Genomic DNA, 111603 nt, shown 5'->3' on the forward strand with positions numbered 1-111603 from the left:
TTCCTATCCAGGAGCATGGAATATTTTTCCTTTTTGGGGTTTGTCTTCTTCAATTTCTTTCATAAGCTTTCTATAGTTTTCAGCGTATAGGTTTTTCACTTCTTTGGTTAGATTTATTCCTAGGTATCTTATGGTTTTGGGTGCAGTTGTAAATAGGATCGATTCCTTGATTTCTCTTTCTGTTGCTTCATTGTTGGTGTATGGGAATGCAACCGATTTCTGTGCATTGATTTTATATCCTGCAACTTTGCTGAATTCATGAATCAGTTCTAGCAGTGTTTTGGTGGAATCTTTTGGGTTTTCCATATAGAGTATCAGTCATCTGCGAAGAGTGAAAGTTTGACTCCCTCCTGGCCGATTTGGATGCCTTTTATTTCTTTGTGTTGTCTGACTGCTGAGGCTAAGACTTCCAATACCATGTTGAATAACAGTAGTGAGAGTGGACATCCCTGCCGTGTTCCTGACCTTAGGGGGAGAGCTCTCAGTTTTTCCCCATTAAGGATGATATTAGTGTTGGGTTGTTCATATATGGCTTTTATGACCTCGAGGTATGATCCTTCTGCCCCTACTTTCTTGAGGGTTTTTATCAAGAAAGGACGCTGTATCTTGTCAAATGCTTTCTCTGCATCTATTGAGAGGATCATAGGGTTCTTGAACTTTCTTCCATTGATGTGATGAATCACGTTAATTGTTTTGCAGATATTGAACCAGCCCTGCATCCCAGGTATAAATCCCACTTGGGCGAGGTGAATAATTTTTTTTTTTTTAAGTATTGTTGGATCCAGTTGGCTAATATCTTGAGGATGTTCATCAGGGAAATTGGTCTATAGTTCCCCTTTTTAATGGGGTTGGTTTTGGAATCAAGGTAATGCTGGCTTCATAGAAAGGGTATGAAAGTTTTCCTTTCATTTCTATTTTTTGGAACAGCTTCAAGAGAATAGGTATGAACTCTTCCTTAAATGTTTGGTAGAAGTCCCCTGGAAAGCCATCTGGCTCTGGACTCTTGTGTTTTGGGACATTTTTGACTACTAATTCGATTTCTTTACTGGTTATGGGTCTGTTCAAATTTTCTATTTCTTGATGGGCTCTTCAATGTCTATGCTTTCCTTCTAACTCTAGCTCAGTACCAAGGGACAGATCCTCGTCCAACTATTGGATGCATTCTCTGCTCTTCAGATGATGTGGTATGGCCTGAATTTTTTCACAACAAATCTGCCAAAATGTAAAGTAAAAATACCACCTACTCTTACTTAAACACATGGGAATATATTGCTCTTAAGCTAAAATAATGCCTTTTATACTGGGTTTATTCTGTTTGCCATGCGCAGATGAATTCCCAGTACTTACTTGGCCATGTCTTGGCCTCCTTAAGCACTTCCTCTTACATGGCCAGGAACCCAGCTTTCAGAGTGCAGCCAGAAATGGAAATCAAGGCTGGTTATCTACAAAGTAGTGACATGTAGACCTATATTTTGACATCAGGGATCATACTGGTTTTTTGTTTCTTTTCCCTCTGTAGATGAATTGTATAGTTTCTATAGATCTAGGATCTGCAATGGAAACAGTGAAGGGCCACCCACTCATTCCTGAGTCTCAGATTTCCTCCTTCCTTCCTTCTTTCCTTCCTTCCTTCCTCCCTTTCTTCTCTCTCCATTTCTTTTTTCTTTCTTTCTTCCTTCCTTCCTTCCTTCCTTCCTTCCTTCCTTTCTTTCCTTTCCTTTCCTTTCCTTTCCTTTCCTTTCTTTTCTTTTCTTTCATCCAAGTTAGTGAACATACAGGGTAGTAATGGTTTCAGCAACAGAATTTAGTTATTCCTCACTTACATACAACACCCAGTGCCCATCCGAACAAGTGCCCTCCCCAATGCCATCACCCACTTAGCCCATCCCCCCACTCAAGCCCCTCCAAGGATCCTTAGTTAGTTCTCTGCACTTAACAGCCTCTGTCTCTAGAGAGGGAGGCAAAGCCCAAGAGAGTCCTAAATACAGAGAACAAACCGAGGGTCAGTGGGGTGGGGAAAATGGGTGATGGGCACAGAGGAGGCACCCAATGGGACAAGCACCAAGTGCTGCATGCAAGTGACAAACCAAGGGAATCAACTCCCAAAGCCAAGACATGCTGCACACACTGCATATGTGCATTTTAAATAATATGAAAGACTTTTTTAAAAATTTAGGGTAAACTGAAATGCATCTCTATTTAAGATTGAAAATGAAAGATGGGCTTAAGGAATGCCTGGTTACCCTACCATAACACACATTGGAAACAGTGAGGATAAGTCTTGATACTTCTCTCGTATAGCACAAAATGAACCACTAATATATGCACCGATGTTAGTGATTCGCATAGGCATAGGCATGTTAATGGTGCCAAACAGAGGAGAAATAACATATTCTCTAGAAACAGTACATATGCTAGAGATATACACTACATATCATCTATTCAAAGGTCTAGATCAAAACTATTCTATAGTGAAAAATACATGAAAACAGTGATTGCCTCTATGGTAGTTCAGACTTTAGTAAGGGACAAGTGGGGACTTTCTGCCATAATGGAAATGTTCTACTGAGAGATGTGGGGATTACATGGACCTGCTTCTGTGTATCATAACTCATCACTATGGATGAGTACACTTAGGATAAATAGATTCAAATGTGTGTAAATTCCTTCTACGTTGCTTAATAAATCACAAAATATAAACAAGAAACAGTGACTAAGTAATTTATTTATGAGTAACTCTATGGTTTTACCAAACTGTCATCTTGGCTGATTTGCCTCAAACACAATTCTTCTAGTTAAATCATACTCCTGTGGGGCGCCTGGGTGGCACAGTCGGTTAAGTGTCCGACTTCAGCCAGGTCACGATCTCACGGTCCGTGAGTTCGAGCCCCGCGTCAGGCTCTGGGCTGATGGCTCAGAGCCTGGAGCCTGTTCCGATTCTGTGTCTCCCTCTCTCTCTGCCCCTCCCCCGTTCATGCTCTGTCTCTCTCTGTCCCAAAAATAAATAAACGTTGAAAAAAAAATTTTTAAATCATACTCCTGCGAACTCCTTTGATGGTTCTTTCAATACTACATTGCAGTTATCTGTAAGTGTGTTCATGGTGGGGCTTCTCAGTAGCTTGTGTATTTCCGGGGAGGAGACCCTAAATGGTACATAGAACATCAACAACGGCAATGTGTGTATCTCGGGTTAGCCATTCAACAAGTCGGCTTTAAAAGCACGCAGGAACTACACAGAGGCACCTCCTCAGAGCTTAAAGGACCAGGACAAAGGAACAGGCCTCTAAGTGTCATCCTGGGGCCTTCAGCATCATCTGGGTACTTGGCAGAAATGCCAAATTTCAGCCCACACCCCTAGCGCCATATTCAGAACTTCTGAGATTTGTCGCACCATAACTTATGAGCCCTTCAGATACTTGCTGCATGCTCAAGTTGGACTATTAGTAAATGGGGAATAAGTATAAAGACCAACTATGTAACTTGACTACACTAAAATCCATTCACATTTTAAATGGATCCAAACAAACATGCACTCTAGAATTCCCAGCTATGGAGATAAGATCAGAGGAGAGTGCATTCTGATTATTCAACTTTTTTTTTCTCCTCCATTGAAGAATATTCTTTATTAAGAATGAGATAAGAATTTGTAAAGGCGGTGTCTTCCACAGTCTAAAGACCTTCCAGAGAAATGTAATGCAAAGATACATGACGGCAATGATAACACTCAATGAACTACAAATCGTGGCAGTGATGGGAACCATGCACCCAATTGTCTGCCGTGGCTTTGGGGTAGAGAACGTGATCCAAAGATAGAAACATTAAAGTTAGAAACGAGAAAACCCACTCCAGTGGCAGAGGTTACCAACATCACGTGTTCATAGACACTGACTCCCTTCCTCATTAAAACTGACCCATAAAATAGGACCTTTTCCTCTTGTCCCATGCCACCTCCACACTATGCAGATGGGGTTCCCTCCCACTGACCATTGGAAGAAATGCACAATCCAAAACAGGTTTGCCTTAACCCCTTGCTGCTAGGGGTGTAGAAGAGGAAAACAAGAAATGTAATTGCAAATGCCACCTACCACATGACAGCCTGCTGTGGAGGAAGAAGAGGAGAGTGGTCCAGAGGATGCCAGTGGGTGTAGGTCAGGAGGAAAAGCAGACCACACAGAGTTTCTCACATCCAACAAGACAACCTCTTTGCCATCAGTTTCAACCAGTACGTAGACACACATTATTCTGTAATCTGACAGTTACTTAAACATTAGTTAAACAAACACAAGGAAGATGTGTTGACTAATCACCCAGTATGAGCAGTATATAAGAGGCCAGGGCACAAGGAGACTTCCAAAGTCCAGCCCCTCACTCTCCTGGAAACCAGCCCAGAACCTCCACCCTCTGACACCATGGTCAACTCTTGTTGTGGCTCCAGCTGCTGCCAGCCTTGCTGCCGCCCCACCTGCTGCCAGACCACCTGCTGCAGGACCACCTGCTGCCGGCCCACCTGCTGTGGGTCCAGCTGCTGCCGCCCCTCCTGCTGTGGCTCCAGCTGCTGTGGCTCTAATTGCCGTGGCTCCAGCTGCTGTAGGCCCAGCTGCTGCATCTCTAGCTGCTGCTGCCCCACCTGCTGCCAGACCACCTGCTGCCGGACCACCTGCTGCCGCCCCAGCTGCTGTGGCTCCAGCTGCTGCTGCCCCTGCTGTGGGGGTTCCAGCTGCTATGGCTCCAGCTGCTGCCAGCCTTGCTGCCGCCCCACCTGCTGCCAGACCACCTGCTGCCGCACCACCTGCTGCCGCCCCACCTGCTGTGTGTCTAGCTGCTGCCACCCCAGCTGTTGCTAGACCCCCTGCCAACACCCACCAACCTGCTCTAGTGGCTCTTGCTGCTGCTGAGTGCCCTGACCTGCACCCTGCTGTTTTCGTCAGCCAATCTCCTTCATGTCGTCCAACGGGGAGCTGAATCATGTGAGGCCAACTGTAAAACCTCAGTTCCCAGTGATTTTTCAACTGGTTGGCCTTGGAATATACCACCGCACCGCCCAATTCCCTCCCACCTCTTTCTTATGATGTCCATCCCAATTCAGTACAAAGGTTGTATTTTCCCTGATACACGATAACATATCATCCTACCTGATGTATCTGTTACTGCCCGATGTTCTGTATGGAGATGTTTCTATATAGCAAATAAATCTTAACTTTCCAGGCATTAAATATAAAGAATCGTGTCTCATTCTTTTTTCCTTCGTGAATGGTCACCCTTAGCTGCCAGGTCTTCTATTCTCTGCACAACGAGCAGATCGTAGCAGGCGATTTCAGGATTTTCAATTCTATCACCTCAGTCCTTCCCATGCTAACAGTGTAGGATGGTGACTTACAGCAAGCACCTGGAACTCTCTGCGGAGGGCTCGGTCTACATGAAGGAGCAGATCGCAAAGAACACAATAGGGAAGGCACGCGCCTGGGAGAAGCGTTCAAACAGTGGCCAATAGTTGGTGGATATGTGCTCTAGCCTCTATACCCTCTAGTGGGACATGTGAGACCAGAGGGCCTCAGTAGCACTGAACGAACCCCCGATGCCCACAGGACTCACCTGCTCTTGAAATCAACCTGGATTGGTTTCCACCCTTCCCTGGATCACTTCACATTATCCCTAGAGCACTACTTGGGATCACCTCCCAGACAATCTACTTGCTCTCAAGCCTCTGTTTTGAGCTCTGACCCTGAGGTCGACCTGACACCAGTGTTCCAAATCTCAGTAACAGTGTCTTCAAACATTTCCCTATGATATGAACGGTCACTGGGTGACACCGTGGGCTCTCGACCTTATTCTCTGCTGAACCACTGAATCTTTTCATAGGATGCTGTTGCTTCTCACAGCTTGTGCACACTTGGTTTTACACTTCCTGTGTCCAATTCCTGAAAGATCATGTATCCCGAGGGACAGGAGACACTCCCACGAATAAAACAGCTCACCATGTTAGGAAGTGTCTCTCTCAAGGAGGCTATGCTTGAGGCGGACCGCACCAAACTGCGATTCTCACGTTGCATTCAAAACACCAGATCCTACAACGGGTATTCCTGCACAAGTACTGCATAAGGAAGCAGGTGCTCTCAGGAGACCCAATGTAAAGCGGAGTCAGCACAGGGGAGTAAAAGAAGCTAAGACAAAGGGTGCTTTCAGTTCACCTCCACCCCCGTATTCTGACCCACAGATGAAGGGTGTGTACTGGGCCACGGACTTGCATGTCACAGAGGCGAAGGGGTTAGGCCATTGTACTCCTACATCACTTTCACTACGTTTTGACGCCCTTTGATGGGTGGAACGGATGGAGAGGAAGAACTCCAGGTGTCCCCCACCCCAGAGGCTGAGACCCTTACCTACAGTGTGTGATCAGTGTGAGCCACTCATAGTCCATACTCACACTACCTTGTGGATGAGGGCACATATGGCAAAGAGCATCAGGATGGGATATTGTATACCTACCCCTGGTTCTGCTCATGTCTGTGGATTTCTCTCATTAACCTTGCTCCATGTGGTTTGTCACAGTTTCTGTAAAAACCTACAACATGAGGGTTAGAGGGCAGTTCCGCTCTTCCTTTACCTTCCTTGCCTGGTGTTGTGACCAAGGTCCCCATCCCTGAGAGTTCTGAACCCATGGGTCCTATGTCCTCTTCAGGCTACACTACTTGTCCATCTGCAGTTAACGCCAGGAATAGGAATACAACAAATGTCCCTGCAGATCACCTGAATGCTAAAAATATTCCCTGTGGCCCCTGTAGCTCCTAACGTTGACTGCTGCCTTCCTGGCACTAGAAGCCCAAAGGGGTAAGGTGGCAGCCAGAATTATACTTCCAATCAGAACTACCCACGTGCCATCCAATGAGCTTTCCTGTCTTAGAGCTGAGACCTCTAGAGGCACACAGCCTACAATTATCGTAGAAGGAGGCACAAATTCCCACTAATGGATCATTCAGATGAAGGTAATGGGGAACGTTCTCCTTTAACTCTCACATCTAGATCAAGGTATTTAAATAGGGGACATAAAGGATCGTGGGTATCCAGCAGTGAGTTCAACTGAGATCCCATGTCCAACAGCCTGCAAACCCATGAGTATTCTAGCTTCCGCTGAACCAATGGCCATACTTCTGGAAGAAGGATGAAGGAATTGCTATGATATATACTCGTGTAGCCCTTCAACCTAGAGGACTGGCCTCTCCATTTGTAGGTTAATGGCTTCTAGGTCTGCTAATAGCCTGACTCTGCCTACTGTGTCAGGGAACATGACTTTCCATTGGATCAATGACCTCAGCCTTTGTTCTTTATTCTTACGTTCTTTTAATTCCACACACACACACACACACACACACACACACACACCTATAAAAGGAATAAGGAATATAAGACTCATTCATTCAGAGCTATGACCATCCCCATTCTTCCTAGGGAGCACAGTTTGGTCACAGTATTCCCTACCACAACCTCCAACTTTAGACAATAGGCACTCCTCTCCCAAGATGCTGCTGACACCGGTACTTGATGAGTCCCTAATAGCGTGGTAAAGAGAGTGCCCCAGAACATCCTAGGGAATGGCTACGTGGGCTTTGTGACCTTATGACTATACCCATTTTAGCATTTCTATTTCTCTCTGCACCTTCTGATCCCTCCCTTCTCAACTGTGTGGTCTGTGGCCCTAGATAAATCTGTACCGGTTACCTACTGTTATGTAACATTACCTAAAAATTTAGTAGCTCAGAGTGACACTCAAATTTATTTTCTCTCTTTCTGTGGATCCAAAATCCAGGTACGGCCCACCCAGACTCTCCATATCATAGGGTTTCACAAGTCTGCACTCAAAGTGCTGGCTGGTACCAGGGTTTCATCTAGGTATGCTCTGGGGAAGAATCCACTTCCAAGGTCACTTATGTGGTCATTGGCAGGATTCAATTCCTCGCAGTCCACAGGAGGGAGGACCTCACTTCCTTGCTGGTCGTCCAATGAGACTGCGCTCAGTTCTTTGCTGCAAGGATCTCTCCCACATAGCGCCTGGCTTTATCAAAGCCAGTGAGAGAGGGAGAAAGAGTTGGCATTAAAATGAAAATCACAATCATCTGTAACTCCGTCACTCGATGTTGTCATATCCTGTGGATAGAAGCAAGTTACTCAAGGGGAGGAAATTACATGAGACTCTGAATACCAAGAGGCTGAAATTAATGGGCCACCTTGGAGGCTTCATACTAGAACCATTACATAATTGAGTGAAAGAATCCAAACACATACATAGTAAGATTTCCTTATATAAAATGTGAAAACATTTAAAACTAAACTCTATTCTTTCGGGGTTATACCTAGGTAATAAAACTATAAAGAAAATAGATGAAATGGTTCCTTCAGAAATCAGCATAGTAGCCATCTATAAGATAGAAGGAGAATTATGACCAAGAAAAGACATAGGAAGAGCCATCTTGAGAGCAGTGTTCTATTTCTCGACTCAAGGGTTGTGTATACAGACGATTTGCTCCATAATGATTTTTGTATTTATATGTTTTACATGTTTTAGTATATGTATGTTTTCCACAATAAGAAATTTTTTTGAAAACCAGGAGGAACTCAATTTCTTACTCTGTTTATGTTATTAAAAATGATGAGCTTAAATGAAAGTTGGTTACCCTACCATGAAAGTAATTGGTAATAGCTATCATAAACCTTGGTACTTTGTTAGGACAGGTCTGATCTAGTGATACCTGCATCAACATTAGCATGTGCCAAGCTAAGTGGAGGACAGAACAGAAATTATACTATATTATCATTTGTTTGGAGTTCTAGATCAAAACAATGTGATGGTGAGAAATGTATTGAGACGGCAATTGCCTCTGGTACCAGGGAGTTTACTAAATGACAAGTGGGGACTTTTTGGTCTAAGGCCATGTTCTTCTTCTTGATAAATGTGGGGATTACATGGATGTGCATCACTTTTTGAAAACGTGTCGCACTGGAGGAATACAGTCAGGATTTGTGCATTCCAATGTGTGTAAATTTCACCTAAAATTTATAATAAATCGTAAAAGTAAGTGAGAAATGGTGACTACAATTATTTATGAATAAAATCTATGTCTTTACTAAACTGTCATCTTGGCTAATTTGCCTAAAACACAACTCTTTATTTAAATTACACTACTATTCCCACCTTTGATGTAACTGTTTCATATTTTATTACAGTTGTGTGTGTGTGTGTGTGTGTGTGTGTGTGTGTGTGTGTGTAATCTTTTCAGTTAACTGTAAATACCTGGGTAGGAGACTCCACATCACATCTGTAATGCCAGTAACTGTCAATGTGTGTATCTCAACAAATCCACTCAACATACATGCTTTAAAAACTGGCAGTAATTTGAGAGAGGCACTTCCCCAATGCTAAAATGAACAGAACAAAGTAGTAGGTCTCTATGTGTGGTCTTCCCGGAAGTGTCTCAACCATATGTAATAAGTCTTTCAAAAGATTTGCTGTGTGCTATGTTGGACTATCACAAAATGGAGAATAAGCAGAAATAGTAACTAAAAGAACCCGAATGGACTACATTCCATTCACATTTGAAATAGATCCAAAAACTGTTTGCTGTAGATTTGCCAGCAAAAGGTAAATCCTCAGGAGAGGAACTTGCTGAATATTCAAACTTGTCTTTTTTTTTTCCAGAATTGATGCAGAATAATGTTATTAAGAGTAAGATAAGAAACAGGGAGAAGATGGAGGCGTAGGAGTATGCTGGGCTCACCTCGTCCTGCTGATCACTTAGATTCCACCCACACCTGCCTAAATAACCCAGAAAACCACCAGAAGACTAGAGAATGGACTCTCTGGAGCCAAGCATAGACAAGAGGCCCACGGAAGAGGGTAGGAAGGGCGGAGAGGAGGGGCGGGCTACACAGACTGGCGAGACGTAGCCGGGGGCGGTGGAGGGGAAGCCCTCCGGGCAAGGCAGAGCCCCCGAGTCTGGCTTGCAAAAGCGGAGGGGCCGGACTGCGTGAGTTCTGACAGCCAGTGGGACTTAACATCAGGCATGTTATAAGTCAACAGCTCTGCTCGGAGAGAGGGAGGGCGAGAGGACACCGGGAGGGAGAGGTGTTGAGCCCTGGAAGACAAGAGCTCAGCTCGGCCGGGAACAAAGGCGCTGGCCAGCGCCATCTCCCTCTCCCATCCCCCAGCCAAAACCCCAAAGGGAACCAGTTCACCGAACTTGCTTGCACCGCGCAAACACCCAGCGCTGTGCTTCTGTGGATCCATCCCTCGGACGGGTCGGCCTCCCTCCCTGGTGCTGCAGGGCCCCTCCCTCAGGGGACCACCGACGCAAAGCGAGCTGAGCCCGCCCCTCCCACCCCTGTGCACCTTGCGGATCCACCCCGGGTAATACACCAGATCCCATGAAAGCAGCACCACAAGCCTGGCAGTGTGCAAGTAGCCCACACAGGGGCCACTCCACTCCACATTGAGTCCTGCCCCTGGGCGAGGGGAAGATAAGGTACACACCAGTCTGACTGTGGCCCCAGCGGTGGGCTGGGGGACAGACATCTGGTCTGACTGCGGCCACGCCCACCAACGCAAGTTACTCCAGACAGCACAGGGGAAGTGCCCTGCTGTTCCGCACCACCCCAGGGACTATCGAAAATGACCAAACGGAAGAATTCTCCTCAAAAGAAACTCCAGGAAGTAGCGACAGCTAACGAAATGATCAAAAACGATTTAAGCAATATAGCAGAAAAAGAATTTAGAATAATCGTCCTAAAATTCATCGCTGGGCTTGACAAAAGTGTAGAGGACAGCAGAGAATCTATTGCTACAGAGATCAAGGGACTAAGAAATAGTCAGGAGGAGCTAAAAAAATGCTATAAATGAGGAGCAAAATAAAAGGGAGGCGACCACAGCTCGCATTGAATAGGCAGAGGAGAGAACAGGTGAACTAGAAGATAAAATTATGGAAAAAGAGGAAGCTGAGAAAAAGAGATAAAAAAATACAGGAGTATGAGGGGAGAATTAGAGAACTAAGTGATGCAATAAAACGCAACAATATCCGTATACTAGGAATTCCAGAAGAGGAAGACAGAGAGAAAGGGGCTGAAGGTGTATTTGAAGAAATCATAGCTGAGAACTTCTCTGATCTGGGGAAGGAAAAAGGCACTGAAATCCAAGAGGCACAGAGAACTCACTTCAGACGTAACTTGAATCGATCTTCTGCACGACATATCATAGTGAAACTGGCAAAACACAAGGAGAAAGAGAAAATTCTGAAAGCAGCTAGGGATAAACACGCTCTAACATATACAGGGAGACCGATAAGACTAGTGACAGACCTGTCTACTGAAACTTGGCCGGCCAGAAAGCAATGGCAGGAAATCTTCAATGTGATGAACGGAAAAAATATGCAGCCGAGAATCCTTTATCCGGCAAGTCGGTCATTCAGAATAGAAGGAGAAATAAACGTCTTCCCAAACAAACAAAAACTGAAGGAATTCATCACCACTAAGCCAGCCCTACAAGAGATCCTAAGGGGGATTCTGTGAGTGAAATGTTCAAGGACCGCAAAGTACCAGAGATATCACTACAAGCATGAAACCTACAGACATCACGATGACTCTAAACCCATATCTTTCTATAATAACACTAAATGTCAATGGACTAAATGCTCCAACCAAAAGACATACGGTATCAGAATGGATAAAAACAACAAAACAAAACAAAACAAAACAAAACAAAACAAAACAAAACAAAACAAGACCCATCTATTTGCTGTCTACAAGAGACTCATTTTAGACCTGAGGAGATCTTCAGATTGAAACTGAGGGGATGTAGAACTATCTATCATGCTACTGGAAGTCAAAAGAAAGCTGGAGTAGCCATACTTACATCAGACAAACTAGACTTTAAATTAAAGGCTGTAACAAGAGACGAAGAAGGGCATTATATAATAATTTCAGGGTCTATCCATCAGGAAGAGCCAACAATTATAAATGTCTATGCACTGAATATGGGAGCCCCCAAATATATAAAACAATTAATCACAAACATAAGCAACCTTATTGAGAAGAATGTGGTCATTGCAGGGGACTTTAACACTCCACTTACAGGAACGGAGAGATCATCTAGACACAGGATCAATAAAGAAACAAGGGTCCTGAATGATACAGTGGATCAGATGGACTTAACAGATATATTCAGAACTCTGCATCCCAAAGCAACAGAATATACGTTCTTCTCGAATGCACATGGAACATTCTCCAAGATAGATCACATGCTGGCTCACAAAACAGCCCTTCATAAGTATAAAAGAATTGAGATTATACCGTGCACACTTTCAGACCACAATGCTATGAAGCTTGAAAGCAACCACAGGAAAAAGTCTGGAAAACCTCCAAAAGCACGGGGGTTAAGGAACACCTTACTAAAGAATGAATGGGTCCACCAGGCAATCAGAGAAGACATTAAAAACTATACGGAAACAAACAAAAATGAAAATACAACAATCCAAACGCTTTGGGACGCAGCGAAGGCAGTCCTGAGAGGAAAATACATCGCAATCCAGGCCTATTTCAAGAAACGAGAAAAATCCCCAATACAAAATCTAACAGCACACCTAAAGGAAACAGAAGCAGAACAGCAAAGACACCCCAAACCCAGCAGAAGAAGAGAAATAATAAAGATCACAGCAGAAATAAACAATATAGAATCTAAAAAGACTGCACAGCAGATCAATGAAACCAAGAGTTGGTTTTTTGAAAAAATAAACAAAATTGATAAACCTCTAGCCAGGCTTCTCAAAAAGAAAAGGGAGATAATCCAAATAGACAAAATCGTGAATGAAAATGGAATTATTAAAACCAATCCCTCAGAAATACAAGCAATTATCAGGGAATACTATGAAAAATACTATGTCCTGCCAACACACTGGACAACCTGGAGGAAATGGACAAATTCCTAAGCACCCACACACTTCCCAAACTCAAACAGGAAGAAATGGAAAACTTGAACAGACCCATAACCAGCAAAGAAATTGAATCAGCTGTCAAAAAATCTCCCAACAAACAAGAGTCCAGGACCAGATGCCTTCCCAGGAGAATTCCACCAGACATTCAAAGCAGAGATAATACCTGTCCTTCTCAACCTATTCCAAAAAATAGAAACGGAAGGAAAACTTCCAGCATTACTTTGATTCCTAAACCAGACAGAGATCCAGCAAAAAAAGAGAACACTACAGGCCAATATCCCTGATGAATATGGATGCAAAAATTGTCAATAAGATACTAGCAAATCGAATTCAACAGCATATAAAAAGAATTATTCACCATGATCAAGTGGGATTCATTCCTGGGCTGCAGGGCTGATTTAACATTTGCAAATCAATCAATGTGACACATCCCATTAATAAAAGAAAAGATAAGAACCATATGATCCTGTCCATTGATGCAGAAAAAGTATTTGACAAAATTCAGCATCCTTTCTTAATTAAAAACCCTCGAGAAAGTCGGGATAGAAGGAACATACTGAAACATCATAAAAGCCATCTATGAAAAGCCCACAGCTAATATCATCCTCAATGGGGAAACACTGAGAGCTTTCCCCCTGTGATCAGGAACATGACAGGGATGTCCACCCTCACCACTGTTGTTTAACATAGTGTTGGAAGTGCTAGCATCAGCAATCAGACAACAAAAGGAAACATCAAACATCAAAATTGGCAAAGATGAAGTCAAGCCTTCACTTCTTGCAGATGACACGATATTATACGTGGAAAACCCGAAAGACTCCACCAAAAGTCTGCTAGAACTGATACATGAATTCAGCAGAGTCGCAGGATACAAACTCAATGTACAGAAATCAGTTGCATTCTTATACGCTAATAATGAAGCAACAGAAAGACAAATAAAGAAACTGATCCCATTCACAATTGCACCAAGAAGCATAAAATACCTAGGAATAAACCTAAACAAACATGTAAAAGATCTGTATGCTGAAAACTATAGAAAGCTTACGAAGGAAATTGAAGAAGATATCAAGAAACGGAAAAAGATTCCTTGCTCATGGATTGAAAGAATAAATATTGTTAAAATGTCAATACTACCCAAAGCTATGTACACATTCAATGGAATCCCAATCAAAATTGCACCAGCATTCTTCTCAAAGCTACAACAAGCAATCCTCAAATGTGTATGGAACCACAAAAGACCCCGAATAGCCAAAGTAATTTTGAAGAAGAAGACCAAAGCGGGAGGCATCACAATCCCAGACTTTAGCCTCTACTACAAAGCTATAATCATCAAGACAGCACGGTATTGGCACAAAAACAGACACATGGACCAATGGAATAGAATAGAAACCCCAGAATTAGACCCACAAACGTATGGCCAACTAATCTTTGACAAAGCAGGAAAGAATATCCAACGGAAAAAAGACAGTCTCTTTAACAAATGGTGCTGGGAGAACTTGACAGCAACACGCAGAAGGATGAAAGTAGACCACTTTCTTACACCATTCACAAAAATAAACTCAAAATGGATGAAGGACCAGAATGTGAGACAGGAAACCATCAAAACCCTAGAGGAGAAAGCAGGAGAACACCTCTCTGACCTCAGCCGCAGAAATTTCTTACTTGACACATCCCCAAAGGCAAGGGAATTAAAAGCAAAAATGAACTATTGGGACCTCACGAAGATAAAAAGCTTCTGTACTGCAAAGGAAACAATCAACAAAACAAAAAGGCAACCAATGGAATGGGAAAAAATATTTGCAAATGACATATCGGACAAAGGGCTAGTATCCAAAATCTATAGAGAGCTCACCAAACTCCACACCCGAAAAACAAATAATCCAGTGAAGAAATGGGCAGAAAACATGAATAGACACTTCTCTAAAGAAGACACCCAGATGGCCAACAGACACATGAAAAGATGCTCGACGTCGCTCCTCATGAGGGAAACACAATCAAAACCGCACTGAGATACTACCTCACGCCAGTCAGAGTGGCAAAAAGGAACAAATCAGGAAACTATAGATGCTGCCGAGGATGTGGAGAAACGGGAACCCTCTTGCACTGTTGGTGGGAACGCAAACTGGTGCAGCCTCTCTGGAAAACAGTGTGGAGGTTCCTCAGAAAATTAAAAATAGATCTACCCTATGACCCAGCAATAGCACTGCTAGGAATTTACCCAAGGGATACAGGAGTGCTGATGCACAGGGGCACTTGTACCCCAATGTTTATAGCAGCACTTTCAACAATAGCCAAATTATGGAAAGAGCCTTTAAATGTCCACCAACTGATGAAAGGATAAAGAAATTATGGTTTATATACACAATGGAATACTACACGGCAATGAGAAAGAATGAAATATGCCCTTTTGTGGCAACATGGATGGAACTGGAGAGTATTGTGCTAAGTGAAAAGACTGTTATGCTAAGTGAAATAAGTCATACAAAGACAGATACCATATGTTTTCACTCTTATGTGGATCCTGAGAAACTTACCAGAAGACCATGGGGGAGGGGAAGGGAAAAAAGAAAGGTTAGAGAGGGAGGGAGCCAAAAGATAAGAGACTCTTAAAAACTGAGAACAAACTGAGGGTTGGTGGGGGGGTGGGGGGTGGGAGGGAGGGGTGGGTTCGTGATGGGTATTGAGGAGGGCACCTGTTGGGATGAGCACTGGGTGTTGTTTGGAAACCAATTTGACAACAAATTTCATATTAAAAAAAGAATAAGAAACAAAAATAAAGCAATGTCTTCCACAAGATAAGAGCATCTGGAGAAATAAAACCAAACATACATGACACCAAGGTTAACACTTCATGAACTATGAAGCATGGCAGTGATGGGAACCATACAGATAATTGTCTGCCACGGTTGTAGGGTAGAGGACGTGATCCAAGGTAGAAACATCCAACAAAATCCAGTCCAGTGGCTAGAAATCAGCAACGTCATATAAATATACAGCCGTCCCTTTTGCTCAAAACTGCCCCACAAAAGAGGGCCTTTTCTTCTTGTCACATGCAGATCATTACTCATGCCACTGACCATTGGAAGAAATGCACCACCAAAAATAGGACGGCCCTTATCCTACCCGCTAGGGGATACAGGAGGGAGAGTACGAAATGTAATTGCAAATGCCACCTATCACGTGACAGCCCACGGTGGAGGAAGATGAGGAGAAAGTGGTCAGGAAGATGCCAGTGGGTGTGAATCAGGAGGAAACACAGACCAGAGAGAATTCATCACATCGAGAAAAGAAATTTTGTTTCCCACAAGTTTAAACCATTACATGCACAAACATTATTGTGTAATTTGATAATTACTTAATATTAGGTAAACAAACACAAGGAAGATGTGTTGACAACTCACCATGGACGGACACTATATAAGAGGCCATGGCACCAGGAGACGTCAGACTCAAGCCCCTCACTCTCCTGGAAACCATCCCAGAACTTCCACCCTCTGACACCATGGTCAACTCCTGTTGTGGCTCCGTCTGCTCTGACCAGGGCTGTGGCCAGGAGACTTGTTGCCGCCCCAGCTGCTGCCAGACCACCTGCTGCAGGACCACCTGCTGTCGCCCCAGCTGCTGTGGCTCCAGCTGCTGCCGCCCCTGCTGTGGGGGTTCCAGCTGCTGTGGCTCCAGCTGCTGCCAGCCTTGCTGCCGCCCCACCTGCTGCCAGACCACCTGCTGCAGGACCACTTGCTGCCGCCCCAGCTGCTGTGGTTCCAGCTGCTGCAGGCCCAGCTGCTGCATCTCTAGCTGCTGCCGGCCCTGCTGTGGGGGTTCCAGCTGCTGTGGCTCCAGCTGCTGCCAGCCCTGCTGCCGCCCCACCTGCTGCCAGACCACCTGCTGCAGGACCACCTGCTGCCGCCCCACCTGCTGTGTGTCCAGCTGCTGCCGCCCCTGCTGTGGGGGTTCCAGCTGCTGTGGCTCCAATTGCTGTGGCTCCAGCTGCTGCCAGCCTTGCTGCCGCCCCACCTGCTGCCAGACCACCTGCTGCCGGACCACCTGCTGCCGCCCCACCTGCTGTGTGTCCAGCTGCTGCCGCCCCAGCTGTTGCTAGGCCCCCTGCCACCACCCACCAACCTGCTCTAGTGGCTCTTGCTGCTGCTGAGTGCCCTGACCTGCACCCTGCTGTTTTCGTCAGCCAATCTCCTTCATGTCGTCCAACGGGGAGCTGAATCATGTGAGGCCAACTGTAAAACCTCAATTCCCGGTGATTTACAACTGGTTGGCCTTGGAATATACCTCCCTACCACCCACTCCCTCCTCACCTCCTTGTTACTAACTCCACCGCAAATCACTACAAAGATTGTATTATCTGATATAGGTTAACGTGCCACTCTGATTGATGTATCACCTACTGCCAGATTTTCTAATACGGAGATGTTTCTGTATATCAAATAAATCTTGATTTTCCAGGCATAAATATAAGAAATCGTGTCTCGTTCTTTTTCCTTCTTCAATGGTCACCCTTAGCTGTCAGGTCTTCTATTCTCTGCACAACGAGCAGATCATAGCAGGCGATTTCAGGATTTTCACTTCTATCACCTCGGCGCTTCCCACGCAAACAGTGTAGGATGGTGGCTTGCAGCAAGCACCTGGAACTCTGCGGAGGGCTCAGTCTACGTGAAGGAACGTATATCACAGGACAGAGCAGGGAAGGCAAGTGCCTGGGAGAAGCGTTCGAAAGGTGGCCAGTAGTTGGTGGATAAGTGCTCTGGCCTCTTTCCCCTTGAGTGGGCGTGTGAGACCAGAGGGCCTCAGTAGCACTGAACGAACCCCTGATGCCCACAAGACTCACCTGCTCTTGAAATCAACCTGGATTGGTTTCCACCCTTCCCTGGATCACTTCACAGTATCCCTAGAGCACTACTTGGGACTACCTCCCAGACAAACTACTTGGTCTCAAGCCTCTGTTTTGAGCTCCGACCCTGAGGTCGACCTGACACCAGTGTTCCAAGTCTCAGTAACAGTGCCTTCAAACATTTCCCTATGATATGAACGGTCACTGGGTGACACCGTGGGCTCTCGACCTTATTCTCCGCTGAACCACTGAATCTTTTCATAGGATGTTGTTTCTTCTCACTGTACACACTTGGTTTTAGACTTCCTGTGTCCAATTCTTGGAAGATCATATATCCCAAAGGACTGCCGACACTCCCACGAATAAAACAGCTCACCATGTTAGGAAGTGTCTCTCTCAAGGAGGCTATGCTTGAGGCGGACCGCACCAAACTGCGATTCTCACGTTGCATTCAAAACACCAGAGCCTACAACGGGTATTCCTGCATAAGTACTGCATAAGGAAGGAGGTGCTCTCAGGACACCCAGTGCAAAGCAGAGTCAGCACAGGGGAGTAAAAGAAGCTAAGACAAAGGGTGCTTTCGGTTCAACTCCGCCCTCGTATTCTGACCCACACATGAGGGGTGTGTACTGGGCCACAGACTTGCTCATCTTAGTGGAAAAAGCGGCTGGGCCTTTGTGCTCCTACATCAACATCCTTTGGTGAGTGGAAAGGAGGGAGAGCAAGAACTCCAGGTGTCCCCTCCCCCCCAGAGCCTGAGACAGTTACCTGCAGATAGTGCGTGATCAGTGTGAACCACGCGTAGCCCACACTCGCACTACCTTGTGGATGACGGCATGTATGGCAAAGAGAATCAGAATGGGATATCGTATACCTACTCCTGGTTCTGCCCATATCTATGCATTTCTCTCAGTAACCTTGCTCCAGGTCGTTTGCCACAGTTTCTATAAAAACCTAGAAGATGAGAGTTAACGGGCAGCTTCTCTGCTCCTTAGCTGACTTGCCTGGTTCAGTACCAAGTTCCCCATTCCTGAGAGTCCTGAACCCATGGTTCCTGTGTCCTCTTTAGGCTATACTATTTGCCCATCTGCAGTTAATTCCAGGAATAGGAATACCACAAATGTCCCTGTATATATCCTGAATCCTGAAAATATTCCCTGTGGCCCCTGTAGCTCCTAACGTTGACTGCTGCCCTCGTGGCACTAGATGTCCATGGAATAAGGTGGCAGCCAGGGGTTTAATTCCAATCAGAACTTTACCATGTCCCTTCCAGTTAGTTTTCCTGCCTTAGAGCCGAGATCTCTAGTTGAACACAGCCTACAATTCTGGTAGAAGGAGGCAGAAATTCCCCCCAAGGGATCATTGGGATGAAGGTAGTGGGGAAACATCTCCTTTAACTCTCACATCTAATCAGTATATTCAAAAACGGACCATGAAGGATTGTGGGTATCCAGCAATGAGTTCAACTCAGATCCCATGTCCAACAGTCTGCAAACATATGAGTATTTCAGCGTGCTCTGAGACAATGGCTGTAGATTCCTCAGGCAAGTATTAGAGAAATTCTATGATATGCACTTGCCGTTGTCCTTCACACCCGATGGCTAACAGACACAAGGAAAGATGCTCGACATCACTCATCATCAGGGAAATACAAATCAAAACCACAATGAGATACCACCTCACACCTGTCAGAATGGCAAAAATTAACAACTCAGGGAACAACAGATGATGGAGAGGATGTGGAGAAGGGGAGCACTTTTGCACTGCTGGTGGGACTGCAAACTGGTACAGCCACTCTGGGAAACAGTATGGAGGTTCCTCAAAAAATTAAAAACAGAGATTTCCAAATTATGGAAAGAGTCCAAATGTCCATTTGGTCCTAACCATCCTATTGATGGGTTAATGGTCTGAAAACAGCATAGTCTGCAAACTGTCATCGATCATGGCTTTCCATTCGATCCATAATCTCAGCCTTTGTTCTTTTATTTTTTTGTAAAAAACAATTTATTGATTGATTTTAAGAGAGAGAAAGTGATAGAGAGTGAGCACACAAATGGGGGAGGGGCAGAAAGTGAGAGGGAGAAAGAATCCTAAGCAGACTCTGCACTGTCAGTGTAGAAGCAAACACAGGTCTTAGTCTCACGAACTGTGAGACAATGACTTAAGCCAGCCAAAATCAAGAGTCAGATACCTAACCAACTGAGCCACTGAGGCTCCCCTGTTCTTTTATTCTTAAGCTCTTTTAAATACATGTACACACACACACACACACACACACACACACACACACACACATAATTGTACCTTAGTTGTCTGCCCCATTACCTACTATGTGGGACATCATGCTCTCTTATCCATACTGCTAGGTCCCTGAGGGTGACACATCATTCTGCCCCCTTCGTCATTCCAACCTTGCTGGCAATCACATAATTACATCCACAGAACTTCCTAAAGTTACATGTCCACCTGGATTCTGCCATTCAGGGATAATATCATCCCTGTTTTTCCTAGGGAGCATAGTTTAGCCCCTTCTATCTGATTTTAGAAAATAATCACTACTATCTCAGTACCTAGCTGACAGTGATACTTGATGATTCCATAATATCTTAGTAAAGAGAGTACCTCCTGATCTCTCCAAGGGAACATAGCCATTTAGGCTTTGTGACTTTATAACCTTATTTGAGCATTTCTACTTCTCTGCACTTTCAATCCCTCCCTTCTCACCTGAGTGTGCTGTGGCCATAGATAAATCTATACTGGTTACCTACTGTTATGTAACATTACCTCAAAATTTAGCAGCTTAAAATGAGTCTCATTTGTTATCTCATTTCCATGGATCAAAAACCAGGCAGAGCCCACCTAGACTCTCCCATTCATAGAGGTTCACTAGGTTGCACTCAAGGTGCTGGCTGGCACTGGGGTTCTCATTTAAGGATGCGACTGGGGAAGAATCCACTTCCAAGCTCACTTATATGGTCATTGGCAGGATTCAATTCCTCGCACTCCACAGGGGGAAGGACCTCACTTCCTTGCTGGTTGTTGAATGAGACTGTGCTCAGTTCTTTGCTGCAAGGATCTCTCCCACATAGGACCTGGCTTCATCAAAGCCAGTGAGAGAGAGAGAAAGAGTTGGCATTAAAATGAAAATCACAGGACTCCTGGGTGGCTCAGTAGTTAGGCGTCTGACTTCGGCTTGGGTCATGATTTCACTACTCATGAGTTCGAGCCCCATGCTAGGCTCTGTGCTGATGGCTCAGAGCCTGGAGCCTGCTTCAGATTCCATGGTCTCCCTCTATCTCTGCCCCCCACCCCCACTTGTGTGTACTCTCTCTCTCTCTCTCAATAATAAATAAAAACATTAAAAAATGAAAATCACAATCTTTTGTAGCTTAATCACTTGATGTTGTCATATCCTGTTATTTAGAAGCAAGTTACTCAAGGAGAAGGAATTACATGAGACCATGAACACTAAGAGGTGTAAATCTTTGGGCCTTCTTGGAAGCTGCCTACCAAAACTCTTATATAATATTGAGTGAAAGAATAAAAACACATTTACACTAATAATTTCTTCATATAAAAATTCAGGGGGGCATCTGGGTGCTCAGTGAGTTAAGCGTCTGAATTCAGCTCAGGTAATGATCTCACAGTTCGTGGGTTCAAGCCCCTCATCATGCTCTGTGCTGACAGCCCAGAGCCTGGAGCCTGCTTCAGATTCTGTGCTCCTCTCTCTCTCTCCCCCTCCCCTACTCACACTCTGTCTCTCTCTCTCTGTCTCTCAAAAAAATAAATGTTAAAATTTTTTTTTTAATTCAGCAACATGTAAAATGAAACTATATTTTTAGATGTGAATACCCAGGTAATAAAACTGTGAAAAAATACATTAAAGGTTACTTGAAAAGTGAGTACAGTAATCATCTGTAGGGTGGGAAAAGGATTGTGTACAAGAAGAGACATATCAAGAGCTTTCTTAGGAGTAACAATGTTCTATTCCTTGACTCAAGTTTTGGGTATATAGATGTTTACTTCATAACTATTTTTTAAATCATGCATGCATAGTTCATCTGCTTTTCAGCATATGTGCATTTTATATAATATGAAAGAGTTTTTAAAATTTTGGGGTGGGCTGAAATGCACATTCTGTTTAAGATTTAAAATGAAATATGAACTTACCCTTTTCTTACATCATACACAAAAATAAACTCAAAAAGGATGAAAGACCTAAAAGTAAGACAGGAAACCAACAAAATCCTAGAGGAGAAAACAAGCAACACCTCTTTGACCTTGGCCACAGCAACTTCTTACTGGACGTGTCTCCGCAGGCAAAGGAAACAAAAGCAAAAGTGAACTATTGGGACCTCATCAAGATAAAAAGCTTCTGCACCGCAAAAGAAACAATCGACAAAACTAAACGCCAACTGACAGAATCGGAGAAGATATCTGCAAATGACCTATTGGATAAGGGGTTGGTATCCAAAATCTATAAAGAACTTATCAAAATCAACACCTAAAAAAAACAAGTAATCCAGGGAAGAAACAGGCAACAGACATGAACAGACACTTCCTGATGGCTAACAGACACAAGGAAAGATGCTCAACATCACTCATCATCAGGGAAATACAAATCAAAACCACAATGAGATACTATCTCACACCTGTCAGAATGGCAAAAATTAACAATTCAGGAAACAACAGATGATGGAGAGGATGTGGAGAAGGGGAGCACTTTTGCACTGCTGGTGGGACTGCAAACTGGTACAGCCACTCTGGGAAACAGTATGGAGGTTCCTCAGAAAATTAAAAACAGAGATTTCCAAATTATGGAAAGAGTCCAAATGTCCACTGACTGACGAATGGATAAGGAAGATAAGGTATATATATACAATGGATTATTACTCGGGGATCAAAAAAATGAAATCTTGCCATTTGCAACAATGTGGATGAGACTGGAGTGTTTTGTGCTAAGCAAAATAAGTCAATGAGAGAAAGATAAATACTGTATGCTTTCATTCATATGTGGAATTTAAGAAACAAAACAGAAAAACATGGAAAAGGGAAGGGAAAATAAGATAAAAACAGAGGGGGAGGCAAACGTGAGAGACACTTAAATATAGAGAACAAACTGAGGGTTGCTGGAGGGGTGTTGGGTAAGGGGATGGGTTAGATGGGTGATGGTTATTAAGGAAAGCACTTGTTGGGATGAACACTGGGTGTTATATGTAAGTGATGAATCATTAAATTCTACTCCCAAAACCATTATTACACTATATGCTAACTTAGATTTAAATAAAAATTTTAAAATGTTATAAAATAAAATACTAGAGTTAAAAAAAAAGAAAGATGATTTTAAGGAATGCCTGGTTACCCTACCATGAAATTAATTGGTAATAGTTAAGATAAATCTTGGTACTTGTCTAGTAGAGCACAGAAAAAAGTAGAGATATATGTATCGACGTTAAGTGACTCTCACAGACATAAGACAAGTTAACAGTGCCAAACAGAAGAGTATTATATATACTATAGTAATTATATATGTACTACTTATTATCTTATGGTCTAGATCAAAACAAATCCATGGTGCAAAACATATTAAAACAGTGATTGCCTCCATGGTAGTGGGGACTTCACTAAAGGACTTTCTGGTAAAATGGAAATGTTCATTTGATAGATGTGGGAATTACACAGACCTGCTACTGTGTATCAAAACTCATCACTATGGATGACTATGGATTTATGAATTTCAATTGTGTAAATTCCACCTAAATTATAAAATAAAACATTAAAGGTAAACAAGACTAAATTAATTATATGAATAAGTCTATGTCTTTACAAACTCAGCTGATTTGCTTAAATACAGTATCTTTTACTTAGATTACAGTACTGTGAACTCCTTCGATGTTTCTTTCCATATTATATTACAGTTATTTGTATTTGTGTGGGTGGGTGAGGGTTTTTCAGTATCTGTAGGTTTCTGGGGAGGAGACCCTAACTCATGCTTACAACGCCAATACTGGCAACGTGTGTATCTCGGATTATCCACTCAACCAATCTCCTTTATAAAAGGCAGGGACTTGATAGAGGTTCCTCAAAGCTTGAATGAACAGAAAAAAGGGGTAGGTCTCTAAGTGTCATCCTTGGGCCTTTAGCATCAACATCACTTGGATTGGTTAGAAATGCTAAACCTCAGAATCCCCCTGTATTCAGAACCTCTGGAATTTGTCCCAACCATTTCTATTAAGCCCTTCAGATGACTTGGTGCATCATCTGAATGCACTGGACTCTCACTAAATGGACAATAATTCAAAATAGTAGCAAAATGAATTTGAATTGACTAATCACATTTCACATGGATCCAACAAATGTGCACTAGGATTACCTATGAGGTAAGTTCTGAGGAGAAGCACATTCTCAATTCTTTTTGTCCCATTGAAGAATATTTTTAATTAAGAATGAGGCAAGAATAAAGAAGAGGCTATGTCTTCCAGAATCCAAAGACCATACAGAAAATGCAACACAAAAAGATATGATGAAAATGTAAACACTCAATGAACTACAAATCATGGCAGTGACTGGAACCATACAAGTAGTTGTCTACATGATTTTAGAGTGGAGAACATGATCCAAAGTTAGAAACATCCAAGAAAACCCATTCCAGTGGTAGAGGTCAGCAACATCACATGCTCATTGGCAGCTGCTCCCTTCCTCATTGATCAACAATGACCCATAAAATTGGAACTTTTCCTCTTGTCCCATGCCACCTCCATCCTCTGCAGATGTGATCACTGGCAGAAATGCACAACCAAAACCAGGATTGTCTTCATCCCATCCTGCTAGGGGATGTAGCAGGGGACAGAAAGATGTAATTGCAGGTGCCACCTATCACATGAAGCCCTCTGGGAGAAAGATGAGGAATGACTGGTCCAGAAGATGCCAGTGGGTATAAGTCAAAAGGAAAAGCAGACCAGATACAATTCATCAAATCTAGAAAAGAAAATAGTTTCCCTCAAGTTTAAACCATTACAAAGACAAACATTACTGGGAAATATCATAATTACTTAAATATTAGGTAAACAAAAACAAGGAAGATGTGTTGACAAATCACCCAGTACGAGCAGTATATAAGAGGTCAGGGCACAAGGAGACTTCCAAAGTCCAGCCCCTCACTCTCCTGGAAACCAGCCCAGAACCTCCACCCTCTGACACCATGGTCAACTCCTGTTGTGGCTCCAGCTGCTGCCAGCCTTGTTGCTGCCCCACCTGCTGCAGGACCACCTGCTGCCGGCCCACCTGCTGTGTGTCCAGCTGCTGCCACCCCTGCTGCGGGGGATCCAGCTGCTGTGGCTCCAGCTGCTGCCAGCCTTGCTGCCGCCCCACCTGCTGCCAGACCACCTGCTGCCGCCCCAGCTGCTGTGGTTCCAGCTGCTGTGGTTCCAGCTGCTGCAGGCCCAGCTGCTGCATCTCTAGCTGCTGCCGGCCTTGCTGTGGGGGTTCCAGCTGCTGTGGCTCCAGCTGCTGCCAGCCTTGCTGCCACTCCACCTGCTGCAGGACCACCTGCTGCAGGACCACCTGCTGCCGCCCCACCTGCTGTGTGTCCAGCTGCTGCCGCCCCTGCTGTGGGGGTTCCAGCTGCTGTGGCTCTAATTGCTGTGGCTCCAGCTGCTGCCAGCCCTGCTGCCGCCCCACCTGCTGCCAGACCACCTGCTGCAGGACCACCTGCTGCCGCCCCACCTGCTGTGTGTCCAGCTGCTGCCGCCCCTGCTGTGGGGGTGCCAGTGGCTGTGGCTCGAATTGCTGTGGCTCCAGCTGCTGCCAGCCTTGCTGCCGCCCCACCTGCTGCCAGACCACCTGCTGCCGGACCACCTGCTGCCGCCCCACCTGCTGTGTGTCCAGCTGCTGCCGCCCCAGCTGTTGCTAGACCCCCTGCCACCACCCACCAACCTGCTCTAGTGGCTCTTGCTGCTGCTGAGTGCCCTGACCTGCACCCTGCTGTTTTCGTCAGCCAATCTCCTTCATGTCGTCCAACGGGGAGCTGAATCATGTGAGGCCAACTGTAAAACCTCAGTTCCCGGTGATTTTCAACTTAGTTGGCTTCCGAATCTACCCTCCTCTGCCACCCTCCCACCTCCTTGTTACTATCTCCATCCCAAATCACTACAAAGGTTGAATTTTCTCTGATATCTGTTAACATGTCATCCTAATTGATATATCTGTTTACTGCCAGATTTTCTGATATGGAGATGTTTCTATATGTGAAATAAATCTTAACTTTCCAGGCATACAAATATAAGAAATCGTGTCTCGTTCTTTTTCCTTCTTCAATGGTCACCCTTAGCTGTCAGGTCTTCTACTATTCTCTGCACAATGAGGAGATCATAGCAGGCGATTTCAGGATTTTCACTTCTATCACCTCAGCACTTCCCACACTAACAGTATAGGATGGTGGCTTGCAGCAAGCACCTGGAACTCTCTGCAAAGGGCTCAGTCTACATGAAGGAGCAGATTGCAAAGGACAGAGCAGGGAAGGAAGTCTCTGGGAGAAGTCCTCAACCAGTGGGCAGTACTTGGTGGGTAAGTACTCTAGCCTCTTTCCCCTCGAGTAGGACATGTGAGACCAGAGGGTCTCAGCAGCACTGCACAAACCCCAGAGGCCCACAGGAGTCATCTGCTCTTGAAATCAACCTGGATTCGCTGCCACCCTTCCCCGGATCACATCAGTTTCCCTAGAGCACCACTTGGGGTCACCTCCCAGACAAACTACTTCATCTCAAAACTCTCTTTTGGGGTCTGATCCTAAGGTCAACTAAACACCAGTGTTCCAAGTCTCAGTAACAGTGCCTTCAAACATTTCCGTATGATATGAATGGTCACAGGGTGACAGGTCAAATCCTGAACTTACTCTCCCCTGAACCACTGAATATTTTGACAGGATGCTGTTTCTACAGTTTTGGCACACTTGGTTTTAGAATAGTTGTCTCCTATTTTTAAAATGCCATATATCCTGAAGTACAGGACACACTGCCACAAGTAACATAGCTCACCAGATTAGGAACTGTTTCCTTAATGGGGGCTATGTTTAAGGGAGACCATCCCCAAATGTGATTCTTACATTGCATTTTTTCTTTAAAAATCAGAAAATAAAATGTATTCTTGCACGTGATGTATAAGGAAGTGCTCCTTGGAGAAATCAATGAGAAAGTGAGGGAAACAGGGTAAAGCAGTAAAAGTGGCTAAGACAAAATGCAGTTTCAGGTAAATACCAGCCTTACATTCTGTGACCCCACTTTTGACAAGTATGGACTGGGTCACATACCTGCTCCTCTTGGAGGCAGAGGGTTTAGGTCTTTGTGCCCCTATACACTTAACACTACATTTGGACAACCCTTGGCGGGATGTAGGATGGAGAGTACAAATCCCCAGGCTGGTCCCCTCCCTCATCTGAGAGAATTAACTACAGTTCCGTGTGAGCCACTCCTAGTCCATACTCTCACCAGCTTGTGGATAAGGGCATTTATGGCAAAAGGGATCGAATGGGATATCATATAACTACCCCTGCCTCTGCTCATGTGTATGGATTTCTCTTAGTAACCTTGTTTCATATGATTTTTCACTATTTCTAGAAAAACCAACAAGAGGAGGAGGCTCTCTGCTCCTTTAGCTGACTTGTCTGGTGCAGTGACCTAGATCCCCATCCCTGAGAGTCCCAAGCCCATGGTTTCTATGTCCTCTTCAGGCAACACTACTTGCCCATCTGCAGTTATTCCTGGGAACAGGAATACCATGAATGCCCCTGTGGGTCATCTCAATGCTGTATGTATTCCTCTTGGCCCCCATAACTCCTAACTTTGCATACTGATTTCCTGGTACTAGAAGCCCAAAAAGATAAGGTGACAGCCAGAGCTTTTATTCAGCTCTTTACCATGTCGCCTCAAGGTAGCTTTCTCTCTTAAAGCCGAGACCCTACCTGCACACAGCCCATAATTTTGGAAAAAGGAGGCGCAAATTCTCCCAAATGGAATACTGGATATGAGGATGAGTGGGGAACCCGTCCTATAACCATGGCATCTGGATCAATGTTTTCTAATGGGGCCATGCTGGCACTTTGTGTATTTAGCACTCATGGTCAACTCATATCCCATATCAAACAGCATCCAAATACATGAGTATTCTAGTGCCCCCCCCCCACCATAAATGGCTCTATATTCATTTGGGAAAATTCTAGACATTTCTACTATATACACCTGCTGCTGTCCTTTATCCTAGAGGACTGGCCTCTGTTTTGATGGGTCAATGGCTTCTAGGTCTGAGAATTGGCACAGATCTGCAAACTGCATGAGGGATCATCAGTTTCCTTTGGGAACAATGACCTCAGCTTTTTGTTCATTTATTCCCTAGCTGTACAGAGCTTAAGGTAAACAACTTAAGGTACAAAATTTAAGGTACAAGTACAGCTATACCCTAGTTGGTTGCCTACATTCTATTTCAAGGGACATCATGCTCTATTATCCATATTGGAAGATCCCTGAGGGTCACAGGTCATTCTGCCCCCTTTGTCATTCCCACCTCGCTGACTTTCACATAATTATATCCACATTATTTCTTAGAGTTAAATGCTGCCACCTGGCTTCTGCTATTCAGAGATATGTCATCCCCATTATTCCTCGGGAGGCCAGTTCTCTCACAGTATTCCTTTCCACCACCTCTGTATTCAGAGAATAGGCACCCCATACCTGATAATTCCTTATTACCTCGGTAAAGAGAGTGCCCCTATGACCTACTCGGGATCATATGCTGCCAGTTGGCTTTTTTGGGCTTATGACTACGTGTATTCTAGCATATGTACTTCTCTGCACCTTTTGATCCCTTCCTCCTCACCTGTATGTAATGTAGTGCTAGAAAAGCCTGAACTGGATATGCATTTACTTAACATGACCTCACTATTTAGCCACTTTAAATGACACAAAGTTATTAGCTCACAGTTTCTGTGGATCAGGAATCTCGATGCTGCTCAGTGGGGCTCTCACAAGGGTGTCCTCAGCTAGTTAACTGGAACTAAGATCTCACCTGAAGTCTCAACTGTGGAAGAATCCACTTCCAAGTTCACTTATGTGGTCATTGGCAGGATTCAGATCCTGGAGGGCCACTGGAGGGAGGACCTCACTTCCTTGCTTGTTGTTGAATGGATATTGTGCTCAGTTCTTTGCTGCAAGAATCTCTCCCACATGTCACCAGGCTTCATCAAAGCCAGTGAGAGACAGAGAGAGAGAGTAGGCATTAAGATGAAAGTCACAATCTTTTGTAACTCAATCACTTGATGTTGTCACATCCTGTTATTTAGAAGCAATTTATTCAAGGGGTGGTACTTACATGAGACCCTGAACACCAAGAGGTGGAAATCATTGGGCCTTCTTGGAGTATGCCTCAATACATGTGCATAATATTCAGTGAAAGAATCAAAATACATTTAAGATTCCTTTATATAAAATTCAAAACTAAGTAAAACTAAACCATATTGTTTAGGGATGCATATCCAGGTGTTAAAATCATGAAGAAAGTTGGGGCGCCTGGGTGGCGCAGTCGGTTAAGCGTCCGACTTCAGCCAGGTCAGGATCTCGCGGTCCCGGAGTTCGAGCCCCGCGTCAGGCTCTGGGCTGATGGCTCAGAGCCTGGAGCCTGTTTCTGATTCTGTGTCTCCCTCTCTCTCTGCCCCTCCCCCGTTCATGCTCTGTCTCTCTCTGTCCCAAAAATAAATAAACGTTGAAAAAAAAATTTTTTAAATCATGAAGAAAGTTAATGAAAAGAGAATTTAAAAATCTGGTTAGTGATCATTTATAGGGTGGAAAGAGGGAGATGTGTGGTCTTGGTGAAGGCAACATTCTATTTTCATGACTTGTGCTTTGGGTACATAGTGTTTGTGTCATAATTATTTATTATATTATACATGTATCTTTTATACACCATGCAGTGTATGTGTTCTTCATAATACAAATTTTTATAAATTCAGTGTGAATTGAAATGTTTGCTCTATTTATAATTTAAGAAGAAATATTAGATTAAGCATTGATTGAACATACTGTTGATCCTTGAATGATACAGGTTTGAACCATGTGAGTCCATTTATAGGCAGATTTTTTTGATAAATAAAGTTTACTTTATTTAGTAGTTTTCAGGGAATCAAAAGTTATGTGGAGACTTTTGACAGCACAGGGGATGGCATCTCTAACCCCTGTGTTGGTCAAGGGTCAACCATAGTTATAGAACTGAAGAAAATTCAATCAATGGTATATAGGCATTTATATGGCTTCAAATATTGCTTTAATTACACATACTACCTTATATCAAGACTGGCAATATTGTTAATGTGTATCCTTAAATATTTTAATGGAGCTTATTTTATTATAAAATAACTTAACTTGAAATATGTTAACTTTCCTATCAATTACCCATGCCTTTTTTAAGTGTCTGTTTAGATAATAATTCTACAAACTAATTCACTACAATTACCTAGTGGTAATACATTTTAGCTACAGACAAAATACATTCCAGGTATCTGGGCATTTATTAAAATAATAATGAGTACTAACATATGTCTTACCTGATGAGAAAAGTCTTTTATTTTTTGCATGTCATTCTTTAAAGGATATATTAATATGATGTGATCAGTTTCTCTGGAAGGTACAACACAGGTTCCTCGATGGTGGTGCAAACATCAGTTGGGTCCACCTCATTCAAATTTCATTGATGTTTACATAACTAACATATTTTACTTTGTGGAACTCTAAAAAGACAACAAAAAAAATTTTAAGTATTATTTTATATTATATATATTCACACATATATTTATATAACATATACAATTAAAATTTTTAAGTACAATGAAGAAAAAAATTACACTCCATCTATCCTATGCAATAAAATACTAAAGTTTAGGTAGACCATACATAATTTGTGTGCATGGTCCTGATGTTAATTATCAATTTACCTCACCAGACTATGGGTAAAATTTTTAGCAACGAGTACACAGAGTGATGTCTCTCTTGCTTTTGATATGCAATTTTAAAAAATTCAGTGTGCGTCTATAGTAATTTCCCTTTGTGGTCCATGCCCCATTGTTTATTCTTATCCATGTAGGACTTTTGTTTGGCATAAGACGGATTTACAAGAGTGAAGAGAATTATCGATGCTTCAGTCTGATATTGCTCAAAGTTCCGTGATTCAAAATCGGTACAATTCTATTAATTAGGTGTTACCAATTATATTTCAATATTGTAGCTACTTCTGTTCCCAATCTAATACTACACAAGTCTGTGTGATATAGACAGTTTAAGGAGGGAGGTCTAAAACTTGGCCATGCATTTAAGATTATACCTCACGAGCTTAAAAAATTCAGATGCCCAGGCCATACAACCAGATCAGTTAAAATCAGAATTTTTCAGGGCAGAAGTCAGGCATCAGTAATTTTTATCTCTCCTTAGGTGATCCAATTATGCAGCCAACTTTGCAAACCACTGGTCTAGGGGCTGATTCTCTGCATACTTCTCTATAATGAGAATGTACTCTGCCTTTCCATATATGACAAAAGGGTTTTCTTAATCTCTCTCGATTTATATAGGAAGCTCTCCCCTGGTATTAAGAACTCTTTTTTTTCTTTTTATGGTTTTTCTTCCCCAGCATCTCCCATACAGCAAATCAAGTGAATATCTCTCCCCTTGGGACACCATGTTGCCTCACAATCGAATTGTTTAAATGCCTTAGGTTCTCTAGCTTTGCCTCACAAGCCTATGGAATAAAAACATGTAAATCAGTGTTTGCCAAGAAAGTTATTGTGATAAACATATTGCAATGGTCTTGGTCTTCAAATGGTCCCAATTGAGATATTTAATCAGAAGGTGATCAATGCTTCTGTTTGCCTGGGACTTTCCTGTTTAACACAGTTTTGAGTTCTGGAACCCCCATCAAGTCTCAGGTAAACAAGGATGGTTGGTAGTAGTTACAATAAGCTTTGGTACTTTGTCACTACAGCTCTGAATGAACTAGTGATACAAGTATCAACATTAATAATATTCACATGCCAAGTAAATGGTGCCATACAGAAAAGAAATGATGCTATATATCATGTTTGAAGCTCTACATCAAAACAAATCTACAGTGAAAAAAAATACTAAAACAATTGTTGTCTCTATGGTGGCGGGGAGTTTACTAAAGTGATATGTGGGAACTTTCTGATATAATGGAAACATTCTATATCTTATAGGGATGGGGATTACATGGATGTGTATCCATTCGTCAAAACTCATCAAATAGTACACTTAGAATCTGTACCTTTCAGAGTATGTAAAATTTACCTAAAATGTAAAACAAATCATACAAAGTAAGTAAGAAACAGTAACTAGAATTATTTATTTATGAATAAATCTATGTCTTTACCAAACTGTCACCTTGGCTAATTTGTCTTAGACACTCTTCTTTTAGTTAAATTATACTACTATGAGTTCCTTTGATGTTGCACAGTTGTATGGGGGAGGGGGAGGAGGGGGGGGATGGGTGTGCATACGCACGTATGATCTTCACAGTAATCTGTAAATTCCCAAGGAGAAGACCCTAAACCATATTTGTCACCCCAGGAACTGGCAACATGTGTATCTTGGATTACCCACTCAACAAATCTGCTTTATAAGCAGGCTGGAACTTGATAGAGGCACTTCCTCAAAGCCTGAATGAACAGAACAAAGGAGTATCTCCAAGTGTGGTCCTTGGGTCTTCAGCATCAACATCCATCTGGGTACTTGCTAGAAATGCCAAACCTCAGGCTCCACTCTAAGGTAGAATCTCTGGGATTTGTCCCAACCATGTTTAATAAGCCCTTCAGATGAGTTGCTGCATGCTCAGGTTAAACCATCACTAAATAGAGGATAAGTAGAAATGGTAACTAAATTAAGTTAAATTGACTAAAATCCATTCACATTTCAAGTGGATGGAAAAAGATGTGTGCCATAGATTTCCCAGCTATAGAGGTAAATTCTGAGGAGAGGCACATTTTGATTATTGGGCCCATTTTTTCTCCATTGAAGAATATTTTAATTAAGAATGAGATAAGAATAAAAATGAGGCTATGTCTTCCAGAATCTAAAGACCAACTGGAAAAAACAACACAAATATATATGACAGCAAAGTAACAACGTAATGAGCGATGGGACATGGCAGTGATGCAGACCACACAGATAATTGTCTGCCATGGTTTTGGGGCAGAGGACAAGATCCAAAGGGAGAAACATCCAAGAAAATCCATTCCAGTGGCACAGAAATCAGCAATGTCATACACACATAGAGTTGTCTCCTTCCTCATTGTTCAAAAATGACCCACAAAAGAGAGCTTCTTCCTCTTGTCCCATGCCACACTATGCAGATGGGATTTCTTCCCAACTGATCATTGGAAGAAACGCAGAACCAGAAATATAACTGCCTTGATCCTATCACTGCTAGAAGAAATGGGACAGGAAGAAATGTAACTGTAAATGCCACCTATCACATGACAGCCCACTGTCAAGGAAGATGAGGAGAGTGTGGTCTGGAAGATGCTAGCAGGTATGAGTCAGGAGGAAAAGCAGACCAGATAGAACTTATCACATCTAGAAAAGAAAATTTGTTTCCCACAAGTTTAAACGATTACATAGACAAACATTATTGTGTACTGTGATAATTACTTAATTATTAGATAAACAAAAACAAGGAAGATGTGTTGACAAATCACCCTGTTCAGGGCATATATAAGGGGACATGGCACAAGGAGACTTCAAACTCAAGCCCCTCACTCTCCTGAAAACCATCCCAGAACCTTCACCCTCTGACACCATGGTCAACTCCTGTTGTGGTTCCAGCTGCTGTGGCTCCAGCTGCTGCCAGCCTTGCTGCCGCCCCACCTGCTGCCAGACCACCTGCTGCAGGACCACCTGCTGCCGCCCCAGCTGCTGTGTGTCCAGCTGCTGCCGCCCCTCCTGCTGTGGCTCCAGCTGCTGTGGCTCTAATTGCTGTGGCTCCAGCTGCTGCAGGCCCAGCTGCTGCATCTCTAGCTGCTGCCGCCCCTCCTGCTGCCAGACCACCTGCTGCAGGACCACCTGCTGCCGGCCCACCTGCTGTGTGTCCAGCTGCTGCCGCCCCTCCTGCTGTGGCTCCAGCTGCTGTGGCTCCAGCTGCTGCAGGCCCAGCTGCTGCATCTCTAGCTGCTGCCGCCCCAGCTGCTGTGGTTCCAGCTGCTGTGGCTCCAGCTGCTGCCGCCCCTCCTGCTGCATTTCTAGCTGCTGCCGCCCCTCTTGCTGTGGTTCCAACTGCTGTGGCTCCAGCTGCTGTGGCTCCAGCTGCTGCCGCCCCTCCTGCTGCCCCTCCTGCTGCCTGCGCCCAGTCTGTGGCCGGGTCTCCTGCCACACCACTTGCTATCGCCCCACCTGTGTCATCTCCACCTGCCCCCGCCCCATGTGCTGTGCCTCCTCTTGCTGCTGAATCTCTCTGCCTATAATCTTTGTGACATAGGGATGTCTCCACAAGTCACATAAAATGTGTTAGAGCCAGCCAGTGACTGGGGGATGGACTCTCAGCTGCCAACTCTTCATCTTCTGATTTGGCATTTAGAGTTGGCATTCAGTTCTAGGAAATAATAGATTAAACCAATTGTCAAATGATTTTTATCTGATACATCCATTTTTAGGCCAGTAATATCTTCATCCTACGTACACACTGATTGTGATGATCTTACATGGCATTGTTTTCATGTGTTCTTAATAAACAGCCATTTCCCCAATACTAAAATCTCCTGATCTGTTAATGATTTGGCATGTACATGTGTGTGTGCATGCGTGTATGTGTCTATGTCCTTAGCTATCACCTCACACCAAAGCCCATCTTGCTTCAAATGCAGGAGAATGTGTTCAAGAGCAGTTACTTATATTGGAATCAAGACTCTAGTAGGCATTCATTGTATGATATGGGCAACATTGCATAACCTCTCCGAGCCTCGGTTTGCCTTCTCTGAGAAATGAGGACAATATATAATGTTCTTCAAAGGTTCAAAGACATAATCCATGTATACACTACAGTTAGCAGAGTGGGGTACATAATGTCAGCTGTCAATAAATATCTTTTTTTTTTTGGTTATTTTTCTTGAAACCCTAGTCACTTAAATTTCCCTTGACTATATTTCCACTTCTAGTATGTTCCATTACTGATTGTGCAAATTTTAGGTGCTCTGCCTAACTCAAGTACTTTCTCCTCCCTCTTTCCCTCCTCTTCCTTCCTTCCTCCTTTCCACTCTAAGCATAAAAAATCTCTTTTAGGAAATGAAGTATACCTTCTAAATCCAGATTTCTAGAAAATTATGAAGTCCATGGCAACTTTTCCATAAAAAATTTAAAATTTTTCACTAATAGTTGCTCACATTTTAGTATTTCTAGACTGAAACTCCGTATTTTCTTCAGTCTCATGAAAATTCTCATGTTATTGAAGTTTCTCATCTCCTTGATGATTTTTTTTTTCACTTTGGGCTTTTATCACCTTGCCTGGTTTTACTTAAGAGAATATGCAGAGGCTATTTTCCCCAGCACCCAGACTCAGGTAAGAATCAGCCTCCTTAGCTGAGATAATGTGTCACAATATACACAAAAATGTCTGTTTATGCAGATATAAGGGTCCATAACTTTTGGTTCACAATCTGGAGTATAGTAAAAATATTTTAAATTCAAATTTTACATATACCAGTTTTATCTAGTAGCTGTGTTACATTTCCCAAAACCTTAACAAGTATAATTAAGGGTTAATTATAATTTCTAAAATTAAAAAAAAAAGTTACAAGGTATAAGAGACAAACCAGATAGGAGTTGATATCAAATGGGGTTCACCCCAACACACGTTGGGTATTTTGTTCTTAGTATATTACAGAAATGTCCTATAGATATTTTCAGCTTCACTTTTTCAACTTACTTTGAAATGTTTCTATAGAATACAGCCCTGTCTATTCACACAGTAGAGTTAACCAATTTTTTATCCTCCTATATATTCCTCTTTGATAACTACTAATTATAGGATTCAGGCTCTGGTTTCAACATTACACTTTATTAGCTAGAGCTAAATCAAAGAATGTTTTATACTGCTTTTTTCAGTATTAAAGTATATGAGACTTATAATTTCCCATTTTTATAACAAGAACTGGGTCACAGCAGAAACAAGACAGCATTCTAAAACTGTGTAATAAAAAGACTATTTACAAAAGTGTGGATAGAGTTCAGGGGAAGTAACAAGGAAAAGTTCAGTACCCAGGGCTCATAATAGCAAGGAGCAGGTGCCCTATGTCTTAAGAACTATGTGAGAATTTGGGTGAAGGAGTCAAAGGGCAGCATGCCAAACTTCTTAGGATTACTCATACAGGCACTCAGTGGACAGTGATTTCCATCAGGGAGAGTTACAATGCTCCTAGAGAACCAAAAGTGATACCAGAGATATTGTGGTAGAAAAACTCAAGATAGAAACAGTTGTGAATGGGAAAGTGTTACTGAGTGGTTATTCTGTGGTCCCACTGACTTTACCTGAACACAGAGTTGGGATGATCTTAAATGAATGGAGCATGGACTAAGTCTGCCCTCCATCCTGTTTTATTTGGCCACGTTAAATACGTACCACTGGAATTGCTCAAGCCCTCCTAGGTAGCAAATTCTAAGCAATATAGAATTCCAGAAGAGCAACAAGAAATGACTGTTCTGATGAAGGAAACAGCTGAGGCAAGAGGGTTTGTTTGTTTGCTTGTGAGAGAGCTCACAAGCAGGGGAGGGACAGAGAGAGAGAGGGAGACAGAGGATCTGAAGCTGCAGTGACAGCAGAGAGCCCAATGCAGGGCTCAAATTCAGTAACCCTAAGATCATGACCTGAGCTGAAGTCAGACGCTCAACCAACTGAGCCACCCAGGCACCCCTGAGCGAGAGTTTTAATTCTCACAAACACTGTTAACAGACCTGTCTGGCCAGTGTATGGGAAGACAGCTCCTGGAGGTTAACAGCAGACTCTTGGTGATTACACAGCATCTTCCTCTGATTGCTTCAGTTGTAACTAATATAACCAAACTTTACAGGAGGCAAAACAAGCCTATCAAGACTGGTAATACCATCCCAGACTTGGCTAATGCGTTCTTTTCCACATCAGTTTCAAGGTTCTGCCAGGTGCAATTTACATTCTCATGGCAAGGCATCGAGTACGTATTTACTGTTTTGCTACACAAATGTTTGAGTTCACTAGCATATTGCCATAATCTAATGAGGTTGGCTTGGACTTGATAACTATTAAGATCAAGTTAATACTTTGCATTGATAACTGTGGCATTCATGCATGAAAAAATCAACAGTGAGTTTGAAAAAGCAAGTCTAGGAATAGACCCAAATATGTAAGGAAATTTAGTGTAAGAAAAGTTGCCATTTTAAATCAGTAGGGGAAAAAATTATTACTTAGTAAGTGTGGCAGGTTATGGTCATATCAGATTATCAGATTTTAAAACATTTAAACCTCATATTTTATAGCTGCATAAATTTCTGATAGAGTAAATATTTGAAAATAAAACATGAAACTCTGGACAAAAGAAATTATGAGATAATGTCTACACAATCAGAAAGGACTTTCAAAGTATGACACCAACCCAGAAGTATAAAAGATTAAGTATAAAAGTATAAAAGATTAATAAATTTGACTATATCAGAAGTAAATGTCTGTATGGCAAAAACCACATAAGCAAAGTCAAAGAAAAAAGACAAACTAGGAAAAATATTTGAAATTCACATCACATACAAAGGCTAATTTTTATAATATACAAAGAGTTCCTGTAAAAATCAATGTATAAAGGTTAAACCCAGTAGAAAAACATGAATTACAGACAATATAGAAAATTTCTATAATTTTTTCTATATAATTTCTGTAATTTTTCCTTACAGAAAAGGCAATACCAATAGCCTTAAACATCTGAAGAGCTGCTCAATCTCACTTACAATAAGAAAAGTGAAAATTAAAATCACATATAGAGGGGGCTAGGTGGAGGATGGGCTGAATAAGTGATGGGTATTAAGGAGGGCACTTGTTGCGATGAGCTCTGGGCGTCATATGTAAGTGATGAATCACTAAATTCTACTCCTGAAGCCAATATTACATTATATGTTAACTAACTAGAATTTAAATAAAAATTTGAGAAAGAAAAAAAAATCACCTACGTATCTCATATTGACCAAGACTGATGACAGATAAGATAGATAGATAGATAGATAGATAGATAGAAAGATAGATAGATAGGTGTCTACATGCATAACTACACATCTCTGTACATGTATCTATGTACTTGTAGGTCCTGTGTATCACTGCATTAATAAAAATAGGGAAAGCCAAACATTCACACATTGCTGGTAGATGGGTACACTGGTATAATCCCTAAGGAAGTTGAAGTTGTCATTATCTAACAAACATTATAAACAAATGTATACTCTGATCCAGCTATTCTATTTCCAGAAGAGTTTATTCTATAGAAAACACTCACACATGTGAAATCATGTATGATCAGGCTTATTCGTTGTAGCATTGTAAGTAATCTCAAAAGACTAAAAGCAAAGTAAATATCCAACAGTGGGAGACTGACTCAATACATTACAGTACCTTCATAATCAGAATACGATGCTACTGTAAAAGAAAAAGAATGGCAAGCAGTGTATACGTTATCTGAATGCTTCATGTGAAAACCGCCAAGGAGGATGACCACGACTGATAGGCTACCATTTGTATAAATGAAAGAAATGGGTAAGTCTTCTTATTTGTTTCTTATGTGTTAAGCAACAAAAAAAGCTGGAAACTGGCTGCCTTCAAGGAGGGAACCTGTAAACTGAGAAGAAAGGTGGGAGGAATACACGTGGGAAAAAAAAAAAGAGATACTCGAAATGTTTAAATGAAATTTTAAAATATAAAAGATGTAGGGGCGCCTGGGTGGCTCAGTCGGTTAAGCGTCCGACTTCAGCTCAGGTCATGATCTCACGGTCCGTGAGTTCGAGCCCCGCGTCGGGCTCTGTGCTGACAGCTCAGAGCCTGGAGCCTGTTTCAAATTCTGTGTCTCCCTCTCTCTGACCCTCCCCCGTTCATGCTCTGTCTCTGTGTCTCAAAATAAATAAACATTAAAATATAAAAGATGCAAAATATAAAAACCTTTCTGCAGAGACTATTTTGTTTTTTCTTTTATTTTTTTTAAATTTTTTTTAACGTTTATTTATTTTTGAGACACAGAGAGAGCATGAACAGGGGAGGGTCAGAGAAAGAGGGAGACACAGAATCTGAAACAGGCTCCAGGCTCTGAGCAGTCAGCACAGAGCCCGACGCGGGGCTCGAACTCACGGACCGCGAGATCATGACCTGAGCCAAAGTCGGCTGCTTAACCGACTGAGCTACTCAGGCGCCTCTTTTCTTTGATTTTTAACTCTCCACCTCTTCCCTATCCAAGACAATGCTAAGCAACATTTCAACTTCTCCTGCACTCCTTCCAAAGATTGTTTCCTTTTCACGTCTTACCAATGTTGGTCTTGCCACAGCTCATATGGGGAGAGGGGTGGATATAGAGCGGCAACCCATGGCTCAGCTCGATGGGCATGACCAGAGGACTCATTCAACCAGTGGGAAGACTTGGGGAAAAGGTTTCGAGCCCCTTGGGGAAAATGGTGGGCTATGCTGTCAACAGATCAAAAACTATCAGCCCAGAGGACATTTCTGATCAACTCTGATCAACCTCACATGACTCTTTGCTATTTAAAAGCCTGGAGTTGCTGCTAACTGTTTCACAGAACATCAGAGTGATGAGAACACAGCCTGGAATCCTGTAGGAATTTCGTTAACCCGATGATCACCCACAATAAACACGACAAATCAAAAGCTTCCTCATTTCTTACACTCAAAGAGAAGCTCACTTCCCTTTTTTTGCTACCAGCATTCCATCTACTGAAACATTAATTTTCCACTAGAGATCATACTCCTTCAGAAGCTCTCCCACAATCATGTCAAGGTGAGTAACAGAGAAGACATAGGGACCCACCTGTGTCACATGATACCCAGAAATTAAAGTCTTGTGACACTGCAAACAAAGGAAGAAATAAGAAGTGATTCACATGAGAACTCAGGAACTTGAGAAAAGGCAAAGAGCTATTTTCTACATATTGGGAGTTTTTCCTAGAAAAATATAATGATCTAATTTACTAATTGCATTTGCAGTCATATAAACAATAAGAAGGAAATAGTCTTTTCCTAACCACAGAAGTACCTCAGGGGGGTATAAAAGGGGCCATGTGGCAAGGAGACTCCCAAACTCGAGATCCTCACTCTCTTGGAAACCCACCCAGAACCTCCACCCTCTGACACCATGGTCAACTCCTGTTGTGGCTCTGTCTGCTCTGACCAGGGCTGTGGCTCCAGCTGCTGCCAGCCTTGCTGCCGCCCCACCTGCTGCCAGACCACCTGCTGCAGGACCACCTGCTGCCGCCCCAGCTGCTGTGTGTCCAGCTGCTGCCGCCCCTCCTGCTGTGGCTCCAGCTGCTGTGGCTCCAGCTGCTGCAGGCCCAGCTGCTGCATCTCTAGCTGCTGCCGCCCCTCCTGCTGTGGCTCCAGCTGCTGTGGCTCCAGCTGCTGCAGGCCCAGCTGCTGCATCTCTAGCTGCTGCCGCCCCTCTTGCTGCCAGACCACCTGCTGCCGCCCCAGCTGCTGTGGCTCCAGCTGCTGTGGCTCCAGCTGCTGCCGCCCCTCCTGCTGCATTTCTAGCTGCTGCCGCCCCTCTTGCTGTGGTTCCAACTGCTGTGGCTCCAGCTGCTGTGGCTCCAGCTGCTGCCGCCCCTCCTGCTGCCCCTCCTGCTGCCTGCGCCCAGTCTGTGGCCGGGTCTCCTGCCACACCACTTGCTATCGCCCCACCTGTGTCATCTCCACCTGCCCCCGCCCCATGTGCTGTGCCTCCTCTTGCTGCTGAGCCCCCTTCTCGGTGACCACCATCTCCGCCTACCTCTGCCCCACAGATGTAGCCCCTCCTTTTCTGCTGCTAGGACACATGAAGTAGAAATGATGTTGCTCAACTGAATTGGGCCTTGATTCTACTGAAGAACCACGTCATGCTGTTGAAGAAGATGGATATGGCCCAGAGCACTTACGCAATAACAGATTTTATCCTTCAGTTTGACAATTGGTGACATTCTCATAACTTCCCTTTTCTGGGCCTTCTCTGTAACCTTATATATTTCTGTACCAAAATAAAGTTATACTTCCCTGCATTAACAATTCAGTGTGATTGATGCTCCTTCCAGATTTTGTCTTCAGCTCATAGGCAAGTGTATTTGACCTACACCTACCTGCAGGATACACAACATGGTCTTGACACCTCTCAGTAAGAGTCAGGTTCCATTATTCACTCCCTGATTCTTTCTTACATGCTTCCTTATTTCCTAAGCAAATCACCTAACTATGAACCCGTCCTAGGAAAATGACAACATGAAAAACAGAAATTTGGTAGACTGTTAAGTACGTAAAAGTGAAAAGAACACAATACATGTTTCATGAATCACACCAGTCACTGTAGCTGTGCAACATGTTGTTTGGCACAGTATGCAAGTTTGTATGCAGACTTTTACTCGATGACACTAGTGTCATCCATGCAGCTAATCAAATGCACACTGACTTTGACTCGATTTGCAACAGGACCTCAGCCATTTCTCATTTTTCTATTGATAGACAAATTTCAGATCCTCATGCATTCAAGGGACAGGCAGGTAACTTAGATGAGTAAAGCACGCCCTTGATAAGATGATGTGTTTGGTGAAAACTGCGGCGAATTACAGACTGTATGACCACATAAGAGGGTATTCCTGAGTTCCTGTCAGTTGCTTCCATGGAGAAACAGGGGCCCAGTGCTTTCACTGAAAAGTGGGTCTGCTTTCCCTGACCCTTCCAAATGCCAATTTCTTCATTCACTCATCCAAATAGTATTTATCAAGCATTTATTACATGGGAGGCACTGCTAAAGATACTAGAGGGGTGCCTGGGTGGCTCAGTCGGTTAAGTGTCCAATTTCAACTCAGGTCATGGTCTCATGGTTTGTGAGTTCAAGTCCTCCATCAGGCTCTCTGTTGTCAGTGCAGAGCCTGCTTCAGAAACTCTGTCACCCCCTCTCTCTGCTCCTCCATCTTTCTCTCAAAAATAAATAAAAATATTTTTTTTTTTTTAAAAAGACACTAGAGTAATGTCAGAGACCAACACACAGAAAACTGTCTATAGTAATGGAGCAGATATTCTAATAAAGTTGATGTATTTACTTTTAAATGTTTTTCTATACATTGCCCGCTCAGGTTTCTACACAGTATCTTCTCTCTGTACTTTTATTTTTCCAAATAAGACTGGGCTTCGAAGCCCCTCTTTAGATGAAAATGTTTGTAATACAAATGGGAACATGATTCCCAAAAGGACAGTTTTACTAATGATGTACCCCACCCTTCAAACCTAGAGCCACACTAAAGCCATCCGGTTAGGAGAGGAAGATAGAGGGACAGGCTCACGGATGAGGAACAGAATGGAGCTGATCATCAGTTACTCACTTGGGGTGGGAACTGACAGGAGGTTGGGCTCCCATACTACAACAATTCCTGAACCTAGCAAGTAAACTTGACGAGGACATAAGATTCCTATCAGTATAAATTAACTTTATTGTAGGGGTGCCTGGGTGGCTCAGTTGGTTAAATGGCCAACTCTTGATTTTGGTTCAGGTCATGATCTCACAGTTTGTGATACTGAGCCCCACATCGGGCTCTGTGATAACAGCATAGGGCCTGCTTGTGATTCTCTCTCCTCTCCCTCTCTTTCTGCCTCTCCCCCACCTGCACACACATTCTCTCTCTTGCAAAAATAAATAAACATTAAAAAATAATTTTATTTTGGGGTGCCTGCATGGCTCAGTCGGTTAAGCATCCGATTTCGGCTCAGCTCATGATCTCACAGTTCATGAGTTCAAGCCCCGCATCAGGCTCTGTGCTGACAGCTTGGAGCTTGGAGCCTGCTTTGGCTCTCTCTCTCTCTGCCCCTCCCCCACTCACACTCTGTCTCTCTCTCTCAAAAACTAAACATTAAAAAAAGATAGTAATTTTATTTCTTATTAATTGTATTTTATATACTATCAATGATTATGGAATTAAAATTAAATAAGAACAATTCACTTTTCAAAAGTATCAACAACATAAGATGCTGAGACAAAAAAGTAACAAAAATATGGAAGAGTTCTGGAAGGAGGTTCCTCCTTCCAATCCAGGGACGTGACATGTATCTCCATTTATCTAGACCTTCTCTAATTTCTCTTTGTAAAGTTATGCAGCTGTGGGAAGAGCTCTTCCATGTTTTTGTTACTAAAAACAGAGAACAAACAGGGTTGTTGGAGAGGAGGTGGGTTGGGGGATGGGCTAAATGGGTCATGGGCATCTGTTGGGAGGGCACTTGTTGTGATGAGCACTGGATGTTACACGTTAAGTGATGCATCACTGGGTTCTCCTCCTGAAACCAATACTACACTGTATGTTATTAAACTTGAATTTAAATAAATAATTGAATAAAATGAATTTTTTAATTATAAAAAATAAATGAAAGACAGCATCATTGAAATTAACAAGTCAATGGATGAATTAAATATATATTAAGCACAGCTGAAAAGGGGAAAAAATGTTGATTCTCCTGCAGTCGATCCAAAATTTCAATGCAATACCAATCAAAATTTCAGGAGACTTTTTAATAGATGCTTAGAAGCTGATTTTTAAAATTTATGTGGCAACATAAAGAACCTAGAATTTCTAAAGCAATTTTGAAAATGAAGATATAAAAGCTGCAATTTTAATACCAAACAAATTAGATTTATACCAAAAAGCATTAGAGGAGACAAAGTGGGATAACTTTACTATGGTAAAGGCTACAATGAAAATATAACTACAAAGCTAAGTTTCAGAAACAGAAGGCAATGCCAGAGTAAAAAAGACACAGTCCAATCATCAAAGACTAACACACTGTGTACTTAAAGAGAGAACACGTGAAGAAAAATCAATCAATGTGAAAATAACTATAGGTAATTAATAAGGTAGATCTTACAGATACGCATCAAATTCACAACCCCCAAGATAAAAAAGACACTTCCTGTTTTCAAGTGCACAGTATTATTTTAATAGTGAAAGCCTGAAAACAACCCACATGCCCATCAATAAGGGACTGGCTAAATAAATCTTATTATGGCAACAGAATGGGATACTTTGTGGCTGAAAATGAAATGAAGACCATCAGAACGTACCTACTACTCTGAAATAATCTGAGATAAATTGTTAAGTGAAGCAAAAGCAAGTTGGAGCTAAGCCTATCAGTGTACAACCGTTTAAGAAACAAAGGAGATTCGGGGCGCCTGGGTGGCTCAGTTGGTTAATAAGTGTCCAACTTCGGCTCAGGTCATGATCTCACGGTTCGTGGGTTCGAGCCCCGCATCAGGCTCTGTGCTGACAGCTCAGAGCCTGGAACCTACTTCAGATTCTGTGTCTCCCTCTCTCTCTGCCCCCTTCCCCGTTCATGCTCTGTCTCCCTCTGTCTCAAAAATAAATAAACATTAAAAAAAGAAAAAAAAAAGAAACAAAGGAGATACAACTATGCAAATGCAAACACACTTGCATTTAAAATAGCAATGAGAGGGAAAACCTTAGATTATAAAAATGATTCTCTAAGGGGGGGGGGGGGAAGGAATAGAAATAAATAGCAGGACTTCCTTAAACATGCCTCACTTTGTAGAATTTATTTTGGTACCATAAATACTTTACAGAATTGCAAAACATTTAAATTTAAAAAGTGATTCCTAGAGATGTTTTTTTTAAGCCACTGATGACATGCTCTGTTCCATGCATGATGAAAAGAAACCTACAGTTCAAGTGTCCACTTCAGGTGTTTACCATCCAGCTGGAGACAGAGAATCACATTCAGGTTACAGTAGATGTGCGAAGTCTGAGGGTTCCACAATGTGATAGCAAGCATAAAGGAGGAGCAGATGAAGTTTAAAAAAAAAGTCAAAGCAAACATAAGAGAGGAGGAGCCATCTGGGCTGGAACTTCGAGAACAAGAAATTGCTGAGTTGATAGGGGAGAATGAACTTCTAAGGAGGTGTAACAGCACAATCAAAGGTATGGAATTAGTATTGTTTACACTGTAACTTAATAACCTTAACACAAGTCTATGTGAACTCTTAGAGAATGATGAGTGCCTCCTGGGTTCTTGGAGAAGAAAAATCAACATAATAATTACAAAGCATTCAGCAGACCATCTGGCACACGGCAAACACTCACAAATAGTACCTCCCTGTAGTATCTCATTTTTCACTGTAAGTACGTGAATCCTAAATACATAATGATTGTTTTGGACACTAATTTCTTTGATGCTTTGAGTATCTGCCAAAATCTTGCCTTTCAATATAGCGTATTTGAATGCCTGCAGGACAAACAAGTCTTATCTGTTTATATCCTCTTTAAGGAGAAAGACTTGAATTTGAATTATTGAAAGAGCACAAGAAAAAGATGCTTTAAATAAAAACTCCAATGTAATGCAGAATCCATTGCATATGTTGGCCAATCAAAAGATAGCTCAAACCCCCTCACTTTTAGCATATGTGGAGAAGATTCCTGAAGGAAAAAGTTCATTTCTGAAAATGGTTCTTTCATCAAAAAGGAATGGGTGAAAGCTTAGTCTTGAGGTAGAATCATCACATGAGATTGGAATGTCTTTTGTGACACCCGGACTCTCCAATCAACCAGGAAACAGCCCAGCCCTCCCTATCCATTGTACATAAGCATCCTCAGTGATGAGTCTTTCCTCCTATTTCCTTATCAGTACTCCACCTGACAATGGCATGCATTTTCCCACTTTGACCAAAGAGAGAGAGAGAGAGAGAGAGAAAGACAGGACAGACAGAGAGACAGACTTGGCATTGTGATAGCCATCCTCAAAATAAGACATGGGAAAAAAAGAATTAAATCCAGGAGCACATTTTGAAGATAGCTATCACAACATCAAGTCTCTCCCCTCCCCACCCCATCTTTTTTTTTTCTTTTTGTCAAAGTGAAAAAAATGCATGCCACTGTCAGGTGGAGTACTGGTAAGGAAATAGGAGGAAAAACTCATCATTGGGTGAAACGGGCCATGGCGATTAAGAGTGCACTTGTGATGAGCGCTGGGTGATGTACAGAACTGCTAACTCACTATATTGTACAACTGAAACTAATATGTTAACTATACTGGAATTAAAATAATAAAACAAAATATGACTGTGGAGTCGCACATGAAAACAGGACACGGAAAAACTCAGAATATCATATGAAAGTTCCAACTTCGAAGACACATTAGGAAAAAAATGCAAAAGTGGTTTCATGTGGCTTAACAAGATTCAATGAATCACAACACTGCAGAAAAAGAGAAATGATGTTTTTCTTAGATATCAGCATATTTAGCCTGATAAACATAATTATTAACTTAGTAATACTAATTGATTTCCTGGTAGGAAAAACAAGAGTGTTGCTCATGGTAATGTCAGCTACTCAGCAGGGTATAAAAGGGGACAGAGGTAAGGAGACATTCAAACTCAAGAAACCACCCTTGTGGAAACCCACTCATACCTACTGGTGAAACCCCAATCCTTCCTCTGACACCATGGTCAGCTCCTGTTGTGGCTCTGTCTGCTCTGACCAGGGCTGTGGCTCCAGCTGCTGCCAGCCTTGCTGCCGCCCCACCTGCTGCCAGACCACCTGCTGCAGGACCACCTGCTGCCGGCCCACCTGCTGTGTGTCCAGCTGCTGCCGCCCCTCCTGCTGTGGCTCCAGCTGCTGTGGCTCCAGCTGCTGCAGGCCCAGCTGCTGCATCTCTAGCTGCTGCCGCCCCTCCTGCTGTGGTTCCAGCTGCTGTGGCTCCAGCTGCTGCCGCCCCTCCTGCTGCATTTCTAGCTGCTGCCGCCCCTCTTGCTGTGGTTCCAACTGCTGTGGCTCCAGCTGCTGTGGCTCCAGCTGCTGCCGCCCCTCCTGCTGCCCCTCCTGCTGCCTGCGCCCAGTCTGTGGCCGGGTCTCCTGCCATACCACTTGCTATCGCCCCACCTGTGTCATCTCCACCTGCCCCCGCCCCATGTGCTGTGCCTCCTCTTGCTGCTGAGCCCCCTTCTCGGTGACCACCATCTCCGCCTACCTCTGCCCCATAGATGTAGCCCCTCCTTTTCTGCTGACCATCAGGACACATGGGATGGGGCTGATGTTGCTCAACTGAGTTGGGTCTCATTATTCCAATGAGCCTACCACCATCCCACTGACTCTGTGAGCATATTCTAACCTCAGTCCAAATTCCGCTTCTGGATCTCTCCCTTTCATCCAAGTGTGAATTTTCTTACAATACCAATTGTTGTAGTGACCACTTCTCCCTAAAATATCCTTAACTTTTGGGCACCAGCTCATCAAGCTCAGGGAGCTGAAGTCTGATTTCAGTATTTCTACATTACAGATTTTTATTGTCCAAAGGATTTAATTGTCCAAGGGATTCTCTTTTATAATTCTTATTCCCCCAATTTTCCTATGTTATAACTCTATGCCAAAATAAATCACCTCTTTCCTATATGAAAAATCAGTGTGATGGTACTCTTCTTTAAGATGTTCTATGCTCTCTGGACAACCATATGGTACATACACATGTAAGACATACAACATGGCTTTGTCAGTCTTACAATCTTACAAAGTCACAGCTTCAGTTTCACTGACAGATCTCTTCAGTTCTTAGATAAGACATATATTCTAGGGAATTCTTGGATAAACATCAGAGAAAAACCTTTTTGGAAAACCTGTAGGCAATTAATGCTCCCTGGGACATCTTTTCCATATTATATATCTCTGAAAGCAGTTAATAGTAATTATAAGGAGAGTGAAGTTGAATGTAGCTGGGAGCAACTGACGATTTGGGAAAACATAATGAAAGGCTGAGGGTGATAAATCAGAGATTAAAGGACAGATGTAAAAGCCAGAAGTTTCATTGGCAGCACAGAGACTGACTCTCATCTCCTGCAGTTAGAGGCCAGATAAAGCTGAAGACCAAGGCTAGGACATCACCACAGGAAAGACAGAGCTCCAGAGGTGGTTGTTCACTCAGTCTAGGCAGTACTGCCATGGCAGGGTCAGGGCCCTAATTGGGAGAGATGGGGACCCTGAGATATGAGATGGGGACATCTGGATTGATGCATTTGAAGATCTTGAGCCCCCAAATTTCCCTGAACCCTCTCGGCTTGGAGAGGTGATCCAATTTCCTTGTTGACATTTAGTGCCACCTCCATCTTGAAGATGATGCAGAAATTTCAGTCTTGGAAGACAGCACAAGCTCCTCTCACTACCTTCTCCCACTTCATTTTGTCACAGACCAATAACTACAGTTAAGTTACACAACGCACCCAGACAATAGCCAAACCTGTTAATGGGAGACTTATATCCCAAAAGATCTGTAGGACCCAAAAACTGCTTCATAGATCGTGGTGTGCTTTTCAATCAGGAGGCACATATTGTCCAGTTGTCTCCTTTTTTTTTTTTTTTTTGATATAAGCAGCTACTGATGATCATTGCCTAGGACCATTATTCATTAGGCATAGTAAAATCATGATACTGCAATTCTATTATTCCTCTGCCTGCCATTTATTAGCTGGGATAATTCCATAAAAATAAACTTCCCTCGTCAACATTTGGTAGTCCTAAGGAATAGTCTGGACAGGAGAGGCAAAATAAATGCTTGATTCTTTCCCTTTATTTCCCAGTTTCCATCCTCTGAGAGTGACCAAAGAGGTTTTTTTTAATTGTTTTTAAAAATTTGCATTAATATGAACTCATGGATTTCAATAGACTTGATGGTGAATCAATCCATTCCAGTTTATATCCCTCTATTGATGCTCAAATAAACAACTTTGAGTTGGCCTCCAAGTCCTTTTGACATGAATCTAGTAGTCTTTGAAAATTCCTTGCTTTTTCATATAACAGGATATTGCAGACTCGTTTATGTATTTCCTTCCCCCAACTTCTAATCAGTCATTTCTCCAAGGATCCCCAGTTCCTTTTAGGTAGAAACAGTATTTGAGACCATAAATTGAAATATGTGATGTTCATTACTACTAAATCCCTAGAAAATATATATTTAAATGATACCCAGGTCTTTAGTTTCTACTGAGAACTACAGAGTTTTACTTAAACTCATATATCTTACTTATAAATCTCATTTCTTCTATGCAAAAGTATCAGTTCTTAGTGACACCAATGTATTTACTCATTTTCTTTATTCTATGTTTGTCCAACAGTCTCAAAATAACATTACCAACACTATAGTTACTGAAATCAAACTTAAGACTTTTTCTGCTGTTTTATTTATTTTTGATCTTGGAATAATTGCTTTTTATGCCTGCATATACAGTTAGGGTCCTTTGCTATTGCCATGTTTTAATAATTTTGAGATTTAAAATTTTTAATTTTGTTTTAAAATTATGTAAAATATTGACATGAATCCAAAGTCAAACCTATAGAAAGAGTATATTCCAAAAATTTAGCTTCAATCCTCTGTTCTCCCACTTTATCTCCTCTACCTTCTCTGAGTCAACCTTAAAAAAAATTATGGTTGAGGGGTGCCTGGGTGGCTTAGTCGGTTAAGCGTCTGACTCTTGATTTTGGCTGAGGTCATGATCTCGCAGTTTGTAAGTTTGAGCCCCACATCAGGCTCTGTGCTGCCAGTGCAGAGCCTGCTTGGGATTTTCTCTCTCTCCCTCTCTCTCTGTTCCTCCCCTGCTTCTGCTCTCCACCCCAATCCCTCTCTCTCAAAAAATAAACTTAAATTATGGTTGATACTTCCATTATTTTTTCTTTTCTTCTCAGCTTTATTAAGGTCCAACTGACATACTAAAATCGCATTTAAGTGTACAATTTGATGTTTTGATATATATTGCTGTAATCAACACCACCATCAAGATAAAGAAGATCTATCACCCCCTCTGCATTTCCTTCCCATACTCCACCCCTAGACAACTACAGATCCAATGTCACTACAAGTTTGTTTCCATTTTCTAGAGTTTCGTGGAATCCTACCATTGTGTACTCTATCTTGCCTGGCTTCTCACACAGCATAATTATATTGAAATTCATTTTGTTATGTGTATCACTAGTTAGTTTCTTTTTATGACTGAGAGGTCTTTCCTTGTATGGAGACACCACATTTGTTTATCCATTCACCTGTGGACAGACAGTTCGGTTGTTCCTAGATTTTTTTTATCTTAAAAAATAAAGTCTCCATGAACATTTGTGAACAAGCCTTTGAATGGACATATCATTTTAACTTTATTTTTTTAATTTTAATTCCAGTGCAGTTAATATGCAGTGTTATATTAGTTTCAAGTATACAATACAGTGATTCAACAGTTTCCATCAAGATAAGTATACTCTTAATCCCTGCACTATTTCACCCATCCCCCCCACCCACCTCCCTTCTGTTCTCTATAATGAAGAGTCTGTTTTTTGGTTTGTCTCTTTTTATTTTCCCTTCGTTCATATGATTTTACTTCTCTCGGGTAAGTACTTTGAGGTGGAACGGCAAGGTCATATAGTAGGTGTATCTTTAACTCTTTGAAAAACTGTCAAACTGTTTTACAAAGTGACTGTGCCATTTTATATCCCTTCCTTGTGTGAGAATTCCAATGGCTTCATGCTATCACCAACAACTTGGTAAGGTCAGTCTTGTTAATGTCAACCATTCTAGAGTGTGTACGGTATTCTCACTGTAGTTTTAATGTGAACCTTCTTAATGATTACTCCTTTCATGGGTTGACTTTCCATCTACATATTTTCTTTGGTGAATGCCTATTCAAATATTTTGCCCATTTTTTTGTTGGGTTATCTTATCATTGAGTAGTAAGAGTTCTTTATATGTTCTATATACAAATCCTTTGTGGGATATATGCTTTAAGTGTTTTCTCCAGTGTGTGGCTTACCTTTTAATTTCCTAAATAGTATTTTTTAAGTTTTTATTTTCATTCCAATTAGTTAACATACAGTGTTATATTAATTTCAGGTGCACAATATACAATTCAGCAATTCCATACATCACCCTGTGCTCATCACAAGTGCACTCCTTATTTTGCCTATCTTCCCTCCCCCGATCCCCTCTAGTAACTATCAGTTTATTCTCTATAGTTAAGAGTTTGTTTCTAGACTTGTCTCTTTTTTTTCCTTCTGCTTATTTGTTTTGTTTCTTAAGTTCCACATGAGTGAAATCATATGGTATTTGTCTTTCTCTGACTGATTTATTTAGCTTAGCATAATACTCTCTACCCCCATCCTTGTCCTTGCAAATGACAAGATTTCATCCCTTTTTATGGCTGAATAATATTCCATTATATATACATACATTAATATTAAAAAATTAATGTAATATAAGCAAATACATTTTATTTTTTTAATTTTTTAATGTTTATTTATTGTTGAGAGATAGAGCACAAGCAGGGGAGGGGCAGAGAAAGGGAGACACAGAATCTGAAGCAGACTCTAGGCTCTGAACTGTCAGCACAGAGCCCAATGCGGGGCCTGAAACCCACAAACCACGAAATCATGACCTGAACCAAAGTCAGATGCTTAACTGACTGAGCCACCCAGCAGCCCCAGCAAATACATGTTCTATATGTGTTCTCTTATTTTTTTAGACACATTGTAGTGTCTACAGACACTGTAGACCCTTCTCTCCGTCTACTTTGTCATCTCAACAATATATCCTGCAGATTACTTCACAGTAGCATAGAGATATCCCTTATTCCTTTATACAGCTGAACCGTGCTCCATTATGGGGATACACCATAGCTTAATCACCACTACCTACTGAAGGACACCCAGGTTGTGTCTAGTTCTTATTGCTGTTGTTTTGTTTTTACAAATAGCACTGCTATGAATAATCTTGCCTAACATCTTTTCATAGTTTTGCCAGAGTACGTTTTGAATAATTTATACAATTAGGATAACTGAGTCAAAGAATAATGCCACTAATTATCACCAAATCTTACTAAAAAACGTATGAGCATGGCAATTTCCACATAATCTCTAGATACTTGAGAGTGTTGTCAATGTTTGAATTTTTGACACTCTCACAGGTGAGAAGTGGCATCCTGTATAACTTCATTTCTATTCTTAAGCATGAGACTGGACATCTTTTTATGATAAAGAAAGATTTTCATCTTATTTTTTTTTCAGGTTTTTGCCTTTTCTCTAATCGAATTTTACAAGTACTTCATATAGTAAGGTCACTTACTCTGGTATAAATTACAAGTATTTTTTTCTCATTCAGTCATTTGTCTTTTGACTTTGTTTCTGGTAAGATTTTATTTTATTTTTTTTAATTTTTTTTTCAACGTTTTTTATTTATTTTTGGGACAGAGAGAGACAGAGCATGAACGGAGGAGGGGCAGAGAGAGAGGGAGACACAGAATCGGAAACAGGCTCCAGGCTCCAAGCCATCAGCCCAGAGCCTGACGCGGGGCTCGAACTCACGGACCGTGAGATCGTGACCTGGCTGAAGTCAGACACTTAACCGACTGCGCCACCCAGTCGCCCCTCTGGTAAGATTTTAAAATACATTTTCTTGTTTTTACAAATGATTATCTTTCCACTATTAGAACTTAACTAAAAAATATTAAATCATGAGTCTTCTTTAACAATGAAGTCTCCTGTTACCTCTATTGCTCATTTTTGTTTTTTGTTTGTTTGTTTAGGTTTTATTTTTTTAATATACTTTATTGTCAAATTGACTTACATATAACACCCAGTGCTCATCCTAACAAGTGCCCTCCTCTATTGCCCATTTTGTAAGTGCTCCTGGTTGACTCTCTTTGAAATGCTATTGCATCACCATCTTGTTTACTGCTCCCACTGCCACCAACCTAGACAGGCATTCATCTCTCATCCCTATTGTGCAACCACCACTTGAACTTTCCTCCTGCTTCCCATCACTCTACCCACTCACTGCCAAATAATATTTTTAAAACCTAGATATTTGCTCACACCTTTCTCCCAATAGTGTGATGATACAATATCTACTTACTTTGTAGAAATTCAGGAATATCTTTGCATTCTCCTCATTGTAGCAGTATTCTTTTTCTTTACCTTCCTATACATACCATCCAAACAAGTCATTTAGTCCATCAGTCAAAAATAAACCCCTGTTCAATCAGATCCCCACTGTCTGAATGCTCTTTTTTCTTTTCTCTATCCATCTAGATTATCTATAGCATGATAAAGGGCGAATAAATGCCCTATGTTTTCAATTAACCCCACATTCACGCAACTAACATTCAGTGAGAGCAATTGCTAGGCACCATGTTTATGTATGTGAATAAGACATTCTCTGACATCATGGGGTATATAGAAGGATTAGGAGAAAAGAGATATAAACCAATTATGCTAGAGTGTGATACCCTAGATCACAAGTATATTGGAGCAAAAGGGAATGAATGATTAGTTTTGAATGTGGTAGATGTCAAGAAAGATATTAGAGATGAGCTGGCATCTGGACTAGACATTTATGTATGAGCAAAAGTTTGCTGAAATGACAAGGAAGAAAGCACATTTACACAAATGAAACAGTATGAGAAATGACATGGGATTATTATTCCTCATACCTCTTTGTACATGCTAGAAGAGAACCATACTCCCTACTGACTGTATGATATCACTCTATCTAAACCTCAATTACTTCATGTCTAAAGAATTAAGAAAAATTGTGTCCACCTCCTAGAGTCCTTCTGAAGTATAAACAAGAGAACAATTACACAAGACTCAGAAAATTCCTGACACCTAGTAGGCACTCAAAAATAGTAACCATTAGTATTATCTCGCATTTCATACATGTACAAATTTAAATACATAATTTTTATTTATCATACAATGTTCTACATGCTTGCCAAACCCCTACATAATGTGTCTTGTTTGTCTTATTCAAGTGCCGATAGGACACAGATTAAAGCTTAACCCCTGAGATCTCATTTGTATCAAGAAAAACACCTCAAACATATTTCTGAGAGATAAAAAATCTCAGAATACAAGAAAATATTCAATTACACGTATTCTGTTGAGTATGCTTAACCATCAAAATAAGAGGAAAAATACACCCTTATGAAACCCTGTCTCTGAAGAACATGTCAATAATAATTTAATAATTTTTAAAAGGACCCATTCATGCCAATGGATTTTTTACTATTTGTAAGTAGTGAAACACTGCATTAGAACTTTCAATTGAATAGACTCAGTAAGATAAAAGAGATAGAAATGTTGTTAGGATCCTTTATACCTCAATGACTATCCATAAAATCCAAATGAATCAGTATTCCCCGCTGCACACTAGGGACTGTCCCCCCCTCCCGGATGCCTCTTTCATGTTATTTTCCTACCAGCATTTCATATGACTTGTTGTTAACCTCTTTGACAGCAGATTTAGTCACCATAATATCCATTCTCAACATATTATCCTGGAGTTAAATACATAAATGAAGAATTAACACTTGTGACATTCAATGAAACAATGTCATGGGATAGGTCTACTTTGGAAGACACATCAGACAAGGGAAGACATATGGGAGCTGATTCACTTGATTTTAACCAAATCAGATAGCTCACAATACAACAGGAGAAGGAAGTGGAGCCCTTTTCTATATATAGGAATATTCACCAGATAAACATAATTATCTAATTTACTAAAACTAACTGATTTTCTATTAGGATAAACAACAAGAAGAGTCCTGCACATGGTCATAGTAACCCTCAGCAGGGTATAAAAGGGGACAGAGGTAAGGAGACATTCAAACTCAAGAAACCACCCTTGTGGAAACCCACTCATACCTACTAGTGAAACCCCAATCCTTCCTCTGACACCATGGTCAGCTCCTGTTGTGGCTCCGTCTGCTCTGACCAGGGCTGTGGTTCCCGCTGCTGTGGCTCCAGCTGCTGCCAGCCTTGCTGCCACCCCACCTGCTGCCAGACCACCTGCTGCAGGACCACCTGCTGCCACCCCAGCTGCTGTGTGTCCAGCTGCTGCCGCCCCTCCTGCTGTGGCTCCAGCTGCTGTGGCTCCAGCTGCTGCCGCCCCTCCTGCTGCATTTCTAGCTGCTGCCGCCCCTCTTGCTGTGGTTCCAACTGCTGTGGCTCCAGCTGCTGTGGCTCCAGCTGCTGCCGCCCCTCCTGCTGCCCCTCCTGCTGCCTGCGCCCAGTCTGTGGCCGGGTCTCCTGCCACACCACTTGCTATCGCCCCACCTGTGTCATCTCCACCTGCCCCCGCCCCATGTGCTGTGCCTCCTCTTGCTGCTGAGCCCCCTGCCCTGTGACCACTATCTCCACTCACTTCTGCCCCCTCAGATATAGACTCTTTGGTGTTGTGGGACACATGGAATCTGACTGACATCATTCAACAGGTTGAGCCTCACCATTCTAATGAACCTACCAACGTGCCACTGGCTCTGCGAGCACATTCTGGTTCATGTTAAGCTCCTTCCATGACTATCTTTTCCTTTCAATATTGGCATCAAATATGGATATTAATATGTGATCCATCAGCTAAAAAAAATCCCACTCCTCCAAATTTCTCATTCTTCCTTATTATTTTAGGGCTCTAGATTACCCTTCCTAACAAAGTGAATATTATCTGCAACCTTTGTGCAGTACTGATTTGACACCCTCTGACCTGGGGTTCAGTTATACCCTCAGACCTAGGGATCCAGTTATAGATTTTCTAACAGAGTAAATTTTTTTTTATGTTTCGTTGCTTCTCTTTCTAATACACTTTTCTACACATAAAAATTTTTTGGCATTGTTCCTTATTGTTTTCGTGATCATTTTACTTAGTATTAGGTAACTATATTTTACATGATGATACAGGAAGAACACTCATGTTGAAATCACTTTGAGAATAAGTGCTATATATATGAAATATAGATCATTTAAAATATTAGAACAAAAGTGGCACATGTGTACATGTATATGCACATGTATACATCTTAATATCCTAAATTAGGGCAGATTTCATTCATGTCTTTAGCTCTTATTTTTTAAATTTTAATTTGTTTTTTTATTGAGATATAATTGACATATAACATCATATTAGTTTCAGGTGTACACAATAATTCAATATTTGTGTACTATAAGAAACGATTGCCACAGTAAGTCTAGCTACAATCTGTCACTGTATAAAGGTACAAAATTTTTCTTCTTGTAACAAAAAATTTTAAGATTTACTCTCTTAGCAACTTTAAGGTGTGTGATACATTATTGACTATAGTCACCATCCTATACATTATATCCCCATGACATTTATTTTATAACTAGAAGTTTATACCTCTCGACCACTTTCACCCAGTTCACCCATCCCCTAACCCCACTCACCTCTGGCAACCACCAATCTGTTCTCTGTATCTATGAGTTTTGTTTTGTTCATTTGTTTTTCATTTGTTTATATTCTACGTATAAGTGAAATCATTCAGTATCTGTTTTTGACTCATTTCACATAGCATAATACCCTCAAGACCCATCCATGTGGTTGCAAATGGCAAGATTTCATTCTTTTTTATGGCTGGGTAAAATTGTATTTATATATACATTTATATATACACTGTATATATACACCACATCTTCTTTACCCATTCATCCACTGATGGACACTTAGGTTGTTTCTGTATCTTGACTATTTTTTTTTAATTTTTTTAATGTTTATTTATTTTTGACAGAGAGAGACAAAGCATGAGTGGGGAAGGGGCAGAAAGGGAGGGAGACACAGAATCTGAAGCAGGCTCCAGGCTCTGAGTTGTCAGCCCAGACCCCAATGCAGGGCTCAAACTCACAGACCGCAAGATCATGACCTGAGCCAAAGTCAGACACTCAACCGACTGAGTCACCCAGGCACCCCTGTATCTTGGCTATTGTAAATAATGCTGCAATGAACATAGGATTGAATATATCTTTTTGAATTAATGTCTTCATTTTCTTTGGATAAATACCCAGAAGTTGAATTGCTGGATCATATGGCAGTTGTATTTTTAATTTGTTGAGAAACCTCCATACTGTTTTCCAGAGAGACTGCACCAATTTACATGCCCACCAACAATGCACAGGGTTCCCTTTCTTGAAGCCGTGCTTTGGAATCACACATTGGAATTCTCACCTTCTATTACATCTCCATCCCACAACCCGCATCAATCAGTAAACCCAATGTGGAAAGAATGACAAATTTAAACACTAATAACATATTTCTAAATGAAAAGCTTAATAAAATTACATAAACACAATATGAAATGTTTAATAAAATTAATTATATAAACACAACAAAGACAAAAAAAAATTAATGAAACAGAAAAAGTCTGTTAAAACTGATCAAAGACCAAGAGAGAGAGAAAAAGGAGAATGTCTGAAAGACTGGCAAATAACATTATACTTGAAAAGGAGAATAATCAGCTTCCAAGAGAGTAGAAACTTTTAAAAACAATTAGAACATTATGTATAAGTTTAGGGGTCCCTGGGTGGCTCAGTCAGTTAAGCGTCCGACTTCAGCTCAGGTCATGATCTCACAGATCGTGAGTTCAAGCCCCACATTGGGCTCTGTGCTTACAGCTCCAAGCCTAGAGCCTGCTTTGGATTCTGTCTCCCTCTTTCTGCCCCTCCCCCTGCTCATGCCCTATCTCTCTCTCAAAAATAATAAACACTAATAAAATTTTTTTAAAAAGAACATTATGCATAAGTTTATACCAATATGTTTGAAAATTATGATTGAATTGACTATGTCTAGAAAAATAGATATTAATTCCAGAAGATATACAAAATATAAATAAGCCAATAACCATTAAAGAAACTATACCTATGATCCAAAATCTATCCTCTACATATATTGATATTAAAAATGCCAGACCCACGTTGGTTTACAAGTAAGTTTACTAAACCTTAAAGTTCTCTCCCATTCAAACTGGGAAAAAGAACAGAAGAAAAGGTCTACAGCCATACCACCTTAAATGTGCCCAAACTCATCTCATCTCAGAAGCTAAGCAGAGTCAGTCCTCATTGGTACTTGGATGGGAGAACAGAAGAAAGCAAAATGTTCCCAATTCATTTTAAGTATAACAGTAACATCAGACACAGACAAGAACAAAGTGATAAAGGAAAAATTACAGGCCTATGTTACTGAAGATCATAGATGCAAAAAGCCAGTAAATATTAGTAAGTGAAATTTAGCAATATATATAAAAGGAATAACACATCACAACTAGTTTGTCCTAGACATTCAAGAATGTTTCAAAATTAGAAAGTATTTAAATGAGCTTGTTGATACTAGCACATTAAAGGTAAAAAAACAAACAAACAAACAAAAAAACCCTTCAGGATTATATCAATAGCTGTGGGAAAATAATTCAGTAATATATAACAACTATATTAGTCAGGGTTCTCCAGAGAAACAGAACCAGTGGGAGACTGATGTAGATATAGACACATGTTTATGTACATAAATATGCACATGCACACACAAACATAAGAGAGAGAGAGAGGAGGGGGAGAGGAGGGATTATAGAATCTGAGATTATATAGAATTGCAGATTACAGAATCTGAGAAGTCCTAAAATCTGCAATTGACAAGCTGGAGACCCAGAAGTGCTGATAATGTAAATTCCAGTTCAAAAGCCAGCAGACTCAAGACCCAAGAAGAGCCAATGTTTCAGTTCAACTCTGAAGTCAGGAAGACTGATGTCAAGGGAGTCAGAAGGAGGAGTTCTCTTTTAATCAAAGTTGAAGGGGAAGTCAGCCTTTTTCTTCTATTCAGATCTGTGAGGTCCACCCACACAGGAGAGGGTCATCTGCTTTATTCAGTCTACTAATTCAAAGGTTAATCTTACCCAGAAACAGTTTCACAGACACACCCAGAATGTTTGTCCAAATGTCTGAGCATACTATGGCCCAGTCAAGTTGACACATAAAATTGACCATCACAACAGCCATTTACTATTTAAAACACTCTAAGCAAAACAGGGCTAAAAGAGGACATTTTTATCCTGATGAATGTTATTTATCAAAACTTCATAGCAAAACATAATAGTTAACAAATTTTAGAAGTATTCCTAACAGAGTTTAAATAAGACAAGGATAACTGATACCACTCCTATCATTCATTGTTGTATTTGAGATCCTACTCAATTCAATCTGTTTAAGAGAAAAAGCATTACAGAAAAAAAAACAAAAACAAAATTGTTGATACCTGTAGACAATACTGTTGTTAACATAGGAAATCCAAGAAAACCTACAAACTTGTGCTAAAAAGAGAGTTTAGAGAAGTCACTATAGGGTATTGACAAACAAAAAACTCAGTAACATTTTTATAACCTGCAAAGAGTCAATTAGTAATTCTAATTTAATAGAAATGAAGATTCCATTCACAAGAGCTACAAATATTATAAACTGTTTCAAAATAGGTCTAATAAAACAATGCAATATTTATGAAGAAAAGTTAAAAATATTCTTTGGAAATCTGTATATAAAGAGTTAATGTCTGGTTTATTATTGGGAAGCGTTTTTTTCTTCAAGTTTTTATTTCAATTCCAATTATTTAACATACAGTGTAATATTAGTTTCAGGAGTAGAATTTAGTGATTAATCACTTTCATACATCACCCAGTGCTCATCGCAAGTGCACTGCTTAATACCCATCACCCATTTAACCCATCCTCCTCCCGCCTCCCCTCCAGCAACCCTCAGTTTGTTTTCTATAGTTAAGAGTCTGTTTTCTGGTTTGCCTCTCTTTTTCTTTCCTCCCTATGTTCATCTGTTTTGTTTCTTAAATTCTTCATATGAGTGAAATCATACAGTTTTTGTCTTTCTCTGATTGACTTATTTCACTTAGCATAATACTCTCTAGCTCCATCCACATCATTGCAAATGGCACGATTTCATTCTTTTTATGGCTTAATAATATTCCATTGTATATACACACTACATCTTCTTTATCCATTGCTCTATCAGTGGATACTTGGGCTGCTTCTACATCTTGGTTATTGTAAATAATGCTGCTATAAACATAGGGGTGCATGTACCCCTCTGAATTAGTGTTTTTGTAGTACGATTGATGGATCACAGGGTAGTTCTATTTTTAACTTTTTGAGGAACCTCTACACTGTTTTCCACAGTGGCTGCACCAGTTTGCATTCCCACTAATAGTACATGAGTGTTCCTTTTTCCCCACATCCTCACCAATGCCATTTGTTTCTTGTGTTGTTGATTTCAGCCATTCCAGCAGGTGTGAGGTGATATCTCATTATAGTTTTGATTTGCATTTCCCTGATAGTAAGTGATGAACATTTTTTAATGTCTGTTGGCCATCTGTATGTCTTCTTTGGAGAAATGTCTGTTCTTGCCTTCTGCCCATTTTTTAATTGGGTTATTTGCTTTTTGTGTGTTGAGTTTTATAAGGTATTTATATATTTTGGATACTAACCCTTTATCAGATATGTCACTTGCAAATATCTTCTCCCATTCTGTAGGCTGCCTTTTAGTTTTGTTGATTGTTTCCTTTGCTATGCAAAAGGTTTTTATTTTGATGTAGTCTCAATTGTTTGTTTTTCTTGTCTCAGGAAAATTTCTAGAAAGAAGTTGCTATGGCCGATGTCAAAGAAGTTACTGCCTGTGTTCTCTTCCATGATTTTTGATTCCAGGTCTCACTTTTAGGTCTTTAATCCATTCTGAATTTATTTTCATGTGTGGTGTAAGAAAAAAGTTCAGTTTCATTCTTTTCCATGTTGCTGTCCAGTTTTCCCAACACTGTTTGTTGAACAGACTGTCTTTTCCCCATTGGATATTCTTTCGTGCATTGTTGAAGATTAATTGACCATATCATTGTGGGTTTACTTCTGGATTTTCTATTCTGTTCTATTGACCTATGTGTCGATTTTTGTGCCAATACCATACCATTTTGATTATTACAGCTTTGCAATATAACTTGAAGTCCAGAATTGTGATGTCTCCAGCCTTGCTTTGCTTTTTCAAGATTGCTTTGGCTATTTGGGGTCTTTTGTGGTTACATACAAATTTTAAGATTGTTTTTTCTAGTTCTGTGAAAAATGCTGTTGGTATTTTGATAGGGATTGCATTAAATATGTAGATAAGGAGGTCTCTTTTTAAATCAATGAAATTTCCTGGTTGACCAGGAAGAGAAGGAGGAAGAGAAGTAAATTTACTCAAATGAATGGAAATGCAGTAACCATAATCTAATTTGGCTTTCTACAATCTTTGTCCAAGCTTCACAACAAAGATTACTAAAATAATTTATTTACAACTCTGGAAGATTAGATCATTCTTCATTAATATTTACTCTCTTCCCCTTCCCACCCCTCTGGGAGAAGTATCCTCTCCCACTCTCGCACTCTGTGACTTGGAATTCACCATGTAACTTGCTTTGGCCAATGGGATGTTAGAGGACATGATCCAAGCAAAGACTTTAAATATGCCTGCATGACTGGATTGCTCCCTTGTGCTTCTGCCATTAGAAATAGGGTTGCCAATTAAAATACAAGACACCTCATTAAATCAGAATTTCAGTTAAATAACAGTAAATTTTTAATGTAAGAATGCCCCATGCATACTCAGACATGCTTATCCTAAAGATATATTTGTTTATCTGAAATCCAATTTTAACCGGGCACCTGTATTTTTATTTGCTAAATCTGGCAACTCTAATTCAGAAGGAAGTCCCAAACCAACTTGCTGCTGGAGCCAAGACCAGCCGTAATCCACCAAAACCCAACTGACCTGCAGACATGTGACCAAGAAATAAATATTTGTTATTGTATGTTCTGAGAGCTTGTGGTTGCTTGTTATGCATCATAGCTGACTAATTCAACCATGGTGGCAATGGGAAACTAGCTTGCATGTAATTCTAGCCACATTATCTCAATTACCTAGTCTGCACACTAAAAATCAACTATTGTAAAAGGAGCCAAGAGGGAATCTTGGGATGAAGAGATATAGAGAATGAATTTCATCTAATTCAGCATTGATGATATCTTCCATGATATCACTGAAGCAAAAATAAAACTAATTCTCCCATGAAAACAACAAAAAGCCTCCCCCTTTAAGCTCAAGATAGTAATTTTAGGACATTTGATTGGTGGTTTGCAAGTTCCTGGCCCTTTCTTTCATTTAGTGCTCAAAGAAAGTAAGTGGGGTTGACTGGACAGAATTCTTTTTCCCCCTCAAATCCAAAGGAAAAGTACAGCTCTACTCCATTAAGTAAGAATAAATTTATGGAACTCATCACAAAGGCTAAGGTATGGGGTGAAGTACAAATGAAAAACAATAAAAGGAATTAGGCAAGCCCGTTATCTCACAGTGCCACAATGTATTACCAAAGGAAACTAGACTATACTTAGAACATCCTGGGAACAGGCAACCCTCACACTCCTATCCACCAATAAGCCAAGCTCTGTTGATCAGTCCTCAGAGAAACCTCTGCACTGGTACAAAGATCTTACCCAGCATGCAAGTCCCAAGCCCCTTTTGAAGTATCTGTCATTGGGACAAGACATTTCCCTAATTCTCTTCCAGTATCACTTTTAACAATGCTTACTCACTTTAAAGACTTGAGATAAAAATGGGGTAGGGGGAATGCTTGAGATGTTCTCTCTCCTGTCTGAAGGCTATGGTCTACTGAACCTGATAAACATAATACTCATGGTAGAGGCTGCTTACTGAGGAATGAGGAGACCTAGACCCCATTGTGACTGCGTGAATCCACATGACCCCTCCTGTAAGATGAGGGGATAGGGCTATATATTCTCTATAGTCCCTTCCCAGAATCTACACATGCAATGATTAATTCTGAATAAATTATCACGACGATAAAAATTGCAGTGGATCCTTCATGAAAATTTTACAGTCACTGTAGAAGTTGAGTTTGGTTTGGAAGGAAGATGAAGGCATTCCAAGAGAACAGGGAAACAACAACCAGGGCAGGACAGCCCAGATCCTACTGGGGAAGAGCAACCAGACCACAGGTCCGGGGTGCCATGTGGTTCCCCTCTCATCTGAAAACTACAAACCTGCCTCTCCCAGAGTTGTGGTGAGTCTACAGCTCACACGAATGGCCTACACAAGAGTGCTGCTATTAACCTGTTACAGTCAGGGGCATGAGTGAAAATAAGACAGGTCATGTTTGGGTGGTAATTGAGTCCTTGAAGTCCAGGAATAAAATGCTGACTTCAAGGCCAAAGGGCAGAGTAATTAGATACTAATCTCCTTTAGAAAACACATTCTTTTCTCTCTTATGAGTTAGGAATGTTTCAAAAGGAAATTCATCAGAATTGAATCCAATGTCTAGATTTGGTGAGAATAAACAATATGAGAAAACAAAGGAATGTTTGTGGTTGTGTGCATGAATGTGTATAAGGTGAAGTGTTAACAAACATGGTTTACTCAATGCTAAATCCTCACTTAATTGGCCAGAAGATTAACAAGAAATGACCTGTGTCATGGGGGTCATCAGGACCCGCTCAGGGTATATAAAGGCCCCAGAGCAGGAGGGAGGCATTCACACCTGACAACACCCGAATCCTCTCACCCCTCCGACCCAAACCAGCCCCAGACACCACCATGTCCGGCTCCTGCTGCGGCTCCACCTGCTCCTCCCTGGGCTGTGGGGGAGACTGCTGCCAGCCCTGCTGCTGCCAGCCCTGCTGCTGCCGCGACCCCTGCTGCTGCCGCCCCGTGAGCTGCCAGACCACCGTGTGCCGCCCCGTGACCTGCACCTGCCGCTGCACGCGCCCCATCTGCGAGCCCTGCCGCCGCCCCGTCTGCTGTGACCCCTGCTCCCTGCAGGAGGGCTGCTGCCGCCCCATCAGCTGCTGCCCCACGTCCTGCACGGCCGTGGTCTGCCGCCCCTGCTGCTGGGCCTCCACCTGCTGCCAGCCCATCTCTGTGCAGGCGCCCTGCTGCCGCCCCCCCTGTTGCCAGCCTGCCCCCTGCCGCACCACCTGCAGGACCTCCTGCTGCTGAGACCCCTACCATCCCTAAATAGCAACACACTGGAGCCTAAGCACCTATTCCGCATTTTAAGAAAGTGGAAAGAAAAGGAGATATTTTTCATAAGGTGACAATAGCCATTTTTACATCCTACCAGTTGGATACACAAGCAGATGTCCATCACCACCCTCAGCCAAATACCCAGGTGTCTCCATCAGCAGAAGACACCATGGATGGTAGATCTCTCTTAAAAGTCCTTGGAGTGGACTTTGCAAACCCATCCTGAACTCTGAAGGCTGCCCAAACCCTCCTCATCATCCTTTGTAATGTGCTGCTCACTTATTTTCAATAAACTAATTTTTCCCGTAAACCTCCCTGCTACCTGATTCATTCAGTAGTGCCTGTTTATTAGTGTACATAGCTGAGCAGACAAGGAATAGGAAGAAGGAAGGAAGGAGGACAAGGAAGAAGGAAGACAAGATGGAGAAGGTGAGGAAGACAGAAGAGAAAAGGGAGAGGTGCTAGGAATGGAGTTTTGGAAGGTGCTGCAGGATGGCCAGGCTAGTCCTCAGACTGCTTATGTGGGTAGGCAATCTGTGCACACAAGGTTCTCCAGGGCCTGTCCTTTGCCCAGATGTCCACGTTCATGTCTCGACACCCCCCACTAAGTTTCATTTCAAGTAACACTGAACTCACAGTAACTGGCACATGCCAAGCAGTTCCCTATGTCTTTGCTTTTGTCATATTCTTGCATTTATCTGGAATATTTTTTTCATCTACTCCTACCCTCCACATTCTTCATCCACCTAACACTCAATCATTTCCAAGATTCAGCTCAGTCTTCTCTAACAGTTCTGTCCTAACCCCTCTACCACATAAACACACCTGCACATATTCATGCACTCACAGGCATGCATGTCCGCGTACACGTACACACACACACACACACACACACACACACACACACACACACAGGCTAGGTCAGGTGCCCCTAACATGTTCCAAAAGCGATCCTATACTCATCTCCCTCCCCACAAGGCATTGTATTGAGATGATCTATCTTTCTGCCTCCAACAAAGGGGACACAATTTATAATGGCTTCAGTACTGAGCTCAATGTTTAGAATATGGTTGGTACTTGATTTCTATTGAATCAAACAAAATTAGAAGGCAATTGTCTTTATGACAAGAACTCTAAAAGGTAGGTATTTTACTTAAGGCAGAATCCTCAGCATCAGTATAACTTAACTTCTCTGACCTTCAGGTTTCTTCATCTGCCAAATGGGAAAGTTAATTCTCACCAATGTTGGTTGCTAGGAAAGTTAAATGACCTTATGTATGTAAAGTGACTGGCACACAGTATTTACCAAGCACCATTCACTGATAGTCCTTGTTACACATTGGAACATTACTGTATCAAACAGGCTCAAAAGATGTGCTATTTATGACATATCATGTCACTGAAAGTGGGAGAGGATTGGGGGGAAGGCTTCTTGTTTTTTCAAGACAGTCCACATCCATTGGCAGAAACAGATTTCCTAACATAACAAAGCACACTCCTAAGGTTTAGTAAGTATAACAAAGAAGGAAGAAAAAATCCATCAGCAAATTGAAGCTGTCTCAGAATGAAAGGGCTAATGCATAGGAGAGAGCCCTAGCTTACAGGATTTAAATAAGGGCTTGGCATCAGGAGCAATGGAGATGATACATGTATCTGATGGACTTTTCATTCCACCCTGAACCACCCAAAGAAGGCAAACAACTTAAGCTGTAAGATTACTTGGGTTAGTCTTCCCTGGCTTTAGGAAGATGGTATTTATTAGGCAGAAAAGATATGTATTTGTTAAATTCCAGAAAAAAAATTCCACCCGTTCCCTGATCATCTAGAATTTTTCCATCTAAAACATTCTCTCTTTTCAATGAATGATATCCATTTCTTTTGTCTTCCCCACTGTACAGGTTTTATGATAAACCTAGCCTATGAAGAACATCATGGACAGAAGACTCAGCCCCTTTTACAGCTGAGGAGACTGGCCCTGGCAGAGGACAGGTATTAGCTCTAAGCCCTCTTAGATCTGAATCCCTCTTTGTCTCCCCATCCTCCTCCCCCTGCCCTTTCTCCCTCACTCTTTCCTATCCTCGTGTCTCTTACGATTGGAGGATATTTCAAAGGTCATTTTGCAGAACAGGGAACAGGTATTCTGTTTTCAGAATTTTAAAATCTTCCTAACATCCAGTGGCCCCCAAACTAGCTCCTAACAACACAACCCATGAAACTATGAAGAAGAGGGTGTGTGGTTCACCATCAGAAAAAGTCATCAGCATTGCATACTGTCAGTCCAACCACAAAATCCCACAAATTATCACCATTGTGATTAACATTTACTTACTCCCACACTTGTGGTTATGCTCTTGCAGAACATCTGGAATTCAAATAACAGGACTAAAAAAGCCCATGTGACAAAGACTAGGGACAATCTGTTGTCCAAAAAGCTTAGGCCTATTAATGTGCAAAGGAGACCACACAGCATAGGACCAGAGGCATCCCACAAAACAAAGGAAAAGCTATTTTTATAGGATTTTGAAGAATGGTAGAGTTTAAGTAAAAACACAAGAATTCACATGAGGACTGGGCTGTCACAAGGACTTACGTCCTCTTTCTTTGAAAACTACATAGTTAAGATAAATGAGGAATGTTGTTTCTGAAAACCTCTGATCTGAAACTCTGCCTCTGGGCTGGATATTGAAGCTGCTTCTCTGTGTTAAGGTGACTAAGATCCTGTCCAGGAAATAGTGGGATCTTCACTTCTTACTGATGTGGCTTCAAATAGCAAAGTTTCTGACAGTCTATGATTTCAGGACACAGAATTTCTTAGTATTCTTTCCTTTTTGTTAGTTAAGAAATGCAGTGAGTTTACAGACATATTTCTATTCCTGACAATTTAGTCACTGTATATATTCTAAGCCAAATAGCAATACACTAAACCATAAATCAACCAAGTTCCCATTATATTTCACTAGATGGGATAGAAGTTTTGATAACTACTACTACCTGTTCACTGGTTTGAAGTAAGAGTTGGAAAAGACTATGTCACTCATCAGTGTTTACACTCAAAGGAAGACCACAGTACTATCTATGCTTTGCCACTCTTATCTGTGTAACTTTAGAGAAATCATTTCACAAACCTGGCCTTCCAAAAACTTTGAAGGACCATGATGGGTCACAAATTCAAAGGCCTTCAAGGACCACAGCTAGGCAGACCAAGGAGTGTATTAAAAAATGATTATATCAGGGCACCTGTGGTTCAGTCAGTTGGGCATCCGACTTTAGTTCAGGTTCATGATCTCATGGTTCATGGATTTGAGCCCCACGTCAGACTCTGGGCTGAAAGCTCAGAGCTTGGAGCCTGCTTCAGATTCTGTGTCTCCCTCTCTCTGCCCCTCTCCCACTTGTGCTCTGTCTCTCTCTCAAAAAATGAATAAACATTTTTTAAAAGTTTTTAAATAAACCACACTTTGGAGAAAACTTGGTCTGAGAGTCATCAGCAACCCTTGGATAGTGTCATCCTTAAACTACCTTCCAACTATAAATTATTTTCTATACCCCCATTTTCCTTAGCTGTGGCTGAAAAAGACAAGGTTATTTTATCAGCTACCAGTACATTTAATTCCCCTGGTTTTTTCTGAAGCCAATTTCACACTTCATAAGCAAACAAATCCTCGGCCAACAGACCAAAGTATCTACTATGAAAAGATAACTGGTTCCTTTATAAATATTTTCAACGTGTTTTGTAGAACTCAATACAAGTGCTTATGGTAACACCTAGAAAGAAAGAGCGATCCCAATTTCAATTTTATTTCTAAGACCATACTCAGGGAGGGGCATTCAAAATGCATAATATGAATAAAATCCTCACTTAATTTGAACTTTTTGTCCTATGAAAAGTCTTCTGCTTTGATTACTTTATCTGCCTTTGTCTTACCCTCCTAAAATTTGTAATTGCTGTGTGATAAGAATCTACTTGGAACTTAATCTTCTTCTTCCCTTTCCCTCTCCACTCATAAATAGTACTGTTTACATAGTAAGAGTCTTTAGAAGTGACTCTGATTTATAAGCCAAGTGAGTTACTAAACAATATCACGCCAGTGGCTCTGGTGATTATTTTCTTACAAGCGAAGTGAAGCACTGTGTTGTTTTCCAGAAGCACTGGACCATTCTTCCCATAGCACAATGAGTACACATCTCCTTTCATGAGTCATTTGGTGTTTTAGAAATTCTTGCTTCATCTCAAGGTCAATCAGAAACCAGGCCTGTGACCTCAGGAACACTACAGTCTTGCACTGAGTCATGGGTGGTGAACAAGACAAACAAGACGAAAGTGTGATGGCGTCAACACTGGATTCTTCACACTTTCAACTTGTCACGTGGCATGGTCTGGAAGGTTTGGTTATTCCATGGGTAATTTTTTGGATGATATAATTCATCAAGTATTCATTTCAAGGAAGAAAGCAGACAGGTGGAAAGGAAAGCATCCTTCCATGATGGGAACTGCTGACTCAGCAACTGAATCCACCAATCTAGAGATCAATGGGCAGCCACAACTCCAGGAAACAACCTGTGTCATGGAGGTCATCAGGACCCGCTCAGGGTATATAAAGGCCCCAGAGCAGGAGGGAGGCATTCACACCTGACAACACCCGAATCCTCTCACCCCTCCGACCCAAACCAGCCCCAGACACCACCATGTCCGGCTCCTGCTGCGGCTCCACCTGCTCCTCCCTGGGCTGCGGGGGAGGCTGCTGCCAGCCCTGCTGCTGCCAGCCCTGCTGCTGCCGCGACCCCTGCTGCTGCCGCCCCGTGAGCTGCCAGACCACCGTGTGCCGCCCCGTGACCTGCACCTGCCGCTGCACGCGCCCCATCTGCGAGCCCTGCCGCCGCCCCGTCTGCTGTGACCCCTGCTCCCTGCAGGAGGGCTGCTGCCGCCCCATCAGCTGCTGCCCCACGTCCTGCACGGCCGTGGTCTGCCGCCCCTGCTGCTGGGCCTCCACCTGCTGCCAGCCCATCTCTGTGCAGGCGCCCTGCTGCCGCCCCCCCTGCTGCCAGCCTGCCCCCTGCCGCACCACCTGCAGGACCTCCTGCTGCTGAACCACCCATTGAGAAGCGTTCCCAGGTGTTCAGAAACATGTGAACATTCTTTCCCACCCCAAGGGATCAGATGAGATACGTCCCTTGCAAACTACCTGCTCTTCAACAACTAACAACAGTAGCTGTCTATCCTTTTTCCCACATAATTACCCAGTTAATCCTGGCCCTCTTTGACAATCTTTAGAAACATCCCAGCTTTCCTCATTTGAATTCCTGGCCTGAGTGATCAAAGATCAAAGTTCTTCTTGAATGAAGCTCTATTCCACTGACTCATCATCACATCTCTACTATTTCAAGATGGGATAATTTTCCAGGATATCATTACATTTGTGCTGGGGTTTCACATGGTAAAATAATAAAAATTTTATCTCTGGGAAGCAAACGTGTTTCTCTTTATTGTTTATTAATCTTCAAAAGCTTTTTTTAGCTTAAGGTATGGTATGCAGAATCAGAAGAACCAACGGAAGAAGGATTTTTTCAAGGGCCTTTTTTTTTTTTTTTTTAGCTTTAGGAACAATTCAGGTGCAAGGTCTATAATTTTAATAGTAGTTCAAATAATACAGAATATCTCATGGGAGGCACCGTCGTATCTGAAGTCACAAGTTTTGTGGTGATGCTGAGGAAATAAGACTACAGCGGTTTCTCTAATCATGAACTTGACCCACGAATCATCCCCATACATGTGATAAGGGGGAGGAAGCCTAAGTCAGAGCTATGTTTATACCCTGATTTAGGAAACTGTACCATGATTAATACTAGTTGGTACCTGGGAATGCTGAACCACTGAAGGCCTAGGCTGGAAGAACCACTCTCCCATCTTTCCCAAGGCTCCCCTCCAGCACCACTATGGTCAATTCTTTTTTTAAATGTTTACTTATTTATTTCAAGAGAGAGCTTGATGTGGGTCTTGATCTCACAAACCATGAGATCATGACCTGAGCCAAAATCAAGAGTCAGACGCTTAACTGACTGAGCCACCCAGGTACCCCTGGCCAATTCTGATTATAATAAGGTCACTGCTGCTGGGAAGAGAAGGAGATATGTAGCTTAGCTGGAACAATTCTAAATTAGAACTCCAAATCACTTTACCATTAAAACAATGCCAATGTAGTTGAAAGATTAAACATTAATCCACACTGGATATGCTTTTGTTGTTGTTAAACACTTAGGCTGGTCAGTAAACCAACTACTAGTGTTTTTCTGAGAAATACACATTGAGTTCCCAGCATATAATCTAAAAGGGTTTTTGGAATGTGTTGCTTGTCTGCTTGGGCATATCTACCTGCCCAGAGAGAGGAGGCAAGCCAGGTAAGCTTTGTGAAGGCCTGGAACTTGACTGACTTTGTCCACCACTGGATTCCCACTGACCTGCACCATGTTTGGCACGCAGGATTTTAATCAAAGTTTGCTGAATGACTGAATAAGTTCTACAGGGTTAGAGGAGAGAAAAACATCTTCATCCCTCATTGATTCTCTCCTCATGCTGGACTCATGCATTCTTACAACAAAATAAATAAGCTTTCTCATGAAGGAAAGTACTTTTCTTGAAATACAGTAAAAATTTCTCAACAAGAATCCCATTGTGTTCAAAACATCTGCATACACGATGGTTTTCTCTTTAGTAAGGGTTTGATGGTTTACTGGTAGATGGGCTCACAAATCCAGTTTCTTTCTACATGTTCTTGAACACCCATTTTTAAAAGTCTCTAACTACATTGTTTTCCTCCTCTCAGAATTTTCCTGGTTAGCCTTCTAGAAAATTCCTATTCTTATAATATATTCTCAGATGTGGAATGCTTTGTGTACTCCCAAGCTCCTCATTATTATGAGATTGTGTTTGTTTCCCCAGTAACTCCATGCCATGGTTAGCCACAGTGGCTGGTGAAGATCTGGGTAAGCCAGCAAGGGACTATGCAAGTAGAATGATCAAGAAGGAGGCCTGCACTACAGTCTTCAATCACAGATCTAGAACAGACTTAGTTGTAAAGCAAAAGGTCAGAACCAAGGAAATCCAAAGGCAGAGTCTATAAAATGGCCGTGTGACATGATTTTCCTACAGTCCTGAGAATCACAACAACTGAGAATCACAACTGCTCTGTAAGCAGGAATATGCTCAAGTGTAGTACATGGGGAAACAATGGAGCAAGACACTGGGATAAGACAATGTGGGCCTGGAGGTCACCTTTGGCTGGGATCACTACCTGGGGGCTCTGTTATGCTGGCCGACCACAACCTTCATCCAGATGGTAGGGTAGGGACCAAGGGCAGGCTGCTCCCAAATGGGCCACTTTGGTGTAAACATTATTTTGAGTCAAATCCAATCAAAACCCAACAGATTCAAGAAACATTCTTTACCTCTCCCTCAACTACCTGTCTCTACCAGGAAGAAAGCTATTAACAGAGATTCCTCTTTATCTAAAAAAACTTATCTGCATAATAGGCAACCTTTGCTTCCTAAACATCTCCTCCCATCTTCCTGCTAATGGTCTTTCTCCCCTTTGTATACTCAGACCCTCACCCCTCTCCTTAGCTCATATAAGTATCATGTTGCCTCACTATCTTTGAAATTTCCATAGCTATATGGATTCCCCATAAGTATTCTACTGAATTTTATTTTCTCCTGTTAATCTGTCTCATGTCATTTTTTTTTCTTAGTCCAGGTAGAAGGACCTTAAAGGGTAGAGTAAATTCTTCTTTCTCAACAGTGGCTTTGTTCATAGTGCTCCATAATCACTCAAGTTATGTCCAACTTTGATGTTATCTCCTTATGGTGTGTTTTGGAATCTTTAGAAGGCTCTTTGGGAGATAATTCTTTGAATTCCTGAGGATATTGGGAAGACACAGAGTCTTTTCAGATAACTCTAAAAATCAGCCATTTCACAAATACCATTTATTTTAAAAATAAATTCACTGTTAAAATTCCTAAATAAAACAGACATTCCTTAATGACAGGGAATATGGTAACCACAGTTCCATTCTTCAGCTCCTTGGGCTTACTAATAATGTTCCCACAGGTTGTTTTTGCAGTCAGTATTGGCTCCAACAGTAGTAGGTGTATGACCTTAGGCAAGTCACTTCTCTGATCCCTCATGTGTAAAATGAGGAATTCAACAATACCTATCTCATAGGATTATTGTGAAGAGTAAGTTAGTACATTTATTTCTTTTAGCAAAGTACTTAGATACTAGAACTCAATGATACTGGTCATCATGAAGATTAAAAATGAAATTCATCATGGTTTAGAAAGCTTAACTAACAGTAACAGAGAGCAGAACAGTAGTTACCAGAGGCTGGTTTTATATTCTACATTTTGTACATAAGGAACCAGGTAAGTGACTTGCCTAAAGTCATATGCCTAATAATGTTGGAGCCAATACTAATGGGGTATGTGAGGGCGGAAGGAGATAATTAAGGAAAAAAAAAAAAGAAATTACAGTGGTGGTTGCCAGGGACTGAAAAGAAGGGTTCATGGGGAGTTGTGGTTTAATGGGCACAGAATTCAGTTTTGCAAGATGAAAAGAGTTCTAGAGATAGATGGTGCTGATGGTTCACAACAATATGAATGGACTTAATACCCTGACTGTACACTTAAAAATGATAAGATAGTAAATTTTACATTATATGTATTTTACCAAAATTTTAAAAATTGGAAAAACAACCCACTGATAAGATGATAAGATGCATTCCTGTAGCTACAAAAAGTACACAGCAAAACTCTTCTTTTATTCACAGACCATGCCTTTGCAAATAGTCTCACATTACTTTTCTGAACTTGTTTTGTCCAGGAAGCTTAGTGGTAGAAATGGACACTCACAACTTGGGGGATTCACTTCCAGTATCAGTAAGTGAACCTAAGGGCATGACAGCTATTCTGTGCTATCGAAACATCAATTGGCAAAACATCACTGAATTCTGAAGATAATTGGAAACTCTGAAGTTAGGGTCATTAAATTCATATTTGAACCATAAATAGCAAAATATAATGGGTTTCCCTCAAATAAGGAAAGCAAATCGTCTTTCATGAGTCCCTGAGCACCTAAAAAAAAATGTCTAGGGAGCTTACTAACTTACCAGTGCCACTTCAGAAAGAATAAACACAAATAAGGCGATCACCTGTGTCGTGGAGGTCATCAGGACCCGGCCAGGGTATATAAAGGCCCCAGAGCAGGAGGGAGGCATTCACACCTGACAACACCCGAATCCTCTCACCCCTCCGACCCAAACCAGCCCCAGACACCACCATGTCCGGCTCCTGCTGCGGCTCCACCTGCTCCTCCCTGGGCTGCGGGGGAGGCTGCTGCCAGCCCTGCTGCTGCCAGCCCTGCTGCTGCCGCGACCCCTGCTGCTGCCGCCCCGTGAGCTGCCAGACCACCGTGTGCCGCCCCGTGACCTGTACCTGCCGCTGCACGCGCCCCATCTGCGAGCCCTGCCGCCGCCCCGTCTGCTGTGACCCCTGCTCCCTGCAGGAGGGCTGCTGCCGCCCCATCAGCTGCTGCCCCACGTCCTGCACGGCCGTGGTCTGCCGCCCCTGCTGCTGGGCCTCCACCTGCTGCCAGCCCATCTCTGTGCAGGCGCCCTGCTGCCGCCCCCCCTGTTGCCAGCCTGCCCCCTGCCGCACCACCTGCAGGACCTCCTGCTGCTACTAAGTGCATCATCACTAAGGGTCCCCAGTAGATGGTGTGGGGTCCATTCTGCTCTTAACTTCAAGACAGAACAACATGCCTTTTCCTGAGAAGCCCATTTCTCATCTCTTCAGTCCGGCTCAGAGTAGGCCTTGGAGCCCCCTTTTCAGACTGACTACCGAGGAAGAGTGCCTTGTCCTCTCAGGACCCCAGTCTAACTCCTCAATTATGTCTTCTGTTTTCTAATAAACTTAGTATTTCCAGCATAGAAATCATGGTCTTTGTGATACTTCCTCCCAGTAGGTTCTTTCTGTTTTGTCCAGAGATATTCAAAGCAAGATGCAGAATGATCCTCTCAAATTGTTCTCTGAAATAACCTAACTCTGGGTAGTTTCCTTATTATCCTCGTAAGTGGCATTTATAAGGCATAGTTGCCAAGTGAGAAAAGTGGACATGGCTGTATCTTCATCACATGTGCTCACAATTCCAGACATGCCAAACATCTGAGAGATGTCCTTTAACAACACCCAGTGAGGAGGCTGCATCTGAGCTGACACACCCACCCTGGTCCAAGGGTTCATTCACTGACCTGACACCTGTTCTAAGCACAATTTAGGAAACTCAGTATGTTAGACGTGGAAATAACCTTAGGCAACATCTGGCCAAACCCATGTTTTTAAAGCTGAAGAGCGATGAGTAATGGACGATTAAATTAAGTTTCTTCCTAATATAGTTATAATCGCTGATGTTTAGAAAAGACCTAGGAGAATGCGAACCCCCTGACATTAAGCCCTTAAGTCAAACACTTCATCTTAATATGGTAGGAGACATGTTCTTCTGCCCAGAAGAACTCAGGTCTTCTCTGGCCAAGAGTAACTGCAGCTTCAGATAATGCGCTCCTTTCTATGCATTAAACATCTCCAGTTATTTTGAATGTTATTTGCGGTGTCAACTCTTGTGGGTATTTAATCCACACTGGCTCTCAAGAGCTGATTATCTTTGTACTCAGCAACTGGGCAGTAATGGCATTTTCCAAGAAAATTAATCAATCACTGTCAATCTTCACCTGTTTGTTGAACATCTATGAATAAGACACTGAGTGGAGACCATCCTGAGGAAACATGAAAGAATAAAAGAATAAAATATGCTTCAAAGAGGTTATAATCCATTTAGGGAGATAAGGTATAAATAAGAAAAAAAAGTCAAGGGGCGCCTGGGTGGCGCAGTCGGTTAAGCGTCCGACTTCAGCCAGGTCACAATTTCGCAGTCCGTGAGTTCGAGCCCCACATCGGGCTCTGGGCTGATGGCTCAGAGCCTGGAGCCTGTTTCCGATTCTGTGTCTCCCTCTCTCTCTGCCCCTCCCCCGTTCATGCTCTGTCTCTCTCTGTCCCAAAAATAAATAAACGTTGGAAAAAAAAATTTTAAAAAAAAAAGAAAGAAAAAAAAGTCAAACAGTACATAATATAAGCAACATAAATATAGAAGAAATGCCATAAGTAGTTAAAAATAGTTTAAGATTATAAACTTACTAGGAAACGTGATGCAATCGTCTTGTCCCATATTTAAGTTCAAATTAAGCAAGTTGTAAAATATTAAACTATTTCGTGAGAAAAAATGTATTCTGCATCTCTATGTGTGCTTATGCCTAAAACGTATTTAAAACATTATGTGGGAGTGCCTGGATGGCTCAGTTGGTTAAGTGACTGACTCTTGATTTTGGCTCAGGTCATGATCTCATGGTTTGTGGGGTCGAGCCCTGCACTGGGCTCTGAGCTGGTGGCGTGGAGCCTGCTTGGGATTCTCTCTCTCCCTCTCTCTCCGTGTCCCTCCCCAACTCACATGTGCACTTTTCTCTCTCTCTCAAAATAAGTAAACATTAAAAGAAAAATTTTTTAAATAAAATAAACAAAATGCAACAAAATCTAAGAGTAATTGGGGATAATACTCATTTTCTTCTTGGTATTTTTCTTAATTATATCATTTAAAATGAACATATATTTTATTTTTAGTGGAATGTACTATCCAAAACCTGTATTTATTTTGGGAAAAACATTTAAACCTTACTCTTGATTGTGCTCTGCTTTTAAAAACCTACCTATGAGAATCTAAGTGGATTTAAAGCAGATAATTACACAGCAGCCAACTGTACTCATATGAAGTATTTTATTATCTATAGAAGAGTGTACCACTATGCTATATATAGTGGACTTCTCTGATACCTCCAAACTCTGATCAAATTATTAAACACTGATTGGCACAAAAACAGACACATAGACCAATGGAACAGAATAGAAACCCCAGAACTAGACCCACAAACGTATGGCCAACTCATCTTTGACAAAGCAGGAAAGAACATCCAATGGAAAAAAGACAGCCTCTTTAACAAATGGTGCTGGGAGAAGTGGACAGCAACATGCAGAAGGTTGAAACTAGACCACTTTCTCACACCATTCACAAAAATAAACTCAAAATGGATAAAGGACCTAAATGTGAGACAGGAAACCATCAAAACCTTAGAGGAGAAAGCAGGAAAAGACCTCTCTGACCTCAGCCGTAGCAATCTCTTACTCGACACATCCCCAAAGGCAAGGGAATTAAAAGCAAAAGTGAATTACTGGGACCTTATGAAAATAAAAAGCTTCTGCACAGCAAAGGAAACAACCAACAAAACTAAAAGGCAACCAACGGAATGGGAAAATATATTTGCAAATGACATATCAGACAAAGGGCTAGTATCTAAAATCTATAAAGAGCTCACCAAACTCCACACCCGAAAAACAAATAACCCAGTGAAGAAATGCGCAGAAAACATGAATAGACACTTCTCTAAAGAAGACATCCAGATGGCCAACAGGCACATGAAAAGATGTTCAGCGTCGCTCCTTATCAGGGAAATACAAATCAAAACCACACTCAGGTATCACCTCACGCCAGTCAGAGTGGCCAAAATGAACAAATCAGGAGACTATAGATGCTGGAGAGGATGTGGAGAAACGGGAACCCTCTTGCACTGTTGGTGGGAATGCAAATTGGTGCAGCCGCTCTGGAAAGCAGTGTGGAGGTTCCTCAGAAAATTAAAAATAGACCTACCCTATGACCCAGCAATAGCACTGCTAGGAATTTATCCAAGGGATACAGGAGTACTGATGCATAGGGGCACTTGTACCCCAATGTTCATAGCAGCACTCTCAACAATAGCCAAATTATGGAAAGAGCCTAAATGTCCATCAACTGATGAATGGATAAAGAAATTGTGGTTTGTATACACAACGGAATATTACGTGGCAATGAGAAAAAATGAAATACGGCCTTTTGTAGCAACGTGGATGGAACTGGAGAGTGTGATGCTAAGTGAAATAAGCCATACAGAGAAAGACAGATACCATATGGTTTCACTCTTATGTGGATCCTGAGAAAGTTAACAGGAACCCATGGGGGAGGGGAAGGAAAAAAAAAAAAAAAAGAGGTTAGAGTGGGAGAGAGCCAAAGCATAAGAGACTGTTAAAAACTGAGAACAAACTGAGGGTTGATGGGGGGTGGGAGGGAGGGGAGGGTGGGTGATGGGTATTGAGGAGGGCACCTTTTGGGATGAGCACTGGGTGTTGTATGGAAACCAATTGGTCAATAAATTTCATATATATATATAAAAAAAATTATTAAACACTGATTCATATTTTAACTTTTCAGGATCATCTCAATTGCATAAAATAAGGTATGCAATTTGATATGTTCCAAATTAAGAACTTTAAAAAACTGTTAGCTGTTTCAAATTATAGGTGTTATTACTTTTCTCCATTTGTATGAAGAATTGATAATTAAGAACATAAGACACTATTTTCCATGTTAAAATTTGTTCATAACGTTATTGTTGAATGATAGTGTTAAATAAAGCCCTAGCATTAGTAATACAAAATACGTTGCCCATCACCACCAGGAACCTGTCTAAATCAGTTTTAAGGCTTTTTTTAAAAAGGATGTTTTTCTAAGAACTCACTGTGTGATGCAAAGACTGTGGGGTTCTCGGTAAGGTTCAGGCCACAAATCCGACACATATTCTCCTTATAGTTTCTTCAACAATAACCTAACTCCCCTTCCCAGAAATTGGTGTTCAAAAGAGGGAGCTGTATAACTCCCTTCCAGGTATTTTTATTTTATTTAATGTTATTAGTGAAACTCTCCACTGGATAATCTTATTTAGTGTATAGTCTGTGGTTACTCGGCAGAGAAAGCCATTTGCCATATATGTTCATCTTTATTCTAAGTTCAAAATTTAGAGTTTACAAGGCACCCACATAACGGGACTTTTTAAAATATATTTATTTACTTAACAAACACAAGGCAGTTGCTAAGTGCCAGGCACTGTTCTTAGTGCTTACAAATATTAGCTTATTTACTGTTCACAACAACCTGGGTGTGTACTATCATTACTCATGGCCCAAGGACACACAGCCAGTAAATGGCAAAGTTTTCAATGAATGTTGTCTGATTTTAGGATAAGTAGCATTAAAAAAATACCATAGGACTTGCCACCAATGTCAAATCACAGAGCTCTGTGGCACGAATTACAGAAACACAACCCCTATTTTCTCTGCCTAGAGATGAAGTTTATGGGCTGAGGATGAGCATCTTAGACTGAATAGCACCAGAACTGCTTATTGAGGGACTCATGCACTCTTTGTGGATCTTTACGAAGAGGAAAAAAAATCTCTTTGGAACAATTTTGAATCAGAAGTGTTCAGAGTAGGGGTGCATGGGTGGCTCAGTCAGCTGTGTCTGACTCTTGATATTGGCTCAGGTCATGACCTCATGGCTCATGAGATCGAGCCCCGTGTCAGACTCTGTGCTGATAGCACAGACCCTGCTTGGGATTCTCTCTCTCTCTGCCCCTCCCCCACTCATGTGTGCTTTTGCTCGCGTGCTCTCTCTCTCAAAATAAATAAACATTAAAAAAAAGAAATGTTTAGAGAAATTAGTCTTGTTAACTAAGTTGAGGTTTATGTATCTCTCAAAGAGGCCCCCTTTGCACAAAATGTTATCATCATGAATACCCCCAACAACATGAAAAGTTGACTGAGACAGTATGGCTTGAAAAGAGCTAAGCATAAGTAACGAAAGTAAAAATCAGCAGGTGGGACTACATTGAACTAACAAGCTTCTGCAGAGCAAAAGAAACAATGAACAAAATGGAAAGGCAAATGGGAGAAAGCATTTGCAAACCAAGTATATATCCAATAAGGGGTTAATATCCAGAATACACAAGGAACTCCTATAACCCAATAATAAAAACAAAAACAGAAAGCAAAACAAACAAACAAAAAAAACCAATTTGATTGAAAAATAGGCAGAGGACCTGAACAGACATTTTCCCAAAGAAAACATACAGATGGCCAACAGAGTGCTTGACATCAGCAATCATCAGGGAAATGCAAATCAAAACCACAATGAGGATCACCTCAACCTGTTAGAATGGCTAATATCAAAAAGATAAGAGAGAACAAATACTGGTGAGGGAGAAAAGCGAACCCTGGTGCACTGTTGGTGAGAATATAGTTTGGCACAGCTACAGTGGAAAAGGGTACAGAGATTCCTCAAAGAATTAGAAATAGAACTACCATATGACCCAGCAATCCCACTTCAGGGTATACATCCGAAGGACATAAATTCATGATCTCAAAGAGGTATCTGCACTCCCATGTTCACTAAAGCATTAGTTCACAATAACCAGGGTATTAAAACAACCTAAATGTCCAATGACACATAAATGGATAAAAAAATGTGATTATATGTGTATACACAGAGAGCATACATATATATGAATGATATATATGATGCATGTGTGTATTCCAAGAGAAGTCTTGCAATAGTTGTGTTTTGCATATATATTTATATAAATATATGTAAGTATATAAATACATATGTAAGTATATAAATATATATGTAAATATATGAATATATATGTAAATATGTATATAAGTATATGTAAATATATATAAATATATATAAATATATATATATAGTGAAGTATTAACCATAAAAAAAGACTAAAACCTTGCCAATTCCAACAACATGGATGGACCTTGAGGAACTATACTGAGTGCAGTAAATCATAAAAACACAAATATTGCATGATGTCACTTATATTTGGAGTCAAAAATATCGAACTCATACAGAGTAGAAAAGTGGTTGTCAGGGGCTGAGAGGTAGGAGAAATGGGAAGATTTTGGTCAAAGGATATAAATTGTCCGTTATAAGAGGAATAATTTCCAGGGATCTAATGTACAGCATGGAGACTACAGTTAATAATATATTGTATAGTTGAAAGCTGCTAGGAGATGGGGCGCCTGGGTGGCTCAGTTGGTTGAGCATCCGACTTCGGCTCAGGTCATGATCTCACGGTCTGTGAGTTCAAGCCCCGCGTCGGGCTCTGTGCTGACAGCTCAGAGCCTGGAGCCTGCTTCCGATTCTGGGTCTCCCTCTCTCTCTGACCCTCCCCCGTTCATTCTCTGTCTCTCTCTGTCTCAAAAAAAATAAACATTAAAAAAAAATTTTTTTTTAATTAAAAAAAAAGCTGCTAGTAGAGTAGGGCTCTAATGTTCTCACCATGAAAACAATAATAAGATGATAATTATGCAAGGTGGGAGAAGGATGTGTAGCCTTACTGCAGCAAGCACTGTGCAATATATACATGCATCACGTCATCACAATGCACACTTGAAGCTTACACTATGTTGTATGTCACTTTTATCTCAATGAAGCTGGGAAAAAGAACAAAAAAAGGGCAGAATACACAAGTTTTTATCTAGTCTCTGGTTACTGCTTTGAAAAAAATCATGTGTCTATGGACCAGAGAAAGAACGTGAAACATGAGAGAGTCGAATGTCCTCATGATGAGACTGTGCTTCATTTCTCCCTCCTCTGTTTCCCCGATTATGACTATATGTTCAGTCGGTTTACATTCCTTTTAAGGTTTTGAAATTATGTTCAAAATTCCACTTGGGGAGCTTTAGCTCCTGGGGCCTGAGGCACATTCTTCTGAACGATGGGAATGATCCTAAGTGACCCAAAACCCTATCTGGTGCATAGCAACAGGAGAAAAGCTGTAAAGTAATGAGACTGTTCCCCCCATGCATTTCCCCAAACGCTTCTGGTGACCCTTCCCTAAGAAGCATGTCCCTCACATTTCCAGCAGTGCTGCCACCGAACAGCTGGGCAGCCTCCCACATACCTCCTCTGATCAATGTGTTGTGTATGTCTGCAATGCTGGTTAAAAACCTCCATCTTGTCACTTCTTAGTCACAGTACCCATGTCAAGGTATATTAAGAAAAAACTTCCCATTATATGATTCTTTAGCTTACACACAAGAAAGGCAAATATAGAAAATGTCATGTGTCAGAGATGAAAAATCAATATGCTATGAGCAGAAGGCCCATAGCTGCTCAAAGCTGGGCTGAAGAAAAAAATGGAAGGCAGCCTTGGGTGTTTTATTCCAATACTTACTTGATTTACAAAAATAACCTTTTATCTTTCCCATACAAATATCAGAGCTACAGTCTTATTCAAAGTACATGCATTCCATTGTATCAAGTGATATGTAAATAAAGTCCCAAGGAGTCCACATGTGAAGACATGTCTAACACCCGTCTGATTAACATGTAGGTTTCTCAGGGCATCTCCTAGGGGTCAAGGACAGGATCCACTCAGTTCTCTAGAAACCGCTGTATGTTTAATTTCTTTCATTTCTTTTAAAACTTGCGGTTCCTTTAGGACCATTTTGCCCAGGATTCATCAGGTGCTATCTACCCAAAATAAGCATCAAGAGTTGCTATCACCTCAAATGACTGAGTGCTTAGATTTTGATGATGAACAGCATGAATATATCCATATTTAGGAATGCAACAGAGTTCTTTAATGAGATCATGAGTATGTCACAAGCAATGCAATCATTAGTCAAAACAAAACTGTACTCAATTGGCCAAAAGATAAATGGGGGTGGGGGTCATCAGGACCCGCTCAGGGTATATAAAGGCCCCAGAGCAGGAGGGAGGCATTCACACCTGACAACACCCGAATCCTCTCACCCCTCCGACCCAAACCAGCCCCAGACACCACCATGTCCGGCTCCTGCTGCGGCTCCACCTGCTCCTCCCTGGGCTGCGGGGGAGGCTGCTGCCAGCCCTGCTGCTGCCAGCCCTGCTGCTGCCGCGACCCCTGCTGCTGCCGCCCCGTGAGCTGCCAGACCACCGTGTGCCGCCCCGTGACCTGCACCTGCCGCTGCACGCGCCCCATCTGCGAGCCCTGCCGCCGCCCCGTCTGCTGTGACCCCTGCTCCCTGCAGGAGGGCTGCTGCCGCCCCATCAGCTGCTGCCCCACGTCCTGCACGGCCGTGGTCTGCCGCCCCTGCTGCTGGGCCTCCACCTGCTGCCAGCCCATCTCTGTGCAGGCGCCCTGCTGCCGCCCCCCCTGCTGCCAGCCTGCCCCCTGCCGCACCACCTGCAGGACCTCCTGCTGCAACTAAGTGCAGGGTCTAGAACAAGCAATCAACCTTCTGAAAGAGTCATACTCCTTTCTCTACCTAAGAAACCTCCTGCCCTAAACCATCAAGACCCCAAGTCAACCAGGGTTTGACTGGAGATCCAGGCTTACCTGTTAAGACTTGGGGTGTTCTCAAGTCTTTGTAACAGTATCAACTCCCTTCTTCCCACCTTAGATCTTAGGTCTTGTGGCATGTTTGTTTTCTAATAAACTTCTCTTCTTTGGCCTAGCAAACCCATATTTGGTTTTTCTTATTTATTTGAACGTTTTTCACTAATTTTAAATATAACGAAATGTACTGCCTACCATCTGCAAGTCACAGACTGTATGGTATACAATAGAAATTAAAGTGAGTTAAAAATATTCCCCTCTTCAAGAAACTTCTAGGGAGATAAATGAAATTCACGATAATGCACCTAAAAATTAGAAAATGAAAAAAAAAAGTACAACATACCTCAGTGTGTCAAAATATCACTACTGACTGGGGAGAACAAGAAAGACCAAAAAGGAAGCTAGCATTTTACAGAAGTTAAGATTTCAGCATGCAGATCTAAAGGAAGATGTCATTTTCACTGGTAACGGTATGCACTAAGGTATAGAAAGAGGGCTTGTTCAGAGGATACTTTGGCTGGGAACACAGGATACATGTAGAATAACAGCGGAAGATAAATTTGGGAAGTGTGTGTGCTTTGAATAGTAACCAAAGTAGTATGCCCTTAATGCAGTAAATACTAAGGAGTTGTTGAAACCCTTGGGGCAACTGAATGGCATGACAGGCATTGGGCATCAGGATGATTCCTATGGTAGTTGTTTATCAAAAAGGAAGGCCAGGGGCGCCTGGGTGGCGCAGTCGGTTAAGCGTCCGACTTCAGCCAGGTCACGATCTCACGGTCCGGGAGTTCGAGCCCCGCGTCAGGCTCTAGGCTGATGACTCGGAGCCTGGAGCCTGTTTCTGATTCTGTGTCTCCCTCTCTCTCTGCCCCTCCCCCATTCATGCTCTGTCTCTCTCTGTCCCAAAAATAAATAAAAAACGTTGAAAAAAAAAATTAAAAAAAAAAAAAGGAAGGCCAAAGGCTAGACAATATAATGGCTATACAGAAACAAGTCAAGAGGCCACTGAACTGGTCCAAGTGATACACAGTACGAGCTGAACTAGGATGATAGCCATGGAATAAAGAAGACATAAAGAGTATGTCAGACATAGAAACCCAGAACGCATATTACCTAATATGAATGTGGGAAACAAAAAACAATTAAGAATCAAATGTGTTATTGCAGCTCTAGGGAAAACTCCTCTGATCAGAAGACACTTAAAAGAATCTTAACATATTTATACTTATTTACTGTGTGTTTAAAGTTACTACTCCATAGCATTTCTGCCTGTAGCTACTATTTCTATTCTTGGACTATTATAGAACATTTTTTGAAAAAGGAGACAAAGAGGGTTTGTTTTTTTTTAATGTTTATTTACTTATTTTGAGAGAGAGAGAGCACAGGCAAGGGGCAGAGATAGAAGGAGGGACAGAGAGAATCCCAAGTAGGATCCATGCTGTCAGCACAGAGCCCAATGTGGGGCTCAATTCCACGACCCTGAGATCATGACCCAACCTGAAATCAAGAGTCAAAAACTTAACCAATTGAGCCATCCAGGCACCCTAAGACAAAGAGTTTTAAGAATTAATTGCTTCTGGAAAATAGCATTGTATAAAATAAAGTAAAACAGCTATAACTGATGTAGGAAGGAGAGACAGGAGTTTTATACCCTGCTCTGCTGGCTGTGTACTGACTAAAGCAAGTCATTAAAATTTCCAAAAGGCAGCCACTCCTAGACTCAGTAGTATTCTAACATCAGCAAATGCTGAAAGGAAATAAAAACCAGTCTGGGGGCACCTGGGGGCTCAGTTGGTTAAGCGTCCCACTCTCGATTTCAGCTCAGGTCATGATCTCACAGTTCACGAGATCAAACCCCTCATTGGGCTCTGCACTCACAATGCAGAGCCTTCTGGGGATTCTCTTTCTCTTTCCCTCTGCCCCTCACCTGCTTGTGCTCATAGGCCTCTCCCTCTCTTTCTCTCTCAGAATAAATAAACACTTTCAAAAAAGCAGTCTGTATCACAACATCAGTGTTCCAATTTAAAACTATGAGGATGGATAGTAATATATTTGACTCTTTTCCTTGATTCAGCCCCCCTATCAGTATTATAATGATTCATAAACTAGAGCAAGATATGAAGCAGACAGACTGAATCTGGCTTTCTGCACAACCCTTTAGTGCTCTGGATAAAATATGATGACTTAATAAACATTTGCTATTTATAAAAACAATGATGTCAGTACCTATACAATTAAATGTTTGGACAGATGATTTACTAAGTTTTTGATCTCTGACATTTGAGGATTCCTTCAACCATTTTTCAACTTCATACCTACAGTCATGGTTATCACATGACATGAACATCTTTCTTGACACTGGCATGAATCACATTCTAATGTAATTCTCTTGCTGTACAAACCAATACCTCCATCTCATAAAAAGCTAACTATATGTTAGTTTTTATTCAAGATGTGATGTTTTTATTCAAGATTGGAAGGAAGGGACAAACCTACCACAAATAACAATAATAGGGTCTTTGGCCACCACTTTTTTTTTCATTCCCCCAATATAACCCTAAACAGCAAATGGAAAATGATATTCTTTATTTTGGCAACCACCAAAATTATTTCAAATTTGTTTTGCTGAAATTTATACCCAGTTCTCTGGCTGTGTACTGTGCAAATGGAGCAAGTCACTAACTTCTCCAAAATATAGCCATTCCTAGACTCAACAGTATTCTAACATCAACTCATGCTGAGGGGAAATTAAAAGTGGTCCATACCACAACAACAACCCATTTACACTTATACCTTAAGTGCAAAGTACACTTAATCTCTTTTCACTTATACCTATTGAATGATATTTGACCATCCATTTCCTACCTTGCCTTATAAACAATGTGATCTAGAAGAAGCATTTCTTAACTTCTACTTTTTCTCTTAGTGATTCCCCTTCATAAATTGGATTGTCATGCTCTTTGGTCTAACATCCTTTCATAGGACACAGGGTGTAGTTACATAAAATGACATAAACTGAAAACAAATCCCACCTTTGAGAAATAAATACAGTCTAGATAATCCACAGACCAGTGATTTTTATCTTTCATAGAAAAATATAAATTACACTTAAAATTTTGTGGGATATTTTCCTAATTGCTGGTTATCAATTTTAGCCCTTCTTTTAAATTCAGGCTAATAAAATATCCACAGTAAGTTGCAATGGAACAGTTTTTGTTCTATGTATCCTCCTGAGTGGTGTTTTCTCAAGTATGAATGTGTGGAGTTCAGGAGAGATCACTGAAATTGGATACCATTTTCTGGAAACTAAATGCATTTCTATTAATGTGAAGTTTATCAGAGTTTCTATCTGCCTGATTATAGAGACTATAATCTGATTAATCATATATAATGGAAAATAGTCTTACATAAATAGCAGTCAATTGTTAACATTTTTTTCTGGAGACTTGAATTTTGGTAAATATGACCCCCAAATTGTGTCATCTTATCAGTGAGAGTCACTCGGTCAGGTGATGTGACCATAAATGCAGAATGGAAGCTGAGACTTGAGGAAAAATTACAGCATTGCGTGGAAATGAAACAACAACATTTCTACCAAGGATGGACACGTTTAGTGAGTATTAGCTTAGCAATAAAGGAAAAACTAATTTGGGGATGTAGTTAAAATAACAGTATTTGAACAATCAAAGGGCTCTGGAAAAGCTTGTTTAAGGAGTAACAGGATAAAAATGCTGTCCATCACAAAACAGGAACTGGCCAAGGCCTATAAAAGGCCCAACGTGGAAGTGACCAGCAAAACACAAAAAACTTCTCTTAGCAACCCAACTCTCAGCCCAGCTCCTGACACCATGGCCTGCTGCTCCACTAGCTTCTGTGGATTTCCCACCTGCTCCACCAGCGGGAACTGTGGCTCCAGCTGCTGCCGGCCCAACTGCTGCCAGAACAGCTGCTGCCAGCCCAGCTGCTGCCAGAACAGCTGCTGCCAGCCCAGCTGCTGCCAGACCAGCTGCTGCCAGCCCAGCTGCTGCCAGAACAGCTGCTGCGGGACCGGCTGTGGCACTGGTGGTGGCCAGGAGGGTGGCTGCGGAGCCGTGAGCTGCCGCGTCAGGTGGTGCCGCCCTGACTGCCGCGTGGAGGACACCTGCCTGCCCCCCTGCTGTGTGGTGAGCTGCATACCCCCCACCTGCTGCCAGCTGCACCACGCCCAGGCCTCCTGCTGCCGCCCGTCCTACTGTGGACAGTCCTGCTGCCGCCCTGCCTGCTGCTGCTACTGCTGCCAGCCCAGCTGCTGCCAGCCCACCTGCTGTGAGCCCACCTCCTGCCAGTCCACATGTTGAAAATCTCTTTCGAAAGGAATCCTAAGAAACTGGCACTTCACAATGAGGCAATGTAGAGTCCCGATGAACTTCTGAGCTTCAATACTCATAACACAGCTTGCAAATGGCTACAAAATTTCCTAAGATGTAAATTAATTTATAATCGAAAACCAAAAATACTTCATAAACCTGGACACGAACAGAAGTCCTACAAGGTTAAGAGAAATGTATAAAACTTTTACTATAAATACCACCTGAAATAGTTCAACAGCTCATTGGATTTGGGATTTAATAAAATTTTTATTCTTCAATGACAAAGTCATTGTTGGAGCTTTCTTTTCTTTGGAATTTGTTATTGATATTGGGGTATTTGGATTTTTCAAAATCTCAGTAACTGTGGTATGGCACTATGGTGTTTTTTTATTTTTCCCTTTTTTAAAGGTCTTTAAAAAATGGTTTTCCTTTGTTTTACCATTAAATGGTCCAATATTCTACAGCCAAAATCTATGGTAAAGGAATATATCAGTATTAAGGAACTATTCTCCGAGATCCTCACATGTGCAAATTGACAGGCTAGGTGTTCCAGAAGATCAATTTTACAAAAAGGAATTTTTATGTTATTTAGTTTCTTGAGATATTGCCAAATTTATTCACTTCCTTCATATACAATTCTGTGTACAAGTCTTTCAACTATCTGGGATATAAAAGGATAATACCTAATTGGAAAGACAGGAAGCATAAGATTTCAAAGTACTAGCATAAGATATAAAGACATCTCAAGTTCTAATCCCCACTTTGTAACTAAGAACCCAAGCATTCTTATTTTTTTTAAGTTTATTTATTTATTTTGAGAGGGAGAGAGAGCGGGGGAGAGAGGAGAGAGAGAGAAAATCCCATGCAGGCTCTATACTGTCAGTGCAGAACCCCATGTGGAGCTCAAACCCAGACACTATGACAGCATGACATGAGCTGAAACCAAGGGTTGCAGGCTTAACCAACTGAGCCACTTAGGAGCCCCGGACCCATGGATTCTGGAGCAAGGCCCTTCACCCGCCTGGGCACCAGGTTAGAAAAACTGGAAAAGAAAAGAATTGACATTCATTGCTTACAGCTTCTCTCCCAAGGCACAGGATGGATTATTTCCTAAACAGGTGATACACTGACAATTAGTCTTCAGACGCCCAATGAGGAAAAATTATTCAATGGTCAAGTAATGTTGCATGCATTTGCACCATGTTGAAGGTTTATAAAACACATCAGAATATTAAAGAAAGCTCTATAACTATTACTCCCAAACTGATTTAGTTGGGGAATACTCTATTCATTACCAACTAGCATCCTATAACACTAGTGTTCCTCAAAATATACTTTGGAAAATGATGAAAGGGAATTTCAACTGGTGCTTCTACAACATCTATACAATTCGTTCATGTACCGTGAACTAGAAAATAAATATTCATCACAAGAATGGATTTAAACGAGCATGATACTGGCATACACTGTGCCCATTCTTATTCTAATCTCCAGAGAAAGTTCTAGAATGAAGCAAGGATCAAATAAAAAATACATAATAAGAACTTCCATTTTGACGGATAAAATCTTTGATTATAAAATCAAAGTGGTAAATCACTGGCTGGAGAGAAAGGGGGAATGGGGAGTAATTACTAAAGATTATCAGGTGGTATTCTCGGTGATGAAAAAGGTTTTAAACTAGACAGAGGAATGGTAGCTGCATAACAAGGTGAATGCACTAAAGGCCACTCAACTGTACATTTTAAAATGGTTTAGTGTATATTATGTGAATTTCACCTCGATTTAAAAAGTAAGTAAGTCAGGGGCACCTGGGTGGCTCAGCTGGCTCAGCATCCAACTTCGGCTCAGCTCATGATCTCATGGTTTGTGAGTTTGAGTCCCACATTGGGCTCTCTGCTTCAGCATCCTCATGCCTGCTTCAGATCCTCTGTCTCCCTCTCTCTCTGCCCCTCCCCTCCTCAAATATAAATAAACACTTAAAAAAAAGAAAAAGAAGTAAGTCAAAGGGATGGGGTCTTCACTAGCACAACCTTACCAGAATTAGAAAAAGGCATCACCTTTAGGTAGAAACAGTTTGAAGAATACACAGCTTACTGAGCATACATCATCTTTATATGAAAAAGATTCTCCTTCTTCTGAGTGGACAGAGCCTCCCCCATCAGGGCACAACCCACACATTCATACACAATGTGTCTAAAACATGTTTAATGCTCGATGTCCCTCAAATACCACTCTCTTGTCTTTCAATGGGTTAGGATGTACTTACTTTTACTTAGAATGGCTTTATCTCAAAGCACCAAAAGAGCCAGGTTGGCATTCAGAAGAGAAAAAGATCTTATTACTTGATTTAGAGTAAAAAGTTGGGGATGTTCAACTGGTTCCTATATCAACCATGTCTTATCACTCAGGAATCTATGGCAGATGCAACTGAACTAGAGAACTAGTAAAATGGAGCTTAAGGAATTGAAAGAACCCCAAACTTACAATAAGAAACCTAGAACCATGGCACCTTAAAGAAAAATAACTCAATATATTAATATCTATAAACAGAAGGCAGACATTCAATAAGAGACAAACACATCCTTTCTTCTTATGATACTATTGGATCTGGACCCCATTGCTTAAATGAAGTAATGAAAACCAAAGAGAATAAACCTTGTAATAAAATCATTTTAAATGTAAAGTTACTGGCATTCTTTTCTCCAAGAAGACAATAGATAGTGATTTCCAGCATTTAAACAGTCATAAAATCTACACAGGGAAATATCACAAATTGATTATAACTTCTTACTCTATTTGTATGAAAACCAATGAAGAAGAAATGGAGTAAATAATTTTATTTTCTTGATTTCTTTAGGAGAGATAAGGGAATGTTCAGATTAGTCTGTGGCAAAAGAGGAGAATTCTCAAATTTTAAGTGCCATACTTTATGTCATGGTTAATTTTATGTATCAACTTGACTGGGCTAAGGGATCCCCAAACAGCTAGTAAAACATTATTCCTGGGTGTGTCTGTGAGGGTGTTCATGGAAGGAATTAGCATATGAGTCTGTAGAATGAGTAAATTAGATTGCCTTCACCAATGTGGATGGACAATGTGGATCATCGAAATCATTGAGACCCCAAATAGAACAGAAAGGGAGAGGAAGGGCGAATTGTTCTATGGCTTAAGATGGGACAGCCATCTTCTCCTGCCCTCATACTTCAGTGCTCCTGGTGAGGGCCTCCACATTTGTGTGAACCAATCCCTCACAATAAATCTTTCTATGGGGATATATATATACATATATATATATATATATATATATATATATATATATATATCTCCTACTGGTTCTGTTTCTCTGGAGAACTCTGCCTAAAAACACTTATTATTAGTAATTCTCTGAGGGCAGCTAAAGACCAGAAAAATGAAAATTGAGTTAAATTTTTCACCAAGGGAGATGTTGAAAACAGTGCCACAGCAGAAAAGCATAGAAATGGAGACCCAACAGATAACACTACCTATCCCTGGTGCCCTAGTCAGTAGGTATTTCAACTCCTCAAATATCTGAATTTTTTGCAAGGGGAGATAAATGCTTTTAGTATCAAAGATACTGAATTTAGATATGAATTAAATAGCTCCTGAGATTATAATAGGGACAAATCTACATACTCCAAACATCCACAGTGGGAAAATTAGCTAATCGAAGAATCCATGATGTAGACTTGCTTAAGGAGAGGAAGTAAAACAATCACATACCTTTGAATTCAAATTTGATGTGGGATTTGTAAATGCCTTCATTCTGATTTGGGAAGAATTATGGTCTAAACTCAAAACTGTCATTCCTGAAGAAGCAGAAACTAACACCTGGTATTCTGGTTCAAACTATGTAAGTGGCATTTTAACATCCATTTGCCTATAACAGAGTCCATACTCAATGAAGGCCAGGTCACCTTTCATTGTACCTGTACAAAACCTTCATCTTCAACCTCATCTGCTGCCTGATTCAAACTATATTATAGTTTGCTAATATCTACAGTAAACTGCATGCTGATCTAATGTACTATGGTATGTCACATGTTCCAGTGTTAATATACTGAGTGTGATTTTTATGCAGTTAAGGACATTTAGATCTATAGGACATCCTAATATCAAAGATTGAATGAAGTCACAAGTCAAGGAGGTCAACCATTTTAGCACACAAAATTTTCTTGAAGCTTGTTATGTAGTCAAAAAAATTTTTTTTCAGAGAAGTTTCTAATAGTGTTATTATTCACCCTAAGCTCTGCATTTCTTCCCTTGACTTGAAAAACAGTTAAGAGTGGGCAAATTTTTACATCTTTCCTTTACCCTTTGAGTTTCTCTGGAACAATTGCTGACATGGAAAACAGGATATTGACTGTAGTGGTTGAAGAGTTTAGTTTGAAGTCAGATGGCATAGGTTCAAATTTCAGATTCACCACTTGTTGGTGTGAAGCTGAGCAACAGACATAAATCTGCTTGAGGCTCAATTTCCTGACATAGACGATGGGAGATGTATAGGCGGAGTCCATAGGATTGCAGTGAAAATTAAATGAAATGATACGTGCAAAGTAGTCAGAACCACTTGGGCACATACGTGCTCCAGAATCTGTGATCAGTAACAATTCATCCACATTTCTCAGCCCCCCCAAAAAGCATCCCTTTCTGGCCAGCTGGATCACTTTGCTTCACAGTCAAATTGAAGATGAGAAAGATAAAGGGGCAGCAGTTGACACTGGAGACATGTTGCTGGGAATTAAACTGTCATGTGAGACCCAAGAGCTCCATTATCAGGGTCACCAATGAGTAATACTGACACTCTGTAAAGGTGAGGCATCAATTATTCTTAGGGCAATGAGCAAATTTTAACAAATATGGGGGATTATGGGTTATGTACCCAATGAACGCCAATGACTACCTGACTGTGGTAAAGAATCCTAACTGAAGACCAATAAAATGAACTTTTAAAGGCTTTCAGAGGTTGAACAAATAACTCAGGAATGGGGCAATTATTATTCAGAGACAGATTATTTATATACAAACAAGGAAGGCATTTTGAGAATTATGTAAATAATAGCTGGCCAAGGCCTATAAAAGGCCCAACGTGGAAGTGACCAGCAAAACACAAAAAACTTCTCTTAGCAACCCAACTCTCAGCCCAGCTCCTGACACCATGGCTTGCTGCTCCACTAGCTTCTGTGGATTTCCCACCTGCTCCACCAGCGGGAACTGTGGCTCCAGCTGCTGCCGGCCCAACTGCTGCCAGCCCAGCTGCTGCCAGAACAGCTGCTGCCAGCCCAGCTGCTGCCAGCCCAGCTGCTGCCAGAACAGCTGCTGCGGGACCGGCTGTGGCACTGGTGGTGGCCAGGAGGGTGGCTGCGGAGCCGTGAGCTGCCGCGTCAGGTGGTGCCGCCCTGACTGCCGCGTGGAGGACACCTGCCTGCCCCCCTGCTGTGTGGTGAGCTGCATACCCCCCACCTGCTGCCAGCTGCACCACGCCCAGGCCTCCTGCTGCCGCCCGTCCTACTGTGGACAGTCCTGCTGCCGCCCTGCCTGCTGCTGCTACTGCTGCCAGCCCAGCTGCTGCCAGCCCACCTGCTGTGAGCCCACCTGTTAAAAGCAAGGTTGCTGATTTTCAAGTTGAAGTTTCAACTTCCAAATCAATTCATGAGCTAACTATTTCCTCCACCACGCCTGGACCACTAACAAATTCTTGAACTGTTATTTGTTTTTTGTGGTGGGGGCTATTTAGGCCTCACAGATCTATCTGATTCCATTCAATTCTGGAAAGACTTTGATCTTTCCCAGTGAGGCCGCCAAAATACAAATTTGACTCAAGAAATGGGACAACCAATTTGCTTTCAGGACACATTTGAATCTACTCTCTGTGATTCTGCCACCAATGCCACGGAAGAACCATCTGTCCTCAGATATGTTCACCTCCTATACTCCACCATCCTGCAAACTGCACTTTTTATGAAAGGGGAATAATATACCAAGGTCTATTAAACTATATCTATTTGGTGCAGCAAATATCTCTTTTTTTCTTTATTGAGTTTATTCATGATATGTATTTCATAGAAAGTCACAAAAGATTTTAATCTGTTTTTGATATCCCACACTGCTTTTCTTATATCATGCTAGGAAATTTGATTAGATCTACTAAAGGTTAATGCCATAAAAAGTACAGGAAAGGCAGTCATACAGGGCCTCAGCAGTGGCACAAGCTCTATTTCCATATCCTGACCTCACAAAGAGCTTTCACAACCAGAAAAGTATAGCAGTCAGGAACTCTGAATCCAAAGCCAGATATGATGTTGTTTTTTTTTTTTCAAGTCTCTTAGAGGAATGCTCTTTCAGGCAATCTTCAAACCATGGTAACATATGCTAATATATTACACTCTTCCATTCACATGTAGTCTTGCCTAATAAAGCAAGAGAACCACACATTGGGAAAGCCTCTCTGAGGAAATTCGCTTTTGGTCAGATGGAGAACTTTACTCTAATTTCCATCTCAGTTTCTAAACTGGAAGTGAGGATAATAACATATCTACTTTGGTTTAAAATTTTCACTTAGAAATACATTTATTATGCATATACATGCACTCATACATAATACACAATGGATGTATATACATAACATACAATGAATTTATACATATTTAAACACAAGCATCAGGAAATGTTTTATAAATCTTGGTAGTTTTTGGACAAGGCTCAGGATTAATTTGTGGTTTCTTGGACTTAGAACTGGAGGGAGCTGAAGATACCCCTTTTTATTAAAAATATTACTTGGGTTAAAATTATAACACTTTATTCATGCAAGGGTTAAAGAAAATCAAGAAATTAGAAAGCATGAATAAAGGATAACATGTAAGCAAGGAATCAATTTCCCCGACATATCTTCTAGAGACCTGATCAAACCCAGAAGACACCCTTGAATAGAATAGAAATGGCAACATGTTTTGTCCTCTTTTTCCTTCGATTTTAACTTCTGACCACTTTCAGGTATCACTACCTAAGAGCTCCTGCTGAGAAAAAAAGTATAAAATAAATGACATGTGACTTGGGTAAGATGCAAATTTGGCTGTTTATCAGTACCATACACAGCCAATCATTCCTTCCTTCCTTTATTCGACAGCATTTCGAGTGCCTACGTTGAAGATGGTGCAGAAAGCACTACATAGGATTCCAAGGTGAATTAGACATGGTAGATCATACCCTTAAGGAATGAATGAGCGGGGAAAGCAATTCCACAATTTTAGCCCTGGAGGTGTCTGAAAGATCACCTCATTTTACAGATGAATAAACCAATGTTCAGAGAGAGTAAGTCACTTTTTTGAAGTTGCAGAATCACATAATGGCAGAACCAGTTTGAGAAGCTTATTTAGTTTAATTAGCTTAATTTAGTTCTCAGTTAAGGGCTCAGATCGCTGTATCATGTGACCCACCCATAATCACCAAAAGCTGGATTCCTTTAAATTCTCTTTAGCTTGAAATTCTATCATTTTTTTTAATTCAAAAGCACAAACTAAAAACAACTGAGGATATATCAATAGGGTATGATTGAATATAGTGTGGTATGATCACACTCTGGAAAACTGCATAGCTATTTAAAAGAATGACTAATAGGTATGGGATAGGGCAAAAAATAAGATGACTTAGATAAAATGAATAAATTCCTAAAATCACATAACCTATCCAAACCAAATCATGAAGAAATAGAAAATCTGAACAGATCTATAACCAGCAAGGAGACTGAATTAGTAATAAAAAAAAACCTCCCAACAAATAAAATCCCAGTAACCAGATGCTTCACTGGTGAATTCTACCAAACATTTAAAGAAAAGTTAAAAACAATCATCCTCCAACTCTTCCAACAAATTAAAGGGAAAGGAATACTTCCAAACTTACTCTGTGAGTCTAGCATTACTCTGATACCAAAGCCAAAGACACTACAAGAGGAGAAAACTAGAGACCAATATCTGTGATGAATATTGATGCAAGATTCCTCAAATAGTATCAAACAGAATACAACAGCACATTAAAAGGATTATACACCGTGACCTAGTGGGATTTTATCCTAGAATGCACGGATGGTTCAACATGTAAAAATCATTGAATGTAATACACTGCATAACAGAATAAAGAAGGGAAAACACATGGTTAATAGATGGAGAAAAAGAATTTGATGAAATTCAACACTCTTTCAACAAAAACAAAAATACTCAACAAACTAGGAATAAAAGGACACTATGTCAGCCTAATAAAAGCCATATATGAAAGCCCACACTAACCTAATACTCAGTGATAAAAGACTGAAAGCTTTTTTTCTAAGATCAGGAAAAAGAGAAGGGTGCCCACTTTTACCTATTCTCTTTATCATAGTACTAAAAGTCCTAGCTAGAGAAATTAGACAAGAAAAAGAAATAAAAGGCATCCAAATAAGAAAGAAAAAAATAAAATTGTCTCTACTTGCAGATGACATGATATGATACATAGAAAATCCTAAAGACTCCACCTTACCCCCAAAAATACAATAAGAAAAAAACAGTTAGAACCAGTCAACAAAACCAGTACAGTTGGAGGTTGCAGGACACAAAATCAATACACCAAACCAGTTGCATTTCTACACACTAACAACAATCTACCACAAAGAGAAATTAAGAAAACAATCCCATTTACAATAGCATCAAAAAGAATAAAATAGTTAGGAATAAATTTAACCAAGGAGATGAAAGATCTGTGTACCAAACACTAGAAGTCACTGATGAAAGAGTTAAAGAAGACACAAGTAAGTGGAAAGGTATTACATGCTCATGAATGAGGAGAATTAATACTGTTAAAATGCCCATACTACTCAAAGCAATCTACAGATTCAGTGCAATCCTTATCAAGATTATTTTTCACAGAAAGAGGAAAAAAAAACTCCTAAAATTTGTGTGGAACCACAAAAGACTCAGAATAGCCAAATCAATCTTGAGAAAAAGGAACAAAGCTAGAGACAACACATTTCCTGATTTCAAACTATATTACAAAGCTATAGTAATCAAAACAGTATGATACTGGCATAAAGGCAGTCATATGGGCAAATGGAATATAAGAGACAGCCCAGAGAGAAACCTTTACAAATATGGTCAAATAATTTTCAATAAGGGTGTCAAGACCATTAAAAGGGAAGGGCAGTCTTTTCAAAACATGGTGCTTGGAAAACTGGGTATCCACATGCAAAAGAATGAAGGTAGATCCTTACATTATACCACATACAAAAATTAACTGAAGATGGATAAAAAAAAAAAACCTAAAGTTAAGAACTAAAACTATAAAACTCTTAGAAGAAAACACAGGAGGAAAGCTTCATGACATTGAATTTGTCAGTGATTTCTTGGATATGACACAAAAAGCATACAAAAGTAAAAAAGTGGATAAACTGAACTACATCAAAATTAAAAACTTCTGTGCATTAAAGGATCAATGAACAAAATGAAAATTCAATCTATAGAATGGGAGAAACATTTGCAAATCATATATCTAATAAGAAGCAAATTATCTAGACTATATGAAGAACTTCTACAACTCAAAAACAATTATAAATTGGGCAAGTACATGAATGGACATTTCTTCAAAGAAGATATACAAATGGGGGCACCTGGATGGCTCGGTAGGTTAAGCATCTGACTCCTGATTTTGGCTCAGGTCATGATCTCATGGTTTGTGAGTTTGAGCCCCGAGTCAGATTCCGCACTGACAGTGTGGAGCCTGCTTAGGATTCTCTCTCTCTCCCTCTCTCTCTCTCTATGCCCCTCCCCCAATCACATACACACTCTCTCTCTCTCGCTCTTTCTCTCTCTCTCTCTCTCTCTCTCTCTCAAAATAAATAACTAAACTTTAAAGAAAAAAAATTAAGTTAATCTTTAAAAAAAAAGATATACAAATGTCCAACAAGCGTATGAAAGATGTTCCATCTCACTAATCATTACAAAAATACAAATCAAAATCACAAGGACATACCATGTCATACCCACTAGAATGTCTACTCTCAAAAAACCCAGAAAGTGTTGGCAAGGATGTGGAGAAATTGGAACCCTTGTGCACTGTTGACAGAAATGTAAAATGGTGCAGCCGCTATGGGAAACAGTATGGCAGGTACTCAAAAAACTAAAAATAGAACTGCCATGTGATCCAGCAATTCCACTTCTAGGTATCTACCCAAAAGAAGTGAGAGTAGTATCTTGAAAAGATATTTCTACATCCGTGTTCATGGCAACATTAATCACAATAGCCAAAAGGCTGGAAGCAACCCAAGTGTTCACTGATGGACAAATACATAAACAAACTGTGGTGTATACATACAACAGAATATTATTCAGCCTTAAAAAGGAAAAACATTCTGATACATTGATAGCATGGATGAATCTTGAAGACATTATGCTAAGTGAAATAAACCATGAATTAAAAAGACATACTGTATGATTCCACTTATATGAGGCATCTAGGTTGGTCAAATTCATCAATACAAAAAGTGGAAAGGTGGTTACAAAGGCTTAGGGAGGAGAGAATGGAAAAGTTGCTCTTTAATGGATATAGAGCTTCAGTTTTACAAGATAAGAATTCTGGAGATTGATTACACACCAGTGTGAATGCTCTTCACACTAGTGAACTGTGCACTTAAAAATGATTAAGATGGCAAATTTTATGTGTATTTTATTACAATTAAAAATTTTTAAAAATAAGTATGTATAGATCCCAACTTTTACTTTTTATTTATATTTTACTTTTACTTATGTATATGCTGGTTTATGTCTGCAAAAGCAGGAAGAAAGGTGTCAAAGAATATATACCAAATTGTTAATATGGATTATTTCTGAAGTACTAGTTTTGGAGGGGATGGGTGTTTGGGGGAAAACAGGAAAATTATTAAATTTGTTTATATGTCTGTGTACTGTTCGACTTGTTAAAAGGTGTATTCATTACTAGCATATATTTTTCATTTAGTAGAGTCATAAAAACCATCTACCGGCAAAAGTCTTAACAGTTTCAGCTGTGGGGGCACCTGGGTGGCTCAGTCAGTTAGGTGTCCAACTTTGGCTCAGGTCATGATCTCACAGTCTGTGAGTTTGAGCCTCATGTCGGGCTCTGTGTTGACAGCTCAGAGCCTGGAGTCTGCTTCAGATTCTGTGTCTCCCTCTCTCTCTGCCCCTCCCCTGCTCATGCTCTGTCTCTCTCTCTCTCTCAAAAATAAATAAAGATTAAAAAAAATTTTTAAAAAAACAGTTTCAGTTGGGAATATGTACATGGTTGGTGGAAGGCAAAAATATTGGTTAGAGCTCTCAGTATCCTATAACTTGTACAAACAGATCCTAGAAAGGCATAGTTCTTTTGGATGTTGATTAATGTTTTGATGACTCTAATGTTAGTCATTCGAAATCTGAACAAATTTTCTTTTATGAAGTCCTGATCCTTAATTTAGGGACCACTTAGGAAGAAAATGCTCAGTTTAGATAAACTGTCTAAAGGTTAACAAAGGGCAGGTATGATGAAGCAAGCCAGGAGTGGCCCAGTCTAGTCTGTCATATGATTTGCATAAAGAGGTGCTGCTCTGATTGGCTTCCATAAAAAGCATTCACTTGATCCAGAGGGCAAAAAAGAAACAAAATAGGACTTAATTGAATAATCACCAAGCAGGCTATTGAAATGCTATTTATAACTTTCTAAACAACTCAGGTATCAGCCAATCAGAGACTGACTTTGCAAAGGGTATCAAGGAACAATGCTGAATGCTAGGACAATACGCAGCTCTAGGATAGATATAAAAGGCCAGAAGTAGAAGGTGCAGTCAAAACTCAAAAACTTCTCTTAGCAACCCAACTCTCAGCCCAGCTCCTGACACCATGGCCTGCTGCTCCACTAGCTTCTGTGGATTTCCCACCTGCTCCACCAGTGGGAACTGTGGCTCCAGCTGCTGCCGGCCCAACTGCTGCCAGAACAGCTGCTGCCAGCCCAGCTGCTGCCAGAACAGCTGCTGCCAGCCCAGCTGCTGCCAGCCCAGCTGCTGCCAGAACAGCTGCTGCGGGACCGGCTGTGGCACTGGTGGTGGCCAGGAGGGTGGCTGCGGAGCCGTGAGCTGCCGCGTCAGGTGGTGCCGCCCTGACTGCCGCGTGGAGGACACCTGCCTGCCCCCCTGCTGTGTGGTGAGCTGCATACCCCCCACCTGCTGCCAGCTGCACCACGCCCAGGCCTCCTGCTGCCGCCCGTCCTACTGTGGACAGTCCTGCTGCCGCCCTGCCTGCTGCTGCTACTGCTGCCAGCCCAGTTGCTGCCAGCCCACCTGCTGTGAGCCCACCTCCTGCCAGTCCACCTGTTAAAAGCAGGGTTGCTGATTAAGAATGAAAGGGGAAACTAAGCAAACCGCTCTGATCTCAGAAGAAGTGTTCAATTTTACTCCCATGCTAAGTACCATGATGTTTCTAAGCCGCTCAGAAATGAGTTTAGTCAGGACCCTCTTGGATGTGCTGAATTAGCACACTGAAAACATGTATCAATCAGAGTATCTAGATATACTGCCTTGCTTGAGAAGGCTCCAGGGTCACTTCATTTCAGTGACATCTCTGGTCTCCTCCCTATCTCTTGATCCCCACATGTTTTAGACCGGCTTTCTCCTTGAATATCCCCTGTTAATTTCAAATAAAATGTTTAAATGTGTAAAGCAAACTGGGTTATTTTCTTTCTTCTACCTCTAAGCTTGTCCATCTTTAGCTGGGATTCAAGGAGAGTGGATTTGCATTTTTATAATAATCCTAAAGCATACACATGAGGTCTAAACCAGACAGGCTGAATACTAATTACACTATGCTTGAATCCATCAGTTAACAAAATGCTCCATGCATTAAATAATCTTTACAGTTATTCAAATAGTTAAATGCTCTAACCTGTAATAATGAGGTCTAAACCAGTAAAGCAACTTTTGGCTAAAATTTTCAGGTTGATCAAATCTATGGGATTTCTACCTACATGTAGCTCTACCATTTTAATCCCCCTCCAATTTATATACTAGATGTTCTCCTTCATGTGTACCTAATATCTAGAGATTATATTACTTATTAAATAGATTGTAAAATATCTACCAGATACTATCTATTAGATACTGTTTTCCAAGAGCATTTAGGCTTAATTCCTATGTCTTAAGCTATTATATTCTTCCCACTGGTCTCCAAATTGCCCTCCAAGTTTCAACTCCCAACACTCTACTGGAAGTACATAGAAAGTGTATCTCTGACCTAAACAAGGATAGAACAAACAGCCTGGGAGATACCCCGTGAGTTCTACCAACATCGTTTGTCAGACACATGTATTAGAAATCTCAAACAACTATTTAGGTTGTACTTTGCAACCCAATTTGAAAGATGTTCTCTTGGAAACTTAAGACAAATCTAGAGCAAAAAAAAAAAAAAAATCTTTTAATTTTTTAACTCCTTATTAAGTATTTCAGTGCAATACAAAATACAATAGGACAAAATATAGGATACTTTAAGAAAAATATTTTCCAAGTTTTTTATAAGCTGCCAGCACTTACCTCTATCATTTAATTGGTAGCAATGATAGATCAAACACAAGATTACGCGTTTCAAGGAAGAATATCCTTCAAAATGTCACAACTCCCAGATGTTTTTCCCTGAGACTTGGTTCAACTACTAAACACAGAAAAATATTTCAGCACTTCCTAATGTCTTTTGACAATAATAAGGACTCCTCCACGAGAGGCACTACAGCTTGAAAGTTCTATTAAATCATTTACAAGTGGTACATGCATCCATGAATCATGTCTTTTACTCCACCCATTCAAAATCAGATTTAGTAAGCATTTATTAAAGTCCTACCTGACGCTTAGCACTCTGCTATCTTTATATATACTATGTCACTTGTTCACAAGAAAAGATTTCTGGCCTAGAATATGAATAATAGTTACACATTTCAAATTGATTGAAATCAAAGGAACTATAGTAGTCATTTGACTTTATGTTGGAGTAAATTAGTTTGAAGTTTTTTTAATGTTTATTTCAGAGAGAGAGACAGAGACAGAGAGAGCATGCACACACAAAAGCAAGAAGGCGCAGAGAGAGGGAGAGAGAGAGAATCCCAAGTAGGCTTCACACTGTCAGCGCAGAGCCCCAACATGGGGTTTGATTTCACGAATCGTGAGATCATGACCTGAATTGAAATCAAGAGTCGGATGCTTAACCAACTGAGCCACCCAGGTACCCCAGTAGGAAGCTTTGATTTATACACAAAGAGTACTCTTTTCAGTTCAGTGGATGTTCTGATATCCTAAATGCAAAAGAATTCAGTCTATATAGTCAGAAGAAAAAAATAATAGTTTAAACTAAGAGCACAATTATCTTAGAGATATGGACAAAACGTCACGTGGAATAACCACCTCTACAAAATGAGGGCGTTGGCAAGGGCTAAAATGGAAGGACTCTTTGAACATGGAAAACCACAAATGTATTCCAAAGAGCAAAGGACCAACACGAGCAGTCCAAATGAAACTACAAAACAAACCAATTTCTAAACTGCTGCTCATAATAGGTCATAATTATTTCAATGTAAGCCAATCAGAGGTCCAATGAGGAACAAATTTAAAACAAAAACAAGGAAGATATGTTAACATTTTTATAAATAGAAGCTGGCTCAAATATATAAAAGGCCTGACATAGACCTGACCACCAAAACACCTCTAAGCAACCCAACTCTCAGCCCAGCTCCTGACACCATGGCCTGCTGCTCCACTAGCTTCTGTGGATTTCCCACCTGCTCCACCAGCGGGAACTGTGGCTCCAGCTGCTGCCGGCCCAACTGCTGCCAGAACAGCTGCTGCCAGCCCAGCTGCTGCCAGAACAGCTGCTGCCAGCCCAGCTGCTGCCAGACCAGCTGCTGCCAGCCCAGCTGCTGCCAGACCAGCTGCTGCGGGACCGGCTGTGGCACTGGTGGTGGCCAGGAGGGTGGCTGCGGAGCCGTGAGCTGCCGCGTCAGGTGGTGCCGCCCTGACTGCCGCGTGGAGGACACCTGCCTGCCCCCCTGCTGTGTGGTGAGCTGCATACCCCCCACCTGCTGCCAGCTGCACCACGCCCAGGCCTCCTGCTGCCGCCCGTCCTACTGTGGACAGTCCTGCTGCCGCCCTGCCTGCTGCTGCTACTGCTGCCAGCCCAGCTGCTGCCAGCCCACCTGCTGTGAGCCCACCTGTTAAAAAACCAGGTTGTTGATTTCCAGTTGCCCAGGACATAGTATCTCTGAACAGTGTATCTCCTCAACCACCCCTGGACCACCACAAGTTCTACGACTTCCACTTGGGTTTCTGTAATGGGGGCTGACAAGTATATGGGCTCTACCTGATATCATTCTGCAATGAATACACTGATTCTCCACTGAATACATTGATTCCCCACTACGGACACAGAAATGCTGCAAACATACCAGCTGATTATCAAAATGCTTTGGATATACTATTTCTGATTTTTCTTCAGGGTCTAAAATAACTGACATATTGTGGAATTAATCCTTTAGAACTACCCACAAGTCTAATTCTTCCCTGCCTTATAATCTACTTTTTGCTACATTTAATAACATTTTTTCTAACATCAAACCAGGGTACAGCCACGTGACTTTCCTCAGATGTCACCAGAGAGAATGGAAGCCCTTCACCCAACATTCAGCTTCTAAGAAGTAGGCTAGACTTTTTCATATTTCAACATCTGATTTCATCCCTATTTGGGGGGGGGGGGGGAATCATAAGGATCTTGCCTGTTGGCTATTTCATTTACATCTGTGATATAGTGTTTTCTGTCATTTCTTAATAAATATTATAACTGGGCAAACAAACCATAGTCTGTGTTTCTACTTGTAAATAAAATGTGATAATGTGTTAATGCCTCCTTCAAAGAAGTACATTTGTTTCTTTTTAAAAGAAACTGAAGTCATATAAAGTGTATGGAGGAACTATGGAGATCAGGAAGATGAAGACTTAATTCTTATCCCTGAGGACTTTACTATCCAGAAATAAAAAGTATATGTGTGAAAATAGCTACAAACAATATAACGAATAAACTGCGTTCTCTTAGTAGTTGGTAGAAAAAAAAAAAATCTCCCTGTCTTAGGGGGATGCTTTTGTGGCCAATAAGCCTTGGTAGTCCAACTTACAATGGGTGCTGAGAAACAAGGACGTTAAATAATTACAAACGAGACAGAGAGAAGAATTCTTTTTTTATTCCAGAAAGGGAGTGAGGAGATGAAAGAACAGAGGAGAGACCCAGTAAGGAAGTCATGAGTATTACTCCATGTTTCATCCCCATTAAGTTACTAAACTCATACAATCCCTATTAGAGTAGGTTAACTTTCCTGTGAACACCAAGGAAAGAGCTGAGTTTTATGTCTGGGTTGACTCAAAGGAGTTGGAGACAACCCAGAACTCAGAGCAGGGGGACCTACAAGTAAGTAATACCTCAGGAACTCTCAGAAATTTTGGAGAGGCTTTAGATGGCCACTGCTGTGGAAAGTAGTATCTTGTTATGTAGACTACAAAGAAGAAGACAAAAGAGCCAGAAACAGGATTTCAAAAAGGAAAAGATCATTTGGGACCAGCAGGGACCATGTTGGGGGCAGCATCTGGGAAATTTTCACAAGGGAGGTAATCTTTGAGGCCTTAAAGGTCATTCTAAATGGAAGGAAAAGAGTAAAAAAGGGTCCAATGTGCACACCTATTAGAGTGGCTAAATCCAAAGCAATGACAATACCAAATGCTGGGAAATGTTAACAGAGCAACAAGAATTGTCACTGCTGGTGGGAAAGCTAAATGGTAGGGCCACTTTGAAAGACAGCTGGGCTATTTCTTACCAAGCTAAACATAGGCTTACCGTACAATTCACCAATCGTGCTCCCATGTATTTATCCAAAGATGAAAACTTATGTCCACACAAAAACCTGCACATCAATGTTTACAGCAGTTTTATTCCTAACTGCCAAAAACTGGAAGCTGCAAAGATATCCTTCAATAGGAGAATGGAAAAACTATATTATATCTATACAATGGAATACTATCCTGTGATAAAAAAAAAATGATTTCTCAAACCACAAAAAGACATGGAAGAATCCTAAATGCATATTACTAAATGAAAGAAGCCAATTTGAAAAGGCTACGTACTATATTATCCCAATTACATAACGTTCTAAAAAAGGCAAAACCATAGAGACATTACAATATTACCAAAGTGTCTGACCTACTATGCCCCACAGATGCCTGTAGTCTGACACTAAAATAATAAGCTTATGAATTAAAAAAATAAATAAAAGTTATAGAGAGACACAAGACTTGCCTGTGAAATATAAGTAGAAGCCAGTTAAGGACTTTTGAGTAAGCTTTCTTTTATTGATAAAAGGGACACACACTGCTGGTGCTTCTACTTCCTCCTCACTGTGACTGTTCTTTTCACTTTAAATACAGACAGGACTCCTAGAGCTACAGAATCCCAAGAGAACTCAAGGAACACTGGTCCTGACATGGCCGAGTCTCTGAACCATTGCTAGCAGCTGCCTACCTATGAGAAGAATAAGTCCTTTGATCAAGCCATTACTTGTTGGCTTTTGCAAAACTGGAAACCGAGAATATTCCTAACCACTACACTATGCAATAGACTGCAGTGAGGTCTCAAAAATGGAAAACTTTCTATATATGACACCTAAGAGGATTGGATATGTAGAAGCAGTTCAGTGACAGGAAAAGCACATGGACTGCAAATTCTAGAGCAAAAGTGGGGAGCATTTTTAATTGAGGTTCACTGACCATAACTATGAGTAGATGAATAACAAAAAGTAAAGAACAAAATCAGGCTGGCGGGAGTGTGGGGGGGATGGTGATTGATTATGGTAATAAATGATGGAGAAAAGAATGAAAAGGAAAGGAAAAGTACGAAATAGAAGAGAAAAGACAGAAGACACAATGAAAAAGACTAGGGACAAGAGGCAGAAAAGAAAAGGGGGAAGAATGATGGGTAAGACATGCATAAAAGAGACGAGAACAAGTATGACCTCGTTTAGTACCACACACTGTGTCGCATGCTAATTATACTCCATGCATGCTTTATTTTTCATTTAACACTTACATTAATCCTTGAAATAGATATTGTTATCCTGGCTTATAGATGAGGAAAGTAAGTCTAAATGAAGCTAAATAGCTTGCTTAAGTCACATATTCTTTTTTTTTTTTTTAAGTTTAATCATTTATTTTGAGGGAGAGAGAAAGAGCGTTAGCATGAGTGGGGCAGAAAGAGAGGGAGAGGGAGAATCCCAAGCAGGCTCTGCACATTCAGCACAGAGCCTGATGCAGGGCTCCGTCCCACAAACTGCAAGATCATGACCTGAACCAAAATCAAGAGCCAGACGCTTAACCAACTGAGCCACCCAAGTGTCCCTTAAGTCACATATTCTTGTAAGTAAACAAAAACAAAAACAAAACAAAACAAAACAAAACAAAACCTGAAACCCAAATCTGAGCCCAAATCTGAGTCCAAAACTCATAGAGAATGAAATTAATGAACTAGACATGAAGGAGGTGCAACAAGTTTCTGCAGGTTTAAAAATGGCTATTTTGGAAGCTGTGGAAGTCAGATTAAGTTCCTCTTTGTGTCAGGTGTTAGGTTACTGTCTTTCAGTCCACCTGGATAGTCCAGGACATTCTCCATATTTTAGAGTCAACTCATTAGTAACCTTAATTATATCTGCAAAGTCCCTTTGGTCCCCAAACATAATATATTCATGGACATGACGCCAGGGCTCAGAGGTCATGGGTCCCCAAATTCTGCCTACTACATGGATTATCAGACACTGTGTTGACACTAATTCCTGAAGACCCAAGATGTCACTCCAGTACACCAATGGAAGTGGTGGCTTATGGTGGCCCAGTCACAGCTGGCATTTTATCACACATTTAAATCACAGTGGACCCAGTAGGTCCAGAGATCAATTCCCCAACTGGAATAATCTGTTTGACAACCGGCATAACCCCCACATTCACACTCTGGCTTAAGGAATAAAACTCCCATGGTAGGAAGAGCCAAGTAGAAGCCACTGGAAATTCCCCTCATAACAAGGGAAAAAAGATACTATATCCCTAGTGAATTGTGAAAATGAGTGCCATTTTCAAAGACTTGCATACAGCCTGGTGGTGATACCTAGCATCTCCCCACTTACTTCTTTGTCCTGCAGAAAAAGCAGAAAAATCTTAAGAGTATAACAAAGTAATTATCTACTATTATTTTGAAATAATTTTGGTAAATGGTCCCAATTGGAGCTGACGTTCCAGATGGAGCATGTAGAGTATCTTTTTTCTTTTTTAAGAGAGAGAGAGAGAGAGCCCAAGCAAGCAAGGCAAGGACAAAGGGAGAAAGAATCTTAGGCTGGCTCCATGCCCAGCACAGAGCCTGATGTGATCTCACAAACCAAGGAATCCTGACCACAGCTGAAATCAAGAGGCATGCTTAACAGACTGAGCCACCCAAGCTTCAAGGGATGGAGTATCTTTAATGGAACAAATCAACATAGCCCCTGGCAACTGGAAGTATGCAGCTTTTGATATGAAAATACCTTTTTCTCCATATCAGTTTGCAAGGACAATCAGAAGTAGTTTGCTTTTAACTGGTATGACTAACAGTAACTTTACAAGTATTGCTTCCGGGCTGTGTCAACTCTCCTGCTTTCTGTCATAATACACTCAGAAGAGATCTTAATCATCTTGACATTCCACACAGTATCAATCCACTACACTGCTCATTGTTTCTGATGAATAGGAAGTAGCAAGTACTTTAGATGTCTTAGTAAACATACGTGAACCTCAGGGTAGGAGGTAAACCCCACAAAAATGAAGGAGGTCATCACCTCAGTGAAATTTCTTGGAGTCAAATTGTCTAGAACATGTTAAGATCTCCTTTCTAAGGCAAAAGAAACATTGCTGTCCTTTGAACTATCTTCAGCTAGGAAAAGCACAACAGTTGGCGGGCTCCTTGAGGTTTTGAAGTCAATCTATACTATATTTGTGTGCTACTATAACCCATCTACTGACAAACTGAAAAAGACAAGACCACTATGGATTCAAGACTTCTCAGACATGAAGATTTAAATCACCCCCACAAAGTAAAAAACCCCATCTGAAGTCCTGATTGAGCATAAAGAAAACATGAAATGGGTAGTGGAGGAAGTGAGTCATAAATATCAACTACAGCCTTGTGATCAATTGGAATGATTACAGAAACTGTGTATTTTCTTCCTTATTTATTTTCTTTCTCCTTTCTCCTTCCCTTGTTTAATGCCATATGCTGTACCCAGACTAAATAAACTTAAAATGAACCCAATTTCATTTAATATCCCATCAGTTCTGTGAAATAGTTATCTTAGTTTCATGGAATGAGTAAATTAAATCTAAAAGAGGCTTTTTGGGGGGTGACAGTTCGTTTCATGGGGTCTGGAGCTAAAGGCCAAGAAAGAATTCTTGAAGATATCTTTGGTACAAAAAGGTGATTTTATTGAAGCATGGCAACAGGACCTGTGAGCAGGAAGAGCTGCCCCCAGAACCAAGAGAAGAGATTGTTTATATACTATGAGGTTGGGGGAGGTAAAGTCCAGGGGAAGTTTTCTAGTGAGATTTTCATATGCTAAAGAAGACTCCCGGGATAGTGGAGGCCTAGCTATTGTCAAGCTAAGGTTGTTTTTCCTCTAGCAAAGCATTAGCATTAAGACAGTAGGGAGTTAGGGAGAAACATTTTACTGTGCCAGCCTCAAGTGTTTGTCAATGGGCTGCAGATTATAAGGAAATTGAGTTCTATCTGCCATTTCCTTCTGCCTTTGTTCCCACATCCATCACAGTGGAGGGGTGATGGAGACTTAAGTCCTGCAAGACTATGATCTCTTATCAGTTAACCACCATTTGTTTTTCCCCTTTCCTTTGTTCTTGGGCAGCCAGGAATGCTGGAGGAATATCACACATATCCCACCTGGTGGGGGGGGGGGGGCGGACAGCAATGTTTGTGGCCTGTCAGCTTGCCTTACACTCCCTCATCAAAACGAACTGGAATCAGGATCTCAAAGAGATACGGGCACTCCCATGTTCACTACAGCATTATCCACAATAGACAAGACATGGAAGCAAAACAAGGGTCCAACGATGGGTGATGGATAAAGAAAATGTGGTATTTACATACAATGAAATATTACTCAGCTTTAAGAAAGGAATTCATGCTATTTACAACAATATAGATAAACCTGGAGGACATTATGCTAAAATAAATAGGCCATACACAGAACAAATCCTACATGACACCACTTATGTGAGGAATCTAAAATAGTCAACTGATAGAAGCAGAGAGTAGAATGGTGGTTACCTGAGGCTGGGGGGGGGGGGGGGGGAGGGATATAAGGATGTGATGGCCAAAGGGTACAAAGCTTCAATTATGCAAGATGAATAAGTCTTAGAGATCTACTGTGTACCATGGTGTCTATAGTTAATACTGCATTGTATACTTAAAAATTTGCTAGAAAAATATGTATCAAGTGTTCCTATCACCAAAAAAAAAAAAAAAAAAAAAGGAGGAAACTTTTGGAGTTTATGGCATTGATTGTGGTAACTATTTCATGCGTATATATACTTACCTCCAAACTCATCAAGTTATTTATATTAAATATGAACAGACTTTTGTATGTCAATCCTATCTCAATAGTTTTGTTTTGTTTGTTTTTTTACAAATAAAGAAAGTTAACTTGCTTATAGTCACAGCTCATAAGTGTGACTCCAAAACTCGTGAAGAGACAATGATATTAAGGAACTGGAAAGGATGTGGGGAGGAGCTGGTTTAAAGATGCCTGTTTGGTAAGCTGTGGGCTTTCAGAGTAAGCTCCTCTGTGGCAAGTTGTTAAGTTACTGTCCCAACTTCACACCCTCCCTCCTGTGGCCAGCTTTGGGACCCTCTGCAAACCACTCTGTCTGGCTTTGCCACTAGGGGGTGACAAAGGAAAACTGCAAAGCTGAAGAGGAAGGAGGCACTGGCTCCTTCCTTCCATTTTGCTTCCTTCCACTTAATTGGGACTTCCTGTATGCCAGCACTTCCCAGGATCCTCTCCCAGTTAATACCTGCTCACTCCAGCAGCTGCAGATCCTTTCCAGAAATGCACCTAACTTCAGTGTGCAGCTTTCTCAACATGTGTAGAACCTGCTTTATTGCACACCCCACTCAGAGTCACCAGCCAGACAGTTTTCCTACAACATCTGAGTTTGGGCTCTATAGGACAAACCCCTTCTCTAAATTTCTAAATGTTAATTCCCTCCCTCTTCCTTTGTTTGTTTGTTTTTTTTAATTTTTTTTTAACGTTTTATTTATTTTTGAGACAGGGAGAGACAGAGCATGAACAGGGGAGGGTCAGAGAGAGGGAGACACAGAATCCGAAACAGGCTCCAGGCTCTGAGCTGTCAGCACAGAGCCCGACGCGGGGCTCGAACTCACGGACCGTGAGATCATGACCTGAGCCGAAGTCGGCCGCTTAACCAACTGAGCCACCCAGGCGCCCCGCTCCCTCTTCCTTTGAAAGAAACTATCTTTCCCAGGGTTTTCTGCAGTTCCTACATTTGTAGTATCTCAGTATCCCTTTTTACCCTGTTAGTTACCTATCAACTGAGTTTAAAATTCTCCATACAACATTTACTTGATTCACATAATGGGTATGGTTCTTCAAGGGCCTCTTACTGCTGTACTCTTATTGCCTTTAAAAATTCAGTTTACTGAACCATTTGTTCAGATGTTCCACTTACCTTGGTTAATCATAGGAGCTGACTACAGGAAAAATTTAGTCTCTGAGCTTAGGAGGTGGCAGCCAGAGAATTACAACATTATAGGCCTGACAGAATCTGACTGAGGAACTAGAAAGATTACTCAGCACCGTTTAGGTCTGTAGTTAAGAAATCTGTATCATTTCTATTAAAAAGCTTCCATGCAAAGTGGGCTGTGCCTTGGGTACCTGACAGCAGATGGCCCTTTGTTAATTACTACAGACTTATTCCTAAAGCCATAACTCTGACTTGAGAAACCTGCTTTCCATCATGACTATCCTATTAAACACTAATAGGCAAATTTAGTTTTAAAAGCCCAAGGATACAAAAGGATTTTGAGAAACTTCAAGGCAGAGAATGTTGAATCATCATTTCAATCGAAGCATGAAAGCCTTAGGTGAGACTGTGGATTTGAGAGTTAAGTAAAATTGTTCTTGTGAGGTTCAGAGAGACTAATCCAAAGCACCAAATATTTGTTCACATTGGGGCTATCCATTTCTAAGCACATTCCTTTTTCCTCTTCTTGATTCCTGCATTACAAATACATGACAGAGATACTGCATGACCCCAAAATAAAAAATCCTGGCTTTTACTAGGCTAATATTAAAAAATGTCAAGGCTTTTGGTCGCTCAATATTTCAATATGGTATGTATCTTAGGTGGAAGAGACAAACTAAATCTTTTCCCGAAAAGATGGGAGGAATCTTGATCTAAATGGAGGCAGAATTAAATAATATCGATATGATAATATAAGATAGTATTCTTTATTCAAATGAAGAGACCTGTAGACCTGGACAAAAAAGATCCTAGTTGGGGCGCCTGGGTGGCACAGTCGGTTAAGCGTTCGACTTCAGCCAGGTCACGATCTCGCGGTCTGTGAGTTCAAGCCCCGCGTCAGGCTCTGGGCTGATGGCTCAGAGCCTGGAGCCTGTTTCCGATTCTGTGTCTCCCTCTCTCTCTGCCCCTCCCCCGTTCATGCTCTGTCTCTCTCTGTCCCAAAAATAAATAAACGTTGAAAAAAAAAATCAAAAAAGATCCTAGTAGATTTATAATATTGCGGGATAACTAAGTGAAGGAACTCAGGATTTTTTGAGCCACTGACATCATGAACCATGAGAGTTTGACAAGTCAAAATGACAGAGGTGTATCTAGAGTAATAGCCAAGAAGACCATGAAGCAGGAGGATTTCATGGTTCTCCCCCAGGAGGTGTGGTGGGGAGAATATAATGAATCCTAAAAATAGAATTCAGGAAACTCTGAGGTTACTATTTTGAAACTTCACCCCAACACCTAATGTTTTATTGAACAGACGAGACAAAAATGAGAGAGAAGCACACAAAGGTTAGGCATAGAAATTAGTGTGGACCACGGACTGAGGCTGGAAGTAACACTTAACACTAAGCCAAAAATTATCTGGTTTCATTGCATTTGAGTATAGAACGTACAATTCAATCGCTCTAAAGATAATTTTGAACTATAGGAAGAAACAGAGAGTAGGATGAGAAAAGGAATCAGAAGACCTAAGATGAAAACCCCAAATCTACCCACTTTTACCTTATCTTTCAAATGGGGGTTCTAATATCTCAGTGTCCCTGTATCAAGTATGTTTGTCAACAGCAATATACCTGGCATGTAAAAAAATAATAATAAACAATTTTTTTCTCTTTCTCCTCTGCATTCAATTGTACATCTTTAGAAACACAAAACCCTGTTGACTATTAAGAGGCTAATAATACCCAGATGCACAAGAATGGGGGATAAAGCTGAGAAAAACTAGGAAGAGGGATGTCCAGGGTGATATTTGACTCCATTTGGGTAATTGGTCCTTTTTTATCCAACTCATCTGCACTCTAAAAAATCAGAATGCTCTTAATGTTTATGGGAATTTTTCCCCCACATATGATGATGCTCCTTTCCTTTCTGTTCTTTTCTTTCTTCACATACTTTTCCCCTACTGATCAAGAAGCCAAATTCCCAGTGAGGAATGCTGACCAACTATGATCAATAAGCTGTCCTAGTACATCTTGATTCTCCAGCTAAAATTTCAAGCTGAATTTCAACATGA

The 111603-nt window shown here is 41.2% G+C and overlaps 13 protein-coding genes and 1 long non-coding RNA gene across 18 annotated transcripts; 13 read left to right on the forward strand and 1 right to left on the reverse strand.

Annotated features, from left to right (window-relative positions):
• Positions 1–4409: 4409 nt before the first annotated feature.
• On the forward strand, positions 4410–4844 carry LOC125158581 (keratin-associated protein 4-3-like). Its single transcript, XM_047845843.1, has one exon. The coding sequence runs from the start codon at positions 4410–4412 to the stop codon at positions 4842–4844; it is 435 nt and encodes a 144-aa protein (XP_047701799.1).
• Positions 4845–16476: 11632 nt separating this feature from the next.
• LOC125158654 (keratin-associated protein 4-3-like) lies at positions 16477–17073 on the forward strand. Its single transcript, XM_047845975.1, has one exon. The coding sequence runs from the start codon at positions 16477–16479 to the stop codon at positions 17071–17073; it is 597 nt and encodes a 198-aa protein (XP_047701931.1).
• Positions 17074–25018: 7945 nt separating this feature from the next.
• Positions 25019–34308, forward strand: LOC125158651 (keratin-associated protein 4-7-like). Of its 3 annotated transcripts, none has more exons than XM_047845969.1 (2): positions 25019–25715; positions 33758–34308. In XM_047845969.1, the coding sequence occupies exons 1-2, from the start codon at positions 25019–25021 to the stop codon at positions 34306–34308; spliced, it is 1248 nt and encodes a 415-aa protein (XP_047701925.1). The 3 variants fall into 3 exon arrangements, with proteins under 3 accessions (XP_047701925.1, XP_047701926.1, XP_047701927.1); XM_047845970.1 differs by lacking the exon at positions 33758–34308 and having other exon boundaries at positions 25019–25424; positions 25497–25729; XM_047845971.1 differs by lacking the exon at positions 25019–25715 and having other exon boundaries at positions 33664–33950; positions 34011–34308.
• LOC125158670 (uncharacterized) lies at positions 28059–30583 on the reverse strand. Its single transcript, XR_007149453.1, has 3 exons — positions 30407–30583; positions 28876–29044; positions 28059–28139 (listed from the first exon to the last, which is right to left on the reverse strand). It is a non-coding gene; the product is annotated as an uncharacterized LOC125158670 (long non-coding RNA).
• A 5914-nt stretch (positions 34309–40222) lies between the features above and the next one.
• On the forward strand, positions 40223–40819 carry LOC125158655 (keratin-associated protein 4-11-like). 2 transcript variants are annotated; one of them, XM_047845978.1, is made up of 2 exons: positions 40223–40553; positions 40674–40819. In XM_047845978.1, the coding sequence occupies exons 1-2, from the start codon at positions 40223–40225 to the stop codon at positions 40817–40819; spliced, it is 477 nt and encodes a 158-aa protein (XP_047701934.1). The 2 variants fall into 2 exon arrangements, with proteins under 2 accessions (XP_047701934.1, XP_047701932.1); XM_047845976.1 differs by having other exon boundaries at positions 40223–40819.
• Positions 40820–46551: 5732 nt separating this feature from the next.
• LOC125158653 (keratin-associated protein 4-6-like) lies at positions 46552–55242 on the forward strand. Of its 2 annotated transcripts, none has more exons than XM_047845974.1 (3): positions 46552–46864; positions 50405–50409; positions 54889–55242. In XM_047845974.1, exons 1-3 carry the CDS (start codon positions 46552–46554, stop codon positions 55240–55242), a joined length of 672 nt encoding a protein of 223 aa, XP_047701930.1. The 2 variants fall into 2 exon arrangements, with proteins under 2 accessions (XP_047701930.1, XP_047701929.1); XM_047845973.1 differs by lacking the exon at positions 50405–50409 and adding an exon at positions 54819–54823.
• An 8303-nt stretch (positions 55243–63545) lies between these two features.
• LOC125158662 (keratin-associated protein 2-3-like) lies at positions 63546–63947 on the forward strand. Its single transcript, XM_047845986.1, has one exon. The coding sequence runs from the start codon at positions 63546–63548 to the stop codon at positions 63945–63947; it is 402 nt and encodes a 133-aa protein (XP_047701942.1).
• Positions 63948–68657: 4710 nt separating this feature from the next.
• Positions 68658–69059, forward strand: LOC125158663 (keratin-associated protein 2-3). The gene has a single exon (XM_047845987.1). It carries the CDS (start codon positions 68658–68660, stop codon positions 69057–69059), a length of 402 nt encoding a protein of 133 aa, XP_047701943.1.
• Positions 69060–73300: 4241 nt separating this feature from the next.
• LOC125158660 (keratin-associated protein 2-3-like) lies at positions 73301–73705 on the forward strand. The gene has a single exon (XM_047845983.1). It carries the CDS (start codon positions 73301–73303, stop codon positions 73703–73705), a length of 405 nt encoding a protein of 134 aa, XP_047701939.1.
• An 8087-nt stretch (positions 73706–81792) lies between these two features.
• LOC125158661 (keratin-associated protein 2-3-like) lies at positions 81793–82197 on the forward strand. The gene has a single exon (XM_047845984.1). It carries the CDS (start codon positions 81793–81795, stop codon positions 82195–82197), a length of 405 nt encoding a protein of 134 aa, XP_047701940.1.
• A 3976-nt stretch (positions 82198–86173) lies between these two features.
• Positions 86174–86662, forward strand: LOC125158656 (keratin-associated protein 1-3-like). Its single transcript, XM_047845979.1, has one exon. It carries the CDS (start codon positions 86174–86176, stop codon positions 86660–86662), a length of 489 nt encoding a protein of 162 aa, XP_047701935.1.
• A 5188-nt stretch (positions 86663–91850) lies between these two features.
• Positions 91851–92294, forward strand: LOC125158659 (keratin-associated protein 9-3-like). The gene has a single exon (XM_047845982.1). It carries the CDS (start codon positions 91851–91853, stop codon positions 92292–92294), a length of 444 nt encoding a protein of 147 aa, XP_047701938.1.
• A 6274-nt stretch (positions 92295–98568) lies between these two features.
• Positions 98569–99042, forward strand: LOC125158657 (keratin-associated protein 9-3-like). Its single transcript, XM_047845980.1, has one exon. The coding sequence runs from the start codon at positions 98569–98571 to the stop codon at positions 99040–99042; it is 474 nt and encodes a 157-aa protein (XP_047701936.1).
• A 2405-nt stretch (positions 99043–101447) lies between these two features.
• LOC125158658 (keratin-associated protein 1-3-like) lies at positions 101448–101921 on the forward strand. Its single transcript, XM_047845981.1, has one exon. It carries the CDS (start codon positions 101448–101450, stop codon positions 101919–101921), a length of 474 nt encoding a protein of 157 aa, XP_047701937.1.
• Positions 101922–111603: the final 9682 nt, after the last annotated feature.

Source organism: Prionailurus viverrinus, unplaced genomic scaffold (assembly GCF_022837055.1).
Source record: "Prionailurus viverrinus isolate Anna unplaced genomic scaffold, UM_Priviv_1.0 scaffold_35, whole genome shotgun sequence".
In the NCBI taxonomy this organism is placed as follows: domain Eukaryota; kingdom Metazoa; phylum Chordata; class Mammalia; order Carnivora; family Felidae; genus Prionailurus; species Prionailurus viverrinus.

What these genes read in the sequence shown, in the direction of transcription:
- LOC125158655 (XM_047845976.1), top strand. Translation starts at nt 40,223, where the DNA reads ATGGTCAACTCCTGTTGTGGCTCTGTCTGCTCTGACCAGGGCTGTGGC.
- LOC125158651 (XM_047845969.1), top strand. Translation starts at nt 25,019, where the DNA reads ATGGTCAACTCCTGTTGTGGCTCCAGCTGCTGCCAGCCTTGTTGCTGC. An exon ending in TGTGTCCAGCTGCTGCCGCC is followed by an intron (nt 25,716 to 33,757) that starts CCAGCTGTTGCT and finishes CCTGCTGCAGGA; the next exon opens with CCACCTGCTGCCGCCCCAGC.
- LOC125158658 (XM_047845981.1), top strand. Translation starts at nt 101,448, where the DNA reads ATGGCCTGCTGCTCCACTAGCTTCTGTGGATTTCCCACCTGCTCCACC.
- LOC125158656 (XM_047845979.1), top strand. Translation starts at nt 86,174, where the DNA reads ATGGCCTGCTGCTCCACTAGCTTCTGTGGATTTCCCACCTGCTCCACC.
- LOC125158659 (XM_047845982.1), top strand. Translation starts at nt 91,851, where the DNA reads ATGGCTTGCTGCTCCACTAGCTTCTGTGGATTTCCCACCTGCTCCACC.
- LOC125158581 (XM_047845843.1), top strand. Translation starts at nt 4,410, where the DNA reads ATGGTCAACTCTTGTTGTGGCTCCAGCTGCTGCCAGCCTTGCTGCCGC.
- LOC125158663 (XM_047845987.1), top strand. Translation starts at nt 68,658, where the DNA reads ATGTCCGGCTCCTGCTGCGGCTCCACCTGCTCCTCCCTGGGCTGCGGG.
- LOC125158657 (XM_047845980.1), top strand. Translation starts at nt 98,569, where the DNA reads ATGGCCTGCTGCTCCACTAGCTTCTGTGGATTTCCCACCTGCTCCACC.
- LOC125158654 (XM_047845975.1), top strand. Translation starts at nt 16,477, where the DNA reads ATGGTCAACTCCTGTTGTGGCTCCGTCTGCTCTGACCAGGGCTGTGGC.
- LOC125158660 (XM_047845983.1), top strand. Translation starts at nt 73,301, where the DNA reads ATGTCCGGCTCCTGCTGCGGCTCCACCTGCTCCTCCCTGGGCTGCGGG.
- LOC125158653 (XM_047845974.1), top strand. Translation starts at nt 46,552, where the DNA reads ATGGTCAGCTCCTGTTGTGGCTCTGTCTGCTCTGACCAGGGCTGTGGC.
- LOC125158662 (XM_047845986.1), top strand. Translation starts at nt 63,546, where the DNA reads ATGTCCGGCTCCTGCTGCGGCTCCACCTGCTCCTCCCTGGGCTGTGGG.
- LOC125158661 (XM_047845984.1), top strand. Translation starts at nt 81,793, where the DNA reads ATGTCCGGCTCCTGCTGCGGCTCCACCTGCTCCTCCCTGGGCTGCGGG.